This window comes from Poecilia latipinna, unplaced genomic scaffold (genome assembly GCF_001443285.1).
Source record: "Poecilia latipinna isolate Pla-1442-1.1 unplaced genomic scaffold, P_latipinna-1.0 Scaffold74, whole genome shotgun sequence".
In the NCBI taxonomy this organism is placed as follows: domain Eukaryota; kingdom Metazoa; phylum Chordata; class Actinopteri; order Cyprinodontiformes; family Poeciliidae; genus Poecilia; species Poecilia latipinna.
Window position 1 is genome coordinate 1 of NW_015112690.1, and position 111537 is coordinate 111537.

Consider the following 111537-nt stretch of genomic DNA (forward strand, 5'->3'; position numbering starts at 1 on the left):
TATATATATATATATGTTATTCTAACCGTGAGTCACATCCTGCCTGTGTTCAGGTGTCCATGGACGCCTGGTGTGATGAAATGCAGCGATAACAAATGCTTTCTGCTAGTGTTTATATGCAAACATAAGCTATTATTAATGCTAATGTATTCATGCCAAATTTTTGCTGAGATGAATTCTACATCAAACTACAAGCTTTACCTAGCAGAAGAATCACTGTAGGTAGAGCAGCTCCTCTGTTCCTCTGCCATGGCTGTCACATAATCCTCTGGATAAGTCTCAGTCAGCCCTCCTCTTTTGTGTTTAGGTTCTTTTCTGTAAATCTTCAAACGCTCTGATCAACCATCTTTTTAGCACCTCAGGAAGGAGCAGGCTGGGAACTAAGAGCTTGCAGTTGGGTGTTTCTGTGAAGGTTAGAGAGTTTTTAATGCTGCTGAATATCTATTTTTTTCTGCAGAGGTTATGATGCAACACTAAAACTGTGAAGGCTTTGACTTGAACTGATAATAAATTAGTGTTAGAAACTTTACATTTCAATACAGAGAATGGCATATCTGAGAACAGTTTAATTTAGGTTTTAACTTTTATTAATGATCTCTTCGTACATTTCAGTCATTGAAATTTTCAGGCTCGTATTTTCTGAATCAGTCTTTAGATAATGAAATTGATGGTATTTGTAGTGTTGTACTTTCCATCTACACCAAAACATGATAGAAAAATCTGACACATTCCAGGATTCAACCTTACCTTCAGTAGATCAGCAGTTTCTTGTCTAAAATCTTATTTTTCTGCTGAAGCTTTAAGGACACCACAGAACAGGAAGGTCAAATGATTCATTCTTCTTTGCAAGAAACAGACTGATTTTATGCATCAGCATCACCACAATAGCAAATCTACATTTAAAATCCAAACCAAGAACAGACAGTTTACTCACTGATGCTTTCTGGTGGATCTGTTATCCATATTCTTTGCAGTGGCTGAGAGAACTTGTCCTGAATGCTCACCAAGACAGAATTTCAATTGTTCTTCTCATTAGTCTTTAGAAATTTCTCTTTTTTTCTTTTTTTTGCTAATGTCGACTTAAGATGCACTTTTTTTAATCACATTTGAGAAATTTGATACATGTCACTATAGGAAAAGGGTCTATTTCAACCATGCATATACTGCCTATCTAAACTCTTTGTACTCATAGAGAATATTTCTTATATTTGGTCACATTTTGACAAAAAAAAAAACAACTTTGTCCCTGCTATTTGATTTGATGGACCAACACAATGTAGTGAATAATTATGAAGTTGAAGGAAATAACTTTTAAATGCTTTTAGGAGAAATTTTAAATGACCAGCACTAGTACTGGACTCCTTTTATAATTATACCCCTAAATAAAATTAAGTGCGTCTAACTGCTCTCTGAAGTGACCAAAGCACCATTCTGTCGTCCCAAAATATAAATACACTGGCTCAGCTGCAGTCAGGGATGCAAGTTATGGATTATTTTTTAATCTAAAGTTGCTTGAATTTATCAATCGACTAATGATTAAATGAGAAAACCTGAGTTTTCTCTTTTATCAAGACGGCTGATTGTATTTCGATAACATGAAGAGTTATATTTTTGATAATATGCAGAATTTAAAAAAAGGACACATCAATACATCTTAATTTCTTGAGTCAGCTGTATTCATGTAAAACTTAAGGATCGGACTCTGTTGGGACCGTTTCTCATTCCTATTCTAGTATGGCCCTGCCATCTTTGTTTCTGTAGCAACTGACTCCACTTAAGGATGACCAACAGTGCCCTCTGCTGGAATACAGCCACACTACAACACTGACAGAAGGTCTAAACTGCCATTATAGTTAATCAAAAGGAACTAATTGCTGATAAACTATTAATCATAATTTGATTAATTGTTACATCCCTACTGCAAAGCAATCAAGACATGGCTGTCCACTTAAACTGATAGACTGGGCAAGTAGAGCAATAATGAAAGAAGCAATCAAGAGGCCCACAGTAACTTCAGCAAGTCTTGAACACACTATCCCCACGGTGGTGGCAGTGTCATCATGTGGGGATGGGAGAACATCTGTTAGAGCTGTAAGAGACTTAAAACTAGACCATGAAATGTTATATAATGGAATAGTAATGGAAGGGTTTAAGTTGAAGCATATTCATGTGTGAGAATGGTCCAGTTAAAGTCTGCACCTAAATCCATTGTACAATTTTGGCAAACCTGAAGACAGATTTTTCTCCAGAGGCTCTCCATCCATTATATTTGAGATTTAAATGTTTTGCATGTAATTCTGGGTAGGGTTTATAGTCTCATAGTGTTGCAGACATACCCAAGAAGAGAGTTATTTGCAGAGAATGAAGGCGCTACAGAATATTGACTCAAAGTGATTGAACATAAACGCCAACTCTTGAATTCTTATTGGTAAAAACATAAAAAAGTTAAAAACGATCAGCATTTTCTATTCACTCACTACTCGTGTAATATCCTACTTAAAGGTTTTGCAGCCAATTTGTAAAAACTTACATTTGTATTACTCACCATGCATCAGAAACACACTAATTTTTCTTGTTAAAACGTCCAAATCAAAACACATGGAGTTACTTTTAATAAAATCAAGTCAGGCTTTGAGGCAGATTCCCAAGGCTTCATGGTTGTGACTCATGATGTCGATCTCATCAGGCGATATCAGTGACCAAGCAGACCTCTGACGGTACAGGCTGAGACAACCTTCTTAATAGCAGCTCTACTCTTTAAGTCAGAAGATATTTCCATCATGTGCGTAATGAGAGAAACAGCTGAGATAATGCAGCAGGATTCCTTGTTCCCTTTGTGTGCTCTCTCAGTCAGACAGCTTGACGTGTGTGTCCTCGTCTAGAAGGATTTATGAGCCGCAATTTAATTGGAGGAATTAGTGGACATTTAGACTCTAATATCCATCAAATTAATCTGTGTTTCCTCTGTTTTCTCTTTCAGGACATCCAGAATGGCTTCCTGGAATAACCCCTTCTCTTAGGGAGAGCTACCCAGAAGTTGGCGTTCCTTTGAAAAGTCGATCAGAGTCTGGGAAATTCCATAATGTAAATGTACCTTGGCTTTGGACCATGAACCTTAGAGGATCCCCTTCGAAGATCGTTTCTGTAGTTTGGATTTAAACTGTCGTTTTCTCTGGACCACTGCAGCGGTGGCTGTTGGAGGCGGCTGCTGCGGCAGTGGTGGGAGGACCTCGCCGCCTCGGAGTAAAGGAATACAGCTGCACAGCGCCGCGCCACCATGAGGATACCCACCACCTCTTGCCTCTGTCCCTTCTTGGTTTGCCTCTGCTTCATCCAGAGGTGCTCTGGGACGGGCCATCACGTCCCTACCAAAGTGCCCTCCAAGAACCAGACCAGATTGGCCAACGGGGAGACAGAGGTGCACCACAGACCCAAGCGTGGCTGGATCTGGAACCAATTCTTTGTTTTAGAAGAACACATAGGACCGGATGCACAGTATGTGGGAAAGGTAGGAGTTTCACTGAACAGATTCAGAGTATAAAAATGAATTATTTCCATCCCATGGAGCCTGCGTTTTGAACAGCTTATTTGGCATTTTTCTCGCTCCTCTTGTTTATTGAGAAATGGGTTACAAACAGAACAAGCTGTTCTGCTGTTTCAGATTATCATGTCAGCATTATGCAAGCTTTTGTTGTCTTGTGATTTGGGTGTTATGTGTGAGCGTTTTTTTTTAAAAGATATTTCTTCTAGTTTAATGGTTCTTTTCTGAAAATGTTTTATTCTGACTTCTTCAGAAGCACATCCTGGTGTCTCTGTCATTTTAGCTCTTCAAAATGCATTAAATCTGAAAATGGCTTTCCTTATCAAGCCATTTTTCATTTAAGATGCATAATTTGCTCTGTTGAGGGAAAGAAACTAAGATTAGACCATGAAAGCTGCTTGTCACACAATGCTTTCTGTTGGTAAAACCACAAACTTCAATATACTGTATATGAATTTATGTGACTGACCAACAAACTAAAGCATAATTGTGAATTAGAGGGAAAAACATTAGTGGCATTAGAGTATGTTTGAACCTCTTTGCACATTCCTCCTTGCAAACAAACTCAAACTCAGTCAGACTGGATGAAGAGATTTTGTTTTGATAAAAATCAGTTTTCAAGTCTTGTCTAACTGGACCGAGGTCTGATCTGAGCCTTGGGATGAAGCTACACACAGCTTTGGTATTTAAAACAACATTCAGAGGAGACTTGTAGACTGAACAGGATGTGGCTGTTGTTTCTCACTATGACTTGGCCAACCTTGCCGTTTTTCTCCCCTTTACACTCTTTAGGAATGGATCATTGACAGTCAAGTTGAAAATATATAAAAGTCTGGCAAACAGATGAGCTAAGCTAACACCGAGCCTAGCAGAACTTTGTCATACCTTTCTGACCTACTTGAGGAGCTCAAAGTGTAGATATAAAATCCTCCTTCACCAATCTGGAAGGTAGAAAGATTCAGGCCAGACATGGACAACATCTGATCGACCATGAGGAGCAACTTTGATATCATCCTGAGGCTAAATGATTAGTAAATATTGAGATGCTGTTATCAATCACAACAAATCAACATTTTCCTCCACCCTGCATTTCTAATTTGTGCAGCCAGCACATCTTGTCAACTATCAGTAGCTGCATTTCCTGATGCCTTAAATGTGATTCTTAATGGATTCACAGCAGTTTTGAAAAAAAAGAAGAAGTTTTTTTTAATCAAGTTCTTGCTTTGGTTTTTCAGTTGTATCAAAATTTGTGTATTTCTCAAAACTGCAGTGGAAAAAGTGTTTTTGCATCACGAGTCACATGATCAACAACCAGATGTTGCTGCCGACAGAAACATGAAGACGACGACATAAAGTGGTGGGAGGATGACGGCGCATCATGCTGATTGTTGACTTGTTGCAAACCTTTTCATGTGTGACTTCAGTTGTGATTCTAATTTTAACAGAAACACCACAACAGTGAAATTGTGCATTTTTGACATTAGCGGAATATCACCAACATTTTGCACATTTATAATGGAAACACAGCTCCTGTCAGGTGCAGGCATCCACTGCTGTCCTTCCAACTTGCACTTTCACTCTTGCATGTAATATATTGTGCAAACCTCTGGAAAACAAGGTGATTTCTCCATTTTGTTTATGGGCATCAGAGTAGAAGAAAGTGTCCCACACCATTTTTTTAGGTTTTTATTCGTGAATGTTTTGGAAGCCATGTTTTTACCTGCATTGTGAAAAAAAGGTCAAGGGATAAAAATACTTTTGCAAGGCACTGCTTAGACCTTCAGAGCCTTTTTCAGAGTGACTTATACTCCTTTGGGTCCAAAAAATATGAGTACTGAGACGGCTTCCTGCTGGTGCATGGTACATTGAAGACCAGTTATTGGCTGTTGGTGGTGACTTTTCTGTTAGCTTCACAATAAGCCACAGGGAGCCGGGTAAATCCTCTGCTTGCAGATTGCCTACCCCTTATCTCCTGGAATGTGAAAATGTGGTTCTCTGCTGCAGTGATCATTATTCTAGGCACTCAGGCACAGACTAATCCTCAACTGCACTCAGAGAAAAAAGAATGAGAAGCGCTCAACGCTTCTCTGGCTACACATATGTCTGTATTTTAACTATCATTTGATAGCACCAAAGAGCGAGAGAGAAGGGGAGATGGAGACGATGATCCGCTTGGACATGGGTCCTGGAAAAGAACAGCAAACATCACTTTGCGCTTCAGATGTGTGCTTATTGAATCAACCTGGGGATTTAATCGCATATCGCCTCGTTGGGCTGACAGAGAAATGTTGTTTACTGTTGAAACATGGATAATCTGCCAGTCTTTGATGCAAAAATGAACCATGAAATCTTCCGCGTCAAAAAACCACTGAGCAGGCATTGTGTCCTCGGTGAAAGCTACAACGAGGATGTTCGCAGCATATTCAAAGTGCCAGCTTAGCGATGCCCTGACTGCATAAATATGCAATTATTTATACATTAAATTGTTGGGCTGCTTTGAACTTCATTATGTCAGCTTTGCTGGTTGTGTTGTGCTGGTGCTGCAAACTACCTCAAGGGTTCTGTTGTTCCAAGCGTGCTGTGTGTGTATGGCTGCGTGCGATGGGTGCTGCTGATGAAAGCAAAATAAACATAAACAGCCAAGGCTGGATGATAACAAAGCGGTGAAAAGAAATATAAACATTATTAGGAAATCAATTTGACATGCATGTTTAAAGAGATGAGGTCTCCAGATGGCAAGCACAAAGAAACATTTAATTATGTGGGTTGAGATGGGTGTGCAGTGTCCTAATGTGGCCAGGAGACAGAATGACCCTTAATTAGATGAAAATAGCAGAGAGGAAGGAGGAGGAGGATTAATACACCCTGCATGGCCCACACTGTATTTTTTTTTTCCTTCGTCGTCTCTTTGCTTGATTAAAAACTCTGGACATTAGCGAGAAGCAAATGAACGGCTCGACTGCAGGGAAATCGCAAACAGCCCCTTCGACGATAATTGGTTCATCACAAGTTGGAAAGTAAAGGAGAAAGTTGGCGATAAGAGGTGAAATGTGGATAACAAATTAAAGAGGTGCTGAGGCATAAAGTGAAAACAATCACATTATAATGTATGAAATGGAAATTGGAAATAGGAGGCACAACGCTATCGATAATTATATTTAAAGTTGTGTGAAAAGCCAGAAGCTATGGAATAATCTTCTATTGCAACATAATCTCACTGTGAAACATTTGGAAAAACCCAAACTTTATTTTAAGTACAGTTATCCAGTTGGGGACATGCCAGTGTTATCAAATACCCAATGGAGTATGCCTGATGAATAAACACATCATTACAGTGACATAATTTACTGAATAAAAACCAATTAAAGGTGGTTGAAAATATTGATTTTAATGTTTTGACTCAGTGAGTGGGATGAGAGGCCATGATATGTGATGACGAAATATAATCAGAACAAGAGCAAGGGCATAAAATTGTCACGAGAATGGAGCCATGAGGAACGCCGCATGTAATCGTTCACCCAGATTGTTTACAGAAAGATCAAACCAACACAGACGTTTAGATCCTTTGCTGTCACGACTGATGTGTCATTCACTTCTTTTGCTGCTGCGGGTTAAAGCCAAAGATCGTTTCCCTTTCCAATAATCTTTGGAAAACATGTTATGTAAGATATGATAATTACTTGTAAGTGAAGCATTAGGTTTGATTTTTGCATTTTTCAAGTTCAATGGGAACTGATCTGTGTCAAGAAAAGAATTTACTACAGCATGTCGATGATAACTAAGAGCAGTTTAATAGACTTGGTAACCACAAGATTTGGCTTTTTGTTAGTCAGTAGAAGGTGTTAGCCGTTTTTCTTAAGATCCTCCTTATTAGATCTGGTCATTGGTCCTTTTTTATCTTTTTTTGTAACAAAGTTGATTTCATCATCCGTCCTGTAGAAATGATCACATTTAAGCAAATATCTATTTTCTTGTCACCATTTCAGTCTGTCACAACATATGCTCTCTTCTCTTTCCTGTTTTGAAGAGTGGATAAAAACTGGCCTTTGTGTCACGTGCAAGAATAGGGCTTAAATTAAGGATTGACTTTTCAAATCTTTTTAATGTGTGGCGTAATGATACTGCTATAAAAAAAACCCTCTATGAACAAGTGAAGAAAAACTTTTCTTCACTTGTCTATAAAGGGTCTTGACTGTGCCGTATTAGTTGCATTTCTGCCAATACTTTCCCACAAACAAAATATACAAATAAAGTTTTGGAACAAGTGAAGCGGCCAGTCTGTCAAGAACACTTTAATCCCCCTTAGGCTTCTCCTAATCCCTTGTGACACCTTTCTGGTGGGCTGACGCATTGGGGAAATGACAGCTTCGTGCATGAGTGAGACGCAAATGCTCAGTAAAGGACAGGACTTGTCCAGATACCAGACAGCAGACAACCCATTCTCCCAATGGGAGGTATGAATGTCTCTGTGTCAATCAGCTCAGCATGCCGCTTTGAAGTAGTCAGAGAACAGATTGGATGGTAATTTTGGATGATGCAAATACCCACACCCTGGAAGACGGTGTGCTGCTGTGAACTAGCAGCAGGATGAGGTTGAATGTTTGGAGAAGAGGAACTTGGCTGTTAGGCAGAAAACATTGATATATCTCTGGATATCATTCTGCTACTGAACAAGACAGTAAGCTGTACGACAGAATGGGTGCTTCAGCTCGGACTTGGAGTAATGCTCCTTGTCTTATGTTGTGTTCATTTGCATAACAAACCCGCAGTTTTGAAGAAAGGTGCCTGAATGTTTTATTCACGCATCTGAAAATGGGTTGCTCTGTGACAGAATCAGGCAACAACATAGTGTGTGTGTGTAGTAAGATCTGAACAATAGGAAGGAAAAGTCATGTGCTTCTCAAAGCGCTTTTCTTCCTGAACCCGCAGTTCATGCAACAAGTCCCTGCAAACTGGACCGTTTGGAAGTGTGACAAGGAACAATTCACAACCTGAACCACGATAATTAACAGCATGGATGGAATAGGAAACCATACAAAACACACAGAAACTTTTAATGTCTTTAAGACTGGAATTTAAAGGTTGCAACGGGAAAGTTAAAATAACCAACACCTCATGCTGCAGCACGGATTTGCTGCCTTTCATATTTGTTCTGTTTTTGCTTTTTTATCACATTCATGTGCTTTAAGTCATCAGATTTTCATACCAAGCAAAGATAACGTGATTACAGTGAACCATAATCTGTAAACACTCATCACTTCCTATTTTAGTGGTTTTACACACCAGATATATCTTGATATGCATTAATACACACATTGGAAACCATCTTAGCACTACTGCAGAAACTAATATCTATATCCTTCCTTATCTCTCCTCTTTGGTACCACCAGTCAGCACCAGAGAAAATAAATGGCACTTCGCAAACGTCAAGTAGTTTAGCTTCCCAGGATGCATTTCATTTGTTTCTTTGAATAATTTTTATTTCCATTCCATATGTGAGTATATGCAAATCTGTGAAATCTGAACCACGAACAGGTGGAGGTTCTCTGTGTACATCTGAGGTCAGAATTATTAGCCCTGATAAAATTACATAAGACTCTTCATGTTTTTATGGAAATGACCATAAGAAAAACTGTTCATGCAAAGAAAAACCTCCATATGCTTTGATCAGCACATTTTATTCATGTGCTGAATTGTAACAAGAAAACTGAACAATGACGAGATTTAAGTTCTTTCCCAAGTCTGGATAGGTATGAAAAATATACATTTCTAGTCTGTATTACAGTTGCACCGTCTGAACTTTCCATCCATTCGTTTGTCTATATTTCTTTCACTTCACAGATTTTATCTGCATTTATTTTTATGGTATAATTTTGAAAATGGAAAGTTATGATTGACACTTCTAGGATGTTGACTGTACAAAAGTATGTATATTGAACCCTTGTTTTCCAAATACAATAAAGATTTACAGTTAATTTGCATTTTTTAGTTTCCTGTTCAGTAGAAAATATTTTTTTCAGCTTTACTCAGATTTTTAAATATGGTCTTAATTCCTAAAGAGCCTCTGGAAATCATTTTAGTGAAATAGAAGCTGCTTATTCCATGCCCACTTTGTTGCTGTGACAACAGGCTAAAACAGAAAACAAAATTGTTCTTTTATACATTTACAGCAATAAAATGTATTGGTTGAAATAATCATGGATGGATTTGAAAGAATTAAATGAAAATCAGATGCTAACTTCAGCGTCAGTGCCTGAGTTGTTGGCCTTTAGCCGTGCATGTCGCTGCACGTCTTTCCTAAAAGTCTTCAAACAACCTTTTTGTCTCCTGTGCTACCAAGCATTGCTATGCAAACTAAAATGTGGGCTTCCTAAGTGGTAGTTTAGCCTAAAATACTTCAGCTAAAGGTTTCAGGAGAACGATGACTCATAACTGTCGTTCTTTTGGTGCATGTATTCTCTTTTGGGTCGATATTTCTCATTGTTTGAGGTCACTGCTTCTGCACTTTTAAGCATGCTTTTATTTTTCTCCGTCTATTTTTCCTTGTATTTTGCTCCTTGATCTCAGTCTGTGATTTTTCTGAAGCCTTAAATATTATGAATTTTGCCAAGCCCTCCAGGTTTGGAGGGAGCTTAGCCAAGGTGCTGGACTGCTCATTTCAATTTTTCTGGCCTTTGCTTAGACACAGAATGAGAACAGGAAGGGGAAATTGAAATACAAAAAGGATATAAATGCAACACAGCACTGCAAAAACACAAATCTTACCAGTTCATTTTGGTTTAATTCCCAATATAAATATCTTACTACACTTAAAAAAAAAGACAAAAATGACTTAAAATTAACTTTTCAGCAAGAAATATGAGTTTGTTTTAAATAGTTAATATTGGTGAAAAGGTGCTTATTAGACTTGCAGATTTTTTAACTTATATCAAGACCATTTACCCATATTATATATGAAATAATCTGTCAATGGAGCAAGTACTTTTTCATCAATATTAATTATTTAAAATAAGCAATTGAAAAATTGTTTCAAGACTAAATTAAATCCTAGTATTTTGTAAATAGTAGGATATCTACAAAAATACTGAAAAAGGAAGGGCAAAAATAACTGTTAAACTTTTATTGTTGTTTGATTTGATTCAAAATCTAATATTAATTTAGGCTAGTATCTCTGATTTAGTCCAGATTAGCTAAATCTGTGTAACGCAAACTATAATGTATAATTTCAAAAGTGATTTGCTCTGTTTTTTTATGTGTAACAGAAAAAACAAGCTCCACTTTGACACTTAAGACAATTTCTCTTTGCCTCTGACTCCGCATGAGGTAACAACCTCTGATCTGACAGCTTGATTTTTACAGTGTGCTAAACTTCAGCAGCTGTTACCAAGTTGCTCCCAGGACTCAGAGCATCTCATCAGCATAAATAAATATAACAATCCTCCCTGTTGGGGAAAACAGCAACTCGTTTCCATTTTTCCTCTCAGATGTCAAAATAGAGGACAACTGTTGGGGCGGATCGGCGCGATGTGCATTAACGGCGTGTCTTCAGCACGCCCCTCATCACTTCCTCTTGATGTATGGTCATTAGGCAGGCGCTCCGTCATCAGGGCTCGCTGTGACTGTTGCAAATCAATCAAAGCGAAGGGGCGCTCACAGGAGTTGATTGGAAGGGAGTATGGCCAAAAGGTGGTGATAATCAGTCAATCAAGCACACCCACATAAGAAAGAAATAGATTAAGTCCCCTTGAGTTAAGTATGGGAGCCCGGATTTAATCAACAACAAACCCTCCCCTTTAAAACGAGAAGCCAAGAAACGGATCATCACATTTGGTTGGATGTTCAGTCGTCTTTTTATTTCTCCCTCCCTTCTGCTACCTGGCCCAGCGTGTGCTGCTGGAATACCAAGATTTCCACTTTTAACTTTTCAATTCTAGACAAAAGTTTTAAAGAGACGTTCAGATTCTGTGTTTAAAGATTTACAAAGTTGCAATAAACCTGTAGAGTAGGTGGGTAATAGTAATGTTTATTTAAAAAGTCTTGCAGCAAATTTTTCGGACCAAAGTTGAAATTATATAATTGTGCAAAGACAATGTGCTTACATATTATCATGTTGTATAATTCTCAAAAACTCATGAAAATTGTGCATATAGTGGATTTGTTCATGTTTCATCCTCATTAAAAAAAGCCTCAGTTTCCTGTTAGTTGACAGAAATGGATCTGTGTGTTTTACCTTTACCTTCGTTATGATTAACAGGTAATTGAGTTAATGTAGCCCTTCTGTAACCTCAAGCTAACCTACTCTGTGTCCTCTGACCACTCAGAGCATTTTTAGCCTGTATACTGTAAACCTGACATGGTTGAGTGAAAATCACCAGTTTCTGAAATACTTTACTGTCATTTAATTCTTTGTTCCAATCCATCCGGATGCTTCATTTGAACTTCAGGAAGTCTTTCTTACATCTAGAAGCCTGAAATGATCAATAATATATTGACTGTGGCTGTCATAATAATAAGTAAAAAGTGCATGTTTCTCTTTTATTATAGTAAATTAAGGTGAAATGTGACTAAAATTCTCCATATATCAGACAAAATCCCCACCTAGTCCAAGTAGACGTAATGAGGAGGAATGTATTAATGTTTAGCTCTAAAACAGTTTCAAATATTGGCTTGTTCCACCTTAAATGTTGCTCAGGATTGTAACCCTAATTGGTTCATGAAACAAACATGAAGTCCAGGATCTCTGTGGGTATAACTGCTGCAAAATCGATTAGAAATCAATACAGGTTTGATTAGGAAAGGCATTGCCAATGTAATGTAATTTCTTTTTCTTCTCAGATTCTGCTTTCACCAGCATTTTTTTCCTGCATAATATTCTAGTTCTCTCTCTTATATTCCAGCAGTAAAGGAAGCGCCTCTTTAAATTAACACAAAGCAAACAATCCAAGGCAGGCGCACACGCCGAGCGTCGTACGCCCAGTTCAGCCAAGTCGTTACAAAGAACGTCCACCAGTAAAGCAGTCCAACAATTCAGGGTCTGTACAACTGGAAGCACAAAGCCAGGGCGGTTGAAAACAGAAACGGAGTGTAAAAGAGAATTCATGGCACCTAAACACATTTATATGATCCTCCACAGAGCATTTTTACACCAGTCTGCTGGATTCTAAAGACTCTATTATGTGCGGTGAGTCTCTTTTAAACAGCTATTCTTCATATTCCAATAAAATTTTCAGTCAGACTAAGTAATTTCCTTGACTTCACCTGAAATGGCTGCTGTGTCTCTTTGAATTGCTGCCACTCCTAAAGCTTTTGGCTGATGGCTCCAGAGGCAGGTGGCCACTCAGCCTTATATTTGTTCAGCAGACAAATTGGCAGGAATAGCATAATTGGCATGGTGCTTATGTCTGAAGTAAGATTAAATGCTGGAAATGTGCAGCCGGCTCTCTTTGCGCATAAACAGAGAATTTTATCCGTTATGTTTTATTGTCGAATAGGGTTGTTGGTAGACGCCGCCTGCACCGGCTGCACCGGCTTCACACTTTTTATTTTTTTTCCTTCTGAGGATGCTCATAACAAATGGTGCTTTTTTTAAATTTACTGGTAGGAAGATGGAGGTATTGATGGTTCTTTGTAATGGAATCCATTTCAACGTATAGTGATGAAAAGACTGAATGACTCAGTGATTATTCTGTTGGCAGAATTCATATCTGGCTCTTTACACAGTGTGTCATCGCTTTTCTTAAACTTTTACAGTCAGGTGGAAATCTAATAAAGATGCATTCTTCTGCTGCCTCGTATGGGAATGTTTCAGATCATACAAAGAAGATTCCAGAAAGAAGAATAAAAAAAGATAAAACATTCAACACATCCAACCTGGCCTTATGTAACATCTAATATACAATATTGCACTTAACAGGGCAAGCAATTACTAGAATTTGATTTATTGGTATTCAGATGCAATAAAATAGAGATAGCCTTTATCAGACAGTCGTTGACGTTTCTGAATTAAGGATTTAAAGGAAAGTACCAGCACCGACCGGCTCTGCTGTGGCTCTTGTGTCTAAGAGTTCTTTGAGGGGATTACCCAGACCCTTCAAAGTGTGAGAAAATTTACATATTTATGTCTAAATGTGCTGCATAAGACTAAATGTGCTTTAGTGTTGGTGCTTTTTGAGCGAGAGCCCACACAGGAAGCATGACATGCATGTTTCTCATCTCTGCACTTTTCCAATAATACCAGCCGTAGATTATAACTAAAAGTCCACATGCATGGAGAGAGGCATTGCTACGTAAAGGCAGCAGCAGCTAAGCAGCATGGTGAGCATGCACACGTAAAACAGGAACAACTCGCCAGAGCAGAAATGGAGAAAAAAATGATAAAACTACGTTGACTTTTCTTCTTTCGCAAAATATACCATTTGCGGTTATGCAGAATCCACCCTGTGCTTTATATTTTAGTTTGGCATGATATAATATGATAAATTTGTGTTTGAATTCAGCTTGTTCAGCTTAATATACCGTTTTTTTTGTTTTTTTTTGACTATTCACGCGCTTTTATTGGTTTCGTCCAGAAAGTCACTATCTTCAAGTAAACACCTGGATCATCAACATGTGATTAATTCAGCCCCCCTGCCCGTCACCTGGCCACGCAAACTGAGCTCCATTGTATTGTTCAATGGCTGCTGGAAAAGCTATTAAAGTCTGCTTTCTTGTTGGTTGTGCAGGCGGCTCTACTTTTGCTTTTCAAAGATGTATGATTGCATAGATGCACATGGGTTTGCATCCATTTTCACATGAGAGTGTAAATGTTGAGCTGGGGGCGTGGCCAGCAGCAGTTAATCTGAATTTAGAGTTGATTAAACTCATCCTGACAGGAGATTAAAAAATGCAGAACTGACAGAATAAAATCTGATAATCTAAGAATAATTTTGTGCAAAATATCTAATGAATATTTTTTGTGTAGCCCATAGACCTGTTATTTTTAACAATAAAAGATGTGATTAATGCAGATGACAAATATTTAAAAGATTGAACAAAACTCTGTAATATATGTTTAGATTCATTTAGAATCAATATTAAGCAGCAATAATCAATTCAGCCATTAAAGATTACTCTAATTCTTCCTCTCTGAAATTGTATTTTTTTCATTTTGACCTCTCGGTTGTGATGAGATGTGACATCCACTGATTGGCTGTGCAGCTGTAATCACAAGAGCCAGCTTAAGTTTCATTATCAAAATGAGCAGAATTACCGCTTTGCCTTGCAGAAGTAACATTATTCGCACAGATTTCTGTCGGGTTTGATTTCTCCCTCAAATCTGTTGCCTTCCTGTAATTGACTTAGGCACCTGACAAGTGGCACTGGCAGTAAGCCGTTTGGTTGCAAGTACCGATTAGCTTGTGAACACAAACAATGTAAGTCTAGTTGTTGGCAAAGACTTTGCTGAATCTTCACTGTGAGAGAGGGAGAGAGGCGAAGATGAAAACTTTTGGGCCTGCTGCTTTGAGCTTGGAGTGTTCTTTTTCTGTCATGTGGCCTTGGAACCTCAGACTCTGCTGATTACTTTTATCTCCACAGAAATGCATTTCCACCTGCCAGCTGCCAGCCTCATACCAGTCACCTATCCCACTAGTCTTTAATAAAGTCGCCCATAGAGACCTGGAGATAAACACAATCCCTTGTTTTGATGCCCTGTAGATGAAATGGATTTCTCAAAGTCTTTGTGTAGATATGACAACACAACATGGTGGCAGAGGTTATATATCAAGTTCATTATAAAGCTGCGATGCCTCTGCTCTCACCAGCATGAATATGATTCTCAGAAATTCTCATGTATTATTTACAGCATAACGTCATTATCTTAGTTTTGTTTTTTTACTCCCCATCTTTTCCACTGTCCTGCACTTAGTCCTGATGTATGTTAAACTTACATCAGTTCAGCTTTGTAGCTTAAAAAACTGACTCTAACTGGGGTAAAGCTTTCTACCAGGAAATTTTCTGTGTGGCTAAAATGAACTTTGATTAAATAAAACATTGTGGTGGCGCTGTGTGAAGATAAATGGACATTTTTTCTGCAGCTGTTCAGATGTGTTTTATTGTTAAAGCAGGAATGTGGATTATATTTATTATTAATACATATCTATCTTTTAGAAGCAGCCATTTTACATTAAAAATATTTTATTGCACTGCAATACTACCCAAAACAGTCTCCAGATGTTAGCTTCTGCAGTATTGCTAAGATGGTTTCCTCTGTGCACATCAATGCACATTATATCTGATGTTTGAAATATTAAAATAAGCCGTTATGAACTTCAGCTGTTTGCAGGCGACTGTTTAACATACAACTAACAATTAATGTTTAATTTATGTTTATTTTCTAGAAATGGCTTGAGTGACTAATTGGCACTGGGGATTTTGTTGAAGACAATCATGTCTTACGGTGGGATTTTCTCCACATGGCGCTCAGATTAAACATGCGGTTTTTAAAAATGTTTTTAGTGAGATTATTTTTGCTGCAATAAATGGTTTACTTTAAGGGTTTTAACAAATCTCTGTGTACTGAATGTGGTGTGAACTAAATGGACGCTGTTGTGAAAATAAGAAATCCTCAGGCTATATTTAAAGACGGGTGTTATTTCCATCAAAAGATTGCAGACTTGAATCACAAAACTTGCATGCACACACACAAAGAATCTGAAATATTAATGTACTCATACGTGGAAAACCAACTGTGTTTTCATTTTGCATCCAGATCCCTGCAGTGCAAATGAGGGAACAGCATCCAGGTTAAATTGACTCCTCTCCAGTTCTTCTGCCGACTCCTTTAGAAATGCTTCCCTTTGCCGTAGGAATCCCTAGAATTACATTTGCATTATTTTTTACTTCAGATTGGGTAGTAAAACTATTGCTTAAAATAACATTTGTTTATTTTCACCACTTATAAAATCCTTCTCTAAAAGCAATAAAATCAGGAAATGTTTCTAGGGCCTAACATTTGATTTAAAAAATATCATTTTTAGACTCACACAGTCACCATGCACCCAGGCTGATGTGTGTGCTGTAAATGCAGAGCAATGTAAACTAGGATAAAATGTATTGTTTGTGTAACATTGTGAACAATCAAATAGAAACGCTCTGAGAAAAATTCAGTGGTATATTTACAACGCAATGCAATTTGCTTATTTTTTGCACAAACTTTATGCTTTAATTTTGCTCTGGATTCTCCAACTACATGCAGAAACAAACACATTCCAACTCCATCACATGTGCATCTGTCTTTGGATCCGGTTACAGTTTTTTTTTTTTTTTTTTTTTTTCCAAATAGATAAGAGAAAAAAAAATATTTTTTCTCTTAACAAATACTTAAAACTGTACAAACTGTACAAGTTAGACTGTTTTAGTCTAATCCATACTGTTGTAGCTTCATATTAGAAATTGATTTATTTAAAACTAGCAACTAATGCTCATTATTTTAGCATAGCTGCAGAGTTGGAATACTCCTTTGACTCACTAAAAAGGAAGTGTATTTAGTAAAAAAAAACAATATACATATGTAATTATTATATTTAGACATTGCAATAATATGCTTCAACAATTAGTGATATAAAGTTAAACTGGAACATCAATGCTTGTGTTTTCTTGACATTTTTACAGCCTCTTAATTTTACTCAGTAACCGAAAAACTTAACTTATTTAGATCAAGTTTCTCCAGTACTTGATCTTGATCAGATTGTGTGATGAAAAGTAAAACAAAAACAAAACAATAAAAACCAAAAACAGAACTTTAACACAGATTTTGATAACTTTTTTGATGCAGTAATTAATTTTGAAGAACTATTAAACTCAGATCACTCGGTATGATGAACAGTTTCAGCAGGCATTAGGTGTTTCATGCTGATGGTGTCATAAACAGCGCTGGTCTTTCGTAATAGCATGCTGCTTCCTTTGGGTTTAAGTTTTACAAGAGCTTTCTGAGTAAATTGGACAATTTCTGAATCCTCTCAGCTATTGTTGAAACACAAGGATTTATTTGCTGTGAAAGGAGAAACAAAGACTGAGAGAATTTGTCAACAAAAATGTTGAAAAGATTACTAGCTTCGGCTAGTTTTTTCTCCAAAATGTTTACTATTTCATAATTCTGCATAATGTGCATGAAAACGGAGATTCCCCAAAATACATCAATTGTACTTCTGCTACTGGTGAGTGATTAGATTTGCTTTTTAGCAATGCTTTAAGGTTTATGTTGATTTGTATTCTTTGGATTTCTGAATTAGACAGTGTGTTGTTATGCAAAATCTTTATAAATTAAAAAAAGTTGATTGGAAAAATTCCTCTAAACTCTGTTCCTGATGGAATTTGTCTATAAATTGCTTGGACTCCTGTAAAAGTGATTTATTCATCTTTTTAAATAAGCTCTTGGTATAATGGCACAAACTGACATATTTGAGTCTAATCCAGTTTTTCCTAGTGTAAACAAAGCCACACACAGATGCATCACAATGCCTGCACTGCCTTACATTAAGCCTGTAACATTTATGTAATAGCATGCAACCTGTTGACTCTTTTATCACCAATAGATTTGGGAAGGCAATAGCCTGTGAATACATCATTGGTTCGAATTTTGCGGTTCATGATTTATTGACTCTTGCAAAGGAAGTCAATAGCTAAATTAGCAGTCTGTCTGAAGGCAAAATTACATTTATGAGGTGGAGTGGAGGCTGCTGAGCTGAAGTGGATATATGCTTTTAGCAGATATGGATTTGGATTGTTGTTAAGTAATAACTCTAATTCTTTGACCTGAAATCATAAATTTAGAGTTGGGAATTGATTATCCAACTCAAGCCAGCAGTGGAACATGAATTTTTCTGCGAAAGTGACAATAAATCAAAAGAGAGTAGGCAGTAGGCATTCACAGGCTGCAGTCCACCAACAAAGCAACAGGGTAATAGGGCTCTCCCTCACTGCTGCTGTATGCAAACAATGTCCAATTCATTTTCCCTTACACTCTGTAGGTTGTGTTTCTTATTAGTTATATCTAGCCTCTAATTAAATACCTGATTCATCGGGATCTATGACTCCTTATCTAATTACAGGCTGGATATTTACAACAGGAAGGACAGCCGGCTCATCAGGAGTCAGGCCCAGAATACACAGCAGCTCTCTAATTGGAAATTCATTTAGTAGTTCAGGTTTTGATTGGAAGTGGCCCTCAGACCTTTCGATATGTTAAGTACCCACTGTCTGTGCATTGAAATAGATATTGAATTTAGACTGTTATTAAACATCCACTTAGATGCACTTTAATGCGTTTTTTATATATTTACTCATCAGCCAGGAGAAACGTTCATGACATGGATCTGCAGAGGACGTTATCAGTGTTTCCATGCAGTTTGGGAATGTATGAAAAAGCATAAAATGTTAAGGTTTACAGGTCTGGATAAGTATGAACAATAAAAGGAAATAGTTTGTATTTCCTTTTTTCTCCAAAATTTTTACTATTTCATAATTCTGCTTAATATACATAAAAATATTATGTTTTATGAACAATATACATATATTTGCAAATATATATATATATATATTTCCATCCATCCATCCATTCTGGCTGCGCAATATATCGTAAATATAACGTCATCACAGTATTAGTGTCTGATTAGGACTATTTTGACTATTTGGAGTGTTAGAAAATATATTCCAACTGTTATGAACTTGTATTGAATGCTGATGCTAAGCTAAGCCTGTTGGACCGGACCTCATGGCTGAACATTTGCATTCTTTGTTTGAAATGGACAAAATGAATCAAACTCCTGGGTTCAGCTCCCGGTCTCAGGCTGTTGGTGCATGTCTACTCCTCCTCTGTCTTCCCCATATTCTGCCTTTTCAATGTTCAATAAAGCCCACAAGTACAGAAAAGTTCAGTTTTACTGCTGCTCTTCATTGTACAATGGCTGCTGGAAAAGAAGTGTGTTTTGTTGTTGACTTACTATTCAGAAACTATCTACTTCAATCTTGTTGGTTGTGTAGGAGGCTCCACTTCTGCTTTTCAAAGATGTACGGTTGTATAATTGCAGCCATTTTCATGTGTGAGTGTAAACGTACTTCTTCAAGGAAGCATAATGGGTCACCTGTAGCAAGAGTCAAGCTGTTGTGTTAGAGCCTCGCCGTATGGTGCAACTATATCAACATCTCTGTACGCTTGTAATATTAATATTGCAAAGGATTGCTTGAAATGGAGTAATTGCTGAGTAAGATAATACAGCTGCAATGAGGTCACATTTTTCATTGCATTGTAATCATGGGAATGTTAAATAGAGCTTCACAGCAGTAGATTTCCCAACCGGACATGGATTACAGACATGGCTGAAAAGGAAAGTATATGGGACACAGAAGCAGTGGGGAAATTTTGAATTAATGGTCATCACTATTATTTCCAAATATATCTTCATTATGTAATTTCCTAACATTATGCAGCCATATTTGTAGTCGTAAAACTAACAGCCAAAGTAGCAGATGGAGGTCAAGCTAAGGAAATGCTAAACATGAAACGGTGAGAGCGGAGAAAAGCTCCTGCACAAAGCTTCATTATAACAGGGTGGTCTCTTTAAGACTGTCACACTGGACCAGTACCCCATAATGATAGATAGCCTCTATATTTAGATTACTGTGAAAGTAGACTGTCTTGTCCTTCGCTTTATCCTGGGCTCTAAAATATTGTCCCAATTTGAACAGTGCACTGATTACAGAAACAAATTTAAAAAGATCAAGAAACTATCAGAATGAAATTATGAGACATAATAAATGAAAGACGTTCAAACTTTGTGTCTCCATTTGTTACAGTTTTCCAGCCATTTTAGATCCTCTAATGTCATAAAACCAACCACATGTTCAATTTCAATAGTATTTATTTAATTAAATTAAGTATTAAATAACAACAAATACCACGTAGCTAATTTGCACAGTTGGTCTTATGGTTATATAAAACAAAAACATTGTACAAAATCGTGTCTGATGCAGAATGTCTTTTTTTAGAGCCGTTCAGCTTCATTATGCTTTTCAGGGAATTAGTCTAACTGCTCCTAATTTACAATAATCACTCGCGCAGCAGGGCTGCACAGTGGTTAGACAGTTAGCACAATCACCTGAAGATCAACAAGATCTAGATTTAGTTTCAGATTTTCTCTGTGCATGTGGAGCTTTTAGGTGCTCTTGAACTTTAAAGTGAGTTTATTTTTTTGCTACCCTAATGGGTTTGTGTAACCATTATGGATGGCCCAGTTACAGGAGAGAAACACACGGACTTCATGGAATTACAGTGTTAAAATGTAAGTTTTTTTTAACAAAAATGCACAATTAAAAAAAAAAAAAAATCAGTGCAACTTTTATTACTGCTAAAAGACACATCTCAAACTATAACATAACATAAATTATAATAAATTCAGGAGTTTGATTCTTTATGCATGTTTTCTACCCCACTGTTTGTGCTGAGTACCATTAAAACACAGGAGCTGATGATTGTCAGGTATTTAGCATTTGTAGCTAGCTTTCAGTGGGTTGTTTATTTTACCATTAGACTCTAACTCATATATTATTCCAAAGGTTGTTTGATTGACAGTTATTTTTTTTTTCCTGCAACGTTTCACTCAGTTAATAAAATACTTCTTATATTTAATAGTATTAGCATGCCACCTTTATTTTGAAATTCAGCTTCACTGGAAAAATGTAAAACTGCTTCCCTGCTGAGCTTTTGGCATAAAAGTCTTAATCCTCTTGGTATCAATTATGGCTGAACCAATGGTTTAGCTTCTGCTTTATTCCTGTGGGTTCTGGTTAGAGAAAAAAGGGAACACTTGTAAGGATTTCCTTCAAACCTTTAATCTCTAAAGATGCGGTTCTACAGGGATGCTTGGGTATAGTAGCGCCTGAGAGAGGTATATTGAATAATGTGATGCCTGAGTTTGATGTCTGACCGATTTTTAAAGGGGAGGAATGTGGGCCAGAGACCACCATGCAGTGAATTAATCCTGTAAAGCCTACTACTCTACGGAGTTCAGAGCCTCTACATAAAGTACAGCTTATTGAGATGCAACTCATAGCCTTTTTCTCTTCATTAGTTTCTGTCCTGAGGAGGAAAATGCCCATGGCTCTCCCAATTTTTCTAAGTGGTGAATAAATGATAAATGTTTTGTATTCTAAGTAGCTTTAAATGTCCATTGCAAAAATGTTTATACTTCTTGAATGTTTAGAGCTCTTTTAGATCCATTAACTAACAATAGAAAGATGGATGGAAAACCTGTACAGGCTGCAAAAAAACTGCTGTCTGGGGTAAAGGTTTACCTTCCAGCTGAACAACAACCCAAACATACAGCCAGAGTTATAATGTAATGGTGTAGCTAAGTGTTTCTTTACCCAGAGTTCCTCTTGTTTTACATGCTCCATCACGCCTGGTTCGAAACACCCAAGTCTTGTTAGTTGGTCCTTTCAGTATGCAGACATAAATCCACTGGGAATCAGGCATACAACTTATAGACCTGTGTGAATAAATGGTTTCTATAGAATATGACTGAGATTTGAAAGAAAGGAGATAAATTCAAGGTTTGTTGTGTGCAAAGCTGGTAGAGACATCAGCATGAAAAGTTCTTCTGTAATTACTGCGAAACCCGATTCTACAAGGTATCGAGTCGGGAGCGTCGAATGCAAACGCATGATATACTGTTTACATTTTATTTATGAAAGATTTGAAACCCATGTGACTTTTTTTTGTGCTCTACTATTATGCTCTACATTTTGTTGGTCTGTGTTTAAAAACCTACTAAACAACATGGATGTTTGTAGTTGTCTCATTAAAAAGTGAAAGGCGTGTGAAGACTTTTACAAGCTGCTGTATTTTCCATCGCAACATTTCAGTTGATTTAAAAAAATAAAAGCATTTAAATGTTTTAGGAACATCTTGTCCTCCACATTCTTACACCCTTTCTTTGTCTGCTTTCCATGCAGCTTCACTCAAACTCAGATAAAGGCGATGGATCCGTCCGATACATTCTGAGTGGAGAGGGAGCCGGGTCTATATTCATCATCGACGAGGTGACGGGTGATATTCATGCCACCAAGAGCCTGGATCGAGAGAGGAAAGGACATTATGTCCTGCATGCTCAAGCCTTGGACCGCAACACGCAGGAGGCCCTGGAACCGATGTCGGAATTCATCATCAAAGTCCAAGACATCAACGACAACGCACCTCAGTTTCCAGATGGACCCTTTGTAGCTACGGTGCCTGAGATGTCTGAAGTGGGTGAGTAGTGCAGCTTAATAACCTGGAGCTCTACATGATTGTCCTCTCTTGTCAATTGCCATAAGTCAGAGAGAGAGAATGGAAAAGACAGTCAGAAATGAACTTGAGTGGTTTTATTTGCTACTTTTTATGTAACACTCATGCCATCATTACGTTTGTGCTCTGCAGTAAAAAGGGAAAATATCAAGGGAGGACCTTTGGCTTCACCCTTGTGTATAATTTAAAACTACTCAGAGTAAAATGCCCCAGTGGAAAAGACGGTATTAATGTGAAAAAGTGCAATCAAACATTTACCCTGTGCTGCATTCTGGTTTGACAATCTTCTCCAGTATGTTTGATCTTTTCTAAGCCCGAGTCCTCTTTTTCATCTCTCTCTCTCTCTCTTGGGTGGGCAGGTCTTTATGAGCACTCAATAGTGCCTCCACCATCACCACTGCAGAGTTACCCCCACACTACGGAGGAATGTAAAGCCTCCAACCTCTTTCGCTGAGACAGCCACTCTTCTCATGCCCTAGCATCATGTGGCCAAACATCCATGTTTTATTTCTTTTTTTTTTCTGCTTCCTTTTATAGCTCGGGTGAACAAAAGCTGCTGCTTTTTTTTGTTTTTTTTTCTCAGTCCAGTGGATTTTGCCTCACGGCACAACAGCTTTAAAATATGACGCTCTAATACTTTAAAATGATATGTTGCTGGCCCAAACTGCAGCCAAACTGCTGTCAGAGTGATTTTGCTTCAAATGCAACATAAAGAAGCAGGTTTGTGGAACTGACAGTGAGGTGGAAGCATCCCGTTTATTTCTGTCCTGTATAAAATCACCCACAGAAATATATCAGAGGATGAACGGCTTCATCTGGGTCGGAGGAGATGCAGGAATCCGATTAAACATGCAGAGCTCGACAGGTCTGTCAGAGCCCTCTTTATATACGGTCAATATCTCGATGGTTGCTGTCATGAATATTCATGAGCAGGCCAGACCTGATGCACACAGAGCTCTGCTTGTTACTGTGTAGGTTTCTGACTAAAGCATGTCAAATAAATGTTTCATAATCGCAGGTGATAAATATTTAGGTGTTGGTTTAGGGATAAATGTGTTGGGTACTACCAGGGGAGAGAATCATACATTTTTAACCAACTGTGAAGGAGTTTAATTTTTCTATCCTGACCTCTAGATTGAATGGAAAGCAAAGTGGCTGTGTTATGCAAAAGTATTTATACCGTCTCTGCTTTATTACATACATGATGATGTCGGAACTACAAATTTACAAGTACAGTGCTGGAAAACAATAGTTAGACCACTTAAATATTTATTCAGTTTTGGGGTTTTTTGGTCACAGTTCAGATTATTAAACTGATTTTAATAGCCGATAACTAGAATGGATACATTCACCATCAGGTGAATTAATTAGAGGTTATTTAATTAAGAAGTCAAGCATAACCAAGGACTGCATATTCTTAGACCTGTTGAACCAAGACTGATTTAAATCAGGATTTCTGCAGGTTTTACTAACTCAAATTTAAGACTTTTTAAGACCGCTATGAATGAAATGTAAAACTTGTATCACAACAGAAATCTACAAAAGAAAACCGCAAAATTGTATATTTCAGTAGTGCCTGGCTTTTTAGTAAGGAATGCATGTAGAGTTGTACGGGTTGGAAACAACAGAGGCGGAGAAGAATGTCATCCAGCCAATTAAAACTATTTATCTAGCTAACAAGGGTTTATTAGCGGCTAGTTAGCAATAGCCACAACCGACTATGAAGATGTCTGTGCGTGACTCAAACGTTTGCTTGACAGAAAAGTCCTGTGAGAAAAATAAACTACGTAGAGTGCAAGGTTAAATAGTCTGTTGAGTTTTTCTTAAACTCAACAGTTTGGTTTTATAATTTCAGCCACTTGGTGTGAACACATACTGGGAGAGCTTGTGTGAGATTTAAATGCTAACTTCCCAAATTCTTTGTTCACATAGACGCATGCAGTCACAGCAGTCTCACAGCACGCTCAGAACAGTGGCACAAATGTAATACCATAAAGTTTTTAACTAAATGCATAAAACGTGAGGGTGTTTAATCCTGTCACCGGGAAAAGTGAAGGGTGTTAAAACACGGATGTGACGTCCGTGTGAAGGTGACACCGACGACTCAACTGGCGTTACCTTAAAAAAGACGTGTCTGCTTCAAAACCATCCAATATGGCTGAAATGAAACAATTCTGCAAAGACAAGAGGGTAAAATTTATCCTCCGTCATGTAAGAAACACTTGATGGCAGGTGATGTTCAGAGGACAATTACCTGTTTGTGCATTCAGGTTCTTTGATGCAAACATTTTGCGCCCTGAAAAACATGCAAGTGTGACAAACGATAGCTGCAGATTGTTTTCACTTTGCAGGATTCCCTTTCAAACTATGTTAAAGTTTAAGGTTGTGGGTGTCAATACTTCAGAATGTCTGTTTTCTTGAGTTAATCTCTCAGTTTTCATCCTTACCTATTCCAAGGTTTTGGCACAAACTCAATCATCAGTTGCATGTGATAAAATCAATCACCACTGACATCCCAAAGAAATAAGTCATTTTTACCCAGTGATGGGTAAAGCAATTATCCTTTTTGCCCGCCCCCATTATACTTTTGCCCATGGTCATTAAAGTAAATCGGCTTCAGCCGAGTGTCTTCAGCGTCAAATCGGCTGTAACAATCAACTGTCCTCACACTCCACAGCACTAATCCCCCCTCCACATTTGTCAATACTAAATCTCCTAAGTGTAGGAATGGTCTGTGTTGGACTGTGGCAGCTAATTGCTTGTGATGTTCCTTTTCCCCCCGTCTTAAATGATTAGCTGGGTACATGTCAGGTAGTTCAGCTGCATGATCTTTACTATATTCACTGGGGACATAGTATTGTAGTGAGTGCTGGTTTAAAGGGGATCAAGTCAGCAGTATTTGTTTTCCAGCAGTGGTTTAAAGATGCATTTAGCTTCTGTGACAAGATGAAAAACGACTGAAGGATCATAAGATCGAGGGAGAATAATCTGTGTCAAGAATTTCAATCAGAAATGTTGATGCGCTTGTTGGATTTAAGCTTGTGGGTGGGAATGAAAACTTCAAAACACAAAGGAAGATCTTGAGCACGGCTAAAGGAGTGCTAGGCACATGAATATATTCTTCCTAACCAGCTGCGTGTTATTTGGCACTCTTTTGCTGCAAGCATTAACTTTTTTAGCATATATTTGAAGTTTGTTGGAAACAGAATCATTATATATTAATGGTGTTTAAAGAAAACATATTAAACATAATCTACTTAGGTCTGAGCCCCACTTTGGATATCTGTCAGCTTGGTAATATTTGAATGTTTTTTTCTAAAGTGGAAGTTGTTGAAGATCCTCTTGACTAGAGCAGTGGTGTCCAAGGGCAACTGTCCTGCATGTTTTAGGTGATTTCCTGGTTCAACAAAAGTGAACTTAATGAGTGATTAACTAGTAAGCCTCTGCAGACCTCAGTGACATATTGAGGGGGGAAATTGAATTTGAATTAGATGTGTTGGAGGAGGCACAAATCTAACGATGCAGGATGTTGACAGGACATATTAACGACTCATAAACTCTCCGCTGGGCCCGACCGCCAGAAATCTTTAAGGTGTCTTTAGTATCACAACACATTCATCTGAAGTAAGTTAAAAGATTTAGAAGTGTTTCCATGCTGGCACTCATCGTAAAACCCAAATCAGTACTTGTCTGTTTGTATTTCAGCTATGAAATATAAATGGAAAAATAACAGAAGGCAGATCTCTCCAAAAGAACAGGTGTTTCCTTTGTAAATACACATTTTATCTTATCAAAATGACACCTAGTTTTGACCTATAAAGTCTCAAATAACATCTCACTGGGAGTTCATGTCAGTGCAGCAGATTTAAAAAAAATTCAAGTTTAATGCCTTGATTCTGGTTGCAGAAGGATGATAAGAACCCGCGATCCATTTTCAGAGACCAGCTTTGATCTTTTAAAAGGCCATTATGCATCTCTGTGCGACTGCTGACTTTAGTAAGTGCTGAAGAAGTGGATAAATTGATGTTTGTCAGTAGGTGTGATAAGTGGATGTAAAAATGTGCCGAATTAAATGGACATTTAAAATACATTTTTGAAAGAAATTAAGAAAAGATCATTCTGATTTTTACAGCAGTTTGGCTTTAAAACCTGCTATTGACCACATTATTTACTTTTGCTTTGCAATATTACAGTTCAAGGGCTGAGTAGATCATTGAACAAGTCAATGTGTGAATGTGCTTTCTCCAGCTGAAAAAGACCCAAAAACTGACATTTTTTGTACAAAAAGATTAAAGATCAATAGTCAACTTGCAGCTTCAGCCATCACTGCCAGAAACTCCTGATCAGGCCTGAAATCTGGGTGTAGTCATGGACTTAGATCTCTGCATCCAGAGAGAAAAAGACAAACACATAAGGCACAAAATACAATGACATGGAAAGTCTTACACGTACTTAAAACACCCAGCAGGACTTGTATTTATCTTTATTATAAAATAAGGTTTATTTCCTCATGTTCTAGCCAATTTACGTGTCGACATGAGACACAGTGTGTTGGCATCTTTATCTCTGAAAACACTCTAAGATTCTACAACATCGTGTGTTTCTGTTTCCTTACACTTGACGCTGCTCAGAGTAAAACCTGCAACTACAAACGCTTCCATTTTTAATCCCATCCAATCTAAACTCCAAAGCAGAGAGTAAACAGGCTCCTCACGATGAGTCCCTGATAATGATGTTGTTGGAAAATGTTCTGAAAATTCCCAAATGAAGGCCTGTTTAATTCGCCGCAACTAAAAATAAGCACAGAAAATACTACATTCATTTTATTCACATAAACACTGATTTTCCTCTTTGGGCTGAGTGTGCTTCTATTGAAAAGAACAAAAACATGTTTGTTGGCTTTTGCTTTGTGTCTCACCCAGAGACTGTAAAAGGATGTTTTAATGAGGTGAAAAGTTGATTGTTTTTGATTATGATGCACCAAGGTTTTCCTCATCCCTCCTTCTTTTGTTATTTAGCTTTATTTTTGAATAATAGTTTATAAAAACAGGCACACAGAACATTGAGTTTAATGACTACAAACCTTTTATTATCACCATCTTGTTGACTGTAAATATAAAGCGCTATGGCTGATTTCACATTTCCATTTAAACCTGCAGTATGTAACATTTATAAGCAATGCTTCACAAATAACCTGTCAAAAAAATCAAGCTCATCTACCTCCTCCCTGTGGTCTGAAGAAGTGCACCGCTCCCGGTAAGAAACGGCCAATCAGAGTCAGGAGGAAGGTCTTGGCACTGGCAATCAACCTCATGTATACGCTGCACCTGTACTGATGGCAGAGAAACGACTTACTGTTCCAGGAAAACCATTTATCCACTGTCATCGGTGATCATGCTAACTAGCTGTAGCGTAGCAGAGAGTAAGGGGAAGGATGGTGTGAGTAGCACATACACAGGAGTAATTAACAGCGCTAAGACCCACCTCCTGGCTCTGATTGGTTGTTTCTCATTGTGTATTTCTGTAGATGTCAGTAGAGCTACATGGAGAAAGCTGAGGAGCATGATTTTTATTTTTTTTACAAACATAGCAACAGTTTTAACAAATTTGTAAAAACATTGTCTATAAAAGTTGTACACTGCAGCTTTAAGTGTAAGTGTGAATATCTAATGAATGCACTGTTATCTTATGCAGCCTGCACAGATACTTTTCATTAAAGATGAATTCATAAAAGCAGGAGTAAAGCTGTCTGTGTTAAATATTGGATTCTAACTTTTATTCATTTAGAACATATTTAGATTGCAAAGCAATAAAGGAGTTGATGGTTTCCACTAAAACCATCCCTGCATGGCTGCTTGCATTCACAGCTAACCGGCATGCTGTGCACTGTTTATGATTTATGGTGGCTGACATTGCACTCTGCTCCACCGGGTAACTGAAAAAAGGGAAAAAAATCACATCTGGTAGGACTCAGAGGAGTTTCATTGTGAGATTTCCAAAGAAGCTCAGGAAAGCAAGGCGAGAGTCCAGGCAGCTGCAGGATGCATCATGCAGCTTACGTCAGATCGCACCGTCGTGCTTCCATATATAAATACAGCAGTGCATCAAATAAGCCAGTTGTGCAATTACAGCGCACTCATCATGTGATTAAAAGGGGTCAATGAAGCCTGTAATGCCATGTGAGCAACACTTGGTGTGTAAAATTGAACCTCAATTGCTTTTACAATGAGCTGCTAAGTTAAAGGTCAGCATTAGTTCAGCTTTTTAATCACGTGTCTTTGTTTTATGGTGCTTTTTTAATTCATTAAAGCAATTGCATTCATAATATTTTCTCATTTGGAAAAGGCTGTTAAAAACATTCTCAACAACTTGCATGTGATGGAGGTCATGCACAGTACAAAACGATTTTTTAAATGTTCCCATTACATTTGTTGCACAGACTGAAAAATCTGTTTTTTCTTTCTTGATGATTATTCATAAGCTCTGACTATTTAGTATATTTTTTTCTTTGCATCTTGCATCTCCACCACAGTCTCACTGCAGGCATCAAAGAACCTCAGAGGATTTTTCCAGCCATATGTTAACCAGGGCTGAAACATGCTAAATCAGCTCCTTGTTTCCTTACATTACACAGGGTGACTTTGTTTAAAGTCTGACTAGTATTTAAACTGTTCTTCTGTTTCCAGCCATGTGACCTTACATTTTCTGGGATCTTAATGTTCTAGATGTGGTTGCTAGGAGATTTCAAACCAACGCACAATTATACACGAGTGTCCCTACGTTGCCATTCGAAAACCTTTTTACAAAGAAAGCAGGAAATCACTTCTGCTTCTCTTTTCTTCTATTTTTAGGTACGTCCGTGTTGCAAGTCACAGCGACAGATGCTGACGACCCAACCTACGGAAACAGCGCCAGGATAGTCTACAGTATTTTACAAGGACAGCCATATTTCTCCGTGGATCCCAAAACAGGTGCCGTATTCCTGCTTGCTGGGGATAAAATGTTGCAGTAAACGCCTATTTGCATAGAAGCACTATAAACAATGTTCAAAAGTATTATCACTCCTTGAACTTCTTTACATTTTGGCAACTACAAACCTGAATGTTTTTACTGGGACACTGACAAAAGGAACAGGTGACTTTCAAAGATCTTTCTGACTTGACAAGCAGATTTTTTGTTCAGCTCCCGTTACTCTGATGCTTCTGAATAAAATCCAATGAGCAGCTAAGAGGCTGTGTTACATTCATAGCTCAGGTGGACGAATATGCAGATGAGATAATTATTAGTTTGCTATCTAAAAATCTGGAAAATTTCACTGTTGTCACTTTTCAGAGATTTTTCAGTAGATTATATATAAAATATTCAAAAGAAGCTACTTGACATGCTACTGGTTAGCATTTGCAAATCAGACAATCTAGTTGATTAAATGCAGGAGCAGAAATAAGGAAAACTGCAGATATGAGATTCCGTGGTGCCATTACGGTTTCTAACATGGACATTGTGTATATTAATGTTTTAACTTAAAATAGGCAGTTCTAGTCGTTTTTAGAGGAGGCCTGAAGGTAATTGAAGTTGATGGAAGATGACTCTTGATCCCCTCACAGGTCCACTGCACATTTTGTTGTTCTATCATCTAAAATTGTAGTAAAATACAACATAGATTGCTGTCTTAATGTAACCCAGTGATTGTTGGGTAAAAATGCTCTTGCAAGGTATTGTTCAACTATTGTTGTTTATCTCTTAAAGTGTGAGAAATCTTTGCTGTGGACGTTCCGGTGCTATTTTCACCACGTCTGACATCATAAAAGTTAAAGCTACAGTTATGGCTGAGTCATGTTGTGCAGCACGCGAACCTCACTGTGGACCATAAGTAAGTTCTCCTGGGACCAAGCAGACATTTGCAGAACTCTCTCCAGAAAGCCATTGTTTCCTGCTCAGCGGTGCTCAGTCTTTTAAAGTTCATCCTTTGTTTGAGAGGCGTCTTCTATAATCTATTAAACATTAATAAGCCTTCTAAGGTACAACACATATAACTTTTATATGATGTAAAAAATGCAACATTTTCAGCGTGTATAGGTCTTTTTTATTTCTTATCTCTGAACCTTACACGGTCATTTGTCCTGGCGCTGCTCTTGCATCTAAAGTTTGCGCTGCTGTTGGGTAACCTGAACAACTCGTCTCTTGTATGACTTGATTCATTGCCGTCTGGGACACACTGCCACCTCCGGAGAGACCGCACCGCCCATGTGAAACGGGAATTTTCATGCTGAATGAATAATACAAATGAACAGCTGTCCGTTTTGACTTTACCATGAGGAAAAGAAAGACGATTGGGAATTAATGAAACCGTTCCACAGCGGCAGATTTTTAGAGTGAATACACATCCTGTGTTTTGTTATTGCAGTGGAAACCCAATGTTTTCACACACACTTCAACACATTGTTCACTTTAACATCCCATACTTTCTGTCCTCTTGAGGCACTTTTCAGTTCAATCACACAAACATTTCAAACGGTACATTTAGTTCACTTCATTATTCAAATCAGTTAAAAAAGTTTGTTTCTGAGGAAGCCCAGCTGATTGCATCAAGTTTTTGCCTTTTTGACTTAATACAAAGTTATTAATTCAACTTTTTTGTAACTTTATGTAACATATTTCTACAATATAAAACTTGCAAAGATCTGGATGGATGGATGGATGGTTGGTTGGTTGGTTGGTTGGAGCCTGTCGCAATCAGCAATAAATCAATTAATCAATTAATCATATGATAAATTAAAATGAGCTCAATAATATCCATTTGCATAATTTACTTCACTCGGGTGTTTTGGTCTCATTTAGCCCCGTTTTTGTTTACAGACACTTTATAATTCATTTTATTTGTTGCTTTTTTCATTTATTTTGGAGATTGAAAAGCCCCTCCAGTTCCAGTGTTAAACGTTCAGGTGTACTTGGACTATTATACATATTACTTGAAAATGGTCTCAAAACAACAATATTAATATTGTCTTTGAAGTTATTGCAATAACTTCAATAACAATTTATCACCCAGCAAAATGTGTTATTGTGGCAAGCCGACTTGTAACCTGATGTTTTTTAATCATTCTTTATGGAGATAAAAGGATGATATGTGCAGTTTTTCCCTCCGTTTGCCCATAAACTGAGACCTTCTGGATGAATCCGATGCCTCACTTTGCCTGAGCTGACGCTGCAGCTTGTCTGACTTCTAATTGGGCGTGGGGCGTGCAGAGGATGGGGACGTGATGGAAGGCCTCAGCCAGTTGCTCTCTCCACACAGCACTACTCCACCCACACATATTAATTTATACAAGTAGGCCTGCTGCCTTTTTTTTGTCACTGGCACACCGGCCTTGTCTCTAAAATTAGCAGCCGGACTCCTGTTGGTCAGCGGAGGACGCACGCATGCGGCGAGCTGCACTTTGGTTTGATGCTTTACACGCTCGGCTCGGGTATTAAAGCGGTTGTGCTGGCGCAGCGCCACGTTTCACCCCCCGCCGGAGAGATGAAGCCACTTCTGCAGATGTCTCACAGTGCATTAGCATGCTTACACGTCCTCACATCCTCCTGTACTCGGCGTCCATTATGCTTAACCTGCAAAGACACCTTCATGGGAAATTCACAGACTATTCGGGGGGCGCTATATGAGCGCTCACACATGCAGCGTATTCCCCTCTGAGCAAAGGCTGGCATCCTGACATAGAAGTGACTGAAGATTATTTAAGCACGGAAGGTAATCATGGCATTTGGCACACACAGATGGCGCTGAAGAAAGACATAAGGGATTTCCTCGGACTTGACCCAAATCCTCAGCAGGAGTCAAAGTGACCGCTTTCCCTCAGTTTTGTTTCTCCTGCCCTGGCTGGTGTGATAACATCCCCTCAGATCCAAGAATGACTGGAGAAGCAGAAGCAGACGTGTCTGACTGCTGACAAACTGCATGAAACGGCAGAGATCTCTTCAACATGGGAAGATGTCACAAATAGAGATGGAGTTATCTCCAAAGCAATCATGAATGTTTATTACAGCTCTGGAAATGCTCACTAAATATGGCTTTAATATCCGTAATGGCTTGCAGCTGCTTAATGAAGTTAAGCTATTGCAGCTAAGAGCCAATGCAGATGCTACTGTAACTCTGATTCATTCTTCAGTTTACATATGTGAGCTTTTCAGCTGTTTAGGCTTATAATTCAGAGTAGCTGGAAATTAAAATTCAACACATCTGTCTTGACATATGTACCAAAACATGCTGCTTCTCACAATCAAGAGCAAAATGAGTCCAGGCTTCTTACGAGGTGGAATTTGGTTGAAGTGCGTTTTGTTTTTACTTTGCTCTGAGTAGTCCATGTGTGTTGGGATCAAGGATGTTAAACTTAATGTTCTTCATCATCTGGACAAGATATGTTAGTTTTTTTCATATCGTCACTTTTTTTCATTTATGTATACAGTCAGTTTCAGTTTCAAGCATGTGGTTTCTTGAAGGAATGAAGGAATCTTGATAGTCCAGACAGCACTGGATGCTGTGAGAATAATCCATGTTATTGTTGGGTCACTGCGTCGTCATGGAGTTTTTCCAACGTGTCCTAAAAATCTGTGGCAGGTTTTGTTTGCTTACAGTTTAAGCTGCATGATAAGGTGATGCTGCAGCATGTTTTCTGGCATCATGTCATCCAACATCATTATTGCACAAGGCAGATGGACTATAGTGTGAAACTCCCTGAGGTTATCAACTGTAAAGCTTTTTTTCCCAGTGGAAATGTGGAATCTCTGCTTACACAACCCACACCTGTTATGGTCACACTATAAATGAAATTAACATAGAAAACAGCTTAATCCCTGGCAGTAACGTTGAACTGTTTAATCAGAATTGATTTTGTGTGTGTGGACGGAGTCTGTCCCTGTAGAGCCATTCTTTCCTCTGCGTGTCCCAGGCAAGGCGTACTGTTTAATTACGCCTTGCCTCATGTACACTTTGCTTTGCATACAGTGTCTCCAGGTTGACCGTCAAGGCTGTTGACTTAGCTGTCCATACGGACGCATGCATTTACAGTGCAAACACTGGGTGTTTGTTTTTTGTTGAAGGAATTGAACCCACATATGTCTGAGGCAGCAAGCATCAATAAAAACAATATTTTTTTCTTTCCTCCTGCTACATGCTGACATTATGCATAGTGTTGGGATTAATGCTGCACCATCAGCAGCTCAAGGTGTTTTTTTTTTATTTGTTTTGTTCCCATTGCATGCAGGAACCAGCTGCAGTCAAGGTTGCAACGTTTTCATGTTCATTTCAAGCACAAAGCACCTGTCTGCACCCAGATACTCATTCACACTTTCCCTCCTGGATGCTGTGAAATGACAATATATTGTAAGGGAACTTTCTCAATGCCATTTTAAAACACTGCATATACTGAATATATTTTCTCACACTTGCTGCAAATTAGAGCCCACGGAATAAAAAGGTTCCACATTCAGTCAGTGTTTTCAGAAGGCTGCTCACTTCAGAAAATGAACAAAGACAAACTTTGAAAGAAATTGGATCTAAATGGTGTTTTTGTTCACAATTTTGTGTAGCAGTGGTAAATTGTGACATTATATGATGTGCCCATTATCTATTGTTTGAAATAAAAAATATGTTTTCAGAATGCGTTGAGCTAATAATAATTTTTGCCTCAGTTTGATTAGCAGACATTAATTGTGTAACAGTCAAACGGGCCTATTTGCTAAATCAAAGGCTAATTCTTTTAGACGGTTGACATCTCAAAGTCACTTACAGATGTGCTAAAGGGTGAGAAGAAATGAGTTCATACTTCTTTATAATTACGGCTGAAATCACACGGAGGCATTTTCTCATCCCTACAAGAAAAAGAACCGAAGCCATGATGGAATCACAACTGACAGGACTGTGATGGTTTCACCTAAAATGCAGAAACAGGCGGAAACTTGGGATACGATTGAATTTGTTATGGACCTAAGTGAAGATGGCACAGACCTTCAGCTGGCGTGTAGCCAGTGATGCTTGTATTGGAAATTATTGAGGAGCCAAGAGGGGAAAGTATAGTCCTTTGACTGAAGGAAGCTGTGACATGACTGTCAGAACATATACGGCTGTGGACTTTTAAAAAAACAATTTACGCTGGCCTCTGTTCACTGCAGAAAGCATTCACAATATTTAAGGTGCTCTATTGATTCATATATACACACCCACAGGGAGGAGACGAAGAGTCCACTCAGGAAGACCCGTGGCCGGGAATCAAACCCGGGACTTTTGCTTTCAAACTGCTGTGATTCTTCATAACAGATTCAACAATGTGTCTGAAAAATTACTCACACTTTTTATTCCTGAGTTTAGGTTAATTGTTTTCCATCTTCTTTCTCCAGACTACATATTTTGTTCTTGTCATCTCTTCTTGGTAACATGGTTCACTTATTTACACAGACATCTACTTCTGAGTAAGAACTTTTATTTGATCAAATGTACATAGTTATGAAAATACAAGTACTTTTTTATATGAAAAGGAAGGCCTCACCTGTTCAAAAAGAGGAAATTTGTCCTAAAAGGGACCCACTGTCGACAAAACGCTTGTGCAATTTTAAACCTTTCTCTCTCCTCTTCTAATGAATAAACATGTAAAGTGCTAGATGATATTAAACTACTTCAGGGAGAGTCAGCCTTGCAGCTTGACCAAACATCATCATCTGCATTAGAACAGGGGACTGAACAGGATTTGGTCTTTTCTGCAGTCCCAGCATAAATCCAGTGTCCCAACACCTAAAAAAAGCTCACTGAGGAAACACACCGATTTGCACAAATACAGTGTCAGCACTGTGCTTCAAATGGCTGCAGCTAAATTCACAGAAAAATAAAAACAAAAACCAGTCACTATAACTGGCCAAACTGGTGACTTGTAATCACCAGCGAGTCAACATAAAACACCGGGAGCCATGACAGCAAGCTGCTCACATGAAACCACAGCCACCCTGACGGACAGATTAGCTGCACTTCTCTGCAGCAGGTGCAGCTGATTGTTGGCGCCTGATTAGAGCCCGGTACTGTGACTCGGGTCCAATCAGTCATGCTGGTAGGCAGGATGTGGTGCGAGCGAAGGCAGCGGTCCTGAACGTTGGTTTGCACATGCTGATTTGCATTCGAGAAAGACTCCCAAAAACCCGACTGGGGAAGAGAAAAGTGGGCGAGGCAGAGGTGACAGCCGAGCAGGGAACTCAACTCCTTCAGTCAGTGCTAATGAACAGTTTCAGCTTCCAGTTTCTCTGTTTGGCTGCCTGAACTACATTTGAAACCACACGTTAACTTACAGTGTATGAAAAAACAAACATTTTTAGATATGCTTTAAGGAAACGTCCCAAATAAACATTCCTTGTGTGACATCATCAGTCAACATGTCAGGAAGAGAACCAAGCCGATCCGCCTTTTATTTTCCAAAAGCTTAATGGGAGTATGATAATCCATAATCAGGAACAGATTTTTGTTTCAGAGATGAGCAAAGTGTGCATTTCAACCCCAGAACAAAAGCAAGACTCATGTGTAAACCCTGGACTGGGAAGGCGGTCCCACACAGGATGTGGCCATTGCTCAAAAACCAACAAACTCTTACACCAAATGCATGTATGGAGAAAACCCTGAATCTGAGGTGTGATAAAACATAAGTTGAATTGTTTTGTCATACAGCCATCTCCAACCTATTCACAATTTGATTTCTCTGTGGAAAGTAACACCAAATTATTCACAGAAAATTTGTTAATTTCTTTATTTGTATTTTTTTCATTCTGTTGAGCATATCTATAATATGCAGAAGACAACACAGTTTGGGATGGTGGAATAAAAACGTGCAATGCTACTTGACATTCTATTGGCTGGCATTGGAGGGATTGCTGTTTGTTTTCATTAGGAATCATCATTGGAAAGTAAATCAAATCATTTAGTTTACTTCATTTGGTGCTTCAGTTTTGGAAAAAACACCAAATATTACTCAGTATTTGGTCCAGTTTTTAGTGTAAATATCTTAGTACACTTGAAATAAGACTAAACTGACTTATATGTACATTTTCAGCATCATATAGGAGCTTGTTATAAGGCATTAGTTCCTTAATATTGATGAAAAGTTGCTAGTTCCTCTGGAAATTGTTTTACTTTCAAAAGGGCATTTTTTCATGTTCAGGTGAAGTAATCTGTCAATAATATTAGGGATTTGCTGACTTAAAAAAACTCCCATTTCTTGCTTAAGTTACTTTCAAGTTGCCTTATTTCAAATGCACTAAGATATTTGCTCAAGAAACTAGACCAATACTTGGTAAAAGTTTGTTTTTTTTGCATATTCAATCAGGGTAGTTTTGAAAAACGGTTAAAAATCATCATTTTGGATGAAGATCCATAAACTTGCCGCCTGCAGTACATGTTGAGGCTCATCGCGACGCACAAGGAGAGCAGAGAATTAGTGACGACCAACGAATGCAAACCAGTCCAGAGGAAATATTGTATTTGCAAATATAACTGGGCTGTTGTAGCAAGATTAGTGACATTCAAACTGTGTTCAACAACATTCACTGCAGAGGATTTACTTGATTACATGGTTTGCAAATCTCAAAACTGCAAGCCAGCGGAATTTGGTGAAGCACTTTCTATATCTCAGCTGAAAGCACATCTGAGACGTGGTGCTGCATTCATCCTTTTTATAGTTTGGCCATAACTCCTGTCTTCCCCTTCACCACTGTGCATCTGTCACTTACCCGCCGAGACATCAAGGCTGTTCCTCTCAAGACTCGCGCTCGAATACCCCTTAACCGCGCTTCACATCTGTGCTCCATCACACACACGCGCGCATGCAAAGACTCTCTACATTACCGAAGCCCAGAGTCCCCTTTCAATCCTAAATAGGCTAATTTGACTGCTGATCTGGGATTTGTGAGTGTTTGAGTTTATTGAAGGAGCTGACACAGATCAGGATGTTTCTGCACTTAGTGGATTAAGCGTTTGCTCTGGTTAAATCAAGGAAAATCTTTCCCGACGCCAATCATTGGTGATGTAGTCCAAGCAGTTCCTTCCAAGACTTATTACTACTAAAATATATTTTACCCATTACAGGTTTATTTTGTTTTAAAATTTTAATCACATCAGCACTTTCAAATTATAAAAAGAATAAAAGTAATCCTAATCAACCTGGCTTGATTTGAAAACTGAATTGTCCTTTAAACCCAGAAACTAACTGTACCTCTCTTGGTAGCAGTAGCAAAACTTTAAGTGTTTACAGTAACCAGCTATGCGTCTTTAACATAACTGTGGAGGAATTTATTTTCTTTTCTAGAATTGCTTAAAGGGTTTAAAGGTATTAGGATGGCACATTATCCACAGTTGAAACCATAAGTTTGCATAAACCCAACAGAACAACACACCTTTTATCCTCACCGCCTGAAGTTTAATCAGACCAAACGTGTTGGTCAGTCAGTATTTGGTAGAATTGCCTTCAACATGTCAAACATTTTGGGTTTTCTTCCACAGACTTCTCATAGTAATGTCCCTGCATTCTGTTTGGCTGTGATGCTTTCTTGGAGGTTCTAGCTGCGAACAACTAAACCTTCTCCCTCTCCTGTTATTAGCATTTTACTTTCCATTAACATAGAAACTACCACCATCAGTTATTCTGTTTTTTGAGTATCTGCTGTCTTCTCTAACCCCCTGTCAGACGTGGCAGACGGTTGCTGACACGTAGCCAGGTTCTGGTTCTTCTTCAGGTTTCTTCCTGTGTGAGGGGAGTTTTTCCTCCCCACTGTCACCACATGCTTTAATATAAAAGATCTCTCTAAAGTCAATGACACGATGCAATCGATTATATACTGTCTCGTGTCCAGGAAGAATAAATGGCACAAGTCAAGGACTTGATGCAATCCAGGGATAGAAAACCTTTTAAACAAATTTGAATAAACTGAATTAAATGCAATGTTTGAGAACTAAGATTATTTAGAGTATTTGGTTGATTTAATTGAAATTGTTTATAAAGTGATTCCAGACGACATTTGCACTTTGATGAACAGAGAGGGATGGACGGTCCGGTCGTCCATCTTGATGTGGATTTTACTGTAAAAAATCGACCTTTTTCTAAGTAGTTTGTCTCACTGATAAAGTATATAAATAAAGTGATTAAATAAACTGATTTCTTTAGATACTAATAAATAAATATCTGACATTTACTTTTTCTCATTAGCAAATTAAAATAATTGTAGTAATTTTAACAAATCTAAAAGAGAAGTTTGGTTGATTTAACTTTGGACAGTGAGGGAAAAAGTGTCTTTTTATTTGGTGTACATCCTTGTTTCCTTTTTTTAATGGTTTCTTTTTTCAATGGTATTTCACTTTGAATAGGCAACTGAACCTTATTTCTGCACATTGTACATGAAATATTCTTTTGAAAAAGTGCAGTTTGTATTTCATTTAATCCTAACTCGGATCAAATTTTCTCTGCAGTCATTTATAGATTATTTATAGATGAACATAATTGCATGTGCAAGCTTATTATTTTATTTATATTCAGTCATTTGAAATACTTGCGTCACTCTTAGGTATATGTATGTATTTCACCAATTTCATCGCTTATTATATTTGTATTATTAATATTTAACACCTAGCTTAACTAGTAAATGATTTATTATTGGAGATCAATATTCTATTCTATTCTATTTTAAACATTTAAGTGTGATGTAAAAGCCAAAACAGAGGAATAAATCTTCAGAGACTCTCACTTCTCCTGGCTTTGTATTTATATAATAACTGTATAAAAATGTCTTTATTGTACCTGTTAGGAGGAGAATGCTCTCATGACTTCTTAAATTCAGCTGCTGCTTTCATCCAACATTTTCCCCTCAAACTCCAACTGTACTCGCATGAAGACTGTATTAGATGAGCCAAAAAACCAAGATTCCTAGAGCTGGAGATTGAAGAGTGCTTTAGTAATCTCCTATAATCCTTTTTGTTCACTTGGGAGATTGTTCTCCTTTAGAAGTTTCCCGCCAGACAAAGAGGTGGATAGTGCGATAGTATCGACTATAATAGACTGAGGAGGTTGAGGAAAAGGCTAACCACCTCACCGTGTCAGATGAGGCCAGGTTCATGGAAGTCGGCTCTTTCTCAATTATTTTCTGAATTAACGTTGGGGCACCGTAGAGATTTAGGAGAGACGGTCTGAGGCGATGCGGCTCAGAGCTGAGCTGGGAAGAGAGATCAGAGGTCTGATCTTTGTGTCAGAACACTGATGTGTGTTTCCTGCTTCCTTCCTAAGAATGCCCCAGTGACTTTTTCAGTGTTGGAAGATAATTTGATTTACGAATGAAGAGGCTGCAGAGAAAACTTTGCAACCAAACCTTGATGACATTTTTACAGTGTTAAAAGTATTCAAACCCCTTGAACTTCAGTGTCATTTTCATTTTCTGTGACACACCAACACCAATCAATCAGTCTTTTCCAAAGTGTGAAAGGTGCTTTTGTATTCAGCCCCCTGATTACAGCTACAAGTCCTTTCAGGTATGGAGCCTGAATTATCTGCTTACACTGCAAAAACACAAAATCTTATCAAGTTCCTTACATGTTGATGAAAAGCTCCACTGGCAGAATATTTCACTTGTAAAATGGGAAAATGTCTTAATGTATTTAATGAAAATTATGTAAAACGAGCTTCTATATCTAGCTGAAAAATTTCCTGTCAATTAGTTTTGTCTTATTTCAAGTGTATTAAGATATTTGTACTAGAAACCAGATGAAAACACTTCATATCATTGAATACAATAGTAATATTGCACGGTAAAAAATATGATATACTTTATTACATCCAGAATGTTGGATTTAATTTAACTGCAGTGGATTCTCATACTCGACACACATAATTGTACCAAACACATTAAAGGACACAGAGTGATGCCAATGTTATCATCATTGATGTGAAAGAATATAATATGAGCACCTCGTAGTATTTTTTTTATTTTTCAATTGTTGCAACACTTGTTTTGGGAAATATGCAGTTTAATATATCCACCACACAAACCAAAAATGGTAGATTTGAGTCTCATCTAATGAGAGAAACCTTCTCTACATTTTTAGCTTGTTTCGTCTTGCAATGTTTTTCCTCCTAACCAAAAACTCTTAGACGTCCCGTCAGTAGACTCTCCACCTGCGATGTTGTTTTAAAAACATCTCTAATTCGAGCGTCTCCTCATCTTTCTCCCTGACCTGCTGTGCTCCTGATCTTCTAGATTCTCAGTGTACATTTTGGGATTCAATATGGAACAAAGTCTGAAAAAGTCTGAAGGTGTGAAAACCTTTAAGACTATTTGTTTTACTTTGTGTGACTCACAGTTGGTCATTCTCTCTGCTGGTGGATAAAAGCAAAATTCTCATAGCCACAGAAAGAAAATCTCTCTTTTTTTTTGTATGTGCTTATTGGTTTGGTTCCAGCTGTGAAATATTGTTCAGGAATGTCACACCTTTATGAACAAAGAGGTAATATGAAATTTGAAAGGTCAGGTCGTCCATCTTAGTTGGATTTTACTCAAAAAGTTTGACCACTTTCCAAGTAGTGTGTCTCAAGGACTTAAGGTCAAATGTTGCTAAGGCTGAGGGTAATAACTAGGGACTCTCAGTGCAGTTTGCAGGGCTTGTATCATTACAGGAAAGTTGTTAGCAGCACTTTGATTAGTTTTTGGAACAAAGAACAGCAGCAGATCCCTGCTGAGACCTGGCATTTCAGCAGAACGCTTTGACGCCAATACGCTACTCAGGTTGTGAGTCTTGAAAATGTTTGGTTGAAAATGTATTTTCATTCCCTGTGGGAGTTGGAAAAACTGCATTGTATTATATAAAGCATTGCATCTTTTCTTTTTCTTAGAAGCCATTACCCTTTCAGTCTGTCAGTTTATCAAAGTCTTGAACGTATGAGAGAATTTCACATTATTGAACTTTACCAACTCCAGCAGTAATAATTTGCTGTTTTTATGTGCCGTTAAAGGATGGGTTGTGTCTTCAGACTTTCCTTCTATAAACCAATGAAATCATCATTTTTCATCAATATTAAGGAATTATTTACTTAAAATAAGCTCCTATATCTGGTTGAAAAGTTACTTTAAAGTTAGTTTTGTTTTATTTCACATGTACTTGATATTTTCGCTGGAAACTAACTAGACCAAAATTAGTTGGTAAAATGTCATGTTTTTGCAATGTATGTCCACATCTTGGAGGGTACGACACCATTTTTGTTATGTTCTGGGAACATAATGAAAATGAAGCATAGAAAAGTTTAATGTCTTATCCTCAGCTCAGGTTTAAGATCATCTCTGGATGGAGCGTTCTGTCTTTTCCATGGCTGCCTCTTGTCTTGGATCCTTTATGAAGTTCATTAACAGGATTTTAGGGTGTAGTTGTAAAAGTTAGGATGTCTGATTTGGAAATGTCAAGGTCTTTTTTTCTTTCAATCTCTTTAGTTTTCTGTTTTCTGTTTGTAAGCTTGACCTAAATGCTTGGTAAGTTTGTGTTTGTCTTGCAGTGTGAATCAGAAAGTAAAATGGATCTGCAGTTGACTACAAAAATCAACCTTGTTAGTGAGGATTCTCCTTGTAGGCCAAAGTAAATTAAATTCTGTCACATGCCTTGAAATAAAAGCAGCTTCCTTTGCTGCCCTACTTATTGCTGTATCTTCTCAAGCAGAGGTAATATGCACAGAACCACACTGTTAAAGCAGTTGTTGCTACTTGAGAATGAACTGCCACCATATAGTTCCATGGACTTTATTAAGAGCGAAAGTGGTTCAACCTATTATTCCTTTATTTTACACAACGCAGCCTCTGGTTCTACTTGTGGCCTTGAGGTAGAAGTTTATGAATGGAGTGTTTTGTCTCATTTTATATTGAAAACTTGTCTTTTTCATCAGCTGCACTCCAGTCCCCCTTTTTATTGTATCATAAAGAGGATGAATCCTTATTCATACTAATACAAGAGTAGAAACTTCTGTTTACTGCTCGCTTGCTGGAATATCTTCAACTTGACAGGTTTATATTTGAAAGGTTACATTAAAATTGCAAATTCATCTGACAGGTGAAATCTTGATTACAGCTTTCTAAGTTTTCTGTTTAGACAGATCTACATCCACCACCTATATTTAGCCCTTTCTGTTGATTACCTCCTGGTAAATCCAGGTTCACTGTCAGCGGCCTGGACGTCAGCCAGCCTCACCGTGACGGATGATGTGTAACCTCAGATCTTAATACTGTTGCCTGCCTGGCTTCTTGACCCACTTTTAATGATTATTCAGCCTGATGCGAAAGGATTACTTTCTGTCTATAGAGTCCTGAAAGCACAAGAGAGGAAAATGATATATTGTGTAACACGCCAATGTCTAGCTCTTTTGTGAAGTACAGGAAATAATAAAACTGAATCCATTAACTCCTAAATGGGGTTTGGTGAAATTCAAGCTGCTTGGATTGAAACAGAGAACCATGAAATAGTTTGAGTTTTAGCTTGACAGAGTATTTCAAAGACATCTTAATAAATTTGATGTACTTTCATTTTATTGTAAAAAAAAAAAGAATAATTGTAAATGCTGTAAATGTTTATAACCTAAACAAGGCCACAAAAATGTATTTATTATTTTGACTAACCGATATTATACAAGTGCAGAAATCGTGTAAGGTGTGAATAATGGTATGAATAATCAACTTGATTTCTCAAATATATCAAACGTATTGTCAAAACTGACAGGCTCAAAAAGACCAGCGTTAATCAGAAAAAAGCCAAGTTGAATATGAAAACTCTGGAGGACCTGAAGTGATCTACAGCTCAGGACGGACAACGGCTGGTTGTAAGCTCTACTGTTACTACTACACACAGAAATCCTTAAGAAATCTTACTTAAACTTTGCCTTGAAGCCATTCTGAGAGCCAGCTTAGATAGGACAAAACGTGGTTGAGTCAGGTGGAACCGAAATGTAGAGAATATTTGAACTGCGTGGTTTTTGGTTGTAACAAGTTCAAGACATTGCAAACTGGGCTGTATATAAAACATCAGAGCATTACTTTTGGGAAACAAGTCATAACATCCCTTTGCAATGTTCTGCTCTGAGTTCTAAATATTATGCCTCAAGATCAATCAATCAATCAATCAATCAATTAAGTGTATTTGTGCAGCACATTCGAGTTCCAAGGCACTTCAAAGTGTTTTACTTCATAAAACCACAAACGTACAAAGTCATAAAACATCATACAGTCACCATAATATTTCAGGATTCTTAGGGCCAAGATAGAGTCACAGAATGTTTGGGATAATTATTGTCACATAATTATCAACATACCAATAAGAAAAGATTTATGGTCTATAGTTTTTTACACGTTTTGGTGCGCTGACATCCATTTAGTCATTGTATCCGTGTTTTGTTTACCTCAAGGTCTCAATGTTTCTGTATAATCTCTAAATCTGTTGCAGGCACAAGGTCAGCGGTGACCACAATGTCCTGGCGCCAGTCAAAAACACAATTTACAACAAAACAAGTGTGAACATATGGATTCTTGTCCTATGTGGTGTTTTTTTTTTTGTTTTTTTTTTGTGCAAAAGCCAAGGCTGTAAATTCCCCTGTTAACAGTTGTTGGAAGACATAAAGTAGCACACATTGACCTTATAAGATCCTGCTGCACCTCTGCCCATTTCCTGTCTGGTTTCTGCAAATAGAGGCCACTCGTGCCACAAAAACCTTTTTTAAAAAGTCAACACAGGGAGCAAACTCATCTTTTGTTTTAGGCTCCTGCTGTGTCGCAGGGACGGTTTCTTTTTAGTCAGAGATCCAATCGTATATCATATTATGAAGGTTCACGGCTGAGCATCCTGTTTTCTGCATTATGAATAAATGTGATAGTGCAAGAGCCTCAGGGTGTTACAGTATAATATGATTGAAGATTGCAAAGCATATTTAGTTGTAATAGAATCGGAAGGAAAAGGCAATCAAGGATCTACAGAATTAAAGATGAAAGAGGCTCATTATTACATTCAGTACTATGAAATAAACCTGAAAATTTGGGAGGAAAGAAATATCTGTCTTACGAACAATATTATTTACAAAATGTGAAGTATATATACAGTCAGTATATTAACACATATATTTTATTATTCTTTTATGATAATAAAAATAATATTCTTATTCATCAAAAAAAGAAGATACACCCAGTATCAATTTGATAGTTTTAGTATATAAATGATCCATTAGCATTCTGTTAAAACCTGAATTTAAAGTTTAAATTTTGTTTTTATTTTTTTATATGTACCAAAAATCTTCTCCTAAAATACATCGGGCTTCTCTGCTGCTGTCACCAGGTTTTTACTACATTTTAATTCTACAATAGGCAAGGGGTTTTATTTGTATTGCACATGTCAATAAAGCAAATTAAATTGATTTGCATGATGAAAACATAAAACGGCAAACAAGCATGAAACATTACACTGCAGTGGAAAAATAAAGGGAAGTGACGAAAAGATGGAATACAGTTATGGATGAGTTTTATTAACCTGTTACCAGATTATGTGTTGATCATATTCTGAGCAGTAACACAGTGTTAATCACTGTATAGTAACTTATTCAATACATTTGATGATTCGAAAATCATAGTTTGTGAAAATGTACACCCCAAAACTTGTAGATAGATGCAAAATGCTCAAAGCTCCGACGTTTAACCGTCTTATTTTGTGTTCAGTCTGGATGGTAATTATGAAAATGAACCTTTTAACTTTATCTAGACTCTCTAAAGCATGGCCCAGTTTTTCATTCACTCTGTTCTATTACAGAATCTTTTGGGTCCGTTTTTTGTTTCCTTGTGGGAAATGTGTGAAACGAGGCTTTAGTCGATCTCAGATACTCTATTTACAAAAAAGTAATTATTTTTTCTTCCTCGACTCTTGAAGTGACTCAGGTTTTCTCTTCTTTTGAATGGGAGTCAGACTGTAGTGCATGGATCCTCATGACCTGACATAAATGAACAAATTCATATCACATAAGCAGAGTTTAAGCTGTAACCTCCTTCATAAGAACCAGAATGGGGGTGGATTGGTCTTGCAATTTTCAAACAACAAATGAATGTTTAGATGTTCCACATGTTATCTTTATCATCTTAAATTGCTTTTTTGCATTAAATTTGCAGGAATTGTCAGAACCGCCTTACCAAAAATGGACAGAGAAGCCAAAGAACACTATACGGTTGTGATTCAAGCCAAAGACATGGCAGGCCAAGTTGGAGGGCTCTCTGGCTCCACCACCATCAACGTCACCCTGACAGACGTCAATGACAACCCACCCAAGTTTCCCCAAAGTAAGTACTGTAACAGTGGAGTTATCAACAAAAAAAGCAGATTTCTCTATACGTGGCTTACCAAACTTGAAGAAATTGTCCCATTTAGGTTGGATATGTGAAGCTTATGGTTGAGCTGAAGTATTTTCTGCTTTTCCCTTCCTGCTTAAAATCATTTTTCAAAGCCATGCTTGTTGTCAAACCGAGCACGGCACCGCTCTGAAACATCTCCAGCCTTGAGCTGAAAGAAGTTTTCAACAAGAATTACCTGGTGCAGTTTTATAACCTAAAAAGTATTTTTACAAACCGTGCAATCCTTTCATCGGTAAAAGATGAAAGGATCGCCTCTGAAATACAAAGTTTAAAAATTAATTTAAGCAAGAAACAAGCTCCAGTAATAGGGACAGAGTGACTAGCAGCTTTTTGCTGAAGAACATGAACATTAATTAATAATATCAGTCAGTAATTCTTATTGTAATTTATCAAAACTTTTGAACTCAGAAGTCTAAATTTATTTTGTTTTCTATAATTTGCAAAACCAGATGAATATTGCTCAAACCACTCTGTTTTCCAGGCTGAATTCTCTCGATTATAATGAAAAATGTAAGTAACGACAGAGCATCATCAAGAATATTGCCCTTCAGCAACGAGCTTCCCATTTATTCTGCAGCAAAGAACCATCAACATTTCCCTGAATAAATATCTGCTTCATTGCAGTGCTATCAACCACAGTTTAGCGCTTAATGTCAATTGAAGCACTGCAGAGTATTTTTAATGACATTCCCTCAGGAACAAATAGTGACAGAGTCAAACTGCTTAGCCAAGCTTTTCGGTAAACAGTCAGATAGATATTCAACTGTTTGGTGCAGTAGAGATTTTTAATTTGATTTTTTATATATAAATGGACGTTCATTCACAGAAAATTACCAGCTGTATGTCCCAGAATCTGCTCAAGTTGGGAAACCAGTGGGGAAGATCAAAGCCAACGATGAAGACCTCGGTGTTAACGCGGACATTAGGTACAGCATCGTCAACTCGGAGGGCGCCAACATGTTCTCCATATCCACAGACAGAGACACAAAGGAGGGAATCATCAGCCTGAGAAAGGTAAGCGGCTGGTGTCCATGGTTTGTTTACAGGTATCAAATGAAAGGAGGTTTTTATGGAGACACAAATACCTGGAGGGATAATTTGACCCAGAACCATAAAGTTTTAGCCTTCAGTATCTGTGCTGACTTTAAAGTCAGGCCCATCATGTCAGGACAGGCTGTATGTACAGTTTGGGTTCTTTTTTTTACTCTGACGTCTAATAAAAATGTACTGTGGCTATTTGTACTTGGATGGTAAAAGAAATTTTATCAGATTTTTGAAATGAAACGTTGCTTAAATACTCTGTAGTGTAAGATTTTTGACCACAAGAAGAAAGTAGTAATTTTTTTACAAGTGTCTTGGAGATATACTTTTACATTTTAAGTAAATGTTCTCATTTTGTATGCTGGATCCCCGTTTATTTGTGGTTCAGTATTTGTAGAGTCACTTATTTGTGGATTTCTTGTATTAGGATATCTAAAATTTTCAAATGAAATACCTGGGTCCAATGCTACTTGACTCTATAGGACCATTTACTGCTGATTAAGTGGACCTGGGAAAACAAGAATTTAGCTTGTGCAGTAGTGTTCACATGGTTTCCATAGAGGGTATTAATGCTTACTGGGGGATATTTGGTGTTTGAACTATTAAAATAGCCGGAAGCGTTTTAAGAGGGGGTTTCACATATCCCCAGATTTCAGCCATTCATCTGTGGCTTTGTCCCTCAGCCACACAAACACCGGCTGCTCTCCGAATCCATCTGTCTGTCCATCAGTTTTCCAAACCAGTTCTGTCATGTTCAAGAAGAAAGTTTTTCTCAGAATTTCAGACCACATGATGAACAATTTTGACTTAGAAATGAATGTTCCCAGGTGGTGCTCCTGGTATATGAGGTTTTTTTTTTTTTCCATTTAGTTTTGACCAATAGCACCTTGTTAAGAATCCACACCATGGTGAGGTCCTCATATTGTGCTTATCAAATGTTCTTGGATCCGACATGCTTTATAAGACACCTACAATGTTCACACAGCGAGTGAAATACTCTTTAAAGGTTATTTTGATGAAATATCATCCTGAGTGGCAGCCATTTTACAAAAGAAATATGTACACTTCAATCAGTTTATTCACTTGAATACAACACATTTCATCATTAATTTAATCTACATTCTCTTACATTTACCATTTAATCTTGAATCAACCTGTGTCTTCCTCAATTGTAAAATAAAAAAAATGTGTAAATTAAAATATGAGTTGCAAACAGTAGATCATTCTCATTTTAACTCAAAAGTGTTTAAGACTTAAGCATTTTTTCCTCAGTGTTTTGAATTGATTTATGGTAGAACATTTTCAACTCATCATTCAAAAAATCCATAATTTTACTCCATGCACTAAAATGCACATTTGTTTTAAAGCAGGTTCGCTTTGAAATCATATTTCCTTCCTTTATTTCTGTCACTTGAGCTTAAGGCAGAACATTTGTCAATTAATTGCCAATAGTCTCTTTCTGTCTTTACCAAATCACTTAGTTTCAAGGTATTTGATTGAGTTGACAGTTTGTTTGTTCTCTTGCATTCATTTTTATACAGAATTCTCGCAGCTTTCTTTTGTGCCACAAACAAAGGTTTAGTGTCATTTTATTTTCCCTGCAGCCCCTGAACTATGAGAGGAAGAAGACCTACATGCTGCACATCGAAGGAGTGAATACACATGTGGATCCACGGTTTTCCTACCTGGGTGCTTTCAAAGACACGGCTACCCTTAAAATCACAGTGGGCGATGTGGACGAAGCCCCCGTCTTCTCTATGGATTATTATATCCTGGATGTTTACGAGAACTCACCGAGTGGAACTGAAGTGGGATCGGTTACGGCCCGGGATCCAGACAGCAGAAACAGTCCTGTGAGGTAGGAGACTCGGTCACATTAAATCTGAACGTACAGTCTGAGCAAAAACTTCTGAAAAATTGATTTTGTTCCTTTAGACTTACACACTGCAAACGCAAAGAAAGCCCAGCATTAATAAAGCAGTTTGGTTATTTTGAGGCTCAGCACTTTTTCTGCTGACTTGCAGCAGATAAACAGCATTTGGGTGATTTGATTTTAAATATTTGCAGATTGGAGGATATGTGAACCAAACAGATTATTTTTATCTCAAAAATAGTTTTATATAACCAAAGCTCACACTTGCAGGATGTTTTCAGCAATGGACGATTTTTAAAAAATCCCAGCTCCCCAGAATATATATACACATAAATACACACTCTCAAATACAAACATGGGTACACAATATGTATGTATACATCATAACAGTATAAACATTTATAATTCAACATTTTAAGGCTCTTTTAAAGCTCACTAATTTTAGATCATCATTCGGTTTATTCCACTGAAACATCCAGATTTTAATTGACATCTTAATAATTTCTGAATACAAAATTATTCCTTGAAGCCTTTTACATCAACTTATATAGCATTAGGATTATTGTCATATTCAGTGACTTTAGATTTTAAAATATTACTCTAATTTAAAAGTGTATTAGTTGGTTCCTGATATTCCACTTTATTAATAAGCCTTATAGCTTTTTTTTTGTAGCTTATGTAAAATGTGAATAGACGTTTTATTCTCTTCAGTCTTACAAGGTGTTCTGCATCAGTTGTTCTCCAGATGATGAATTTCAGAGAAGTAAATGAGTCGGGAACAAAACAGGAATTGTCTGTCTTGGAAAAACATTTCTAGTTTCTGAAAATCATTTTTAAAAAACAGAACATAGGTGTGACACAGTACCTGACAGTTTCATCATCCTTTGATAGTCTACTCCTGTACGCCATGTTTTCAGTGACTTTGACATTAAAATTGTACTTTCTCCTCCAAACTGTGCTTCCCTTTGTATGTTTTGATAAATTCAAGCTGGTGACATCATCTTGGCTTCGCACAGGATCTTCTTTTTGACAGGTTCTAAATTTGTCATTGTTTTTCAGTGAAGTAAAACTTGTAATGTTATAAAATAAATTCTTTACTGTTATATTCCCTTTTATTTAACTTCTGGATCATCCAGAGGGTTCACAGGGAGTTCTGCAGTGTTCCCTGTAAATCATGTTAGTTTTTTGGCTTCACCAGGAATCTGCTTATTTTTCCTGCAAGCTTGAGAAGTAACCTGAGGCAAGACAATTACTCTGCACATTTATATGCACTCTAAACAGATGCTTGTATGCTGGTGGGAAATGGGGGGAGGAAAAAATAAAAATTCATGCTAGCCTTAGGCAGCGTGCTGAACAGGTGCCTTGTTCCTTGGCAGTACACTCCAGCAACTACAGCGCCTGTAATGATTTGAATTTGCTTCATGTTCTTGACAAAATTGATGGAATAGTTGTGAACCTGATACTCCTTAAGAGGTAATGCATTGGTCTTATATCAATAAGAAACAGTCTTCTGTTGCTGCAGCGTGTAATGGGAGATTATTTGGTATGTTTAGCGGTGCTGCAGAGGCCAGAGGGTCCATAAAAAGCATTTAAGATTTATGAACAGAAAGACATAACCTGTTGGTGGTTGATGTATCATTGGGTTATTTGCAAGAAAATATACCCACTGTCATTCCATAACGGGATTCTCTTTATTATTCGATTGCTGCAGCAGAAAATAGCAACATAAAAACTTTGCTTCCAGAAGTGTTCGCCTCCCAGATCCTGGTGTTGCTTCATAGCATTTGTGTCAAAGTCAAGCTCGGGGGCCAAATTCTGCCTGCAGTCTAATCCTAATTGACCTTCACATTATTTTTAAGAGTCTAATATAGCTAGTTTGCTAACAGACACCTGAAAACTGCTATTGCAGATCTGAGAATGCTCTGCTGGTACAGGGTAGAGTCCACCAAAATGGTCAAGCAGAAGTTGGAAAGCAGAATCTTTCTGGACCAGTGGGAAGCCATCTGCAGTGGACACCCAGTGTTTACAGGAGGCAAACCAATAATTAAAATGAATAGTTAATAACACTAATATTTTGCATTAATGCTCACAGTGGAGACTATCTTAGCAGAATCTACAGACAACAGTCAGTCAGCAGCATGGAAAATGCAGCTCTTTTTGGATTGGCTGCTTATCAAATGCCAGCCAGTAGTATGATATTATATATGCTCCATAAAAAGCATATGTCTAGATTTGTCTTCATTTCGGCACATTGAGTTTGATTCTCTTGCTCAATAGTAAGAAATAACTTGACTTTAATGCAACTTTTGTGACCTTTATGAACAGGAATCAGAAGGGAGATGTAGGAAACCAGGAGGATGGAAGACATGCAGCTAAGGTCTTCAGGTCAGGACTTGACCCCATAGTAACCTCTGCATACGTGGCACCGGTTGGACCCAGCATGCACAACATGCCCCTCCATAATGGAAGATCTTTCTAAATAACACACATTAACAAACACAGGTGTAAAGCTTGTACCTTGTGACAAAATGTTGTGAACATAAACAGCCTGGCAGCCACAGGAGTCCGGCGGGACCCAGAACTTCCTGGAGCTCTGTATGGCGGTCTGTGTCGCTCACGCTGTGGTAGTGGATGTTTCTGAAACGCTGAGGGCAGTGAAAGTGTGTGACAGGTAGCATGACAGCTAGTGGCACCGTCAGCCAAGTCAGGCATTTATCCTTCTGCTTTTTGAGCTGCCGTAACACCAAGAAATCACAACTATGTGAAGCAACAGGTGGAAGCCTCTGTACCAGGCGGTTAACTCCCACTTCCATTAAACAAGGAGCATTTTATCACGCTGAGTTCAAACATGTCTGAGGGTTTTTTTGACAGATCATTCCTTCTGTAACTGACAGGCAGCTTGGGACAAATAAAAGGAAAACATCATAGAGGCATAAAGGGAAAAGGCAGGGATCACAAGATCGGCATAGTCTAGTTTAAGACGCTCAGTATTAAAAAATGTCACAATTTCATGTTTCTTCAGTAACAAAATGTGCTTATTGCTACTAGTGTTTTGATTTATTTTGCATATACAGTAGACATGTTGGGATGAAAGTGTCATTTTAATACCATCATTCTTTTTTTTTCTACATACACAGGAGAAAAAAATACAATTGTACCTATTTTAGTGGTAGTTTTTATTTATGTATTGTTTAAAATGGAACTTAAATAATTAGTATAATAAATCATATTTATGTAATATGAGTTATATAATTTATAAATTGAGTTTGTGGATGTTAAGATTACTCATTCTGTCAAATTAAGTACACAATCAAAGACTACTCATCTGTTGGCCTAAAGTGTATTTCCTTGTGAATTAATTAATAAAAATTTAAACAAATGAGGTAATAAAACTAAGCGAAGGTAGTTTTAGGAATAAAAAACTACCTCCTGATAATATTCAGAATATTATCTAAGGTGACTACAGGTTTCTCAAAACTTTTCTTGGTCTTCTCTGAAGTTTAAAGAAGTCCAGACTAATTCTGAGTTATAATATCGAACTGTAATTTCAGGGTTCATGAGTGGAGAAAATAAAGAAAGGAAAGTTTCAGGAAGCGCCTGCCTGGGCGTTCATCGAACTCAACCGGAACCTCAGAGAAAGATCAGGAATACTGTGGGTCAAACGAAGCTGGTTATTGATTTGGAACCACTTAAATATCTGCTTTGTTGTTCTGCCAACTTGAGAGTGACTTTGGCCTCAGCAGAGGTTCAGTCGGCCCTGAGGTCGCTCCTTGCGGGACCAGTTACCTGACCTCTTCTGGCTTTTGCTTTGGGTTGCCTCCCTTTGGATTTGGAGCAGCAGTAAATATAACAGAAATGTTCCGTAAGAATGTCACTGAGGAATGTCAAAGACGTACCGATAAAAGGAAACTACTCTCAGGAACTTCATATTAAAGTAAGCAAACTGACAAAAACATTGTGTCTCCCACCAGAATGGGTGCAGTTTACCAGGCTTGGTTTCAGATTATTTTGTAGCAACCCTGCTGTTTGCCTTCAGCTTCTCTGCTCCTCACTGAGTCGGGACACTCGGGTCAGCTGCTGGGTGCTGGAGATCCTGGAGTTTCTGCAAAACTGTTTAATCAGGAAAGGATATGTGACCATGTTACATTGTACAACCAGTTATTCAGATGTTTAAGCTAAAGAGAGAGCAGAAAGGGTTAAACAAACATCACCAGGTAAAGAGATACATGAAAACTTTTGGCTTTGCTGTTGGAGGTTTTGTTGAATAAAACGTCAGGCTGATATTGACCCTCTAATACGTTAATTACTGTTTAAAATTAGCTAAACGTGAATCATTTGCAAAAGCTTTTTTAAATTTTTAAATTAGAAAAGTAATTACATGAAAGATCCTTTGCCGCCTGTTATTTTGAGCAGAACAAATCTGTCACAACATTTGAGATTCAGGACATCAATAATGGAAGCCGAGGACAAAATTGCATAAATGACTCGACGTCTGCCTGCCTTTTCGAACATTTTCATCGTGTTGGTTAATTAATGTGACTCCATTCACAGCACATACACGCCTCAGACTTCCATCAAACATGTGATCTTAGAAGTTAGAAGTGAATTTCTATAAACTTTTAAAATTAATTGGAGTACTAACCAGGCGTTTGTGGCCAGTTTTCAACGTCCTGCTCTGCGACGTTTGACCTGCCAGCACTACTGAATCTAATTTATTTCTCTTTTTAAAAAATAGATAATAAATAATATTCAGAATATTATTTTCAGTCATTCCTCTTATGAGCATTAAGCTGTTTATGTTATGAACAATTTTACCAGTATTTGTAAACAAAGGCAACATTATATTTGGACTTTTTGGCATATTAAGTAGTGCTTTCGGTTAGCTGTACAGTGGACCTGCCTCTTTCACTTCAGTATTTTTCTGTTGACCATAACTATATTGTTTGTGAAAAATTCACCTATTTTTAGATTTTTGCATATTCGCAGTTATTTTAGCCTTTTCTGATTCAACAAGTAAGTAAACTCGTCATGTTGTCTGAGATTTAACTGTAATGATACACGACTGTATAAACACAGTTCAACTAAATATTGACTGAAATATTCAGAAAATAAGTACCACTTCCATTCTTCGCCCACTTAAAGCATTTACCATAATGGGAATCTTCATCAGTGCCGACAGAGTTTCTGCATAGCACAGCATGAAATGAGCAAACGTTTATATCTGGTCGTTGCCGAGGCGTTTAAATGAACCTTTTTGTTCAAAACCTTAGATTTGGTCTATACACATTTTATATTGTGTCTCTGAATTGCAGTAAAGCCAAATACTGTTTTAAAATACCCCAAAATCTATGGCAATGTGGCTTAGTTATTACACAAAATTCACATTTGTACTTTTTGTTCTTCCATTTGGGTTTTCTGCTACTTATAAAAACAGCCCAAGCGCTTAAAAAACCCACCCAGCTGTTTTTTGCCGACAAGTTAATGTTTTCTGGTGTCAATAACAGATTTGCGTCCCAAAATGATGATTACACAAAGCTGGTTTTGGTTTGCAGTTTTCACCACAGAACATTTCTGCTTGGTTGACTCTCACAGATTTGATATCTACTGTTGTTTCTGTTTCACTTTTTATCTCTGTTGTAGTAAAATTAGCTGCCATTTCTGTCTGCTTTATGGAGTGGGCGGCAGCAGCACAAGCTGTGGCGAGGGAGAAAACTTGCAAGTGAAAAAAGAAAAAGCAGTAAACAGAAAATATATAGATTTCTTTTGCAAGAGTCGACTTTGGGAGGACATGTGAAACACTCGGCCCAGCTCTGAATAAAGATATAATGTTGTTTTATCTTTTCTGTTGTTGTTTTGCCACCCTAACCTTTGACCTCTTTATATTGAAGAGATAAAAAACCCTGCAGGACTAACGGCGCCATGTGTTTGTGGGTCAAAAGCTGGATTAGTATTAGGCCTTTAGGACATTTACTTTGTTTCTGTCTTCTCCTGAATCTCCTAACCTGAGCATGTGAGGATGGAATGCATGAATGTGGAAGGTTTAAGTCCATACACATATTTTTTTATGCTTTATCTCCCCTTTTCTGTTTTATAAAGATATTTTCTTTCAGAGGAGAAATAAATTCAAACGGTTCTGCTCGCTGTCAGATAAACCTTTGCTGTGTGTATATCTCTTCCCACTCAGACTGCAGACCTCCTTTTGTTTTCTCTCTGTGCCTCGAAGAAACGCGATGACTTGCAGAATCACAGCGTCTCATTGTTTACAATTTAGCTACTTTGTCTGTCTGTTTTCAGCATCTGACTTGAAATCCATTAATGTGCAGGACAAGCTATAAAAGCCCTCTCTGAGAATGAGGGGGTAAAAAAACAAAGTCCATAAAATGCAGGGACTGACTGGCTTTTCCTCCTTTATCTCAGTTTGCTCTGCAGAGCAGCCGAGTCCTGATAGGTGGGTTATGAAGTGCGCATATGAACCAACTTTCTGAAAATCATTTTATACGCAAATTCAGCTGCTGGTTTGGTGATTTTTATCAGACGCTGCCTCGTTTGTAAAATCAGTCACTGCCGAGTTTTGCGTTGTCTCTAAGGAAGGAGGCTGCATTTCATTTCCGTTACTATTTTAGGCCTGTTTAAAATCCTGAAAACAAACACAGACAAAACAAAGTAAGTATGACTTCAGTGAGAAATTAATATTTTATATTAGTATTGGTGAAACCCATTGGACTGTTACACAGTTTCACAGTATAATAATAAAAAACAAAGAGATTTTACAAAGAAAAACAAACTCTTGTCCAGAATTTCACAGCTGTGGAGTTAACTGGAGCTGTACAATTTATGAATCTTTTGCACAGATCAGCTGCACACTCTTTTGTTTTCATATATTACATAAAATCTATATAAAATAATTAAGATTTTAGGTGAGAAATGTTGAAGGGGGGTGAATGTTTCTGCAGGGTTCTGTGTTAGAGGTCAGAGTTGAACTGAAGCAGTTATTAAAACTCAAACTTTTCTTGCGTCTTGCTCCAGAAGATAATATTTGTCTGTATAAATATGGCTACTGAAAATGTCCTCACATGTTAATAACGTCTGTTTGTTCCTTAACATGGAGCAACAAACACTCCTCCAGATTTACACATGCCTCTTACAAACCAACACTTGGTGCTTTAACAACATTTTTATATTCCACGCGTTCAGTTTTCCTGCAGTCTTAAAGCGAAACCCATTTCCCTGAGTTAGAATCAAATCATTTGTGCGTCTGGTTGCACTGTTGAGCTCATTCACTTCACCTGACTTTTACTGCGCCTGTGAAATGCCCTGTGGTTGTTGTGGCCTTTTAAAACCGGACGGAGGCTGGTGCTGAACGCGGCGTGACAACAGGACAGTATAATTGCCTGAGACCACAGATATTTGTCCTGCAGTTCTGTTGAGTGAGACTATTGTCAGGCAGCAGAGCTGCCCAGCTCAACATGCATTTCACATGTTTGTTAAAGCTTTTACTAGTCAACACTGATTGTAACCAATTCTGATTTCACTTTTAAAACTTTAGCTTCTTACTGTTTCAATATAGGCTGCATACTTTTATTGTATATATTAAAAATTAGAAACTATAACATAAAATAGCTGTTTGGACTTTTATTGCCAAAGTCTAAATTAAGGAGAAATGTTACATTTTAATGTAAATCAAGCAATGAATGAAACATTTGGTGCATTAAAACACCTTTATATCTGAAATCCATGGATACATCAAACCCCCCACTAAAAATGCATTTAGCTATTAAAATATGTCAATTTTAGCAGTTCAAACCCCAAATACACCCAAACATGCATAAATACACACAGAGGAAACCCCATTAGAAGCTAACTACTGTCTTTCTTATCTCTATGGGGGCACAGCCAATCAGCACCAAGGAAAATAAATGGCGTTCCTGGATTGGCTGCTTTGCAAACAGCAGCCAATAGCATGTCAAGTAGCTTTGTGCAAAAGTGTTTCAGGACTTGTCCGGCACAACGCCATAAAGTTAATGAGGAGTTCTCCCTGAGGTACATGAGGGAGACGTGAGACCGTGTGTGAAAATATAAAGCAGTGAGATGCTTTGTCATTTACTTTGCTGTAGAGCCAGGCTGAAGTCACCTCACAGCATCTGAGGGAGTTTTTGTTTGGCCTTGGACTTTCCTTTTCTTAATCCTCAGCCTCTCTTTGGTGGGTTAGTTGATCTGTTTTTGGATATCGTAATGTTTCAGGGTCCAGTTCTTCTTTCTCTACAGAGAGTTTCACATTTTCCCCAAACAGCCTTTGGAAGCAGGAAAACTTTCCCACTCATCTGACCAACATCAGAGAAGCTGAAAATACCATATTTTAATCAAATGATTGTAGGTCCTCCTTGATAATAAGGTTATTTTTGATACTTACTTATAAATTAATTAGATTCTTATGAGATGAAAAAACATAACCACTGAAAAAAGAAGAGAAAAAAGTTGATCTCTCATATGCTCATGTTCATGAGAGAATAATGGGAAATTAAATGAGATATATTTAATTTTTCTTCTGTGAGTTTTTGGATAACATCATCAGATATATTTGGTGTTTTCAGAAAGTTGGACTTTATTTTTCCACAGCCGTTTTAATGGTCTGAATTTGTGACTTCAAAAAGCATTTGGTGTGTGTGGTATTCATGTGTTTGAATGTTTTTTGTTTTTGTTTTTTGTTTTTTCCATCAAACCAAAGACTTAACGAAGTATCTTAACATTACTACGCTTTGCTAAATATCCATAAAACTCCAAATTATAGAAAAGTGTGTGATGCAGATTTTTAATTACACTATATGTGTAATAATATATGAGATTTTGTTACTATATTAGCAGATTATTGTTGAAGCATTAGGAATTTAATTGAATGTTTATGAAAGCCAGAAGAGAGCAATCACAGCAATAATCATAGACATTGTGGTTTTAATTAAACACAACTTTATTAGATTTTTAGTTTGTGTAAATACTTTCATACTATGAACTTGTGGTAATTTTACTCAGCAGTCATGCTGTCAGATCGTTGCTTCGTCTGGACCAGCCTCTCTGTCAAACCTTTCAACCTGAGACTGAGAGCAGAAAACCGCAACCAGATACTTCTGAGACAAAGCAGACATAGAGATTTGTTTGGTTTTAATGAGCATTATTAGTCACTGTGTATTATTTAATATCATCAGCAGCTCTAAGGAGCGCTTCCCAGAGGTAATGACTCAAAGAAAGCACAGCATTTATATATATTTATATATATGTATGTGTATGCATTTTGCACTTTGGCACATATGTTTACGCTCAAATGAATCTGTGTACGCCTCTTTTTTTTAATCTTTGGGACAATGACTGCCTGATGCGTATGTACACCTAAATGCTTTTTAATTCAGTACCTGAAAATGCATTTATCTTTTTGACAGATATTACTTGGACAGCAAAGAGGACGGAGTGAGATACTTCCGAATTGATGAAAGCAGCGGAGTCATACGTACAACACAGCCTCTGGATAGAGAAGACATACCTTGGCACAACATCACTGTAATGGCCTCGGAGGTTGGTAGGTACCCAGGTGTATGAAAAACATATTGCACTGACTTACTCATAAACATCTAGACTGCATCTTTGTGCTGGTCTAGGAATTGGCTGATATTTCCTAAGAACAGCTTTATTCTTCCTCTAACCGTCTGCAGACATGCTTAACTCCCGTTTAGCTTCCTTCACAATGGATTAAATGTCCTGTGATCTTCAGGATATTCAAGTTGCTGCTTTTCAATCTGAACCTTTACTATTGGTGCCAGATTTTACCAAGAATCTTTGCTGAAATTCTTCAGAATCTCCTCGTAAATGTTGAGGTGGTTTCTGCACCTCTGCAAAACCTTTAGCAGAAAGAAAACGGTGCTTCTACTACTTCAGTTTCCTTGATTAACTTGGTGAGTAAGAATAAAAAATACCCCCAAATGATTGATGATCTCACAATAGCAACTTTTTCTAGAGACCCTACATTTATCCTGATGATTGTCCTGAAAACTAGAATTTATAAAAATAAGCAAAATGAGGAGGAATGAATCTGAGTTTTGAAGGTGATTACTACATGCTTTTCTGTTTCCCATGCAGTGTTTACATCTTTTTCTTCAGAGATGCTTTCAAATAGAAGTCCTTCACCATGGCAGCATGATTTAGATAGAAACAATTAAGTGGAAAAAGGCCCTGCCTATTGCTCTGCCTCTTTTTTCTCTCTCCCTCTAGATAACAGGACACCCTGAGGGGATCGTATAGTCAGAGGGCAGCGCGGGTTCAAATTCATAGAGAGTAACACAGGAGTCAGAATCAATATCAATAAAAGAGGGGATCCATAAAAAGCAATGAGTACATGAATCAGCAGCACACATGCTCCCCTCAGCTACAGAATCAAATCTGTTGCACATCGTATAAGTACAGAGCACTTGATAGTGTTTGTGTTATTTAAAGACACTCTGGTTAGATTGCATGCTGACAGATGTAGCATCTTTGGAAAGAACATGCTTAATCATACCATAATCAGCTCCCATGAACACCTGTTGTGACCCGTTTTCCCATGTTAATGGAGCTTGGCAGGTTTGATTTGTGGACGCTCTGGACAGGCGATTAAAAAAATCTAACTGTGGTGCAGTAAAGATGAAAGATGGTGCAGTATTTGTGACTGAAAATGACAAAACCAGGAACAAGTCTCCCCGGGGGCATTTTGAGTTATTTATGGATTCTGAAAGTGACGGGTTTAAGCGCTCTAATGAAGTCAAACACACAGAAATAAAAGTAAAATGAAAAAGAAGATTCAAAACATCCATTTTTTAAAATACATATTTTAGCTTTAAAATAGTTTGGCAGAAGCAAACATCCTCTTCTGCATCATTAAATATAAGAATTATCCTCCGCTCTTCTGCATTGTATTTATTTGGCAGTAAAATAAATACAATTTTAAATGACATAAAATAGTAACATCTATTGGTGTGTGTGCAGAACATTAACACCGAGCTGAGTCATAAAAAACAAAGAACAGTTCTCACTGGCTGAGACTCAACTCCTGTTGTTCAGTCTAAAGAGCCGTTCAGAAGAATCGGATCGCTCATGAACGTCAGTGCTACTCTCAACAGGTGTGACTTGTCTTATCTAGTGAGAAATATATATTTCCAGACGTTTTCAGGTTTTGTTCCATTTTCCAACCAGGCTGACAGCGACCGTCTTGTGAAACGTCTTGTGAGTTCAGATTTACTCTAAAAACAGGCTGAATTCAGACACAAAGTTTGTCATTTTAAAACTATTTAAAGCATCGAGTCCCTTCTTCATAGCTTCAGCAAGTACATTTTGCAAAAAAACAAGAAACTCATCATTCTCTCAGTAATTGCTGGCCTTTATCGTGTCACATCAGTTTACATAAATGTCCAGTTGCAAGTAAAATTATACATTTAAAGCATTGTATAGTTCACATATTTATGAAGATATTAGGTAAAGAAAGTATTGGGTTGATTTAATTTGCACATTGTTTATCCTGTATTTATACATGTTGCAGGTCATTTCTCTTGGATTGCCTATAAAATCGAACCGGTCTCTACTGTTCAAATGTCCTTTCCTAGTCTGGTAACTAATTAAATCAGCGAAGCCCCCTAACCTCCGGTGAGTTGGATCATTTGTAATCACAATTAGGCAAATCTCCAGCCAATGGTCATGCATGCTAATGTTTCTTTATCTCTTCATCTCTCTTTAGTGTTCAGCAATATAAGCCCAGGCACAGTAATGCAGCTACATTAAGAAAACCAAGACAGTTTCCGTTATGTTGCAAACTGTCTTATAGAGGTTAGAAGTTCATAGACGAAGACAGAAGTGGAAAAGGAATTAGAGAGTTTAAATTTAGGTCATTGCTAAAGAAGATGCTGGTTCACAGAGTCTTTTATTGAGGCATGTTATTGGAAAGTTGAATCAGAAAATCCTGGTGTGAAAACAGATGCAGAAGCAGCAGGAATAACCATGAGTTGGAGAAGAAAACTCCTTTTAGAGTCTGAAGGGAATTCACAATGTTTGCAGTTTTACCTTGGATAAATTATTGACGCATTTAATTTTAATATTGAAGAACATTGAACTTATTTCAATCTAAAATATAAATATAGAATATGTAGAAATTAATTATTTTCCTCTTTTATTTGTTATTTGTGTTCAATGCTTCTGGATCCCCATTGCAGACATTGAACTGTGAAAACAGCAGATCCTATTTTAAATATTTATTAGACTTTGGAGAAAAAAAAGAGACACACACACACGCACACACACGCATATATGTATATATATATATATATATATATATATATATATAGATATAGATATAGATATCTGTATATGTTTTTCAGCCTAGGATTTCTAGCTTCAGGGTGATTCAGCAGCTGAGATTGAGTCCAAAATCCGATGCGAGATTCATCGATGCTGCAGAGAATCCGTCTCTCTTTAAAGGAAGCTCTTTGATTGTGACTCTGTGGCACGCAGCAGATAAGCTAAAAGAGTTACTGTGAGATGATGTGGGGCCTACAATATTCCAGCCCTATGCTGTGCGGACAGCATAGGGTTCACCTTCTCCTAAGATGACCTGCCTTGGAGCTAATGCCTTGGAACAGTTGTAGCTAATTAACAGCCCAACTTCACATTCTAGCTGTGGGGGGATCCCATTCACTATTACCTTGAGATGATCCCATTGCCTTGCCATTTCACAGGAAGGAATGTGAGAGCAGTTAACCAGTATACAGTCTTTAGTGTAAGCAGGAGGGAGTTAAATTATGTCTGAAGAGTTGTATCCTCTCACCTTGAGACCTGAGACACGCTCGCTTGGCACAACTGCATCCTTACCAAGCATTGTAGTAAGTTTTAACCTTATTGGGGTTGCGTTAGTTTTGAGAGCGTTAGACACATCACAGTCAATGAACACTGTATCACTTTGGGTGTCCAAGAGTGCATAAACAAGCCTTTCTTTACTTGGTTGTTGCTCTGAAGAAACCCATACTGGTACGATCATAGAGGTGCTTATACATTGTTCATTGGTTCTTGCATTGAGAGACAGGGTTGTTGCAGTCTGTTCCGTGCTCATTTGAAATTGGTTTGTCTGTGATTTGTTGTTGTCATAGTTAAAGTCATGCAGGCAGGTAGGGTGTTTTTTCTTGCATATTTCACATACATGTCTGTAACAACAGTCCTTTAAACCCAGACACGGCGCAAGACACCCATGACAAAGTCTTTTGTCTCTTATGTATTTCCTTCGTTCCTCGAGTGGTTTGTCTTTGAACTGAGGGCAACTGTGAAGTTTGTGTCCTTGACAGAGCATGCATGTTGGTTTAACATTTGACCTTTGTTTTGTGCCTTCTGTTTCTGTTACCACTTGCATATGGAGAACACTGGAGATGGGCCTTTTTTCTTTCTGGTTAACTTTGCTGGTTATTTTGGTGAAGTCTGTTGAGTGAAAAGCCTGAAATGACGTAATTGGATTACACACAATCTCAGCTTCAGTGGACATGAACTCAGTAAAGTGCCTTAAACTTGGAAAGTTCCCAGTTTCTTTCATGTACTGAGTAGCCTGACGATTCCACCTTGCAGCTGCCCAGTTTGGTAATACAGTGTAATGCGAACACAACAGGGCTGGAACCGTACCATTCCGTGCAAAAGCGCCTTTAGTGGTTTTAACCTTTTACCTTAACCTATAAACCTTACTTTATGTAATAACATTAAATTTACAATGCATGTATTTAATTAACTAACATTTCTATATTACAAATTAACTAAAATGTATTCCAACTGTTTCAACTGTTCGACAGTTAATCAAATATTAACACCATTTCATATTGAAACATAAACATCACATTTAATAAACACAATACTCTCAAATCATTAGAACTTAACTTAACAAGTGGAGTGATAATGATTTCTTATAGTTAAACAGTCTCTAATACCGTGTATCCCCGATAGTAAGACACCCCCAATTGTAAGACGTATCGGGGGCTTCAGGGGGGTCGGCTAATATAAGCCGTACCCCCAAAGTAAGACATATGTCTTACTTTTCGGGGAAACACCTCTCATCTAGCTGCGTGCCGCCTCCCGCCCACTTCCGCGCCGCCCCCCCTCCATACGTCACCGTGTCTGCCGCCTCCGTCTGATCCAAATGAGCGCCGCCTCCTGCCCACGCCTGCGCCGTCCCCCTCTCCATACATCACCGCGCCGTTTTGTGGTGAATACAATACTGTTCAGGTTGTTAATAAATGTTAATTTTATGGCTAAAACAAAAAATTCAACAATTCTTTTCCAATATAAGACATACCCCGAAAGTAAGACATAGTGGGGCTTTTGGGGATAAAAAGAAAGTAAGATACTGTCTTACTTTCGGTAGTAGAACCAGTTTCTGCACTGGACGTTCCACTATAGAAGCCTTGCTGGAACATTGTCCTTTCTCCATCTTCCGTTCTCCAAAACGAATCTTCGCTTTTCTTACAAGTCCGTCCTTATCAGTTACTGTGCTTATCACACGTGCTAATCTCCATTCATTACGAGGTAAGTCATCCGTCTCCTCCATGACAACATCTCTGACCTTCAAGTTTCTTCTTGGAGTGTGCCATTTCTGCCTTGTTGCAATGTTGGATAGATACTCCCTTTTCCAACTTGACCAAAACTGCTCTGCTAAATATTGCACCCGCCGTCACCTTTTCCGTGCATAAATGTCTTTGATGAATTTACCTGGAGGAGGCTGGGCTACCTTTGACTTCATAGTGAGCAGGTGATTTGGAGTCAATGGATCGGGACTGTTTGGGTCACTGAGGTTATCCACTGTAAGAGGTCTGCTGTTCACAATCAACATTGCTTCATAAAAGAATGTCCTTAAAGATGCATCGTCCATCCTGTCTGAAGAAAGTGAAGCTGTTGAGCGTAGAATACTTCGAACAGTTCTGATTTGTGTGCATTTTGAAGTCACACTGCTTTTCGGCTAGAAATGTGGTAATGCGGTTAGAGTCCAGTTGTTTTAAAGCTTTCTGCAGTTCATTTTTAGCTCCAACGAAGTTGCTTCCTTGATCACACCTTATCTCACTGACTGTTCCTCTTATGGCTATAAAACAACAGAGCGCGTTGATAAACGCGATTGTAGTCAAGTCGTCTAGCATTTCTATATGTATCGCTCTGCAACATAGACAAGTAAGAAGTAGTCCATAACGTTTATGCACCTTTCGAGCTTGTTTGGTTATAAAAGGACCAAAAGAATCCATTCCACAGAATTTAAACGGTGGCGATGGCTCTAAGCGTGTTGTTGGTAGATCAGACATTTTCTGTTGTTCTATTCCTCTTCTGAGTCTGCGACACTTTACACATTGGTGTATAAACTTTGCTACGGCTTTGTTGATGCCTGGAATCCAAATTCCATTTGATCTGATCTCATTAATTGTCAGTCCTTTCCCTTGATGTTGCACTTTATCGTGGAAATGAGCAATTAGAAGCTGAGTGACGTGGTGACCTTTTGGAACTATTATTGGATGTTTCAGTGAGGAAGAGAAAGAAGCATCCTTTAACCTTCCTCCCACCTTAAGGAGTCCGTCACTATCGAGAAAAGTGTCCATTTGAAACAGTTTGTTTTTATGATGAGGAAGAGCCTTTCCATGTTTCAGCATCCTTATTTCCTTGGCGTATTCTTTTACTTGTACGTCCTTTAGAATAACACTTTGATCGTTTTGCCTCTCTTGTACTGTGCTATGACTCGTTGTTTTATCTCCTTGGGCGCAACGAATCAGTCTAGCAGTGACTTGGGTGGCTTTGTACCAAGAAGAAAACTTTAACTTGTCTGCCAAACCCTTTTTTTCTGTTTTGAAGGTGCTTAGTACTTGTGCCTTTTTAACTTCTGGATCTCCAAGTGGCAAGTTTACATCTATCTTTGCAGATGGAGGAATTTCTTTGTCCCACAGAATCTGTGGCCCTTTGAACCAGTCAGATGAAATGAGCTCACTTGCACTTGAGCCTCGGGAGGCAATATCTGCTGGGTTTTGTTCAGAAGAGACATATCTCCACTGCTGGGGTGTGCTATTGAGCCTTATTCTTTGAACTCGATTTGAAACAAAGGTATGAAAACGGCGTGCCTCACAATTGATGTAGCCTAAAACTGGAGTCTGTCCAGAAATATTAATTAATCTGTGTCAATCCAAGCTCATCATTTAATACGTTGCTCGCAGTAATGGAGATCACAGCGGCTGTCAATTCGAGTCTGGGTATTGTTGTTACTTTAATAGGAGCAACTCTGGTCTTTCCTGTTACCAAAACACAATGCACCTTAGCATCTTCGTTTGTATATCTTAAATACGAACACTGACCATAACCATATGAACTGGCATCAGAAAAGTGATGCAGCTCTGTTTTTACTATTTGGCCAAAGTCTTTAGGAACATAACAGGGTGGTATTGTTATTTTCTCCAAGTTCCTTAAGTCATCCTTCCATTTATTCCACATTGGCTTTAGTTTACTGGGAAGGGGATTGTCCCAGCTTGTACCTTGTTTGCATGTCTCTTGAAGCACTCTTTTACCTGTGAGCACAAAAGGGGAGATGAATCCTAACGGGTCGTACAACGATGCAACTATAGAACTATAGAATGCCACGCCTTGTATCAGGTTGGTTGTTGGGGCGAAAGCGAAACCATAAAGTGTCTGAGTCAATGTGCCAGTGAATACCTAGCACTCTCTCAAGTTTAGAGTCATTAAACGCTAGGTCACATGCTTGCTGTGGAGAGGCCCGTTCAGATGGTGGAATGCTTTCTAACACTGTTTTGTCATTGCTTACAAACTTGTGGAGTCTGAGGCCACCTGAAGCACAAAGTGTCTGAGTTTCCTGGATGAGCTTAATAGCTTCCTTGATGCTTGTAGTACTTGTTACACCATCATCCACATAGAAATATTTCATTATGAACTGAGATGCAAGGGGAAACTGGGTCTTGTTTTCATTTGCAAAATGTTTTAGTCCATAATTTGCACATCCTGGTGAAGATGTGGCTCCGAAGAGATGTACCTTCATTTGAAACTCTTGGGGTTCCGTGTCTAAGTTTTTCCACCATAAAAATCTTAAATAGTCTCTATCTGCTTCGTGCACATGAAATTGATGGAACATTTTTTCAATGTCGCATAGTAATGCAACTTGATGCCATAGATCTCATTAGAACACCAATTAGATTGTTCAGCAAATCTGGGCCTGACATTAAATGATCATTGAGACTGTTTCCTTTGTATTTTTGATGAGGCGTCAAAGACTACTCTGAGTTTGTCTGGTTTTTGAGGATGATATATTCTGTGATGAGGAATATACCACTTTTCTCCTTCTTCTGCTTCATTGTGAACTTCCTCTGCCTCACCCTTCTCTATGACTTTGTCCATAAACTTTACATATTGTTCCTTGTATCTTTGGTCTTTTGACAGTTTGTTTTTGAGGCTTTACAGTCATACAGTGGCCATTTTTTTATTGTCTGGTAACAGAGGTCTTTCCTTAAATGGAAGTGGCATTTCATAATGTCCTTCATAGTTTTTATAAATGCCTTGCTCTAGTGTATTCAGAAAGAGAATGTCATCTTGAGACACTGATTTGTTATCCTTGTTATCATCCTTAAAGTCAGACTAGAGAACCTTGAGTCCGTCAGCGGGTGTCATTAAGTCAAATGGGTCTGAAAACTCTCAGCAAACTTCCCCGGCTGGGAAAGTTTACGGTGAGTCCTGCGCCGGAACAGCCAGTGCTCTTATATTATGTCTGTGGTGCTGAGGCTGCCGTTAGCTGAAACTAAAAAGCTGAATCTCCCATAAAATCATATCTTACTGCTGTTCCTGGGTGTTGCACAACGTGGTGAGAGATTATTTTTTTGTCATCTGTTCTAAACGGGCGCTTGGTGAATTTGCTAGAGCTAATTAGCCAAATGCTAGCTGTTGTATTTGAATGTCGGTGTTTATTTACAAAATGTTCTAAGAGTAAACTTGGCTTTATAACCGGCTAGTCAAGCTTGCAAGGCAGAGCCTGGAAACTTTATGCCCAGCTCCTCTATTGTTTATGTTTCCGCACTGTACAGAACAAATGTGTTTGAGTGGGTCGTTTACAACCCATCAAATATGGAGCGGCAACTCCATTTCTTTGGGATCATACTTTAATCTATTTTTATGCTAACATGCAAAATTATGAAACCAAAATTATTTCTTTGTAGTTCTTCTCCAAACAGGCAAAATTTCTTGTCACAGCAAATGTTTGTACATTGCATTTAATTTTACGTTTAAGATATTTTTAAGTCAAGTATGATTCAAAATTTTAAACTTGATAGAATGATGAAAAATACTACTTAACTTAATGGTTTTAATATATCATTGTCAATCTAAACTTAATATTTAACCATTAAAATCCCTGTTTTAATCCCTAGCCTCCTGAAATATACCCTTCTGAAGTCCGTCATGGCGCCCGAATGATTAAGTGATGCAGTTGCAAAGGGCTAATAGTTTGAGTCATGCAGAACTGGTTTGACCGTTTCCATAGCAACGATCAGAAGCAAGACATTCCCCCAGAACTACAGTGACTCATTGTAGCTATGACCTCATCTATGACATAGATCAAAGAACATCTGAGGTTATGAATACTTGGATCTCAAAACAGGAGGTTATATCCAAGCCTCTCTTTGACTCTTATCTCTGTGTTTTTTAGCGATTTTACGGATGGAACAGGTTGTAGCTACCGTGTTTTTCCCCTTGACTTTTAGTGCAGGATATTTGATCACCACAGGAGTGAGGAAGATCTTTAATAAGATCCTTCCTGGCGTAACTTTCGATATTAGTAGCTACAAGGATGAGTCCATTGAGTACGACGAATTCGACGCCTATCTTTTCAACCCTTCCCCGACCGTGACACAAACTTCCCCGAAGAGCCAAAAGTCACAGCAAACTTCCCCGGCTGGGAAAGTTTGCTGTGGCCCATCAGGCCACTGTGGGAGTTTTAAGTCAAATGGGTCTGAAAACTCTCAGCAAACTTCTCCGGCTGGAAAGGTTTGCGGTGAGTCAGACCATCGTGGGAGTTTTCAGACCAGTCACTCAGATCGGTCTGAAAACTCATTTCAGACGGCTGTGTCTGAAAACTCATTTCAGACGGCTGTGTCTGAAATGAGTTTTCAGACAGATCTGTCCCCGGCTGGGGAAGTTAGCGGTACAGAGGAGGCCGTTGAGTCTAAAAGCTCAACCTCTGCACCGACAAAAGCGGCGTTGGAAGACCGGACTCAAGAGAGAGCTGTCGTAGGGGAAGATCTGGCCAATCTTCCAAAACAGCAAACGTCCTCGGCTGAGGACGTTTGCTCTGGAAAGAGGAGACCAGACTACCAGACATTAACTTCTGTGCTCCAAAAAAGGGCAAAAGAAGAGGACATCTATGGTGTTCGTGCTCTTAATAAGTCAAAGTACGCCGCCTGCAGAACTTGCGAAGAGAGGGCTAAGTATCAGTCCAAACGCCAAGTTAGAAATCATTGTTGTTCGTTATCGTGATAACTTGAGCGAGATTTAGTCCACGAGATTTAGTCGGCGTCCCCATGTTAATTTTGAGGTGGACTGATTTAAAAATAGGATGGCGGATTTAGCTTTGTTAAATTTATAACCAAAATTATAACCAAACGCGCTAATAATTTTAAGTAGTTGAGGGATTGAGCGCTTCAGATTAGACATTAACATAATGTTATCTGAAAACAGTCAAATTTTAGATTCAATACTTTTTATTCTGACATCCCGTATGTTTTGATTGTTCCTTAAGGCAAAACCCAATGGTTCAATTGCCAGAACAAAGAAGGGGTGAGAGGGGACACCCTTGACGTGTTCCCCTAGCTAGATTAAATGAATCTGATATAATATTATTCGTTATAACTGAGGCTGTGGGTTTATTATTAATTATTTTAATCCAGGTTATGAAATAACTACCCAAGCCAAATTGAGATAAAACATTGTATAGATAATTATGTTCCACTCTATCGAATGCTTTTTCTGCATCAAGGGAAAGTAAAGCTGTATCGGGATGTTCATATTTAGCATAGATTATATTCAGCACACGACGTACACCACGGTGGGCTTGCCGCCCCTTTATAAATCCGTTCTGATCAGGTTCAGAAAGAGATGGTAAAAATTTCTCAAGCCCAAACAAAAATAAATAATGATTACTTTAGATATTATTTTGGCGTCAGAATTTATAAGAGAGATCGGTCGAAAAGATTCGCATCTGGTGCGTGGTTTTCCAGGTTTGGGTAGTACTGTTATGATTGCATTTCGTAGAGAAGGAGGTCATTCTTTAAGGGTATAACTTTCTGCAAGCATTTTTTAGAGGGGCTGTAGTAGTTTGTTTTTAAATATTTTATAGAGGTACAAAGGGATCCCGTCCGGACCGGGTGTTTTTCCTGATTTTAATTTATCTATTGCATTTGAAATTTCATCTATAGATATCGGGATATCCAGCTCTGATTTAACTGTTTCACTAAGTGTGGGGATATTTATAGAGTTAAAAAAATGAATCAAGTGATATTTGCAGTACGTGTCTTTTAGATGTATATAATTTTGACTAATAATCTTTAAAGGGTTAGGGTATAATTGGGTAATTGTACCATCAATGTGGCCCGTAGAGGGTGGCCAATATGCTGAAGTGGCCCTTGGTGAAATTGAGTTTGACATCCCTGCACTAGAGGGCTCTACAGTTGCCTTGTATCGGTACGTGAATTAACGTGTAGAGGAAGAAAACTGACGGCAGACTAGTAGAGTGCTGAGTATAGACATAATATAAGGATAGACGCCTCATGGACCGCTCTCGCCTATTGTCACTGACGAGATTTAGGGCGGCCATCTTGGAGCGGTACACCACTCCACTCAGCGTTATGTGTTTAGCAGGCACAATGATTTATCAGCGCATTTAATCGATCATAACACACTTTTTTTGTTACTGTAAACCATATTCAAATATCTATCAAAGCAACATTTATAAACAATTGTATTTTTAAGTATGTTTTTAATACATAGTTCATCATATTTAAATATGCTTAGTGGCTATAACAATAGAATAGGAATGGAATATTCTGATATCGATGTATGATGAGCATATTACAAAGCACACAGCCGTTCATAATTTATTTAATAAATTTAATAAATTATTTAGTAACACACACACACACACACACAGACGCGCACGCGTGGACACGCAAACACACATATTCCTAAAGACAAAATAAAAAGTAAACATGTAGAACCAGGAATTCCCTCGGGGATTTGAGCACCTGAAGATAGTTTTTTTTTTTTTTCTTTTTTCTCGTTAGTGATATTTTTCGCTGAGCAAACGCAGTGTTTCACCTCAGCCGTTCTACTGCACACTCATACCGTAAATCATTATCTCTCCTGGAAGCCACCCAGTAAAAGCACTCTGCAGTCCTGGACAGAGGTGCTTCACGGGTCGACAGGCAGCTGCATTCCTCAAGGACCCTTACTTCAGGGCCACAGAAGGTCCTGCATACTCTGAGTTGTTTAAGCAGTTTGTTTGAGTCTACCACAGTCTGCTAGTGATAAAAAGTGAACCTTGCAGTATATCTGATACTGGTTGATTTACTATTACATAATTTGTGGGCAGCTACTGTAAATTAGTGATAATTGTAGGAACCTTTCTTTAAGCCAGGTGAACAGCAGTACCCAGCAACAAGTAGGGGAGGGGCACTGCTAGGTTAATTTTAGGCTTTCTAATTTTAACCAAACGTGAGGAATCTGCTTTGTAACCTTTGAGTTGCCGTCTGTCCTCTGGTGCACAGCAACAAGTCGATAGCACCGGTTACTGCATTACTCATCAATATATTCAAATTCAAGGTCACGTTTGTCAGTCTGGAAGGTGACAAGTTTACTTTAAGAGCCTTTTCTCAATGCAGATAAACTGACACAATTGGTGGAAAATCACTGCAGCTTTGTATTCTTTAATCATACAGTAGATATTTCTACGTAACAAAAAGTCGCTGGCTTATAAGCAACAAGTGAGTGTTTTACTTTGTGTTCATACTTTTCATAAAATAGTAAAACTCAGATGAGTTTAGAAGCTTTATTTTTGTCCAGTTTCAGGAACAAGTGAGAAAGTGGTGTAGCTGAATTACTTGAACTATAATGAAAAACATTAAAACATTTTTAAAATATGAAAAAAATACTTATTTTGCACATTTTTATGCTTCCAGTTTCAACAGTATCTGAAAAACACCCAGCAATAAGTTGTTCAATTAGTTATTGCTTTTTGGTGTTTCAAAAATGTTCAGTCTCAATTGAGACTGGATCCAGTTAGTTTGGTCAGCTGGTTGTACTGTATGCACTGTACAATGGCTGCTGGAAAAGACACGTGTTTCGTTTTTGACTTACTATTTAGAAACCACTTTCTGTTGGCTGTGCAGGAGTCCTTACTAATGTTTTTCAAGTTTGCAGCCATTTTCACCTGTGGTTGTAAACATTGAGTCGGGGGGTGTGGCCAGCAGCAGCTTATCTGAATTTAAAGAGACAGAATCCATAAAAAGCTCATGTTGAAATGAGCTCAAAATAGGCAGAACTGACCAGACTGAAATCTGATTATCTAACACTGAGTTTGTACAAAAACGTTAATGGACATGTTTTATTTGCCATAGACCTATCTTAACACGTTGAACCAGATATTTGACCCTCAATAGGGCACCTTTAAAGCTTTGGCATTCCTTGTTTCCAGTATCTCTACCTGTTTTTAAAATGTTTACAATGAAAGCCTAAATTTGGCTTCTCTCCCTCTGCCTCCTACTCTCTCTGCTTACAGACAACCCCAGTCTGCTCAGGCACATTCCTGTTACCGTGCAGGTGCTGGACATGAACGACAATCCACCAGAAATAGCAACCAACGAGGAAGTCATTGTGTGCGAGAGCTCAAAGCTCGACCAGGTGAGTGTCTGGAACCCATCTGGGGAAGGAAAAAAATGCTAAACACCCCTTTACAGTTTTTCTCCCTATCTCTGGCCTCACATGTTCAAAACTTCCTTGAACTCAAAAGAAGAAAGTGTGGAGAGCTGCACATTAACCACAGCCGTTTCCCTGACCGCACCTCTTTGTGCTGAACTCTTGTTTCCCTCAGCAATTTTTGAGTTGCTCAGCGAGACCAGAGCTGTAGAGACGGGGCTGCAGAGAGGCTGCTTAATCATCCCTTATACAAAATGAGTATCTCAGCAGCAAACCATGACAGCTCTAAATCGAAGCTTGTTCCAATTTGCTCACAGTAGTCTTTGATTCATTCAAATTAAGAAGGTTGTTGAGATATAGAGCAATCAGCAGCTTGGAAATGGCTGAAAGTGTGGTTTTGCAAAGGATGATGGAGTAAAGCAGCGAAAGACGCAACTAAATACATTTTTAATAGTTAGGAGCTGGTTTAAGATGAGTCTAAAAGAAAGTTTGGATTAAATTTAAATTAAGGTTTGCAAGCTCAGGGTTCCTGCCTCGGAGGATTAAATAGAAAGAATCACAATGTTTTGCATGCAGTAAAACTTTTGCATTCAGCAGGAAATGTGCATGGGGCAACATTATATTCATTTTGTGGTAATTATTTGGAAATGATTCACATTTACATCAGAAAGTGCAACTGAATCAAATATTTTTTGCAAATCTGGAGAAGCTAATTCAAACTATAAAATGCTATTTTAAGGAACTGCTTATGACTTACTAGACTCCAAAACTCCTCCAACCACCTGAGTGTCAGATGTCATGATATTAGACTAACTGTGCATCACTCGATAAATATGAGCAACAATGTATCTGTACACACTGCCTCCACATTAGAGCAAAGTATTTCATAATCTGAATCCTTCACCAAGCATGGATGTGATGTACGGAAACTGAATCTGTCCTTTAGCCTGATAAAGTTCACATTTGACTAATTAAGGGTTAATGTTGTGTACCACTTGGTTGTGTGTTGGATACCTAAACTTTTTATACTACACAAAAATGGGATGCATCATGAATTAAATGTCATTTTTAAAAGTTCTGCAGATAAACAAAAAGGAACTGACTGTCAGACAAAAATGGTTTGGAAATTATAAAATTACCTAAATTTTCTCAAGAAAAATGCTATATTTAGGAATAACCAATTTTATGATGAGGCCAGTCTTTTTCTAATTGTAAGAGTTTGTTAAACCAGATATTTGACCCTCAGTTGTACTAAAAACTTATTTTAGCATTTTAGTTGATGTGACTTAACACATTAAAAAAGTAAAAAATATAAAAACCTTTGCAGTATTATATAAAACAAAAGACATAATTAAAGGATAAACTGAGAAAATGGTAAATCTGTCATGGAATAAACATCTGGAATAATTCAGACAGTCTTCTTCATGAAGATTTAACAGAAAATATGTGCAAAAAAATGTGGCAAACATATGAAACTCAGCTTTGGTTGTTTTTATTCACAGTTTATTGTGAAAGAAAACGTAGAAATCCACCCCGGCTGATGATGTTTAGTCTTTGTTCTTGTTCTATAGTGGGAAAGAAGTAAATGCTGCCCTTTATGTTAAATTGATTCTAAAAAGATGTAGGCGTATCACGCTTATTCTTCTGGCTGCGCTTCGTACTCTATAATTTATATAATTTCCTTCAAATGTATTTCTGTTTGTTTACATTTGCTCAAGTTTTCATAGCAATTGAAAAATGAATCCAGTCGTAAATGTTTCAATTACAAAGGTCCACAACTTACGAACGTAGTTATTGGTTGATTTTACAGTCATTGTCCTCATTTAATTATTACAACTGTAAATGTATAGAGTTACTGCCAATCATAAAGCTAATAAAGCCCAATTATCTCCCTAACAACAGAACTCATGCTGTATCACATCCAAATGATTTCAACACCTTTGGGATTTGGGGTTTTATTTCATCTTTTTGAAACTAATCAGTTCATCAACTGCTCCAGGTTGTATAAAAAAATCACCTTGTTGCCACGGTTGCACATCTGAACAACTGTATGAAGGTTAAAACAACAAGCAAGAGCAAAAATCCTTCCAGCTGCACAGCATCCAAAATCACAATTGTGTAAAAAAAATAGATAAAAGCAGAGCCTCAACTGAAAAAAACAAAAGTCTCCAAACAAATCAGAACTAACATGAGAGCTTCTCCAATCCGCTGCCAGCTTGAGTGGAGCCATTCTAGAGTGTTAAATCGCAGCTTCTTCTTTTTTTTTAATCTTAGATGCTTCAAGCAAAGTGCACAGCTGAAGGAGAATGTTTCATGTGATTTTCTACTTTCCAGGAAAGAAAAAAAAAAAAAAAAAAAAAAGTAAAAATGTTGTAGTAATGATTTTAAAAGTATGTTCATGTTGTTTCTCAGTTGATCCAGACCGTCACAGCAGTGGACAAGGACGACTTTGCCAATGGACAGAGATTCTCTTTTGCTCTGCCAAGCCAACTGCCAGTTAACCCCAACTTCACCCTAAAGGACAACGGAGGTAACCGAGATGATCTTTACGTTTGTTCGTTTTGTTTCCGGGTTTTTTTTGGCCGTCTGCTCGGGTTTTAAGCATTCAGCAAGTCGTTCTGACGCTCTCGTACCCTTGTGGTGCAGTAAAACCACACGCTTTATAACAAGTGAGCATGGTAAGCTGCAGACTCAGTGGGATCCCCTCTGATTGCGTTAAGCAGAGTCACAGAGCTGTGCCGTGTTTGCGCATCGTGTTGTCAAATGGATTACCTCGCTCAGCCGCTCCCTGTCGCCGCCTCCTGTGTATAATATCGAGCCTGCCTGTGGCTGGCGAGTGGGCGTTGCTATGGAAACCATTTTCAGTGTCAGGTGAATACCTAGCCCCGGGGTGGTCGGCAATCACAGGGCTTTTATAAGCTCTCAGCCAGAAGATCTCACGGTTACCCACAGAGAAGAGGAGTTCACGGCACTCCGGATGCCATGGAGGAGCATAAAAACAAAGATGAAGGTCACAGTAGTGAGATAAAGAAAAAAAAAATCCCTGATCATACAAGATAGGTCGTTTTATCTCTTTGTCCAATTCCTTCCCATCATACGCCTGTCTTTGCCTCCCTCGAGTTTCTGAGGCAGGGCTTTTCTGCAGACATCCCTCACCTCTTGACCATCAGCGAGTCTCAAGGTAGAAGAGAATAAAAGCAAAGCCAAGCCTGCAAAGACTCCATGAGAACAAAGAACTACTGACTTTAAACAAACATATGGGACAAGAAGGTTGTTAAGTTCTAGTTTTACTCTTATTAACCCCCCAAAAAACGGAATTCAGTGAAACATCAGAAGTGAAAGAATGAGTGGGAAAAGTAGGGAAGAAGTACTCTAGTTACGTGGTTTTAATTCTGAGCCATCAGTCTGTACAACATCAACAAATTCCTCAGAGGAAATTATGGATGTTAATCTAATTTGCAAGAGTACAAATTTGACAAATTTCTATTACAAAAGGCAAACTGAGCCACAATCTAACAGCTTGAACAACTTCTTTGAACACAAAGAATTTGCAACAAAACAGGATTTAACTGCTTTAATTTAAAAAGGAAAAGAAATAATTTTGTATCTACAGCTAAAACAAGATATTATTACAGTCATAAGTGTTGTCTATGGCTTTACCTTATTAGCATCTTGATTAAAAAAATACAGAGTTTTACGTAAATATCCACTCGAATGACAGAACTTGAATGAATCAGTGATTATTGTCATGTACAGATGATTTATTTATCAACTAATTCCAGCTAAAGAGGTTTAGAAAAATCAAGAATTAAAGTCTACATCAGTGGGAATAAGCAGTGGGATTTTATTGAGCTATTATCTGGTTAATTAGTTTGGGTACTGATGTAGGTAGCTAGCCTGCAGTCCGATGCTGAACGCCTGCTGCTCTAGCCTTAGCATGCTAATTGTATTGACCATCATGCTAACTCGCCTTAGTGATTCAGTTTCCCTTAATTTTTTATGCCAGGACTTTGCAATTAGCTTATTTTTTCTTCTTGTAAACAGAGGACACATGTCGAAGGCAATATCCAGTAAAACTGGCAACCAGAGGAAGTTTCAGTGGACAAAACCTCGTCCACCAATCTTTTTAAACGTTGGTGTGATGACATTTAGAAGTACTAATGTGGAAGGATGTTAATGTCTATGTATCAATCACTTTTCAGATTGGTATTTGTTATAAAAACCATTTGAAATCTTTTTTTTTTCTTTTTACTTCATAATTATGCACTGCTTTGCATCACATGAAATCTGAAAACCATCTGAATTTTTTGGTTGAAACATGAAAACAACATAAACAAGGTTAAAGGGAATTGATGCTTTTCTAAGGCTCTCCAGATATTCACACCATGAACTGAATCGATCTCTACTTAACTTTCACCTACTTAAAAAGTGATATTTTGTCTTTTCACCTTGGGTGTGATAATGATGACTGTGCTGTGACAGACATGCTATTTCTTATTTCTTGTCACCAAATTATTTTTATTTTCTGTATGCAGATAATTTTCATGTAATGCTATTTTAAAAGACAGTTGGTCACAAGTTAGCAGTTGTTCAGAGTAAGAATATCTATGAACTTAATATAAAAACTTCTTCCAGGATCATTTATATTTGGTTACCAATGTTTATTTTGTCAAAGGTTTGGTAATACTTGTTATGTTTATAACTTTCCTGAAGTTTTACCTTTTGCAAAAGACGAATACATTTTTAAATCAACTGAGCTGGTCTACAGTTGATTTATTTGGTTTAATTTATTATCTTTGTTCTGTTGGAATGAGGTGACTGGACAGGGAATGAACCAGAGTCCACTAATTGGCAAACGCTCCTTTAAAACATGGACAAGATCTGCTTTAAGTGTATACAGGAGAATAAAATTATCCACTTTTTAATATTTTTGTTTTGTAAAATTTAAATCTTTGTATATTCAAAGCTCTTCTCTTATGAGGGATTAATAACAGATTTTTTGATTTAGTGCTGTTTTGAGATACGGTGCCTTTTAATTTGTTCTTTACCTCTTCATGCATGCCAGCCCACAGGCTCTTGTTTTTCTCTGATTAGATTATTTGGTATAATCCTATGTGGGATGGGCAGGATTTCCTTTTTTAATTATTTTTCAGTGTAGATATGAGAGAACAAAAGGGTATTTTGCCCAAACCAATGTACATTGTAGAAGCTTGTGTTGTCGGCATGTTTCATCCAAAACAGCAATACATGGTGTTCTGGTTTACAAAAGTCACAGATTTAATTTGTTTATATCTCATTAACTTTCAAACCCTAACTCTGAATAAATACGGTCAGTAACACAATTAGGACATTTCCTCCAGATATCGTTTCTGTTTAGCACAACCCTCCTGCTTTTCTTGCCAGAGGACTATGAAATAACATGAATATTGGATTTAAAGCAACAGTTCATACATGAGGGAGGAAAACACCAAGGGTTAATGCTACTGCTAGGAGAGAGTCTGAGCAGGGAGTTAAAACCAGACCACTAAGGTGATGTCAGCTGTTTGTGAGCAAAGCTTATCCAGTGGACAAATATAATATGGATCCTCTCTGTGTACAAATAATGATTCTGCATGTTTGGTTATGAGAATCAGCTTACATCTCTCAGTGTCTGAGCCAAATAAAGGAGAACGTATTTGACTGCATCTCAGCAACTTTTCTTTTATCCACTGCATGTGTAGCATTGATTTGATAAAATGTTTAGGATCAAACATATACTGTTGTCTTGATGGATATTATATTATCATCTGATCCCTGAGATCAACTACATGGAAATACAACTATCCTGAATTTTATGACTGAATACATATAAAAAAGACAAGAATTAAGAAAATGAAGATACAGGCACTGAAATTTTACTTTGAAGTGCATTTAAGGCAGTAATGATGACATTCACTGATAGAAAATATGAATCATGTAAACCTACATAATTTATAAGAATGAAATGAATTTCATACTTGCAGAGGTTAAACATGCATCGAGTTTGAGAAGTGGAATATTCTTGTTTGAACGGCCCACTGAAATAGTCAGAGTTCTGGCATTCAGTGTAGAAATGCATAACTCTTTCAGAAATGCAATGACAGTAAGTGCAGAAACTTACTGCCCTGAACAAAAGGCATAAAAAAGGAACAGATGAGTAAATCATACCTGTGTGAGTGTTGACTCAGCAGAGATAACAATAAATGGGAAAAGCAGACAGGACCATAAATTCAGCACAGCCCTGAAGCCTTTGCAGCCTAAATGGGTTATGTTCAGGAATTTTATGTTCCCAATTCAAAGAGATTTCCACTTTAAGCTGATGATGAAAGGCTACTAATTGAAAACTATAAATTTACGGAGAACAGGGGGAAAAAAATCCCCAAGAAACAAGTATAAAGAAAGAAGACGTTTGATATGAGATGCCGTCTTTGTTCCTCTTGATGAATGTTTTCTTCTAAACATCGGCTCCTCAGGACTCATTGCTGAAGGATTTTTATTCTGGCTGCATTCACACCAGCCTTGTTCTGTCCACTTTAATCAAACTCTAGTTCGTTTGATGTTATGAGGATTTTCTGCTTATAACTAATAAAAATCTGACATTTAGAATTATGTTACATTATATTGCATCAAATCAATGAAAGTAATATTTAACACTTGCTTATAGAAAAAGGAACCTTATCAGAATGCATATCCTATAACCTACCATCAAAATATGTTCTCTACTTTGATCAGAGTGTATTTTTGTTTTTGTTACAATCTAAAACATGAAACCAGAATTGTTAAAGGGCAATTAACATTAATTAATTTAATTAATTAATTAACATTAATTAATTTAACAATTGTTAAATTGTTAAAGGGCCGGTATTGTGTATTTTTTTATGCACATAGTGTTAAAAAGTTGTTAAACAGTTAAACACCTGTTTCAGTTGTTAAACAATATATGCTTTACATATCAAATATGACTTAAAAGAAATTTAACTTCACAATTTAATGCCTGGAAATTGGGCCTCTGTCTCTTCAAGAACTCCTGCCCTTTCTGAAACCTCATCACATCGTTCCTTTTTCAACTCTTTAGCAATATTTTTACCAGCTTTGCACTGAGAAGCAGCTTGTATGATGAGCTCAGCGGATGTGCAGTTCCACCAGGTGTTTGCTAGTTGCTGCCACTAGTCTGAAGGAGCTGAGGGAGGGAGATGCGATGGAGGGTTGCTCTATGAGACAGAAACTCTGAAGCGTGAAAACTGCAACTCGAAGGTGGAGCTCAGTCCACCCACAGCTTAATGGTTGGAGATTAAAGGATTTCTTACACATGCATGTACGGGTCAAGGTAACACTCCAGGTACGTTTTTGATGAAGGGAATAACATTACAACATGATATGAAGCTGAAAAATGTCAATTTTGTTTTATATTTATATTGTTGTATTCACTGCTTACCTATTTACTTTTTCAATAATCCGTGTTCTGGTTGAATTAATGTTACTTATTTATTTGCCTTTTACTCTCTCCGGCTGCCTTATCTACATAAAGCTCCCTGTGAAAAGTTAAGCTGCTGCTCTCAGGCTTTTCCTGATATCAGTCAAATGTGCTCAATTAGAGGCTGCATTCGCACTTGAACTTGGAGAAGAAAAAATCCAGACGGCGCATCGTACTGTTGACTCCTGTGTCTGATAATTCAAGTAAGCTCTTCACACTCGGAGCAGCTTCTTTCACTCCTGTTGTTGCAGACTAACAGTTGGTGGCTTCGCTGTGCCAGGACCTAATACCGCCCTCCGTTGTTGTGCAACTGAAGAAAATCCCTTTCAGTCTCTCACACCAGTAACTCTCTCATGACCTCCTTTTCTTCTCAGTTGCAGTTTGATCATTAAAGTGTTTTCCTGAAACTTGATTCACTGCAGCAGTTTGAACTTTTCTTTTACAATAAAGAGGTAATTAGCTGTAGGTATTGATCGCTGATACCTTTTTATATCGGGAACCATCCGACCTACAGCCGTCTGTACGTCTGACCTCCATCTGTTTTTGGGCAGCTGAAAAAATTACCTTTCATCCACACCAATCGCTTCCTCGTATCTTATGTATCTCATTTCAGGATCTTTCTGAACTTGACTTTTTTTTTTTTTTTTTTTTTTTGCTAAATTTACAATTAGATTTTTAATTTGAGGTTTTGCTCATTTAAACCTCTGCAGTTAAATAGTCAATTATACCTGCAGTGCATTCATCCTTCCCTCTCATTTTTTGGTAATTTGACAGTAATGGGTATAAAGAGAGCCTATTAACTAAACTGTTGTGGATTTTTGTCCAGAAAATTTTTATCGCTTATTCATATCAGATTTCTTTCAAGCTATTATCTTATTACAACAGGTTATTCTTCTGCTACTGAGACCTCTAAGAGAGCCAGCTCTTGTTCACTGAATCAGATAAGTGTAGTGGTTTAGTGCTAAATGTTAGCTTCAAAGAAACTGTAATCTTTGTTAAAATGACGTTTAGGTAGAAAGTTGGAAATCCTTCTGTGGCGAAAATCTTCTTTGGTGAAGTCAATTTAAATACATCAACCTCCCTTATCGTTTACAGTGGCTGAAATTTTGACTGGCTCTTTGATCTGCTTGATATCTGTCTCATTCTATCACATCTCACCTCAACAACCAATTACACTGATGCTGTGATTTATAAATAAGCCTCATGTTTAAACTGATCACTTGATTTCTGACAGCATCGTCTTCCCATGCGCACAGAGAGGATCCTGTGATATTACAGTTAATAGGCTGTATTGAGAGGACGGCTGTCAGATACGTAGGATGTCAATTAGCTTTTATGTCATGCTCATTTTACTCACAGTTGATTTGCCAACACTTGATGATCTATTGAAAGAGTTGGGCTGTGTGGAGCGGCAGAGCTCCAGAGTGATGTTGGCTTTCTCAACATCACACAGGAAATAGTTGCAAATAGAGCACAATAGTTGCCTTCTGCTTAAAGGTCAGGATTATTAACTCAGATTTATGACTCCGTTTCAGAAAATAACTGTGAGTAATAACTAAGCCAGTGTTGTAAAGTGTAATTATTGTTTTCAGAATGTATGCATTCATTTTTTTTTTCTGTTTAATTATAAATTTAGTCATACACACACATGCTATGAATCAATATTAGACTCTTCTCTTCTGACTGAAAACTTACTGAAAACCATCAGGATCCTGACTTTAACTTGTCCTTTTATATCAACATACAAATTAATGTGAGTTATGTTGATAGCATATGAAAATAATCAAATCTCTGTCCCAAAATATGTTCTTAGGTTTGAGTTTTAAAACTTGCCTGATTGTGCATAAACAATTTAAGCAAAAAAAAAGTCAGAATTCTAAGTTTTGTAAGTAAATATGAATGAAAGGATTAAATTATCGATACTAAAATCAGCTTCCTTTGTGGGATTTTTAATCTGCCACAGGGGAAAGCTTAAGCAACACACAGATTTATACTGTACAGCAGCTGTAAGCCAAAATATAATAGCACATGCAAATGGAAAATTAGAGCATCCAAGCACTGCAGCTGTGTTCATTTTCTGAATTGAAGTGTCCTAAAGGGAACCAAGTGCAAACATCAAAGTTAATATGAGAGAAATAGTTGAATTAAAGTATCAGGGAAAACTGGACTTTATTACTGACAACAAAAAAGACAAAAACAGACAGTTATGGTCCAGTTTTCAGACACCTTCCTCATTAGGGTGTTTGAAGTTTGTGTTGGCTCACAGCTGTAGTTCAAGAGACAAGTAATTGTTTTACTCATAAGAAAAATGAAGAATACTGCAGATATCCATCTGTAGAAAACAAAGGAAGTTTCTGTTCTTGGGTTTGTTTCAGCCTCTGAAGGTATCCAGGTAATTGATCCTCTCTGGGATAAATCCTGTTAGGACGTTCAGGCTGGAAACAGCTGGAGTCATACCAGGTTGGATGCATTTCATCAGTTATTTCCATTTCCATAATGAGTATCAGTTATTTTTAAGAAAAGACAGCGATGACTTCAAGCAAATATGTGAACTTGTTTTCTGTTTTTATGTATTTTAAGTTTCCCTTAGTGCTACCTCCTAATTATAAATCCAATTCAAATAGATATTTTGTGGGGTGTTTGATAGAAGTACTATGTAATTAAGCAGAGCCAAACTATAAAGTCTATTTGTCTGAGGAGATGAAGCGTTTCTACAAATGTGAAGAATATTTGTAAAAGTGGAGACTAAAAATGTAACTGGGTTTTTTTCTTGACAGTCAAACTTTTAACTTATAAACTAGGACACAACAGAGACGTTTCTTCCAGAAAGGGATTTCCACAGCTCCGTTTTTCAAGTGCAAACTGGAGTGCTGCAGATTCCAGTCATTGGCACCTACTCACTCCCACCAACGTTTACAAGAAACGCAACCGAGTGCATGTGTAGGCAACTCTGAATTCCGTAGATATGTTTGTGTCGTGTCTGTGTGCTATTGATTTATTTGACTATTTTTGATACTTTTGGCCTGAAAGTTAACTTTGCAGAAAACAGTTTCAACATTACAGTAAAGTAATTATTTTTTTTAATGAAAAATTCAATCTCAAACCTTAAACCCTGAAGGGAAAACCTAAGATGCATCCCTTGCAACGTTATTCATCTGTTTTATAAACTAGATTGTTAAAGATCTGTTGAGTTTTGTCTACAAGTTTCATCCACTTGTCATATTTTCTCTGCTCTGCCCCTCCTGTCCTGTCATCAATCCCCCTACCACACCTTTGTTCTATCTTGAGTTCCTGATCCTGAACATTACCTTTACCTGCTCCCTGATTGCTCTTACTGTATGTCTGATGTTGCCTTCAACCTCTGCTTCATGTCTCTGGATTACGGTCAAAGGCTGACGGATACTGAATCTGCTCTGCCTCGTCACCCATCTCTGCTGCCGACTTGGAGAGTTTCTGTCTAAGGAAATGCAGCAAGAAGAAACCAGAACCTGGATTTGCAGAATGAGATCGACTGGGGGTTTGAGCCCAATTTACAACAAGAAACAGATTAACTGACTAGGATTATTTTTGATGTTCACAAAAGTAAAAAGTTAACAGCAGGAGAGTGAGAATGATTAGTTGATGGCAGCATCACCAAGCTGACCTTCCTACTGGAGCTTCTGCTCCCCAAGCCTTCTCTCTCTCTCTGTCTCTCTCTCTCTCTCTCTTCTTTTCCTTCTATTTCAGCGTTACTTCCTGGTCTCCTTATCCATCACTCCTCCTATCATGCCTGTCTCCTTTGCTGATCTGAAAGCTCAGCATTTTGCATGTTAGACAAACAATATTTTAAGACTGACCCGACTGGACAAACTTCTTCCACGTTTCCTGTCTCACCTGAATGACTTTGGCAAACGGCCAGTGGCGTTCCTTGTCTTCTTCCAACAATTTCCTTGTTTCCTCTCAGTGCTTTCATTAAGACCAAATCAGTTCATTCTCCTACGAATGTCAACAGATTCTCCCACCTGAGCTCTGGATCTGTCCATCTTCTTGTTTTTCCTGGTCAGCCTGTCAGTTTAGGTGGAAAACTATATTTAGATGAATCATTTTGGGATGTTTAAAATTTGGGTTCTTGTTTTCAAACTTTTCCTTAACCTGTCTGATGGGTTGCATAGTCTTAAGCTTATTCATGTTGTGAGTTTTTATTTTTTTTAGCTTATTTCTCAGATTTCCAACCAGGTGCATGTATATTGAAAAAAGCACTTGGTTGTGCTAAACTTTTATCAGTGCGTCTGAATACGAACACACACCACACTTTTAAAACGTTTATTTTCCAAATATCTTGGACCCTTCCCCGCCTACCTCAGAATAATCTCATAAACTTAGCTGTTGTAACAAGACAAAACTGGGAGCAGCTTTGCAACATTTTGCAATGCACTGTGGGAATATGAAACCTATCCAAGTGGCTCTTGCATTGTGTTGATGGTTTTGGGGAAAAGAACCTGTTTGCCAGCGCCGAGCGGAACCAGAGCGTGAGGAGAGCCTCGCATGCAGTGCATACTAATTACTGTGTTTGTGTCGTGTGGAGGGGAAACTGCTGGGCGGCTTACTAAACTGGACCATTGTATTACCTGGTTTATGCAAAATACATAATTCTAATGATTCCAAATTATTGAACGCTGGTCATTTTTTGCGGTTGCTGCGGTCAAACTTTTGTATTCAGCGTGGTGTCCCGTGTGTGTGTGGATGCAGTTTGGCTGCAGATGGTCTGTCTCGCTGAGGCATTAATCACATTCACTCTGCAATCACACCGCTCTCCTCCTCTCACCTGTGACGAGACATGGGTTCATGTGAATTACCATAGCATAATGGATCTGAGCTTCCTCTGTGTGTTTAGTACAAGGACCTGCGCGTACACACCAAACTGATTATTTATTTTTTTTTGTTGTTGAGCCTCCTCTGGTTCAGCCTCGGCTGTCACCCAGCCTGCTCTCTGCTTACTGCTCAGACGTCCAGCCTCTGAATCCCCGTCTCCTCTGTGCCATTTGCGTCTTCTGAAGCCTCCGCCCGTCTGCGTGCTGATGCGGCGGTACACGAGTCCTGGCTTAATAAAGCTTGAAGTACGTGATGTCTTTCCAACTGTCGATCATAATTATTCATAGATGGAGTCGAGATTGGAGTGGGAGGCGAGGTCTCAGAGCGGCAGCAGCTCGATAGTACAGCACGGCGGAGGTGTTTTCACCGGGCGGAGGGACAAAGGCTGCCCTGCTGCACGATTCAGCATTTTCAGAACTTAAATAGCGTGAACATCAAGATCAGCGCACAGTGTGTCATCAGTATGCAAACCCAAAGTTAAGTTGTCTTAAGTTTTCACCCACAGTATCTTTAAGGACTCCTGACGTTGTCATACTCCAATGAAAAGATGTGGCACGTTCAATAAACATCTGTAAATGACCTTTCTCATGCGCCGATCAAACATTTGACAGAATCTGTGTCAAGCTTTGTGATTGCATTTGTAACAAAAGAACTTTGGTGCAATTTTCCTGACAAAAACAATGTCTCATTTGAAAAAAGGACAATAAAAATTATATTTTCCACTCATCACTTGATAAATGTTAATTTAAAACTGTACAAAATTATAGATAAAAATAGATAAGGTCAAATTAACTGCTTAGCCATCATTCAGGATGGTGTAATGGGTATAAACTGTTGCTCAGCCTCTTGGTTTTAGTTTTTACAGATCTCAAACGTTTGACTGAAGGCAGGACTCCTGGGTCATGAGACTCAGACCTCCCTCCCCCAATTTCAAGGCATCAAATTACAAAGTCAGATTTCTTTGAGTTATTTTTGATACATAGAACGAGACCCCAGGATTGAACCTTGTGGTTTCCCACATATGACTTCTGTCTGGTCCAATAAGACAGACAGAAGTCGAGACTCAAATCTGTCAAGCATTTCACCAGAGTCCCAGCTTCAAGCTGCTTTAATACGTCCTGGTCTTTGTTTAGAGGCCATGTAACTGTTAAAATAGCCTCTAAATGGATGTAAATATAAGTGACTTGTAATTAGGTCTGTCATCATTAATGCATGTAATTAATCTGAAAACTGTGTTCATATTACATAATGCAGACTATTTTGACCTAAAAGCCTCTTTCACAGTGTCACCTGGTTCACAGTAGTGTGTTATACAGTCTTGTACTGAGTTTATTCGAAAATGTGCTTATTTACATCACAATTGATTAATCAGATTTTTTTTTTCTTTTCTAAAACTTGACCGTGCTACTTTTAACAAACTGTCCGTTCCTTTGTGAACAGAGTGTGTTAGTTTAATGAACAAGGCGCTCGGTGAACAGATTTATCCATCTGGTCAGAAGAGGATGTTCTGCACAGCTGGCTGTGATAAATTTGTTGCTCTTTAAATAATTTAGAATTCACCAGCAGAAGGAAAGAAGGCACGGAAATTAATTAGCAGCATTAAAAATACCTTAGTAATTTAGAAAATATGTAAAATCATGATATTCTTAAAGGATATTTTCTTATTTAAAACAGATGTTTAACCTTCTTGCTTGACTTTGAGAAGTAAAATAAAAATAAGGAATGCTCTCTGTTAGCTTAGCTGAAGTTTTGCCTTCGACACCAAGAACACAGAGACCCCAGTTTTTATATAAGCAGCTAATATGAGCAAATTGTTGAATGAAATATGCCCACATATCCCGACTCTGCAATCAATATAATGAAACCTGCTGACAAAACTTATTTTATTGATTCTTCCTTCCCTTCAGCTCTCCTGTCTCACTGCTTTGCATGTTTTATTAAATTGAGGCTTACTGAGTTAGCCTAATCATTCTACACTGTAAGAGAAAAAAAGCTGTGCAATTTATATATGCAAAGTACATTTTTTCTGGAATTGTCTTTCATGGTAAAATGAATCCTACGGAGAGAGGACTTAAAAAAGAGCAAATGTAGGGATAAAACGTTTTAAATTGGCTTTTTTAAGGAAATGTTGGCATCTTGTGTGAAAAACAGAGTTTTAAAAACTGTTGGTGAGAGAAAAACTGTCGCCACATCTTTATATTTTATATCTTTATATCTTCACTGTTGTTTCCACTGTCATGATAAGTTTTGTTTTTAGCAAAACCCAATATTTTTGCTTTGCAGAGGCATCAAACCTTTTATTTCCCTACTGATAGTTGATTATGAAGTTTCAAATGAGTCTTTGTTCCTTTAAACATTAAGTCTAAAAGCTACGTTTCAACCCTGGGACTGTTTGTGTCATTTAGTTGTTTAACTTGATGTGATTTCTCCAATCTGTCTAAAGAAGATTCATTTCTTTAACTTTAACTAAAAAAAACAAAATAAATGTTCATTTACAGTTGATTCAATATTTATTAAGGGCAGCTTGGCTAGGTTGTTCTTAAAATAATAAAATTAATAAAATCGTTGTCCATAAATGCGGAAACAGTCATTATAAAATAAATATGTTAGTCATTTGAAACTTCAGTGGCTCAATTTAATAAATAAAGTGTGACATGGAACCTGAAGTAGCTCAAAGTTGGTGTTATTTGCCGTTTAGATGTCGGCAACGAACGAGACCGATTCACCTGACAAAGAACAGGAGACACATTTAGCCGCCTTATGAAACTCCTAAATATTATTTAGTTTATTTCTGATCAAATTGAGATCATCTGTGGTCAGGGTTCATTCAGTCTGAAACTCTTGAACTTTGTCAGTACTGTCGTTTTATAGAGTAAAATGGTGAATAATAAATGCTGGTCGTTTAGGCTCAGGTGTGAAATAATTTCCTGCTACAATCACCAAATCAAACCTTTCTCATTAACTTCAGCCCTTATACATTTGCTTGTCTGGGACAAATTGCCGATCTTGTCAGAAAATCTCCAGCGGCTGTCTTGCTCTTTTTTTGCTCCCTATTATTTCTGCTTATTTACGTGGCAATAACAGACGTGTTTGTGCAGAGATCAAGGTAAACTGTTCTTTTGTTGCATATTAGAAGAATTAAACAAACACCTTTAAAATTAATTAGCCTTGGCAAGCCGAGAAGCTGCAGACACAGTAAATAATTCTGTATTTGGATGCTTTCAGAAGGAAAGCAACAAACAACGCCAAGACTAAGTTTAGCAAACTATTGTCACCAATATAGAAGTAATTGCATATTTCTCTGAAAGAGGTGCACAGTTAGTCTTTCAGCCCAAGGGTATGACCGTTTTTATCATTTTGTCTTTGCAGACAGCACAGCTAACATCATTGCCAGGCGGCGCCGGTTTAACCATCTGACCCAGGAGCTCTATGAGCTTCCCATCGTGGTGTGGGATGGCGGGGAGCCATCGCTCAGTGGCACCAGCACCTTGACCCTGCGGGTGTGCCCATGCCAGCGCCACGGCAAGATCCGGATCTGCCAGGGGGAAGCGTTCTTCTCCTCTGCGGGCCTCAGCACGGGGGCTCTGATCGCCATCCTGCTGTGCATCGTCATCCTGCTGGGTGAGTTGGTGGGCAGGCGCTCTGGGGAGCCGCGGGAGGCTGGGACTTCTGGGGGTTGGGGGGTATCCTGGGGCGATGGATGGAGGAGATGGACCGTGGAGGAGTTAGAGAGTGGGAGGTTGAAGGAGTATGACAAGGGCAGAGATGGGGAGGGGGCTGGATAGATATGGAGAGATATTGGTGGAATTTGAAATGAGTAAGTACAACTCAGGGAGGGTCACAAAAAGTATGTGGAGGACTTAAGAGAGTGAAAAGGGAGGAGGCCGGTGGAAAGAGAAGGTTCAGCTGGAGAGTCGGTGCAATCAGGAGGGAAATATATGCAGCTGAAACCGGAGGTGTCCAGTGTTGGTCCTCAGCATCAGTGTCCTGCAGGCTTTGAACAAGTCCTTCCAAGACATTCTATGAAGTTTCACCCAAACGGCTAAAACATGCAGGACAATGGCTATCAAACACCAGAACTGGTCAACACCGGCTGAATGGATGCCAGGAACAATCCTACAGCGATGGGATGCTATTTTCTATTCTGTGCACCTGAAACATAAAACATAAGGTGGAAAATGTATTCAGCTGGTCGCCTGCCTGAAACTAGAGGTGGAGATTTTTATCTTCTTTTTTTCTGTTATGCATGTTTCATCCATCTCATCTTTAGTCTTCTTGGTTTGAATCATTTTCAGGTCACTAAACACAATCATTACTAAATCCTGCTGGTTTCTATCTTGCATGAACAACATGGTGGCAATGAAGCCATTGCCAGAAAGAATTAAAACTAAATCTCTACCAGGGCTTTTTGAATTTATTCATAAGTGCATAAAATGTAAATTACAGCAGAATACCACTTGAGTATTGACATATTTTCTGTAGAACGTGACTCCAAATTGTTTGCAGAAAATTCAAATATTCACAGTTTTCCATGGACTATTTAAAACATTTTCAATAAATGCTGTATGTATTATTGCATATCAGGGCATATTTTGCATTTGAACTACTAACATGGGCAGTTAAAAGCTATTTATTGGCAGCTATCCCCTGTAAATACCAAAGGTCAACAGTAATCGGTGGTTTTGCTGTCAAGCAGATGCTAAATTTGGAAGAGATTATTGTTAACCTGGCTAAAATATACAGGTTCAGGATTTATGTAGCTAAATCAGACATAAATTAGACCACTAACTGGTGAGAAAGTGATACTAATATTTTTAGTATGTGTAAAATCTGCATCAACAGGCTTTAGTGGGATTCAAACTATCAACAATAGTCTACAAGAGTGTAAAAGGATAGTTTGGATTATTTTAAGTGAGGTTCTACAGAGTTTATGTATATTTGTACAAAAAATAACAAATGCACATGTATTATTTAAAAGTTTGTTGGCCTCTTATAACAATGAGAGTTACCAAACAGAATTTCATTATATGTGATCACATAAATACAATAAACGATTCTTGATTCATAAAATCCTCAGACCTGAAAAAGCTCTGACATAAAAGGGGCAACCCCAAAAATAAATTAAATCTTTCATGAACTAAAAATGACAGTCTTAGTGCGTACATCTCTAATCACACATGAATCCCCACAAAAAAGTATATTTAGCTTTAAATTATCCCCAACTCACTGAACACATGAAACATTAGGAGTGTGAATTTCATATAAAATCTTTACAATCTTTACACTAAGCACTAAATGCACAGAGGATTGTCTTATTTATCTAATATCTGCTTCTTCATTTCATCCCCCATACTCCCCACAATCTAGTCAGCAGAACCTTTTGAAGGCTGGTTCTGATCCTAAACGGTGTCCAGAACTAAACACAGCTGTCAGAGTGAGACGCCTTAAAAGTGGAAGACAAACAGCCCAGTTGTTCTGTTGGGTTCTTTTCTAAGTTTGAGGTCAATTTAAATAAACTGGAATGAAATGGAGATGCAAAAATAAATACATGTTTTTCAAACTGCTTCACAAATACAAATCTGAGATGTTTTGCTCGCTTCACCCCAAGCATTGTATATAATCTATAAGTGTCACAGGGTGAGGAGGTATTTAATTACAACAATCCATTCAGATGAAACTCATTACTAACCCTGAACATCGCTCTTTCTCAAACGAATCAACATTTTATTTACACAATTGTTGTTTCTGTTTGAACAAATTAAATCCCAGGAGAGACACAGGGGCTTATTTTGCCTCTTTAACAGTACAATTACATTATAATATCACCAAGAAACTGAATTTCCTAACAATGGACAAGCGAAAACAACAATCATTGAATTTAGCTGCTTATCTGGACTTGAACTAACCCAGTCAAGAAGAAAGTCTTTTGCCCTGAGCTGAGTGAAGAACTAAGACTAATTCAAAAAGCACTTGGTATTTCATATATTTTTTGTTGTTTGATTCCAGCCAAATTGCTTGTCAATTGTTTTGATCTCCAAGGCAATAGGTCAGCAAGAAAAAACTGAACTAACATGCTGAAAGGGGCTTATTGACAACTATTGTAGCAGAGGTCGACACTTTGACCAATAAATCAATTCTGCTGCTTTGAGAGGAGTCCCTTTAAACAGCCTAATCCCACTATAACACATCCCACTTTTTACAAGCATGTCTGAAGGTAAACTAACTCTAAAAAAAATTAAAAGAAAATTTGAGAAAAAAAACAAAGTTAGTGGGGTTCAGTTTTTTCATGTTAGGGAAAAGTTATACCTGTGAATGATGATTCATGTTCAGCATTAACTGATTATTAATGGCTTCATTCACATCTACTCAGAAATTAGACCCACTGTCAGTTAGAGCCGTTTGAAAGCCCAAAGTCTGGACTGCAGCAGATCTGAAATCATCTGTTTGGTGAGTTTCCTCCTGCAAAAGTCAACACAACTGCAGGACAGGTTCTCCACAGACAGACATGTTCAAACTCAGTTGAATGTTATTTTTATTAAAGTAAAGCAGTTTCTATCTTTTACATCAATGTGAAAAGATGTACCTGTCCAATGCAAAGACAACTATTTACTAATGTTTTAACAGATCGTCCCATAAACACATTTTTTTTTGGACCGTGTCTTTTACAGAAAGAAGTTAAACTGAAGTCCAAACTCTCTCCTTTTTTTGTGTCGTGTTTTACAGAAATAGCTTGAAAATATACTTTTTGCATTTGGCTGCATCATCTTCACTCAAAGATGGTAGATGCAGTTTTGTAAACACATTTAAAATTCAAAAGGACTTATAAAAAATGCATTTTCTTAGTATGACTAATAAAGTTAAGCTAAAAATGCTCTACACCTTTAATTAAACTAAAAAGAACCACCATTTTTAGTTTTTTTTTTATATTTCTATGCTTGCTTTTAAAAGATGAACACTTTTTCCTGTTGCATTCACAGGAAAGTGCCCAGGATCTCATTATCCAGTGAAAAGCTCAGTTTTACTCTCTTGTGAGCGTGAGACGCTGCATCCCGTCGGTCGCGCAGCAAACATCAACAACCGACGTGAGGAGCAACACGCCCTCCACTCCTGCTGATTCTGTTTCACATTCCACCGCGAATACAAAAGACCGTCAGAAATCCTGCGAAAACAGAAAACACTTTTTCAATATTGCTTGTATTAGCAGCCAGACAGCTTTTGCCTTAGTGGGAATTTGTACTGTGTTCCTATGGCAACCCAGATTTCCAGTGACAGCAAATGATTTTTGCTTGAACTTGCAAACACGATCTCGTCTGATGGGTGGACAGTCGGTGTAGCAGGTTAAATTGGAAAAAACCCTGGAAGCGCCAGGAAATGTCTACAGAAAGACCGAAATAAAAGTAAAAAAGATGAAAGGCAGCTCATTAAATTTCCACAAGTAAACAATCAGCCATCAGCTCTGTTAGGTGTTACAGCGTCTCCGCATTTGGACGTGATTAGATAAAACTGTCTAATAACTGAGTCTCTCCTCTTCCCTCCTCTCATTACTGATTGTCTGTGGACATTAGCGCGTGAAGGTTATGCGTAATCATACAGACCGTCTTCCTCCTCCAACCCGGAGCTTCTGGCTGAGGAGAACAAAAGGCCATCGCCGCTGTTTGGAGGAAACGGTCGTGGTCACGGATGCCTGCTGAATACCTAAACATCAGCACAATGCAGATATGAGGAAGGCAAACAGACATGTTGAGCCTGAGGAAGTGATAAAATCGGCTTCCTATTTATTTTTTGTAGAGGAAGATTGAATTGTGTTGCCGTTTGCATTCACTGTGTCCTCAGCCATTAAGCATACCGTAACCCCAGAGACCTGAGGCTGTCTGTAAGTGCCAGCCAAATAAATGACCTTCCATATAAGGTAACTGTCAGTAGCGTTGCTGTTATTTCCCATCTGTAAGGTATTTGCAAGAAAAATATTTGCAAATGTGGGTTAGAAAAAAAAAGGTTCATTTTTCTTGATAACTTCATGCACAGGCATTGTTTATTTTGAATGATTCTTTGCAGAGAAAGACTTGGCAGCTTGACTTACAAAATGGAGCTTTCTCAGGGTTTGTTTATGCTTATTGGTGGACATTTGGTGTGTGTGTGTGTGTGTGTGTGTGTGTGTGTGTGTCTCCTTTTAAGAATGTGAACACAGTGTTCCAGCTGCATTATCCCAGACTCAGATTAAACACACTGATTCCTCTGAATGCAGAGCTTAATAACATTTGGGAACACACATTTAGAGGAAAATCAAATGTATTGACAAGATTCTTGCTGCCCTGGATTAGTAATCTGCAGCATTGCTCAGTGATCAAAATCCAAATAAGTGAAACTTTGCAAAAAGACAATAATTTGTAAACTAAACATCTAGAAATTTCAAATCATCACATTCTGTTTTTATTCATACACAGGGTCATTATGGTTTAGTAAGGACCAATTTGTCCAGAAGCTTTTATTTCCTGCCCAATGTCTTAAAATGTTGCTTCAATATTTGCGCATACAGTTCTGTCCTTGCGATGCCGTGTGTTTTGAGAGCCTTTGCTGCAGAAGAATAACCCCACACCATGATGCCACCACCTCCTTACTTCATAGTTGGATGGTTCTATGGGTAATTGTGTCTGCCTCATTCAGTTTTGATTTCATCAGATCTCAGGTTCCTGAAGATAAAAGTATTTGTCCAGGAGTGAATTTGTAAACTGTAATCTAACTGACCTAAAACAGGAAAAGTTTTCCCTGATTTAATGTGGAACAGTGGGAAAAAAAAAAGTTCTGCATATTTTCATGCAGTGTAAGCATCTGTTTCTGTGTGCACAAGAAACAGACACTGGTGGGTTAACTGGTGAACACTGGGAAGCTTGAATCCTAACTGGGGACAATTTGGTTACCAAATTCACCAAACAAAGGAAAAACTGTTCAATCAGAACCGCTAGTCATGAAAATCACCTTTAAAAATTTGTTTTTCTGATTCTTTTTGAATATCTCACCTTATTGTCCCACCAGATTAAATCACACAATTTTAATTAACTAAAACAGCAAATCAACCCACCGCAATAACCGCATGGCCGTTTGATGACAGAAAAAGTTGATATTTTTTTATCGTATTGAGAACAAAAGTGTCACAGCATGAGCATAACATTTCCACAGCTCATACATTCAATCCCTGCTCATGTCTGAGTGTCTCTGTTATTTGTTTATGCCTGATTGTTTTCCATTTGTCTGATTAATGTCCGTGCTTTACCTATGCGCTCACTAATAAGCCGCCTTAATTAAGTCTGTGGCGGACCAGAGAGGAATACTCACTCTGAACGGCTGCGACTCGCCGGATAATGCTTTTATTTCCACGCAACTTAGATAATTTTAATAAGCAGATTCAATTACAAATACTAATTTTGTTTCAGAGAAAATGGTACAGCATCACAGTCCTAATTGGTTTCAACCGGAAAATATATTAAACATCTAACCATTTATTCAATTCCAACAATTTATTACAGAGAATGAGTAGTTATGATAACTGCTACAACATTCCTTCATTTCTTTACATTTGTGTAGAAATGCATTAGTCAGTTTAATGTAATTACGTTAAAGAGGATTTAAAGTGATTCTGCGCATTTCTTTAAGCCTGTTATGACTTTATAACAGTTGTTCAGATCTTTTCAAGACAGAAACACAATCATTTAAAACTTTAATAAGCTTAATCTGCTGTTTTCACACCGAGTTAAAAGCAATGGAGTAAATGTTTGTTTTCAAGTGGGACAAAAACGCGTCGCCTAAAAGAGCTTGTCTTTTTGCAGAGGCATTTTTATGCCTTCAAAATGGAGCAAAGGGTTGGACCTATATGCTGATGCAAGACTGGAAAACAAATAAAAAGACTCTTGACCAATGACCGCTGGAGACGGGAACCAACACCTTTTGCGACCCCATAAGAATAAGTGGATATAGAAAATGAAAGGAAAGCTAAGATTATTACGTCTGACTTAACTTTGGCCGTCAAGGTTAGGTACAGAATGAAACCCTGTAAAACCCAAATCTTTCATCGACGCTGCTGTTTGATAAATTCCAGTGTTTGATCGGCCTTTTCTGCTGACAGTTTGAGGTTGTTTGTCTTTTATTCACTGCAGCAAATTCCCCTTTAGAGACGATACATTTTAACTGAACTGAAATAAGTAGGAAGCCAACAGACTTTCAGAGCACTGTTGGAGCAATTTGGACTAAATAAAACCTTTTGGTTTTACATTCAAATCAAACAATTAAGAACCATCAACAACTTGATATCACTAAACAGTCAAAAAGGGGCTGAGGAGAGCGAGCACACGGCTGCTTGGCGGGGAATAGATTTCACTTTGTCATATAAATTCAGTCGAATCCCTTTGGCAAACGTTACAGGAAAGCAAGAACATCCCCTTTAAATTAAAGTCTTATCCATTAGGATTTACAAGAAAACTGGTTTTATTTAAGCTTTTCAGTTTAATTCAAGTTCTGTTTTGTTCCAGTGTAATTTTCCATATCCAGAGGATGCTGCCTAAAAGCGACTTCAGTGATTATTGGCCCTCCTGGTGCTACAACTATTTACATCCCGCTTTAGGGAACGACGGCCCTTATTCTTCTGTGAACATTTTATGAGGCTGAAGCCTGCAGAGAGAGGATCCCTTCATCATTCCCTTCTGTACAACCTGAGCTTACTCTGCAGGTTTTCTGCAGGATTTAAGGCTGTGAACTGAGATGACCGTGGAGGAGAGCCAGTTTAATGACTCCCGAAGCCTTTCTGCATCATTTTTGTCAAATGACTAAAAACTAAGTGAGAGTTCATGATGCCGTGTTGTGGAAAAGTTCCCAGGTTGGGGGAAGAGAGAGAGAGAGAGGCCCACAGCATCATCAGTCTTTCACCGTACTTAAACGTGGGCGTGAGGAGCTTTCCCAAAAAGCACTGAACACCCTGGGTTTGCCGTCATCAGATCAAAACAGCATCAGTGAAGAAGAAGAAGAAGAGGAGGAGACATTTTGTTTCCACGTCCAGTGAAAGTTTCAGTAGCATTTAGCATCGTATACATTTTTCTTTTCCTTTTTTAGGTTTTTCAGAAAACCTTTTGGCTTCCTGTAGTCCGCTCAGCCTGACATGTGTAAGAACCTCAACCACCACACAACGAACGTCTGAATCTTATGTTCTGCAACACAAAGCAGAGTGGATAGAAAAACACAACAAACCGATGAACTGTTAACACTGCAGTCCACTTTGTGAAAACTCAGACCCGGTTTTACCAGGAACACTCTGTCACAGTCAAGTTACTTACTAATATGTGCTAAAGTGCAGATCGGAGAACGAGGAGGTGGAGAAAAACAATGTGTTGTTCCTGAAATCTGCATGATGAAGAAAATAAGGGAACAAAAGTTAAATTTTCCCCAGTGATGACCCAGTTCACCTCACGCAGCCCTACATTTCTGCATTTTGTAATTGGGTGTTTTAAACTAGCAGAGCGATGAGGGCTGTCGGAGACAAATTGCATTTTGTTACCCTCTCTGACCCCACATCGGACGGGCCAATTCAGCAGGAAGAAAGTTGGATATGATTTCTTCCTTCTCCCCACATGTGCAGGTTGTGATATGTTTCCCGAAAACACAAACCTCCAACTTCAATTAATAAATTGCCTCAAATCTAAATGATTAATTTATTTTTCTTGGGGTGCAGTCAACTTATTTATTTTTAATTAAAGCTATAAAGGAAACATTTCTTTGCTGAACTTTGTGTTTAACTTTTAATTGCATCTGTGGAAATACGTCTAAGGGTGCTCTTAAAAAAAGTAAAGAAAAAAATCTGTCATAATTTTGGGGAGTTGAAGCTACAAAACATAAAAATCTGAATTTAAGCCATGGTAAATATACTTAATATGTTAATCTGAATGATAAAAGCTAAAATGTTGTAGTGATGCTGGTTTTTACTTTGCAAAACCTTTAGAGGAAAGTTGAGTAATTGGCTAAACAATGTAATCTAGTTTAAAATCTAAATTCTCTGAATTTTATCTCTGACTATAAAGCCTAAAGCATCTTTTACCCACTTTTTCCATCTACCTGCTCTTTTCTTTCTCACCTGGCTTTAAGTGAACTGGAGAACTTGAAAGTGTTTTGTTGTTTAATAGGTTTCAATAACCACCAGATGAGAGGAATCCTAAAGGAGTTGCCTGGGTACATTTATTAGTCCAAAGCCTCCTTGTTGCTTTAGGTTAAGAGAGCTGAGTCCTATAAGTCCTTCCTCACTCCTCCTCCTTCCAGTCTCACACCTTTTAACAACTAGCAGATATCTCACCCTGACAGAATGCTCTGGCACATGTGCAATTTTCTGTTTATGTCACCTTCCAAGCAGTTTTATCAGTTATATCTCTCTTTATGTTCCTTTGTATCATTATGGGTTTTTTCCTCTTCTTCTTGCACATTTTACGATGCAACTGTGAGGCAACATTACCTCCGTAAAAAAGACGGATATATCCCACTTCTCTCAGCTAATCCTGCAAATGATCTCCTTCTAGACAATTCACCTGTACAAAAGTGTCTTCTTTGTTGCTTTTTTTTGTAAATTGATGTGAGCTTAATCTTTTTCAAAGAGGTTATCATTAGCGTGATGAAGCAGCTCAAAGCAGATCCTAATTAGAACCTGTCATTTGAAAGAAAACTTTAAACTTGGAAAGTTTGTTTTATTCCTCATTAGTCAACTCTTCCTGAGTCTTAAAGATTGATGCGTAAGACACCCAGTTTGGTAAGAAAGGAAATGCAACCTCTTTCTTTTCCAGAGTTTTGAGGGAAAAGACAAGTTGTGTGTGACGGACTTTGGAACAGCAACTCCTCTAAAAAGGCTTATAACTATTTATTTTAAACATTCAAACACCAAATATACATTTGCACAGAACCAACCATTTTAGCTCTACCACGGATTGCCCAATCAGCACCAAGGAAAATAAATGCTGCTTCTGGATTGGCTGCTTTGTAAATGCTAGCCGCTAGCGTGTCAAGTACTACTGCACCACGGTATTTTAGCAGCGCCTTCTTATAAATATTTTAGTTCTGTTTTATAAAATCAGGGAAATTATTTCTCAAATAACTTGGAGGTAAACTTCAAAGGAAAAATTTTGCAAAATGGTGAGATAAGTGAATCTCTGATGGGTTTCACTGGCAGGATGGTAGCTACCCTCAGTAGTAGATTTCTGTGTGAATTTTGGCCCCGTCTTCTTTTTAACATTACCTCCTCTAGGTTAGCAGACATTTGAGTCTTCCAGCTTAGACATTTAATCAAATTCATGTCTTGTCTTTGAATGGGGCATTGATTCATTTGTTTTGTAGATCTGTTGTTGTGTTTGCGATCACTGTCCTTTGACGGAAATAATCACAGAACTAAGTAGCTGAAATGTTTTACCTTTTGCTACTTTTTTTGCTTTAATTGTGCAGGGATGAGGGACAGAAGTAAAGGATTCTAGAATCTGGTGACGTACATGTTTGTGTTTTTAGTTCCTGGAATGTTAAACCTTCATGTTACATGAGTGGCACCTTGTGTGACCTGAAGTTTACATACTATGTACTATTAAAAAGTTTGCATTGTAACCACAGAAAGCTTAGATTTAAAGAATGCTAATGACAGCCACTGCCTGGTATTGACTTCAATGCTCAACCCATTTCAGAGTCCTGACAGAGTCACATAATCACACTTTAATTGATTGGAGTTCAGAGCAATTTCTTTGTAGTGAAACAACTCAAAGGTCAGCATTTCCTCACATCAATGGAGAAAATAGTCATTCCTGTTGCTGATTGCTCCAAAGTAAATGTTTTCTTTTACCTATAAGGCAGCTTTATCTTTCAATCAATACCAAAAATTGTATTTCTCTGTCTTGCAGCAATCGTGGTTCTCTTTGTTACACTGAAGCGGAGCAAGAAGGAACCCCTCATCATCGCTGAAGAGGACATCAGAGAAAACGTGGTGACGTACGACGACGAGGGCGGAGGAGAGGAGGACACAGAGGCCTTCGACATCATTGCTTTGCGAAATCCAGCTGCTGCCGAGGAGCTCAAGTTCCGACGAGACATTCGCCCAGACGCGAGGAATCACTGTGGCATGCCCCCCTGCAGGAGCCCGACGGTGGAGCTGGACGAGGTGGACGTGCATGAGTTCATCAAGCAGAGACTAGTGGAGGCGGACATGGACACCAGCGTGCCGCCCTACGACTCGCTCCAGACCTACGCTTACGAGGGGCAGGGCTCGTCCACAGGGTCCATAAGCCCGTTGGACTCTGCCGGCGTGCAGTCGGAGCAGGAGTACACCTACCTGGAGGACTGGGGACCCGAGTTCCAGAAACTAGCAGAACTCTACGAAGAAGCAGAGTCGGATGTGACCACTTAGTCTGTGATTTCACTCCCGTTCAAACCAAATCCGCTCCAAACCTGTTCTTTTTTTCAGATTTTCAATGAATAACACGGACACAGACAGTCTCAGTGGTCCTCAACTTTTACTGGTGAACTAAATCGACTGCTCTATATTTTCTTTTTTGTTTTTTTATTTTGTCACATTGGATCATGGATTATTCGTCTGGAATTGTCAGATTTTAAAAATTAAGAGAAGATCAAATATGAGGAAAAAGGGAAATGATGATATTTTCCTTGGTGTATATTTTTTATTGATCAATAAAGTCCTGAAATCCATTTGAGTGGATATGTGAAAAATTGGTACATTTGTCTTATTCCTGTAAGATGAAATGTTGAGCATCATGGATCATCAGTGCAGAGAGAAAACTTTACTTTGGCCCTTTTTCTTATTTATTTTAACCAGTTTATTTTTTTCCCCAGAGTGGAATGATTGCAGAACAAACATCTGTAATCATTTTTTTTAAATTCACATGGCCTCAAAATTATGCTTACAGGCTCAAATGTCTTCCCATACATCCACTAACCCTGATAGAAATGCCTTACCAAGTTCATCTCAACCACACGTTTCAGAATTGGAAGAACTAAAAGGAAACGTATGTTCTGTTGTATTACCATCTGTATGGCTGCATTCACACCAGCCCTGTCCAGTCAGTTTTCATCAGACAGGACCTTGTCTACCTATGAGGTCCAGCTTGATTGGGGAGGTGTGAATATGCGATTGAACTCTGATGCGGACCAAAATGGTGAACTTCGGTCTGTCTAAAAACTGTTGGCTGAGTTGAAGTGAAGTTTGAATGCATGGAAGTGGATTATAGCACAGGGCACTCAGAGATCTTTGTGTTGTTTCCTTTAGTGGTTCATGTTGCAGCGCCCCCACAGGACAAGGGGGGAACAGGTTGCTCAAAGGGTTTGGCTTGTTTGGCACAGAACAGTGTGAAAGCGAACCGCACCAGATGAAAATGTAACAATTTTGGTCGCCAATCGAACCATCATGTGTTAAAACACCTCGTGTTTCATGCGCTAATTCAGTTTGATATAATTTTTTCACTGAAATCTTTGATTGTCTTTAAAACTATGATGATGAATATTTAAGGTCACCCATTTATTCAGTTTGTAATTATCACTGTGAGAGTCCTCTGTCTTTTTATTCATTAATTTCCAGAGCAAAAGGCTGAGAAATCTCACCAGCATGTGCTTTGTGCCTGCGGCTGGCCCACGGCAAAGGTCATTTAAGTTAGCCAATGGCAAGAATGGAAGTTCCCAGACTGCACAATTAGTGTTTGTTTATTTCATCACACTTTACTGAAACACAGGAAGCAGCTTAAACTGCAATAACTGTGTTTGACTTAAAGCCAATATGACTCAATTATCAGGCTAAGGCACTAGTTAATGTCTGTCATGTTTTCCTCTTTTACTTTCACCCTCATGTTCGCTCTTTCCTGGTGTGGTTGCCAAGGATGGTAAAGCCTGCAACACCTCGGTTTACTGATGTCATCCGAGTCAAGATATATTTCTTTAGGCAACAGATGTTCCTGTAACTGCCCCAGAGAGCTGGGTCTGTACACAGACAAGAACTGGAAGTACTTCTGTCTTTCTCTACAGGTGAATCTCGGTTAATTCCAACAGAAGTGAACAGTTTATCATTTCAGTAACTCACACACATACAGATTAATTACACACATGCTGATGTCCTACACACTTTAATTAAATGGCCACACTAGCATGCTGTGCTAGTGAGGCTAATGAGCTAATACTGGAGTCAGGTGTGCAGAAGCAGAGAGACATGTAAAAGCTGCAGGACAGCGTCCCTTGAGGGCTGGAGTGTGATAGACACCTGCCTCTATCGCCAAACTGGGATTCTGTTCCAGTTCTGCAATGATTAGTGCTTCAGTCTGTCAGTGGCATGTCTTACTATGATATTTCCTCCTGATTCTTCTCTTGCACATTGGATTTCTGCTGCCTTAAACATTTAGGTAGCAGGCCAGTAGCGGGGGCCATCTTTGTAATAATTCCAGGATCTTTATTGGTTTATACTGGACAGTGGTTCTAAAACTTGCTAGACTTTAAACTTTATGTTCGGATAGAATCTCAGGTTGCAGGATTTTGGGTGAAATTATCCAATAAATAAACAGCTTTTGCACTGCATGAGTCCCATTAATAATCAGCCTTCAGGCTGTAGATCATTTATTTCTACTAAATTATTTCAGAGCACAATCAACTGATTTTATTATGTGTAATTAAAGATCTCATTTAATTTGAGAGAAATACATTTGACCCTTTATGGATGGCGTGTTCTCTGTCCAACACTGCCATCTTTCTTTGCTGAGCTAATGATGTTGATCAACATAATTCCCTCATCTGATTCTGTATCGTCCGTTAGTGCAGCACTCAGCTAATCCATAGGCATGCAATCTGTGTGGAGGATAAATCTGGTGGACAAGAAAGCTTTTTAAAAGCACAGACTGGGGAGCGCAGATTTTTCCATCTGTGACTGGCAAAACTAATCTCCAGGCAATTACTGGCATACATGACACTTAGACTCACAGCTCAAGCTGAGAAATGTAATCAAATGTTAATTAATTAAAAAGTGGTGTAAAGTTTCCTGAAAGCTAAGCTGTGCTTCTTCACAAAAACAAAGTGCAGTGAGAGATGAACGATAGACACTATAAGAGGTTTAGGTGGATTAAAGCGTCGCTTTCTGACTAAAGATTGCTTTTTATGGAGACACAATCTATCAAAGCTTTTCCCATATGTTTCTGAGATAAGACAAGGGTAATGTCTCACATGCTGAATGAGAATATTTGTTGTGGAAACAGCTCCCCAGGTTTTATCTGTCGACAAAAGAAGCACAATGGATTATTTGAGAGAGCAACAGTCCCAATGCAAGTGTTAATGGATTCCATGATGTTTTACTGCCTCCTTCACTCCTAACTCCCTCTTATCTGCTGGAATTGCATCGTGGGGCGTATCAGTGGAGTTTGTTTACAGGGCGCATGTTCGCATACCAAAACAGCTTTAATTGCAGTTTGCATATCAGGTCAAGGATGAATATGTGTTTGCGTTTGCATATCTGAGAGGTGTGGTGGGTATTTTTGTCTTATTTGTTTTGGTTTGTTTATTTTGGAAGCGAGACCTGAGGCCCGGCACATCCAGGCGGGGGCAAGACGCTTTTTATAGCGCTTGACGTCATCGGCCTCCAAGAAGGTTTGTTAAATCGCACCCAACATGAAAGCTTCAGAGGAAGGTTTTGCATATTATAAATGTTCATGACTCTGCAGTATGAGAAGGTGAACTGGAAATAAATGAGATCAAAGGAACTAAAAATGATGTGTGATCATTAAAGCTGTTTTACCTGAAAGCCTGAGCAGCAGGAGGCTGTGTACCATTTGAAAACAAAATCGGTTCCCTAAATAAACACACTAAGCTGAATTTTGTGGCTTTTCACTGCCATAAATAAGCCAGTTTCTTAATTAGAAGTTTAATTTTTCATACTTTCCCACTACTGGATCATGCATATTCTAGTAAAATGACTGAATGAACAATAAAGGCCTAAAAGAACCGTGATTCACAGCAGCAGCATCACTGAGACAACTGACCTACATAGACATGAAAAGTTATGCAGGGAGGGGAGTGGAAGCAGGCTGCTGCAAGTGACTTGCTTTTTGTGTGATTAAGTTAAAGTTACATGATGTAACTGAAACCTCTTTATGAATTTGAGACAGATCGTGTGCTAAATGCATATGAAAGAAAAGCTTTTTATGGAGGCTGGCAGACAAATCACAAAGCTCCAATTTGAAATGTTACATTTTTGCACCCAAATTTGAAGGTTATTTGTCCTTCTGAGTCATTTTAGGATACATGTAATTTTGTTCTGTCTGTGCCCCCTTAAATATGCCTCATAAGGAAGACATATTTCTCATGTGATCCAAATTTAAATGACATATTTTGTGTACATTTTTATGGGTATGTTTATGTAAAGTTATAGTCATGCGAAAAAGCATCCAATTGTCAAAGACCAATGCTGTTGAAAAGTGGAATTATTCATCAATCCCCACTTGACAAAGAGTGCAGCAGGTCAGCGCCTTCTCATCCAGGACAGAAACTAAAACTTCCTTCTGGGTGAGAGGAAAGAACAGGTGGGAATGACTGTAAACAAAGTTCAAGTGGCTGGCCTTAGTGGTCCAAAGGGTTAATTTCAAAGTGGCCTACAACAGATAACATATCCAAATATGGGAAGTACAATCAGTACAATACTGGGTACATCAACGTCACACATTCAGCTCTCAAGAGGGATCGACTTATCCATACACTCACTGGAAAGCACTTCTGGTCAGATGTTTTCATCTACTTCTCCCCAAGAATGCTGAATTATGATTATTGGGCAACCTTGACTGACATGCTTCTTTTGCTACAACTGACATAACAAATGTAAAGAGGCAGAGTGAGGGATTGGTTGTGCTTTATGGCAGCAGTGACCCCTGTGCCCTCCAGACTAAAACAAAATTACAAAGATCTGAATGTCAATTATTGCACTTGTGCTTTTGTTTTGAAAGTGGTGTTGAGCCAACTACACTACACATGTGTTACTTCAGAGATCCTGCGAGACTTCGAGAAAAAACTCAGGAAAAAATGAGCTCAGGTACTCGTGTCGGTGGTCCCTTCGGAAAGGCTCTCACAAATCCAGTAAAGATCTGCAAGTTGTCCTTGTTCATCTGCAGACTCTCTAAACGACAAAGTGACAGCCTCTCTGGACTATGAAGGAAACTATGAGGAAAGAAAGACCACAAGAGAACACAGCTGAATGTTTCCTCTGAGAAACGGAGGACTACTGTGCTGCTTATGAATTACAAAACATCCTCTTTCCTTCTACATTAAGGTTTCAAAGCCCCCTAATGTGAGTGTGTTACAGCAGTCGCTATCTGGTTGAGTCTGTTACGCTTCAGTTGAAGTGTGAAAACACTGATTCATCCGCTGAAAGCACTCCCCACAGACACCAACATTGTTCCTTTTGTTTGCCATTGAAGAAGTTTGGAAAGAGTTGCCCTCCTTTTGATGTTCGCAGTTACAGCTCAAGTGACAAATCCTCCGAAATCAAACAAGATAACGTGTTAGATGATTGAATTGAATCCCTTATTTAATAATTCAAAACCTGAGGTTTGTGCAACCGATGTGTGCAGTTCTTCTGATACCTTATCCACTCACAAAAAACCCATACACAAAACAAAAGATTACTGAAGGTGCTTTGCAGACATTAACAATTAATCTAGCTGCTGCAGTACCCCCGACTGTTTCAAGTTGTTGAAAGGATCAACAGTATAAATTATAAAATGTGAAATAAGCCACATGTACCACACATGAAATGACTTATTTATTCCTAGTGCTCAGTTGGTACGCTGTGGTTTCTGCACTGAATTAAAATGAGTTGATATCTTTGGCTGCTTGTGGGTTTAATGTAGGTCAGTGAACTGTAAGCTAGGATGCTTATCTGAGATACCAAAAGGAAGACGGATCCATCTTAAAATGTTTAGTATACATGTATTTTATAGTTTGCAAAATAGGTCAAACACTGTAAAGTAAATATGAATTACTTATACCAAAGTGCTTTGTGGGATGAGAGCAAGCTTCCATTTCTTCCCTCCAGAAATCCTAATTACACCCCCACGTCCATACACAGCAGATAGTTAAAGTGTTTGAGATGTCAACACAGAGCTCCACTGGAGGAAACATCATCGTTACTCTACAAAGACACACAGGAGAATGAAAAGTACAAATAAGCCAAGGGCAAAGATGCACTGGAGCAACAAGACCAGGACTGAGTGTCCTTTTCTAAGGTGGACTGGGCGATATGAACCATCTCTACCCAGTAAACCTTCAGACATTCAGGCAGATTTATGTCGTCCTCCCAAAGGGCTTTGCGTCGACCATGAGGTCTTCCTCCAGTTGGATGTGATAAAAACCTCCAAAGGCATCCAGTGGACATCCGGATTGAACAACAGAAGAATCTCAGCTGACTGTTTGGATGTAGGAGCTCCTCCTCACCGTAGCTCAAAGGTTGAGTCCAGCCATCCTGCTCTTTGTTTCTTTCAGGTACTTGTGTACAAGACCTGTTTCTTTCAGTCAACATTCATATCTCATATCCATTGTTGTGGGTCAGAATGACAGACCAGAGCAGAGCTGCAGATAAAGGCTTAACTCATTCTTATGCCTCATTTGGAACAGGGTGTCCATCAAAACTGAGCTCAGTTCATGAAGAGATGAGGAAGGGAAGTAATTTTAGCTCAGACACTACCTGGACTGACAAAATCTACGTCAAATATTGGGGGAACAGGAAGTTATGATGAGAAGTACACCAGAACAAGATTTACATAGACCAGAGCAGAGAAGACCAACGTGTTGGAGTGGTAATACACAGTGAAGTCCAGGGAAAGAGGCTGTAGGAATAGGATGTGAAACCTATAGAAACTTAAAAATTGAACATACAAACTGACTGAGAAACACGTTCTGACCCCGTGTCCCAAAATTTACAAGAGAAATTTGCTTTTGCATGTTGAAGTTGACATGGTTCAAGGATACAAAGTGGAACAAGAATGACAAGATAAGGAGTTTGGAGGGATAAATCACCATCCCAACTGTCTACTGCCTCCAAAGGTCATGTTGAGCTGCCCTTTGCCCTCGCTTAGTGAAGAAGTCTGAGCAAATGGCAAGTTAGGCATTGGAATGTCATTGGGAAATGGATGAGATCCTGCAGGAATTTGGCCTCAACAAAGTACCAACAGAGACTAAAGCAGTTCCTTAAATGTTAGTTGATTGGAAAGAACACAATCCCAGCTGTGGCCACATGTAGCTGTTTGCCAGTCATCTGATACCCTGGTGGTACTGAACTAAATACTCCTGTCTCAAATAGTTTATTTCTATCTTTACTGCAGATATTTGATAACAGATATTTGTGACCTTGTTTCAAAACTGACCCAAGCTGATCAAATCAGGCTGCATCACAAAAACACAGCATCAGTAAATTAATGAGAAATAAATGAACCTGCGAATGCAAAACAAAGGATTCATTGAAAAGAGGGAAATTCTAGTTGGAATAATAATAAAAAAAGAGTCTTGATCATCGTCCCATTTATCTCCAGCGAGGGAGGTGAGGATGGCTCAGTGCTCCATGTTCGTCATTGACAGGGTTGCTTAGGATGCCAGGTCTCCTCATTTGTCTTTGAAATAATTGGAAATTAAGAGGATAATGAGGTCTTTAGGGAGACACTGACGAGTGCTTCTGACATTCAGCTGTCGGAGGGACGGAAGATTTTTAAAACAGTATCTGATTTTCTTCCAAAACCCAGAATTTCTCAAGCTGATGCTTCTGAAAGGAGGCCACTGCAGAATTTCACTTCTAATAACACATATAAAGGATAAACCTAACAAAGGAGCCTTGTTTGATAAGTTACCCTTGTTGAAAGGATGAGGTCTTCTGATGAAGTGCAGTGGTGTGGTTTTGTCTTGCATTTTAAAAAAAAGTCATTGTTAAAAATGTTATTGTTGAAAGGTGTAAAACCTGGTGCTTGTTAAGCAACAATAGTAACAATGATTTTCAGTTTAGCACATTATGAAGCTCCTCTTTTCTGCCAGCTGATTGTCTGTTAATGTGAATGATCTGGACTCCAGTGTGATGGTAGAGACTGTCTGTAGAAACTCATCATTTTCTCTGAGATCTTCCTCAAACACACTTAGAATATTTCACTGTCAAAAAAGGAATAAATGAACTCAAGTGAATGTTATATCAGTTCATTACAAATAAAAATAAAACTGAAAGAGAAATTCTTCATGAAAATGATGCTGTTCCTTTTTATAATGAGGCTAAACCACAGCAGCTAAGAAGGCAGCACTAACATGTATTTGACCTGATCCAAGAAGTCCAGAAAGTTTGACAGTAGACACAACAGTGGGCAGACTATTAAATAAAGTATTAGGCGACATCACATCTAATTACTGTCAGCATAAGTAGCTCATTTTAAGCTGACTAAAACTATCTGTCTATTATGTTTTTACCTTAACTTTATGAAAGTATTTTTTATTCACAAGAAAGGATCATTGTACTGCTGTGCAAACATGTTTGTCAGAAATCCCTTTAAAACTTTTCTTTGGACATTTGTTAATTTTCACTAACTTTCACAATGTTTTTTTGGGCAATTTTTAAAGTGTTGTTTTAAAATTTGACAAATTAGGTTTTAAGGTATTAAAAAGCTCCCACAATAAAGGGATAAATGAGTGTTTTACACCTGGTAAATAACCAGTTTTAAATTAGATCTTTTGATCTAATTACTAGCAGGTAAACATGAAGTCAGGACAGTGGGCAATAACAGATCCAGATTGAGGTAATCACAACGTTGGCAGGTGTTTTCAGGAACAAATTAGAATCAAGTGAGAGTAAAAAACACAAACACAAACTTTAGCAAAACATTTAGCATGAATGCTGCTACTCCTGCAGGGCTTCTCCTGTTGCTGTGACTACTGGGATTATTGCCTCCTGCTGTGATCAAGGTACTACTTCTGTTTGTATTGCTAAAGCTGCTGTCACTAGTGCTGCTGGTATTGCTTCTCTTGCTATAAGCATTTCTACAATAACCTAAAGTCCTACGGCATTTACAGAGCACTTTTACTGCTAATGCTTTTGATCCTGGTGCTATTGGTATAGTTACTGCTTTTGCTGCTAGCTATTGCAAGTCCTACTTTTAGTTTTACTACACTACTGCTACAGTGGTGCTTCATCTGTTAGTAATGCTAACAGTGCTGCTGTCGCCATTAGCCACTGGTATTATTATGACTGCTTCTGTTGTTACTAATGATACAGTCACTTAAATCATGCTGTTATTGCTACTGCCACTAAAGATGCTATGACTACTGTTGCTAGTAGTGCTGCTGCTGCTATTGTTGTTTTAGCTACTGCTGCTGTTAGCACTGCTTCTTCCTACTGCTACTTCAGATTTTACTGCCACTCCTACTTCTGCTGCAAGTACTGATGGTACTACAGTGGCTACTGATACCAGCTCTGCTTTTATTGCTTTTCCCCCAGTATTAGTACTAATATTGCTAGCATTTTCTACCACTTTCTTCATTGTTGCTATTGCTACTAATTTGTCTAGTACTGTCTGAAACTGTTACATTCCTAATGCTATCACTGTTGGTACAAGTGCTACTGATACTGCTTCTGCTAAACCACCATAACTAGTTTTATTGCTGTTGCTACTATCATTGCTACTCCTATTAAGGTATTTCTCCTGCTGCTAGTCCTGCTACTGCTGTTATTGCTGCTGCTATTGTTGTCATTAGGGCTGCTAATATCGCTACTGCTGTTGCAAAGGTGACCACTGCCACTTTTATTGCTACTGATGTTTCCAGTGCTGCTACTGTTTTTGCCACTGGTGCCAGTGATATTACACTGCTGCTATTGCTACCACTGCTACATTTGTTGCTGCTAGTACAGCTTGCGCTTGTATTTACTGCTTGCGCTGTCAGTATTGCTAATACTCCTAACAACAAACAGCAGCTGCTCTCGCTGTTGTTTGATGATTTTACGACCCTTTTCAGTCTGATGGACGTCAATGACTTTGATAGTCATCCGTTCTTGAGTTTCTTTCGACCACGGCGATGTATGTTGCTCTTTGAGCTTTTCCAGCCTACTTTATGTTGTCAGACATGTTGCATTTAAGTGATCTCTTGACTTTCTAAGTCTGGCATTAACCCAGATGTGGGTAGTGTGGATTTTTTAGATCCTGTGCTTAAAGACCATTAATTTATTGCTTAACTGGGCTTTAATTGTTAGATTTTAAAACTGCATTACCCCCGCCCCTATTTATTCATATTTTTGCCTGATGTGAGTATGACCAAGAAAATAAAAGAAGAAATATATGACACCTTTTTGGGATATAAAATAATTTGCTTCTACAAGATATTATAAGGTTAATTTTGGTGTTGAAAAGCCTCATTTTATTTAAACTTATCTGTAACCCTTAAAAGGGAGCAACTGTAATGTTATCTGCAACACAGACTGTCTCAGGAAATCAAGTGAAGCTTTGCTGGTTTTTTTCTATTCGACCTGGTTAGCCTTATTTATCGTCACTCTGTGAATAAAATGGGCTTACAGACAGTTCAAATCTTCTGAGTTTGTTGGTATGAAAGAAACCCCTGTGTAATATTGTCAATTGGTTGACAGCCATAATAAAGAAAAAAAAAACAGAATTCATAGCAGCAGTTTAAATAAAAAAGCATAAAGTATTCCTTTGGGTAACAGGTCCCCCTCAGCAATGTTTGCACTGTGGTGGTATTATTTATAGAGCTGAGAAGCAGTAGAGATACCGTGATCTGTGAAAACCTGCTGAGCAAAACAGCAAGTCAGAGCTAATGCAGATTCCTGGTGTTCATTCCTGTTTGCAGTTTTATGATTATGCATATTTATGTGGGTCTTGAGATGAATCTGTATTATTCTTGATCTGTGGATAAAAAGACAAACTGAGACCAACCTCAGGGGACGTTCAGCTGCTGATCCTGCCCGGTCTCATGCCGCGTTTGAATGTTTATCTGATTAGCATATGAGCTTTTCATTACACTAAATATATTCTCATTGTTTCAGAAATCAGCCAGAACCTTGAAGAATGGAAGGAAAACACCATTACATGAACAGATATTATGAAAGGAAGTAAATCTTGTTGATATGGAACGCAGTTGAATGTTTCACCATGGCAGCCAAGAAAATGACCTTCATTAGGATGATGCTGGTGTAATTTGCTTTAGCCCGAATCAATATAATATTATCTTAAAAACTAATAAAAAGCCAGGAGTTTAGGAGACATGGTGTTGCAACACACAAACAAAACCTAAACGTAAAATGCTTTTGTAAACACCGTCATGGTTCATCATGCTAATGCTAATTCAATCCAATCCTAGAGCAGTTTTCTTATCAACAGTTTCTCAATCCCTAAGCTGTGGATCTCTGTTCATACACAGATGACACAACTTACTTCTGAATGAAGCTGTTTGAACTGTATCTGAAAACAAATGCATGAGACATTAATCAGATTGTTTGTAAAAGGAATGTGAAAACCAAGAATATTTTATTCTTCTATACAATTCTGCATTACCTTAGATTGTCTCACAAGAAATATTTTGGTTAAATATCCTATTTATGGATGAAACATAGCTGTGTGAAAAGGCTCAAGAAGTGTGTATTCTGCTGGAAGGCATTGTTTCTTGGATTGACTCGCTGAAGAGAGAAAAAGTTTTAGTATTGAGAGTTTGCTGCATCAGTAGCAAAAGGGAGGGCGGGTAGATATGAACGGTAGTAGATATGGAAAAAAAAAATTCAAGGTCAGACTGTTTTGTGGTGTGTTTGCACAGAATAAGGCTAAATCAATTTATCAAGAGTTATCAAGAGTAAATCACGTAGGGAAAACTGCAGCTCCATGAACGCTGTTGCTAAAGCTCTGGGGAAATTCAAAGCACACGTGTGAGTTACATGCTGAATTCATACAGCAGCATGGAGTTATGTCCTGGTTGTTCTGCAGATTATACATGTTACCTCCAGTTTGGCTGCCTGATAGTACAGCTATGCCCTTGCAGATGAGACAAAATTGCAAAGAAGGTTGGTTTAATATAAAGCTAAAGGATGAATAAACAATTCGCTTTCCAACACTTTTTATTATCCTTCCCTGGATGATGGTAATATTTAAGAAGGAAGATGTAAATACAAGTGACTAATTCCTTATGAAACATCCACTATCAAATACAACAAATAAAATTAAAAAGGATTTTTCTGGCCCATGGTGTGAAATTGCATCCGTTTACAATCTTCTCAGAAAATAACTTATGTCCACAAAAGTAGGTTTTACTACATCAGCTGTTTTAGGAATCGGCTTTAAACCTTGTTACGGGAAACTTTTCATGCAAAATTGAGTGCAGGTGTTATGATTTCCCCTTAGACCAAACAGAAAGTGGAAGTTTTTTTAAAAAAAGATCCTGATTTTGTGCTTTGCAAAGAAATTCTTCAGTTTTTCTCATGTAGTAAAACGGTTCACAAACTTTTTGTGGAAATACAAACATTTTTAAATCTTACCAATTTGACATTTTGTAATTAATGCGCGAGACTAACTGTTTTTAGCTTTTGTTTTTGACACAACGCTTCCTGACGCACCATTGGCTGGCATTCGCAAAGCAGCCAATCCAGGAGCACCATTCAGTTTCTGTGCTGCTGATTAGAGATGGAGAAGGCAGTGGATGAAGGCTAAGGCTGTTTCTGCTGTTCAAATTAATTAATATTAAGGTGTATTCGGTGTCTGAGTGATCAAAGTAGGCAATTCTAAGCATTATTAGAGGGGCTGCAAGTACAGCCATTCACAGGTGGTTATATAACGGCTGTATACATGTTGGTAGCATTAAAAAATGACTTAAAACCTTAACCTGCTGTTGGCTTCAATAATTTTGACTCTAGGTCAGTCTTCCTGTTATCTATTCATAGTCTTGCTCTCTTGCAACCAGTTTTAGTTTTATTTTACACAACACCTTCCATCTCTGTTCCTCTGACTTTA

At 38.1% G+C, this 111537-nt stretch overlaps 1 protein-coding gene across 2 annotated transcripts; it reads left to right on the plus strand.

Moving 5' to 3' along the window:
• Window positions 1-2940: 2940 nt before the first annotated feature.
• On the plus strand, window positions 2941-99259 carry LOC106935933 (cadherin-18). Of its 2 annotated transcripts, XM_015016672.1 has the most exons (11): window positions 2942-3508; window positions 22532-22826; window positions 29714-29833; window positions 46053-46220; window positions 47119-47306; window positions 48938-49191; window positions 58638-58774; window positions 72047-72168; window positions 74596-74713; window positions 87896-88147; window positions 98434-99259. In XM_015016672.1, the coding sequence occupies exons 1-11, from the start codon at window positions 3278-3280 to the stop codon at window positions 98934-98936; spliced, it is 2388 nt and encodes a 795-aa protein (XP_014872158.1). In that variant the 5' UTR covers window positions 2942-3277; the 3' UTR covers window positions 98937-99259. The 2 variants fall into 2 exon arrangements, with proteins under 2 accessions (XP_014872166.1, XP_014872158.1); XM_015016680.1 differs by lacking the exons at window positions 87896-88147; window positions 98434-99259 and adding an exon at window positions 77589-77867 and having other exon boundaries at window positions 2941-3508.
• Window positions 99260-111537: the final 12278 nt, after the last annotated feature.

Bases quoted from the DNA above. Each gene is read 5' to 3' on its own strand.
- LOC106935933 (XM_015016672.1), top strand. From the start codon at position 3,278: ATGAGGATACCCACCACCTCTTGCCTCTGTCCCTTCTTGGTTTGCCTC. The intron at 74,714-87,895 runs GTAACCGAGATG...TTGTCTTTGCAG, and splicing joins CACCCTAAAGGACAACGGAG to ACAGCACAGCTAACATCATT. The intron at 88,148-98,433 runs GTGAGTTGGTGG...TCTGTCTTGCAG, and splicing joins GTGCATCGTCATCCTGCTGG to CAATCGTGGTTCTCTTTGTT.